Source organism: Taudactylus pleione, unplaced genomic scaffold (genome assembly GCF_031769625.1).
Source record: "Taudactylus pleione unplaced genomic scaffold, aTauple2 ptg000373l, whole genome shotgun sequence".
NCBI classification, from domain to species: Eukaryota; Metazoa; Chordata; class Amphibia; order Anura; family Myobatrachidae; genus Taudactylus; species Taudactylus pleione.
Window position 1 is genome coordinate 3,690,703 of NW_028284774.1, and position 144,179 is coordinate 3,834,881.

At 42.7% G+C, this 144,179-nt stretch overlaps 4 protein-coding genes and 1 pseudogene across 9 annotated transcripts in view; 2 read left to right on the forward strand and 3 right to left on the reverse strand.

Annotated features, from left to right (window-relative positions):
• Positions 1-18,939: 18,939 nt before the first annotated feature.
• Positions 18,940-69,064, reverse strand: LOC148508222 (cell division cycle 7-related protein kinase-like). Of its 2 annotated transcripts, none has more exons than XM_088444873.1 (11): positions 68,906-69,064; positions 60,916-60,990; positions 52,151-52,286; positions 46,976-47,069; positions 33,481-33,623; positions 32,540-32,625; positions 28,826-28,920; positions 25,838-25,989; positions 25,045-25,127; positions 23,352-23,501; positions 18,940-19,418 (listed from the first exon to the last, which is right to left on the reverse strand). In XM_088444873.1, exons 1-11 carry the CDS (start codon positions 68,925-68,927, stop codon positions 19,036-19,038), a joined length of 1,419 nt encoding a protein of 472 aa, XP_088300999.1. In that variant the 5' UTR covers positions 68,928-69,064; the 3' UTR covers positions 18,940-19,035. The 2 variants fall into 2 exon arrangements, with proteins under 2 accessions (XP_088300999.1, XP_088300998.1); XM_088444872.1 differs by having other exon boundaries at positions 28,826-28,921; positions 32,409-32,625.
• Positions 48,961-49,067, reverse strand: LOC148508223 (U5 spliceosomal RNA; annotated as a pseudogene).
• Positions 69,065-69,244: 180 nt separating the features above from the next.
• Positions 69,245-82,517, forward strand: CUNH1orf146 (chromosome unknown C1orf146 homolog). Of its 2 annotated transcripts, none has more exons than XM_088444876.1 (6): positions 69,245-69,284; positions 71,909-72,015; positions 74,714-74,807; positions 76,927-77,095; positions 80,424-80,502; positions 82,268-82,517. In XM_088444876.1, the coding sequence occupies exons 2-6, from the start codon at positions 71,947-71,949 to the stop codon at positions 82,370-82,372; spliced, it is 516 nt and encodes a 171-aa protein (XP_088301002.1). In that variant the 5' UTR covers positions 69,245-69,284; positions 71,909-71,946; the 3' UTR covers positions 82,373-82,517. The 2 variants fall into 2 exon arrangements, with proteins under 2 accessions (XP_088301002.1, XP_088301001.1); XM_088444875.1 differs by having other exon boundaries at positions 71,934-72,015.
• Positions 82,518-87,413: 4,896 nt separating this feature from the next.
• Positions 87,414-127,194, reverse strand: GLMN (glomulin, FKBP associated protein). Of its 4 annotated transcripts, XM_088444898.1 has the most exons (21): positions 127,110-127,194; positions 126,908-127,016; positions 125,144-125,195; positions 123,344-123,417; positions 120,910-121,035; positions 110,462-110,581; positions 109,248-109,353; positions 107,495-107,741; positions 105,463-105,556; positions 104,628-104,815; positions 101,779-101,832; positions 98,807-98,837; positions 98,631-98,720; positions 98,279-98,320; positions 98,113-98,186; positions 94,018-94,102; positions 91,929-92,038; positions 91,522-91,585; positions 87,933-88,056; positions 87,686-87,768; positions 87,414-87,547 (listed from the first exon to the last, which is right to left on the reverse strand). In XM_088444898.1, exons 3-21 carry the CDS (start codon positions 125,163-125,165, stop codon positions 87,422-87,424), a joined length of 1,860 nt encoding a protein of 619 aa, XP_088301024.1. In that variant the 5' UTR covers positions 125,166-125,195; positions 126,908-127,016; positions 127,110-127,194; the 3' UTR covers positions 87,414-87,421. The 4 variants fall into 4 exon arrangements, with proteins under 4 accessions (XP_088301024.1, XP_088301027.1, XP_088301025.1 ...); XM_088444901.1 differs by lacking the exon at positions 120,910-121,035; XM_088444899.1 differs by lacking the exon at positions 127,110-127,194 and having other exon boundaries at positions 126,908-127,094.
• Positions 127,195-127,418: 224 nt separating this feature from the next.
• RPAP2 (RNA polymerase II associated protein 2) overlaps positions 127,419-144,179 on the forward strand; it is a 93,009-nt gene continuing 76,248 nt past the window's right edge. The window contains exons 1-7 of the mRNA XM_088444877.1: positions 127,419-127,566; positions 129,618-129,663; positions 129,964-130,078; positions 130,457-130,555; positions 131,778-131,843; positions 134,208-134,296; positions 136,466-136,501. Coding sequence (XP_088301003.1) covers positions 127,512-127,566; positions 129,618-129,663; positions 129,964-130,078; positions 130,457-130,555; positions 131,778-131,843; positions 134,208-134,296; positions 136,466-136,501 — 506 coding nt within the window. The 5' untranslated portion in view covers positions 127,419-127,511. The remainder of the gene's footprint in view (positions 127,567-129,617; positions 129,664-129,963; positions 130,079-130,456; positions 130,556-131,777; positions 131,844-134,207; positions 134,297-136,465; positions 136,502-144,179) is intronic.

The following is a 144,179-nucleotide window of genomic DNA, read 5'->3' on the forward strand; positions in this document are numbered from 1 at the left end:
TGTTTGTATATTACATGGGAAATGTGACTTGGAATTTATTAATAACACTGTACATACACAGGCAGAGTGTCTTATGTATGTGATACGTCTTTAAAGTACTATATTGTGTACAAATTGGGTACTGAAACTGCAGCATTGTCAAATTCTCTTGGTGTATTCCAGGTCCATATACTAGTGCTTTCTCATGGCTAAAACTGGCAGATATGCCACATTTGCAGAGTTTGGTGCATCTTGAGATGTTCAGCTCTGCCAGAAATGCAAAATGTTTGGTTTATGGCGCATTTTACAACTGTTTGGTACAAAATGTGCCCCATTGTCTCTACCATGTACTGCTAGTTCGTTCTCCTGCAAGCACTGTATTTTCTGGTACACTATTATGAATTCCTATTAATCTTTATACCCTAAAGTTGCTATTTAGCATTGCAAGTTGCACAAGAAATAACTGCTTTCCAGACTTTGAATGTGGTTCCAAAGCACAAAATCTTATTATTATATAAAAAGCATTCAGTTACATGCCTTGATCTAAACACAATTCAGCGCAAAAGATTATACATATACAAGGCACAGTCAATACATACGCATGCGCTCTGGATCCAGATTTCCCGGCATCAAATGTGAAACCTCCGCCAACAGAAAGAAAAAGATGACTAATTACCAGATATACAGGGGTATTCAATATGGGAGCGATAACATCGTTTTTGCGTTAATATCGCACTTTTTACGTCATTATCGCAGGTTTGACTTTTACACCGTATTCAATTTCAAAGACTTATCGCAGTTTTGAAAAGTCTTTGATAAAAAACGGGGATAACTTTTCACCATTGAATAGGTGTCGAAAAAAAGTGCAGAATTGGGGTTTAGGGGTGCAGGCTTAAAAAAAATAGCCTGCACCCCTGGGAATGACATTTAAAAATGAACTGTGTTAAAAAAAAGTTTTAAAAAAAATAGGGACACCAAAAATAGGGACACCCCAAAAAATTTATTTAAAAATTAGGGTGAAAAAAAAAAATGGAAAAAAATTGTTTAAGAATAGGGAAATAGGTTCAGGGCTATTCTGCAAGTATGCGGCAGGTGTTTTCTAGAATAGAATTATAGCGACAGGTGCACAAATGCAGAATTTTTAAAAACTTACTTTAGGGACATCAAAATATGCTAGTACCCATTTTCATGTACCCCAAATTTGATGGGACCACTTAAAAAAACGAAAAAAATAACCTAAGTGCTCTTCTGCATCACTTCTTCAATGTCGGAAAAAAACACCTGCTGCGGCTATTTAAATCCCCGACTTTCAATTAAAGGCTAAAACGGGGGTACCCATAGTGTTCCCCCATGTTTTTACTACTTTAGGAGGGTCTTACAATTTTTTTAAGGAAATATTCGTAACTTTACGCAAGTCCAACTTCGGAGTTTCCCGTTTTCGTTAATTTTATATTGAATACGGGTATAAGCGGGAGCGCGCCTGATACTTTAACGCAGGTAAAAACTTAGATATGAAACGTTAACTTCGACAGTGAAGTTAACGTTTCATATTGAATACCCCTCATAGAGTGCTTGCATATATACCCTTACAGAGATAGGCAATACATTAGAACGAGTTGGCATAATCCCATTGGTTCTTCCTCCTGGTTCTTCTGTTACGATACAGTTCATAGGTCAGTTTGTATTGTAATAGTTCAGCCCTCCAACGGCTCTATGTGTGCATTTTCCCGCCGAAGAACAAGTCTAAACTGTCTAATAAACATTACAGAGTAAATTTCAATGCCTATCTCTTTATGATCCATAATTTGCAAACACATGTTGCGATTTCCTTGCTGATGGAACCGGAAATCTGCAAATAAACAGTGGTTTAGAATGGCACCAAACATGGTCTGCTTATCATGTACTAAACCTTAGATACCAAATATATGTATTTCACAATAGACTTGATAACGTATCAAACCTTAAATATTAACCTTAATGCTAGGGAACCTTTCTGTGTAAGTATGTAATGTGTTGGTGTGGGGATATTAAGAAAAGACGCTAGTATGCATTGTGGGTCTACGTGTTTGTGAAGTACACCATGGTACGTGCTTTGCTGGGTTGTTCATGTTATATGTATGTATTGTTTTTGTCAGGACTTTTAACAGTGTTCTATTGCGTGGAAAACGCACAACGCTAAATAACAGCGCCGTACATTACTGATACTGTGGGGAATGCAAAATAGCGCGGTGTAGCCATATGCAAAATGGCGTCATGCAGATTTTGATTTTACAATTTAGGTCTCAGCCAACCATCTGGTTTCGACAGTCCACCCTTTGATAGCAAACCACACGCTATCACACTCTGGTCTTAAATTTAGTTTTTAGTCTTACACTGTGACATATATTATTTAATGTTATATTATGGGATGGCACATTGTGGTCATTAAACCATCAATAATGTGCCTCTGGTAGGGACATAAAACTACCATTATACGTACACCGCGGATCTTGGAAGATCATGGGAAAGATGTGGGGTTGCACCTAACCTATACAGGAAGTCTTGAAGGGGCTAGGGACTTACATTATTTAAGATGTTTAAAATAACATTTAATAATACATTTCATGCATGGCTAAATCTATACACCATCTGATGGTACATTCTAATTCGGGGTTGTAATACAGTTCTTCCTTGACCTTGGTATCCATAATATCATTACTCATCGCCATCATCTCGGTTTCTCGGTTCGCCCTTGTGCAGTTTACACACTGCAATACATTGGGAACACACCTGACACATAAGACAATTACTTAAGATGACAATCAGTATAAGGATCAGGAGCTTACCCACAGTGGCAACCAGTTCCTGGACCCATTCTCCTAGACCAGATAACCATTTCACAGGGTTCAACCAAGTGAACCATTCTTGTACTTTCTCCTCTACTTCAAGCATTATGGTTCTTCCAAAATTCCAGTTTTAACTGCAGAATTTCATCCATCTTCCGGTCTATCACCTCCCTGGGGTCACTAGCGTTATTTGTGATATACGTGTAGCATTTTACACCAAATTGGGTGGCTAAAGTTACACAGTACCCTCCAGTGACAGCTGTTAAATAATTTAACACTAGCCTATGTTGCACAAGTTCTTTCTTATAAGCTTGTAACTCCCTACCTGTATACCTAAACATGTCATGATACATCTCGGTGATATTATCTATTAATTTAGCAAGGTCTTGAATATACCTGAAATTTAGAGTACCCCGAGCGATCCTGGTGGGATCCAATGCTACTAAAACTTGAAAGCCAGTTGTTTCACTAATCAATTGTGTGGCTTTATGTATATCACCAGTTATCATGTTTCTCTTGTCACGGTGTTCATAATGCGTATGATGATATGGAGATGGTGTGTTTTTATGGATACCAAGCATTTCACCATGTGTAGGGAACTACTGGAACTACTCTTCCTAGGTAGCATAAACCTTCTGAACTCTGAGAAGAGCCACTTATACGCTTTCCTTCCACATATTAAATACACATCAGGGAGTACATAAGGGATAGTATGCCTCATTATTGTTAAACGCATTTCCCTAGCAAGTGATCCTATCTCTGGTTCTCCCATTTGACTCATACAAGTTTCTGGTTGTATTACCTTGGCACAATACCCTTCTTGTACCCTACCAACCATTTCTTTGGTGGAACTTAGAGTATATTTATACCCGAAGTGTCTTCCACTTAGTCTAATTGTGCATAAAAGTTCAAAATTTATAAGTTCATTATCAGCTCTTAGTGAGAAGGTCATCGTCTGGTTATTCCCAGTCATCTCCCAAATTCCTGGTTTGTTGGAGTTAGTGATGTTCAAACATAAAAGTGATCTTTCTACTTGGTACTGGTGGAGTTTAAAATGAGGTGGTTTGGACATAAGAAATTTTCCATCCAGTGCATCCCCTCTTCGCAATTCTAAAACCTCAGAGACATTTAATGGGAATGGCACTAACCCTACATTATGCTGTCCTTGAGGCATGTGAGAGCATACCCAACAGTCAGTTTTGGTTTAAAACTTTGCTCACCATGGTATGATAATCCTCGAAAGGATACCCACCCCAATACGGGTTATACTTAGGCTGGCACCGTTGGGTGCATCTCTCATCAATTTGGGACCCACAAAACTCACAAATACAATAGTTCTCAGATGATAGACCTTCACACTGTCTCTGAGTTTCCAAAAGAACAGATCTCTTAGCAATTACTGTACTGGGTTTGGTCAGACACTCCCCTGATTGGTTTAACACTCCTCCTAGTTCCACTCCATCGATATCACCCATCAGCTCCCCTCTCCGTCATCTGTCCTCCATCACAGAAACCAGAAATCCCGAAACAAACTAATATGATGAAACTCTGGAAGAAGACACAAACGTAACCCCAGCATACCACTCCATTGCTGGAGCAGTGATCTACAAATTTCTTTAGCTCAAGTGTCTCACTGCAACTCTCAACCCTCCCAGAACAGGCTTGTAATTGACAGGTCTACGTTATCTGCCTCAACTCCGCCTTGTCTCTCCACCAGTTGGTTGACCTTCTTGCAGTGAGTGGAATGGACCCAGGTATCTCTCTCTGCCACTTTCAAGGAAGTTGTACTCATCAGCAACACTTGATACAGACCTTCCCACCGATCTGTCAGACAACCTGAATGTAAGAAATTTCTGATCATAACAAATTCTCCAGGTTCAACATCATGAGTTTGTTTCTGGCATATCATGTGACAATTTAAGTTTCTGCTGTTGCTGCTTCAACTGTTTCCTCATTGTTATAAGATACTTTACAGTAATCTAGTTGTTACTCTTCAGGTCTTCCTGCGGACTGACAATCAAATGAGGTTGTCTACCAAACAGTACTTCAAAGGGGGACAGATTGAGAGTGGGTCTGGGAGTTGTTCTGATGCTATGAAGGACTAGTGGTAATGCTTCTGGCCACCCCAGTCCAGTTTCTGCCATGATCTATCTTAATTTATTTTTAATAGTACCGTTCATCCTCTCCACCTTGGCGCTGGCTTGCAGACCGTAAGGGGTGTGAAGTCTACTATTAATACCCATCAACTTACTCATGTTCTGGAAGACATCACCTGTGAAATTAATACCCCTATCACTTTCAATAATTCTAGGGATACCGTATCTGCATACAAATTCCTGAACAATCTTTTTAGCAGTAAACGCAGCAGTATTAGTGGCAGCTGGATATGCCTCAACCCAATTAGAAAACACATCTGTACACACTAATACATACTTGAGATTCCTGCAGGGTGGTAATTGGATGAAATCAATTTGTATTACCTGAAAAGGTCCGTCTGTCGGAAGAATTTGGAATGGCTCGGTTGGTATTGTTTTTCCAACGTTCTTCCTCAAGCATGTCAAACAGGACATTGCCCTCTTTTCGGCTTGGGAAGAGAAACCTGGTGCACACCAATACACCCTCACCAACTTGCACATACCTTGCTTTCCCAGGTGAGTCAGACCGTGCGCTGCCTCAGCCAAGCTTGGGTAATATGCCTTGGGTGCCACTGGCTTACCTTGTCCATCTCTCCAGAGGACTCTTGCCCGCATCCCTTGGATCTCCAGACTACCTTTTCCTGAATGGAACACAAATTTTGCATCCCAATTTCTGCATATCAATTGTTTCAAACATCATTTGGTAAATTGGCATGTTCCATTTTAAACCTGCTGCCCATTTGGCAGCTTCGTCTGCCCTGTTATTGCCCAGTGACACCGGATTGTCCTCACATGTATGGGCTTTACAGGCCACTGCCTTAGGCATTTGAATCGCTGTCAATAGTACTTTTATATATTTTGAATGTGACTGGTGTGCCTGCTGCTGTCATAAAATTTCTTAGATGCCAAAGAGCACCAAAATCATGTACTACTCCGAAGGTGTACCTAGAGTCAGTGTAGATATTAGCAGATTTGCCTTTTGCTAATTCACATGCTCTTCTTAGTGCCACCAGCTCTGCCACTTGGGCCGAGTGAGGTGGACCAAGGGGTTCGGCTTCTATGATGTCTTCGTCATTTACAACAGCATAACCTGTACATAACTCTCCAGTGTCAGTTTGTCTATGACAACTCCAATCCATGTAAAATGTCACATCTACATTTTCTAAAGGTGTATCACGTATGTCAGTCTTGCAGTAAAGGTCTGATTCAGATATTCCATACAATCATGTGCATCAATATACCTGCAGAACTCACCTTTCGCCAGCGACTCGCCTCTCTCCACCCTTTATGCATCCTGAGGCACATATGGTAAATACGTTGCTGGATTTAACGTACTGCACCATTTAATGGTGATGTTTGCAGGTGCTATTAGAGCTAGTTCCCATTTCAAGAACCTAGCTGAGGAGACATGTCTAGTTTGGGCAGAATTCAGCAAAGCAGATACAGCATGGTGTGTATAAACAATCATATTATGGCCTAATACTACATCCTCACTCTTACTGACCAATAGAGCAGTTGCTGCTACACTTCTTAAACACGTTGGGAGTGATCTTGCCACAGTGTCCAATTGTGCACTGTAGTATGCTACGGGCCAACTGGAATCACCATGTTTTTGTGTGAGGACTCCTGTTGTGCAACCGTCAGCTTCCGTACAGTACAAATCAAAAGGTTTTACATAATCGGGTATTCCCAATGCAGTTGCTCTTGTCAGACTATCCTTAAGGTTAAGGAAAGCCTGCTCTGTTTCCTCTGTGTGTACGACACGATCGGGCTTTGAGGAAGAGACTAAGTCCTGTAATGGTAAAGCCAAAATAGAAAAACCTGGGATCCACATTCTACAGTATCCACACATTCCTAAGAAGGCACGGATTTGCTGTTAGTTCTGCGGCAGTGTCATGGTCTTTATGGCCTGGATTCTGTCAGTAGTCAGATGTCGTAATCCCTTGGTTAGACAATGTCCCAAGTATTTTACCCTGGACTGGCATGGCTGTAATTTGTCCTTAGCAACCTTGTGTCCCGTCTGTGAGATGAAGCAATAAAAGTTTAGTATCATTTAAACATGACATAAACGAATCAGAACATGACAATAAATCGTCCACATATTGTATTAGAACAGATCCATTGGCAGGTTGAAAAGATTGTAAACAGTTGTGTAAGGCCTGGGAGAAGATACTGGTGCTGTCTATGAAGCCCTGGGGTAATCGTGTCCATGTGTATTGTACCCCTCTGTATGTAAATGCAAGTAGGTACTGACAGGATGAAGAGGGAGAAGAGAAGGCAGAACAGAGGTCAATGACAGTAACATGGGTTGCAGTTGGTGGGATCTGCATGAGAATGACAGCTGGATTTGGCACTACGGGAAATTGGCTCTCAACAACCTTATTAACCCCTCTAAGGTCCTGTACTAATCTATAGCCCCTCCCCCCAGCCTTCTTCACTGGCAAAATGGGAATATTGGCTACACTAGCTGTACGGACTAAAATCCCCTGCTGGAGCAATCTCTCAATTATGGGATATACCACTAACTCTACCTCTGGTTTTAAAGGGTACTGGGGAATTTTTGGAGCTTGCCTACCACTTTTTAGATTTACCATTACGGGAGCTACATTTGCCATTAATCCAGTGTCCTGTCCATCCTTGGTCCAGAGGGACCCTGATATCTGAGATAACATATGCTCTACCTGAGATGGATTTTCATCTGAAACAGTAGAGTGAAACATTAACCTTGGGGGAGTGTCCAATATATCCCTCACCTCGTGCGCAAATCTTTCTGGGATATCTAAAAATATACCATCAGGGGTACAATAAATGACACATCACATTTTACATAACAAATCCCTGACCAGTAGGTTAGTAGAGGCAGCTGCTGCCAGGAGAAAGGAATACCTGGTATGCAATGGACCGATAGTAACCTCTTCAGATTTGGTTAAAGGATAATTTTGCACTTTACCCGTTACACCCATTGCTGGTACTGTTTTGCTGGTCACCTGTAAATTAGATGGAGATTTTATCACTGATCTAGTCGCCCCTGTGACTAAAAGAAAAGAATGTTTAGTACCAGCTACATCAACTATCATTACATGTTCTTCTCTAGTATCCCCAGTTAACCTGACCCCTAGAGCTGACTATCTTCTTCCAGCAAAGCATTCACTGCTATGATGTGAGCAGGTGATGGTTGGAACTGTCCTGACTGTGGTGGGTGTCCCTTCTGTGGGTATCTAGGTGTTTCCTGGTTTGGGATTTCCCACTGTCTAGCTTTACAAAACCTACTTATGTGCCCTTCCTTGTAACATCTATAACACCTTCGTGGTTGACGTGTATTGAAAGGTGGTTGTGTGGGTTGGGGAGTGTGAAAAGATTGTGGTTGTGTATGGGGATAAGGGTTTGGCGGTTGTATGGGATGAGTGTATTGTGGCTGTGTGTGATAAGAGTTGGATCGAGATCAATTATCCCTCCTTAGTAAGGGATTAAAATTTGCTCCTTCGTCAGATCCTAACATATTCGATCTCTTTGTTGATCTGAACAAATTTGTTCGCGACTTATGTCGACAAAGATATTTCGCCAACAAACGTTTAAAGAAAATTGATGAGGATCTTACACCAATTGTTTTGGACCAGACGGATTTGTCGGCTCTATCGATATTAGAAGAATTATGGGCAGCTAATACCACCATGTCCACTAATGATTGTACACCAGTTAAAATTTTTGACACCAAAGCTCAAAATTTGGATGACAAATTGAAACTTAAATCTGAATTCTTTCCCTTTTTTGCCAAAAGTAATACAGTAGAATCATTTTATAAAATCACGCTAGAAGATTTTAAATCACTGTGTCTTTATGCAAGGAAGGATAACATTGCTTCTAATTTGTCAAGAAATGAAAAGAAAGCACTTAAAGTATTGACCCAGGATAGCTCTATCATTATTAAAGAGGCGGACAAGGGTGGTGGTCTAGTTGTCCAAGATGAGAAAGACTATCTTAAGGAGGCATTTAGACAGTTAGAATTTTAAATTCCTGAAGAAAAAGATGGGTGGGGTCTGTAGGTAAAATTTGATAAAAAGAACGATCACCTAATAGATTCTGCCTTAGCAGGAGGGATTATATCCAGGGAAACATGGCGATTTCTGTTTATTCCCTACCCGGTTAAACCCATATATTATCATCTTCCAAAAATCCACAAGTCCCTTTCTTCACCTCCTGGGTGTCCCATTATCTCTGGTAACTCCCTCACTTCCAATCTGTCCCATTATGTTGACACTTTTCTTCAGCCCTATGTTCCAGAGTTGAGATCATATCTCAGGGACTCCACGCATTTTTTGCAATGCATTGATTCAATACAGTGGAAACCTTCTTATGCTTTCCTAACAATGGATGTAGCCTCATTATATACTCATATTCCCCATTCCCTAAGTGTACAACATATCGCCTCCCAATTGTCCAGGGATATGGATCTCAAACAGGAACATAGGACTTTTATTCTTGATTGTATTTCTTTCATTCTCATGCACAATTATTTTCTTTTTTCTGACACTTTTTAGTTCCAAACTATGGGAACGGCCATGGGAACCAGGTTTGCGCCGAGCTACGCGAACCTATACATGGGAGAGTTTGAGGACTCACATGTGTGGGGGAGCGAGTTCGGTGTGAGCCTGATTTTCTATGGTCGTTACATAGATTATCTTTTTTTCATTTGGGATGGGGATCTTTCCACTGCTACACAATTTGTTTCCACACTTAATTGCAATTCCTTCAATTTATCGTTCACTCATCAATTCAGTACAAATCACAGATTTCCTGGATATATCCCTAGACATTAGAGATGGTGTTTTATACTCATCTAATTATATCAAATCAGTTAGTACACAGTCGTACTAACATTATAAAAGTGCTCAACATTACCCTTGGAAATCTAATATACCCAAGGGTCAATTAATGAGACTACGGAGGAACTGTTCTTCCTTTGACACTTTTCAGGTACAGGCCCAAGATATGTTGACATCATTTAGGAGAAGAGGCTATCCCGAGCATTTACTACAAAAGGCTCTGGCTGATGTCTCCCACATGGATAGATCTGATTTATTGTATAAAAATAACAATAATATATATAAAACTAAGATACCATCTCCTGAAAGGGAAATTCCCTTTATTTGTAAGTATAACTCTTATCATAGAGAGATTATTTTTAGAAATTATCGCATATTACGACAAGATAATATATTGAGAGATGTTCTACCAGCGAAACCTAAAATAATATACCGTAAAAATAGATCTTTAAAGTCTATCTTAGCCCCGAGCCATCTTCAAACACATAAGGACCCTGTCCTTATAGGTGTATCTGAGGAAAGTACACAATGGTTACCATTTAGACCAGCTGGCATTCACCGATGTGGGAAGACTAGATGTACCATGTGTCAGCAGATTCCTAAAAAAAACTTTGCAAATAAATATTTGTGAAAAAGAAACGCATACAATAGATAGTTTTATGAACTGCGACTCCACATATATCGTCTATTTGATTACTTGTGGATGCGGCCTTCATTATGTGGGCCGCACCACGAGACCACTCAAAAGACGTTTTATGGAACATCGCAGAAATGTTCTGAATAAGGTCACCACACATAGTCTCTCCTTACATTACTTGAAGGTGCATAATAGCAATCCAGAATCATTGAAAATTGTAGGCCTTGAACAGATAAAGGTCACCCATAGATTTGAGAGACTTTGCCGTCAAGAAGTCTTCTGGATGTTTAAAACCAACTCTCTACATCCAGAAGGCCTGAATGAAGCAGTTGAACTTAACTCATATAATCATGAGACATCTGGATAGGTAGATAGGGTCTCCATCACCTATGCGTTGTGATTGAGAGTTTGGTTGTCTTTATTTATTTAATACATCTCCATTGATCTCTCCCATCATAATCCCTTCATTTCACCCTATTAGTCTTAGATATACACTTGTTTAGATTTAGTTGGATGATATTCAAAGGGAGCAATTCGCTTAGAATGTAGAGGCATTTTACATGTTGTTATAATTATATTAAAATATTTGATCCTTATAATTAAATTAAATAAATCTATTATTACTATTCTTGTTTTTATTTTATTTGTATTTATTTACTCATTTATTATTCTTATTATCTTTATTTCATTTTTCATTAAATATTATTTAGATTACTTATTAATATTTTTTATCTATATGCCTTTATATATCCTTATCATGTGACTCTCAATGATATTCACCTACTATGAGCAGAAGACATGTTTTTTGGAATGATTCCAATCATGTATTATTGGGACATGTTACTGGATGTGAAAAGTTAAATAATAAACTACAAAAAATATGTATTTCATAGCATAGAATTATAATGTGATCTAATTATCATGTGACCATCAATATCACATGATAAAGAGGGTCACGTGTTTTTCGGTTATAACACGTGACAATATGCCAGTACTTGGCTCCCCTATATGAGTAGTGCACTGCGTATTTCCTATCACGTGACATGGTGGTATCCACGCGACCATACTTGTTTATGTCGCGCAATCCGTGGTGAGTGATGCGTTGCGCACGTCCTATCACGTGATATGTGTTGGTGGTATCCATGCGACGTTACTTGTTTGTGTCGCGTATTCTAAGACGAAGGACTCCTGGTTGATAGGTGGGATTAGGACACGTGACCTTTGGGCAATTTGATCAAGTGACCGACCATCGTATGTATTTTAGAAAAAGTATGTATACATTATTTATATTTCTAATAAAAGCAATATAATTATTCAAATAAATAAATGTGAGTGTCAATCTCCGCTATAGATTTCTGTGTATGGCTTGACTGACAGGTTAATTAGTTTAATACAGCTGCTGCACATTTCTCATTAAGAAAAGGGTATTTAAACCCATGGTTTTTATTGAAGGGGATATGCTATTGAGGAAGATGCGGGTTTACCGCAGGGAAGCGCGTCTAGCCCCCCACCACATGTGGCTTGCATTCTAACATTGGAAGCTTTGTCGTCGCTTGTGGACTCCAGACCGGCTTCTTCCATTTCTCCAACCACGGTGTCTCAGGTTCCTCACCATCTGTGGGTACTTCACCTACTCGTCAGGACCTTTGCCTCCTTCAAGTTGGTAATTATTTACAATATAACTGGACATTATTCCGGATCCCATCCCTTGAGGAATATCATTGACTTATTATTACTGGACCTTGGACTGAGTTTTCCCATCCTTACCCTTGTGACTTTTATTTATCTGATTTTATTCTGCATTAATTTATCTTCCAATCGTATGTTATTGTTTTATTGAATTATTTGTGCACTATTGTGTTCTTATTGGCATGATTAAACATGCACATTAAATTATATATTTTTACCGTCAGTCAAGCCTTACTTTTATCTATTGGTAATATTTATGTCTTATGTACTAGAGATTTATGAAACTACCTCTTAAGTTAACTTAAGCCTAGTGATATATTTACATTCACATCATTGTTTGTTTATTATGGTCTATGAATGTTATCTGTAGTGCAGGTTCTGTCATTATTTGTGTGTGATAAGAGTGTTGCAGTGTTATTTGCATTCCTTTCAGAGCTTGAATACTAACAGCCATTAGTTTCTCGCTCTGCATTTCTCTCTTCCTAAGGATGTTTTTATCATATTCAGTTGCAGATTCCCTGAGTGTGTCTACCGTAACTCCCCTCCAACGAGAAAGTGAGGTCTGAACCCTGGCCTTTAGAGTGTCTTTAAGACCATCCATAAGCACTGTGATTGTCATTTTCCTGTGGTGTGTGTTGTCTTTCATATCCTCTATACCTGTCTATTGGGTAATAGTCTGCAGTGCTCTGGTGAAATAATCTGCTGCAGACTCACTCTCTTTCTGTTTAATTGTAAAAATTTTACTCCAGTTAACTACTACTGGGAAATATACGGCCAACTGGGTGACAATGTGGGCTATGTTGTCCTGATTACCTTCATCAGTTATGGGACTATCTCCATCCAATACACAGGCCTTGATAAACTTTTTCACGTCGGTATTGTGTGGAAGACATGCCCGTAACACCACTTGCCACTCTTCGTTGGTTGGCTCATGAGCATTACCCAAATCCTTTACAAATCTCTGGCACTTTGCTAGTTCTTTCCTATGGTTTAATACTTCCTGCACTGGTGGGGCTACCTCCATTTCTGGTACTTGCGGGGCAGCTACCTGTGCTGCTGTGATGGTACATCTAACATTCGGGCAACATGGGAGAGAGCTGACATTACAACAGGTTCATCATCTGCATCATACACATGTTCCTTATAGTTACTTAGGAGAGGGAACAAGTTACTTATTACATTTTTATGATTTTTGAGATCGACTGTACCTTCACCCCCATCCGCATAGGGCGGTGGTGGTGCGCGTGCGCTACTAACATTACCTTCCACAACGCTACTTTGCGGCGCGCACATAACACTATTTAGCATTGTGTGCGCGCTCCCTTGGGTCGTGCGCGTGACGCTAGTTTGCGTCGCATGCACACCGCTAAGCCACATGTTCCCCTCGTGCTGCCACAACTTCAAGTAATCGTTAAACTTTATCCTTTTCTTTAGAGATTTCACTAAACATATACTCTAACATTATTCAGAACCTCCTAATCAAAGCTACCAATTTTAGTAAAAGGTGTTCTACATTCCTTGGTCATCTTGACCCATATGTAGCAGTACGCAGTAGCGTACGCACCATACTATTTAAACATAACATACCTGGCCGATCCAGTTGGCCCTTCAATCAGCAGCACATCATCGACCATTACTGGAGTTTGCCTTGCACCCATCTGAGAAAACGCTTAGCAATTTCTAGAGAATTTCGATTGGTGAATGATTTTCAGAGAGCTACGTTCATGCACTCCCTCCTGTTATGCACAGTCGGCCCGCCAGGCATTACAGTTGGCTTGCACAACGAGCACAATAACCACCTATTGTAAATTATTCTACCTGCGGCAAATTCAAACCAAGCTTCAGCCGCTTGCTTCTCCCCGCTATGCACCACTTCCCCCGCTAGGCGATATGGTCCGTTGTGCATAAACGAGGAGTAAAATAACCAACTAGCGAATTATTTTACTTGTGATAAATTTAACTCCAAGCTTCACCACTCGCTTCCTATTTTGAGTTTACTCCCAGCTGGTAGCATCTAGGAGTTCCAGTAACTCCTAACCTTGCCAGCAGTTTCACTCCCACAACAACCCACTTCACAATCACAGTTTATATAACTATGTGGTTCGATCGCATTGCCCAAAGAACCTAACTGATCAATGGACTTTGCGATTAATGGGTGCCGGACCAAGAAACCCCTTAGTTTCTCGATAACCACAATGTACCTGCTTTGTACACTGGCCCAGTAGTTTGTACGACCCTGTCAAGTACCTACCGAGTTTCAATTAGGCTTAACAGACAGTAGCCTCCGCTTTACAATCACATGTTTCAATTACATACACCTTTTGAACACGTGACCATTTGAATACGTGGCAGCAATACAGGAAATATGCGTACGCTATTGTGCGACGTACCTTCTAACACAAAATTTTAACAACGAAAGAAAACAACTCTTCCTTCCTTGTCCCTAGATCCTAGTCAGCGGTCCTTTAACTCACACAATATCGAATAGTGGTCTCTCAGCATCAGGTGCTAGCAGATTTTCGAAGGCAATGCGTTTTTCCCTGCGTATTGTGCCTCCACCCTTTGGTGAGAGACCGTTAAACGTGTGAATTGTGGTAGCATGTTTCACTCTACGAGCCCCCAACTATGAATTCCTATTAATCTTTATACCCTAAAGAAGTCGCTATTTAGCGTTGCAAGTCACACAAGAAATAATTGCTTTCCAGACTGTGAATGTGGTTCCAAAGCACAAAAACTTATTATATAAAAAGCATTCAGTTACACGCCTTGATCTAAACACAATTTAGCGCAAAAGATTATACATATACAAGGTACAGTTGATACATACGCATGCGCTCTGGATCCAGATTTCCCAGCATCAAATGTGAAACCTCCGCCAACAGAAAGAAAAAGATGACTAACTACCAGATATAGAGTGCTTGCATATATACCCTTACAGAGATAGGCAATACAATAGAGCGAGTTGGCATAATCCCATTGGTTCTTCCTCCTGGTTCTTCTGTTGCGATACAGTTCATAGGTCAGTTTGTATTGTAGTAGTTCAGCCCTCCAACGGCTCTGTGTGTGCATTTTCCCACCGAAAAACAAGTGTAAACTGGCTAATAAACATTACAGAGTACATTTCATTGCCTCTCTCTCTATGATCCATAACTTGCAAACGCATGTTGCGATTTCCTTGCTGATGGAACCGGAAATCTGCAAATAAACAGTGGTTTAGAATGGCACCAAACATGGTCTGCTTATCATGTACTAAACCTTAGATATATGTATTTCACAATAGACTTGATAACGTATAAAACCTTAAATATTAACCTTAATGCTAGGGAACCTTTCTGTGTAAGTATGTAATATGTCGGTGTGGGGATATTAAGAAAAGACGCTAGTATGCGTTGTGCGTCTACGTGTTTGTGAAGTACACCATGGTACGTGCTTTGCTGGGTTGTTCATGTTATATGTATGTATTGTTTTTGTCAGGACTTTTAACAGTGTTCTATTGCGTGGGAAAAGCATGATGCTAAATAACATAGCGCCGTACATTACTGTTTCTGTGTAGCCATACCCAAAATAGCGCTGTGTAGCCAAACGCAAAATGGCGTTGTGCAGATTTTGATTTTACAATTTTGGTCTCAGCCAACCATCTGGCTTTGACAGTATATCCACTGCATTGTTAGGGATTGAACTACAATGTTGTTTTTCTATTAAGGTGCAGACCCTGTCCTTGCTAGCCAGTAGGTATCCTGCACTGTGGACTTTTTGTCAAACTAGTTTTGGTTAAACAGATTCAAATTGCACCACTCTCCTCTAAAGTCAGTTGCAAACTGTCAGCTATTGATGCTTTTTAAGATCTTATCCAAAGCCATTGAGTAAGTTGGGATTTAGAAATCATCTTACTGCACACCTTTACATCAGGAACAGGGAATAATAATACATAGAATTACATTGGAAATATCTTGTAGTGTCCTATGAAAGTAACATTTTTGTTAAGTTGCCTAGAACAACCCGATTCTAGTTATAAATTTTATTGACTGTATAAGAAATTCTAGTCTAAATTAGTTGCTATGGGCAATTTCTCCACTTGCCCTCTTTTAAAACATCTTCCCTAAATCCTACATCCACTATGGGGTATATTTACTAACAGTCGATTTTAATTTATTTAAAAATCGACCAACATTGATGTTCTGTTTCTGGGGCTAAATCACACATTTCCTTTTACTAACAGGCAATTTTTGATTTGGTATTTAAGTATATGTGTGATTTAGCCTCAGAAACACAACATCGATATTGATCAATTTCAAATATATGTTTTTGTTTGTTAGACTGAGTTTAGTGTAGGAGAAGAAACAACACTATGTATGAAAGTAAAACAGCCAGCGATAAAACAGGCTGAAACAGCTTTAGAAATTAATGGTAGGGATTTCTTAACAAGAGCTAGGTAACCACTAACGGCCATATTTTCTACTGCCATGCAAGCTGGATGTCTTAGATTTGCCAAACCTTGCTAATTGAACTTTGTAAAACAATCAATCAGTGTAAATGAATATACAGTATGTAAGTTTAAAAGTAAAACGGATTTAAAAAAAAGTTATGAGAGAGTAAAGTCCATAGAACGGGTTGGGTACAGGATGCCGGAACAGCCGGTAAGGACTTTAACCCAACCGCTCCCTTTCCGCACCCTAACCCTCCCCCTAGCACCACTACTTACTATTGGGATGCCCAAGAATGAACTCATTTCAGCTCCTTTCAAGAGTCATGACTAAAATAATAATCCTTAGATTTAACACCATGCTGCGGAATGCTCGTATACAAGGACTCCACATCACAAGTAGTTGATATCCTTCTTTCTAAACATTTATCAAATTTAAGAATTTGGTGGAACCTGTAATATACAATTGAAGGGGAAACCAAATAAGATTGGAGAAATGAATGCACACATTCAGATAGATTAGTGGTAAGGGACCCTACAACTTAAGTAATTGGACAACCAAGTGAGGAAAGGTATTTAACAATTTTGGGTAACAAATAGTATGCAGGGACAGGATGTGCATTCAACAAAAGTAGCAATTCATCCTTGGATATTGTCCCCCCCTCCCGGTCATGGCTCTGTCCAGTAAAAATGTGGAATTTGTCATATGGACAGTTGAGATTAGATGGGAGTTTAGTATAGTTTGGTGTTGTTTAATTGTCTATGGGGCTCCAGTATAGTCAGTGACATCCCTTCTCCCTTTCCCATACTTGTTGACTTTATAAAGGACAGGGTAATCATTCATCAGGGCTCTCACTGCCTCTCTCTTAAGACCAAGAACACATTAGGCGATAAGTTGTTTTGAGACAAAGTGGAATGACATATCTTTCACATTGCATAGTGTGTACACTCAATGGTGCATCGTTCATGGCATCTTCACATCTGGTGTGCTACACGTCACATGGGAAGAGGTCATGAACAATGTGGTGCACATAGTGAAGTGTGTAATATGTTGGTCCAATCTTTCCTCTGAAGACATCCACTAAACTGCCGGTGATCTACATGGTGATTGCATAGTGAGTACAGAGAATAGATTAATTGTATACAATGCCCCAACATGATATATCGTGCAGTCATTCGGAAGATTGCATAGTGTGTACATTCTGGGATGAGAGCCCGTTGCTTCTTTTGTACATTGTTCTGATGTTTAATAGGCCTAGATTCAAATTGTCTTTATAGCCCAAATTCCTCTTATTTCCAGTGTTTTCTAGATTCTTTTAAAGTAGCCCATATAAAGTCTCAATGCACAAAGCTTTTATATTGTAAAAATTGTTTTTGTTTTCTCTCTGTAGAGAATTTCATTAGTTATAGCAGTTCCATTATTCCTCATCACATTCGTCACTAGCCCAGGATTGTTATCTATTTGTTTTCTCTAAGCAAATCGCCCGACACATAATAGCTTCCAAGTCAGCCGTTAATATAAGGACCCCCTCAATTCCTGTCCGTTTCAATCAGAAAATATCTTTTGTGAAGCAGATCTCGGAATTATTTATGGATCTTAACAAATATTCAAAATAGATGAGGTTTACACGCCGGTGCTAATTATACCTCCTTGCTAATAAAGGCTTTCTCATGCTCATTAAAAACCTTGGATGATTGTAAAACATTATTAAGGAATAGAGATTAACAATTTGTGGGGGTTCTTGGCCGCTCCCCTGCCTCCTTTTGATGACTCTACATTTAGGATGGTGCATACGTTCCCATACCTCCTTCCTATTGGCTAATACCCTGTCTCTAAAAAAAAATAAAAATAAGAATATATATAATAAAAAAATAAATAGATGTCACCGGTTCTTTTGTCCTTGCATCTTTACCTTGAAAAGTACTTTCAGTGTAACAAGGGATATCTTTCTTATTCTGGAGAGTATTCTAACTGATCCTACCGATTGTTTCTTCATTATAGCCGTATCTCATTTGATCGGAGTAGGACTTATCCCTTTCATGGTGTTGTATAGCTCTAAAATTTGTTTGATGATCATAACGTCTTGTATGGTAATTACTCATATCTATATTAACATCTTTCCTAATTGTGGTCACTGGCAAATTTGGCCTCTGGTCTTTATAGCACAACACTGACATGTTGCTATTTAAATTACATAGACAGCAGAAATAATAAAGGATCTGGGCCCCAGAGCTTTTTGGCCTTCCACATGTTTCTGGATTTTCATTTTAGTGTTTGCGATTTCTCAGCCATTTGACATTTTATTGGACTTGTGAGCATAAAGTGAAAACAGTGGCAGGAAAGTGTAAAATGTCATCGTGTGTAATGTTCATATATCACTTTTCTGTCTGACACTTCATCTTTAAAACTCAAAGGCTCTAAACAAAACAGTGTTGTATGGTTTATTGAAATAAAGCACCAAACATCCTTTATGGCAAATTAAGTGCCAATTTCAAGGTGTTTTTTTTGGTATGTGTCAGGAGCTCAAGGTACACTATTGAGATCTCTAAAGAGCGGATGTAACAAAGCTTCCTCTGCGGTGATCCGTGTAGCTGGATCCATACCCAGCAGTCTGTCTAAGAGATGGTAAGCCTCATCTGGCACATTGTCCCAACCACTCATATCAGACTGTTCTAGAAAGCACAATGCAGACTTCTTGTTGGTAAGATCAGCAGGTGGAATAACACAAGTCTGTTTATTAAACCATCCGTCTTCATTTTCCAGGACTTTCATTTGTAATGCAGATCGTTGCTTTTGAGTTTCTGCATCACTACTGGATGTGGGGACTGTACACAGCCGCCTCAATCCTTCACATAATGTCCTTAAATCCTTTGTAGGAAGATTTTTGCTACAAAGCACAGTTTTACCTATGGAAAGGACATTGCATGAAAAGAAGTCAAGTGCCGAGTACACATCATTAAAAGGGCTACAAGATATTCACAGCCAAGGTCTGCTTACAATGACAGCATGTTAATACTAAAACTTTAGTAATAATGTAATGTTTTTCACATATTTTATGAAAGCTTAATACAGATCGTTACCATTTGGTGCTGCTCTGGATGGACAGTGCTACTAGACGAGTTGAAACTGGCTGAAGGCTTCATTTGTTTTGAGCATCTCCATTCCAAGGGTGTACATTCGACCTGTTAGATGTTCTGTGTAAGGTGAATCCGGTAAACTCCACTATAGGAATCCATAAAACATCTGGCTTCCTTGGGTATGAAAAAGATGGTGATGGACCAGCTGGGTGGAGGAATGTCACTTACATTTCATCAATGTTTTCATCTTTCTCCAGAATAAATGCGAGCCACCATTTGTTGTCATGGGGGCTGATTCAGCAAAGGACGCAGATGATGATACACAGATTCCAGATTATCAGGAATTTGCACTGGCGCAGGACTCGTTCTGCACATGTGTAGAACGGGTCCTGTGAGACCGCACGCAGGCCCCCCATGCTTGATTGACAGGCAGAGACTCTTGCGGGGCAGTGCTGGGGTGGCCTGTGTTCCCAGAAATGGGGGTATGTCACCCCCATTTTCCTGGAGGGACAAGGCTGCAGACTCCAAGCCAGCCTGCGTGCTTGCGTAAAGAGGCTTACTCGGCTGGCCGGTTCATGTGATCCCAGGCTGCAACCTCGGTCGCAGCACTGGGATCGCAGATGCCGATTGGTGACATCTCTACACTTCAGGCGCCTCCTGCAGCATTTATATTTTAGCAGACCGGAATTGCAAAGCCGTTTGTTTGCAATTCTGTACACTGCCGCATCAGCCCCATAGACAGCAGCTACATACCCTCTGATGTCAGCTAGGGGGAGCTTTTCTTCGGCTGTTGTCACAGTCTGTTTCAATGAATTTTGTGAGAAGGAAAAACACATTCACAAAAGATATTTGTTGTGGATGCTGCAGGTATGGAAGCATGGAATTTCTGGGTCCCTGGAATTGTTACTGTGTTTTTGAAGTGATCATCCAGGAATATTGCTGTCTCAATATGTTATTCTTGTGTTGAGAAAGTAAAATGCATTCCTGTATAGTTTTCCACTGTCCAGTCAAATATTTGTTGTGGTGTAAGAATCGGATTATCACATCCAGAGCAGCAGCACTAAATGGTAATGCTCTGTAGTAAGCTCTCTAAAACTTTTGTGATAATTGGATGTCTTTCACATATTTTAAAATATATTAGTATTAACATACTGTCATTGTACTTAAGATACATCAAAGAGATTGTTTAAGGAGATTAATTAAAAGTAATGAACAGGCCTAGATTGTTAAAATAATGAAAATGAGAACTAACAGTCCAAAGTGAAACCTCTTGTAGCAGATGATCCCAAAATACAAATTTGGAGATTTATTATCATCAGTGTGAACATTTTTTGCAATTTTTTTCCAAAATGTAAAAAAAAAAAAAAACCTAAGAATCAAAATTTTAAACATTTTTAATTTTTATTGCAACATACTGCTGTGTTATATATCACATATTAGTACATTAAAAGAAGTTTGAAATGAGACCTTGCCGAACTCCCTAGCTCAATTAGGTGAGCTGTAAATGCAATTTAAAAAAAAATGTTAATAGCCAATTTTTGGTTAAAATATTGCCCCTTTAAAGGCATATAACTGCAAAAGCAGAGTACTTATCCTAAGATTTGGGGGTTTTCTTTACACCCATGACAGCATTTATTATACCAAATCTAATTGAAATTACAGATTTCCAAAAATTATGTTGATTTGATGTGAAATGACCAGTATGCAATTTAAACTTTCTATCTGAGCGGTCTGAGATAATGCTCTCTTTATGTAATACAGTTCAAGAGCTGACAACACAACTTGAAAGTATAACTTTGTATACGACTACTAAATGTGACAGACATTTCACACGTCCAATAAACTTGACATGTGCATACTTGACAGAAAAATAGTCATGAAAATTGTACTCTACATACAGTCAGATGCATAAATATTGGGACATTGACAGAATTTTCATATTTTGGACTCTATTCACCACCACAATGGCTTTGAAAGTCTGCAGTTAAAGCACATCTTGTTTGTTTCATTTCAGATTTACTTTGAGGGTAATTACATCCAAATCAGGTGAACGGTGTAGGAATTACAATGGTTTCTATATGTGCCTCCCACTTTTTAAGGGGCCAAAAGTAATGGGACAAACTAAACAATCCTAAATCTAACTTTCACTTTTTAATACTTTGTTGCAAATCCTTTGCAGGCAATTACAGCCTGAAGTCTGGAACGCATAGACATCACCAGACGCTGGGTTTCATTCCTGGTGATGCTCTGCCAGGCCTCCACTGCAAATGTCTTCAGTTCCTGCTTGTTCTTGGGCCATTTTCCCTTCAGTTTTGTCTTCATCAAGTGAAATGCATGCTTAATCGGATTCAGGTCAGGGGATTGACTTGGCCATTGCATAACATTCCACTTTGTAGCCTTAAACTCTTTGGTTGCTTTTGCAGTATGCTTCAGGTCATTGTCCATCTGCACTGTGAAGCGCCGTCCAATGAGTTCTGAAGCATTTGACTGAATATGAGCATATAATATTGCCCGAAACACTTCAGAATTCATTCTGCTGCTTTTGTCAGCAGTCACATTATCAATAAATACAAGGGAACCAGTTCCCATTGGAGCCATACATGCCCACGCCATGACACTACCACCACCATGCTTCACTGATGAGGTGGTATGTTTTGGATCATGAGCAGTTCCTTTCCTTCTCCATACTCTTCTCTTCCCATCACTCTGGTACAAGTTGATCTTTGTCTCATCTGTCCATAGGATGTTGTTCCAGAACTGTAATGGCTTTTTTAGATGTTGTTTGGCAAACTCTAATCTGGTATTCCTGTTTTTGTGGCTCACCAATGGTTTACATCTTGTGGTGAACCCTCTATATATTCACTCTTGTGAAGTCTTCTCTTGATTGTTGACTTTGATACATATACACCTACCTCCTGGAGGGTGTTCTTGATTTGGCCAACTGCCGTGAAGTGGTTTTTCTTCACCAGGGAAATAATTCTTCTGTCATCCACCACAGTTGTTTTCCGTGGTCTTCCGGGTCTTTTGGTGTTACTGAGCTTTCCGGTGCGTTCTTTCTTTTTAAGAATGTTCCAAACAGTTGATTTTGCTACACCTAATGTTTTTGCCATGTCTCTGATGGGTTTGTTTTGATTTTTCAGCCTAATGATGGCTTGCTTCACTGATAGTGACAGCTCTTTGGATCTCATATTGAGAGTCGACAGCAACTGATTCCAAATGCAAATGTCACACCTAGAATCAACTCCAGACCTTTTACCTGCTTAATTGATAATGAAATAGCCCACACCTGTCCATGAAATAGCTTTTGAGTTGATAGTCCCATTACTTTTGGCCCCTTAAAAAGTGGGAGGCACATATAGAAACCGTTGTAATTCCTACACCGTTCTTCTGATTTAGATGTAATTACCCTCAAATTAAATCTGAAAGTCTGCAGTTAAAGCACATCTTGTTTGTTTCATTTCAAAGCCATTGTGGTGGTGAATAGAGGCCAAAATATGAAAATTATGTCAATGTCCCAATATTTATGCACCCAACTGTAAACCCTGGTACATATTTATACACAAGGCATCATTCTTTAATGCTTCACTGATCAGATTAAAGTTACATTACAGGAAACCACCATATGCTATATTGAAAGAAAATATTTTAACCAAAAATGTGGGTATATTGTCTAATTTGTAAATTTATTTTTTTAAAGGTCTTCATGATACCATCTACAGGGATGCTTATAATATCCAATCAATCACTTAAATGAATGCTTACCAAACTGTTTAGCTGCTTGAACAGTCTCTCCTGAACCACGTATAGTCATGATCTGAGCCAGAGCATTCATGTCATCCATAGCATTGAAAAAGTGGTATCTTCCGCTGAGAAGAGACAGGAACAAAACACCTGCAGACCATATGTCAATAGCTGCAAAATAAAAAATAATTACAAAATCTTAAACTCAGCTTTTCATGACGGCATCCTAAAGGGCAGCAAACATTGTTATGTATTAGCTCTTAGACCATTTGGCTTTAATTTCATCAAGCAGTATCTGTCCAAAAACAATGTATTAACACAGTTGTAAAATAAAACTGGTTAATTAACACGCTTACAGCACAAATAAAAAAACATACATTATTGTTGGAAAAAGTTGATTAGCTTTAGGAAAAGCAAAACGTTTAAATAGTAAAAAAAAAAAAAAAAAAAAGAATAGATTTGAGGACAAAGAAGGGAATTTACTGATAGATTATCTTTTTGTTGTGAAAATATCAAATACTGTATTACTTGCATGACAAATGCATAGTACCTAATAGCTGTACAATGCATTTTGCTAATCAGGAAAAACACAGGTGTCACTGCAAGAGACGTATTGGCACCCCTGGTGTAGGTGGTGCTTGAGTACAACCTAGTCTTCCTAATTGTACCACCTGTTGAGAACCGCTAGTTATAAGCTAGTAATACCAATTACATGTAAGGTCCCAAACTGAAAAGATGAAGAGCAAGTGTTAGAAATGCAATACCAACCACCTTAATGACTGTCATATTCACAAGTGTATCTATTTATAAAGGTCACGGTTACAAATAGAATCGGCAAGAGTTACCGCCGGAGCTGTCAGGCAGTTCAAATCCCGACGCCGGAAGATCAGCACTAGAAGAAACCGACAGGGTGAGTATTTCTACTAAGCCCTCCCTTCCCCTAGCCTGACCCTAAATCTACCGGGGGGTGTATAACCCTAAGTCCCCCCCAGGAGACCGTAACCTGGTGCGCCTTAGTCACAACGCATTGCAAATTGGACGCATTTTCGGCACAAAAAAAAAGAAAAAAAACACCCGACTTATCTAATGGCTCACTCACACCAGGCATAGCGCGCTGCACGGCGTATTGAGGCTCGATGAGCAAGGATACATCTGTACAACCCAATGAAAATCTTGTTTGCTTTATGACAATGGGTTTTGATTGTTCAACAAAGCTTTTTGGGACAAAATTTTTAGTTTTAATTTACATAGTACTCTCAAGTGGCAAATTCATTCATTCATTTTAGGTTTAAAAATCTTCATCAGCTATTTTTAAAATAAAAATTTAAGTTTTTCAAATTTGTAAATGTGTCTGATCACTTACATATGTAATCAATACGAACAATCAATAATTACAAGTGATCATCAAGCATTTTTCTTGTCTGTCTCTCTAGGGCAGGGGTTTCCAAATTCTGCCATTACAGTCCACGTTTTAAGGCTATCCATGCTTGAGCACAGGTGACTTAAGCAGTATCTCAGTCAATTTGATTTGACCATCTGGACTCAAGCATGGGTCTCTTTAAAACCTGGACTGTAATGGCGGAGTTTGGGACCCTCTGTACTAGGGTAAATACTGAACGGAATCCATATTGCAATAAAGTAGCTTGAGCTAAACCTGATGGAACAATTATTTAAAATTCACACAAGGTTAAATCAGGAAATAAAGAACAATTACCAGTTGTTTGATGTGTGCTCTTCATTAACACCTCTGGGGCACGATATCCAGGTGTGCCAGCTCTTGATGCAATTTGTCTGTTCCTTCATATGAATAAATGGAGAGAAGTGTTAGAATTAAATAAATAAAATAATTAATTCCCAACGGTTTTCATCCACTAAAAATATTATTACAAAGGAAGTATGTTTAGAATTCAAGTATGTGGATATGTAAAATTAGGCTTAACAGTATGATGGCAAAAAAAAATACTGCATACAAATTGAAAACATTCGCAAACTTAGTTAGCTTTTAACAAAAATTAATGGGGTTTTGCAAGCAAAATGACTAAAGTATAGCAGAATTTTCGATAGGAAAAGCCTGCTTGTACTATATTGCTGAAGTAGATAAATTCCAGAATACAATACAAATTAAATAAAAATCTAATTGTTCATTAATTGGTTAATGTATAGGGGCCGTTCGAATTCTTTGTGAGGGCGGGGGGGGGGGGGGGCGCGTGGAGATGCTAGAACGGCTCCTCATCTCACCCATCGCGGCCCGATGTTGCAGTTTTGTTCACAGTCCCATAGAGCTGCTTACAAAAATCTGCAAGTCCTCAGCTACTCACATGGGCTGGCGGGGCGCGTCTAATTAAAATATAGTAGAGTCAATAAAATCCATACATGCTTTGTTATCTACTACTACAAACTAGCTCATCCGAATTCTGTAAGATACAGCGTATCTTTATCTGCTACGACAGTTTATATTTCTGCTAGACTTGTTCCACTTGGTTTTAGCTTGCCACTAAATAAATTACCTTGAAAGGCAGCTAAAGCAGACTTGATCTCTGGCATAGCAGTCACAGGTCGGGCTGCCAGCTTTCCTCACCATCCCATCACTAGTATCTTTTGCAGGAACAGTCTTTGCCAATTTTCTATTTGCATCCAGTGTCTTGGACGGCTTTATGTTCTGCAATGTAGTAGTTACAGTTTTTAAAATAAATGTCCTACTGTATGTTATGGTATTCACTCAATTTTCATAGGTGTTAATGGACAAGTTAAAAAAGTGTTATTCTTAAATAGCATTAGATAAGTGATACCTTCTAAAGCAAATAAGTACAAATGTATTAGTAAACATGACAGAAGTTATAGGCCGTATACATTTCCAGATGTTGCCTAAATCTAGAGCAATAACACCACAACTACCATTTTATTCCTGCTATAGCAGAATTGTGTATTGCTCAGCAAGCCATAGGGCTTCCCGGAATGAATCGCATTAGAAAAGTTTGACTAAGTGACCATTTTAATAAAATGCTACCTAGCAACACCAAAGCTAAAAATTTATTAGTGTATTTTCTCATAAGTACGGATACTTGAGAATTTTATTGGAGAATATGGTAGAGGCAAGACTCCTTACCACTTACTCGGTAGGAGGCAAGACTCCTTACCACTTACTCGGTAGGAGGCAAGACTCCTTACCACTTACTCGGTAGGAGGCAAGACTCCTTACCACTTACTCGGTAGGAAGCAAGGCTCCTTACCACTTACTCGGTAGGAAGCAAGGCTCCTTACCACTTACTCGGTAGGAAGCAAGGCTCCTTACCACTTACTCGGTAGGAAGCAAGGCTCCTTACCACTTACTCGGTAGGAAGCAAGGCTCCTTACCACTTACTCGGTAGGAAGCAAGGCTCCTTATCATTTATAACCCTTTTCAACCCAAATCCCGACTCGGGATTTGGAACACGCTCAGGACAGACCCCTTACGCACCACGGCGCCGACCCGGGTTGTTCCCGGGTCAGCGCCATTCACACTGCACCAGCGTGCAGTTGAACTCTTATGCCAGTGCTTGGAGATTGCATCATTTTTAAGTGCCGGGAAATCTGGATCTCCTCATGATGTAAACGGGACCCGGACTGTCTGACCCAGGTTACTCGTTTACACTGCCCCATAACCCGTGTCCAACCCTGGTCACTTCCCGAGTTGGATTCCCAGGTCATTGGACCCAGATTTCTTCTTTGGGACCCTTTCCACTGAGCTGCGATCTGGGTAGACCTGGCAATAACCCGGGTTATTGCAGCAGTGGAAGAGGTGTATTACAGGTATGCAGTCGGGGAGCCGGTGGACCTAATCCCGACAGCCGGTTTCCCGACTGCTTAATCTTGGCGAGGGTTAAATGACAGACGTCTAAATCTAGACGCCTGTCATTTTACCGACGCCGGGAAACCGGCGCCCGGCATCCCAATCGAAGGGACGCTGAGCGCGGATAGCCGCGGGGGCGGAGGGTTAGGTTTAGGGTTCCCGGGGGGATTTAGGGTTAGGCTAGGGGGAGGGAGGGTTAGGCATCCCCAGGTGGGACTGAGGGTTAGGCACGCTCCCGAGGGACTTAGGTTTAGGCGGCGGGGAAGTGGGGGGGGGGGGTTAGGTTTAGGCACTGGGGGGAAGGTTAGGGTTAGGCACCCCTAAGGGAGGGTTAGGGGGTAGAATAGGTTAGTGAATACTTACCTGGGGACGATCGGGATTTTCATCCTTGTCAGGCTGCTGCTGTCGGGATTTGAACCGCCAGGCATGGGTCCGGCGGTAAATCATACCGATTCCGTATTACACAGTAGGAGGCAACAACATGCATTTTCCTATTCAGTCAGCTTGTATTGGCCCCTTAGCTGATGTAGAAGTTACAGCAATGCTCCCCTCCTTTAATTGCAAGTTTTGAACATCATGATCTCTTTTACTATAAAAAGTTTGAATTACCAATCATAAAATATTCCTCTTTGAATAAAAATACTTCACAACAATGTTAAAAGGTGTATTTTCACTCTGCTGAAAGAAATGTGGCGTGACCACTGCACACACTGTTGCTTTTAGCTAATCTGGGTACTAACCACTATATGACAGAGCTGAACACATGTAAATTACTAGAGTGTTTAACATTAAAAATTGTCAAAATGCCCCTAGAAGTGCAAATAAGTTATAAGAAGAGGTTTGATTTCCAGCACATCAGAGTCTCAGGGCCGGCTCCAGGGGTTGGAGCGCCCTGTGCAGGTTGTGATTACAGGCCCCATAGTTACGCATGGCCGAAAATGGGGCGTGACCTAATTACCATAGGCCATGCCCCCTAAGTGACGTTCTTTGGAGGTGTGCCCGCATGCCATGTCTCCAAATAACGTCAGGCTGGGGGCAAGCCCAGCACTCCGTCACTAACTGGGCTTCCCCCAGCCCTCTCCTGGCACTGAATTGATGCCGCGCGCAGCATCCATTCAGCTACTCCGGGGTCCCGCGCCACTGCGGAGGTGGGGGTGCTCAACTTCCCGATTTGACCACCCGCGGGACACTTTGGCCCATGGGTGGAACAGTACTGTGCAGCTGAAATCGGGATGTTGGCAGGGGTGCGCCCTCAATGGGGTGGCGCCACTGTTCAACTGCACTGGTCGAACACCCTAAGAGCCGGCCCTGCAAGTCCCTTTTGTGAGACTAAATACTATTCATCTTCCTATAATTAGAAATCATTCATAAAAGACACCTTTGTCCACCCCTTTATCTTCCGTAGGGAAACACACTCTCTCTCTCTCACCGCAGCTGGTGTAACCTTTGCACCTGAACAGAAGTTGGGATGTGTATTTTACTCTGCTGTGCTCCACTTATCTGGGAGGTCTTTTCTTGGCCAAAGAAACAATTAAATCCTAAATTTTACTGTGACTCTGAGGGTTGTAGTTTTTATTTAAAAGTAAACCATATTATAGACCAGCTATAATATCACTGAACATACAACTTGAGTTAATCTACATAGGAATAAAATAGATCTTCTTACTTTTGTGGTGTTTACTTCCTGGGTGACAGGACTTTGAACATTAAAATTCTTCTCTCCAAACACAGTCCTTTGTAGGGAACTGCCAAGCCTTCCTTCCTAGAAAACCCATCCAAATAGAACACAAATAAGAATTGTATCGGTTACACTTTACAAAATGTGATAACAGCAAATCTAGAGCGTGAAATAAAAGCAGAACAGCTGTATGCATGATTCAGGCTTATGCCATTCCATGTGTAAGATCAGTCTAGACCAGTGGTTCCCAAACTTTTACGAATCAAGGTGCCCTAAAGCATCAGTATTTTTTCCATGGCACCCCTGGGCCAAAAATTTCTTATTGAGAAATTCTGCGATAATTAAATGAAGTAAATTGTGCTTATATGTCACCCTTCAGTTATGTGGTGGCTGACAGGGCTGCGCTTCTTTTTGTCCACATATTTTTGATTGTCAGCCATTAGCACTGGTTTTGCCTATCACACTGACTAAAAATCATTTAATTTGCTAGCGAACTACAAACCCAAGGCACCCCCTGGAAGTGCCCCGAGGCACCCCAGGGTGCCACGGCACCCAGTTTGGGAACACACTGGTCTAGACAGAGCAATCATCATAAGCACACATCAGTACTCTCACATCCTATATACTAAAGAACGCTTAACACACACCAAAATAAGGTAAATGCAAAATAGGATTTTAGTACTTGCCATTAAAATACCTTTCTTAGATTCCATGGGTATTGGGGGGAGCCGCTGGGAACTCTGGGATATAGATGGTGGTTAATGGAGCCTGGCACTTTAAATCTTCAATGATTTTGACTGGGGTCCTCCCTCCCTATGCCCCAACCCAATGAGTAGTTTAACTAAGCCAAGTGGAGACAGTGGACAGAAGAAAATGAATCCCAAACCATCAATCCAAAAACACAAGCGTCACAACAGATGCAAAAGGTGGTGTCACAATCGGCAACAGACAACAAAAAAAGCAGCACTGGGAGGGCACCCAGAGTCCACATGGAATCAGAGAAAGTGATTTTTCTGGTAAGTGCAGAAATGCTGTTTTCTCCTACTTCCCAGGGAGACTCTGGGGACATCCTAGAGCAGTCCTCATGTGTAGGAACGTGCTGAAGCAGTACAGAGCACCATGTATCCTAAACGCGCTTCCCTAGATATAAAGTTGTCAAAGCTATAGAATTTGGTAAAGGCATGTACAGAAGACCAGGTGGATGTCTGCACAGCTGTTCGGCAGAAACCCCATGGCGTGCATTCTATGAGGCACCCACCTACCAAGTGGAATGAGCCGTAACCCTGGAAGGAACCTGCTGGCCTCCAGCAACGTAAGCATGCGGAATGGTGTAATGCCAACGAGAAAACATACATTTAGAAGCCGGCCAATCACGCTTTTGAGAGCCATAAATAACAAGTCACAAGTCTTACAAATGGCAGAGGAAAGGCAAACGCAAGTCCTAAGAGCATGGACCACATCCAAAGAACAACAAGCCTTATCCTCAAAGAAAGAACCATCAGTGGATAAAACCAGCACCACACTTGGCTTATTAATGTGTAATGAGAAACCACCTTGGTTAAAAAGGTTCTGTACGAAGCACTGCTCTGTTATCATGAAACACAAGAGGGTGAATGACAAGGCAGCACTGAGCACCGAAACCCTCCTACCCGAGAAAATGGCAAGGAGGAACACAGTCTTCCAAGTGACATACTTGAGATCAATACATGCCAAAGGCTTAAAAAGTATCTGACTGCAGAAAATGAAGGACCAAGTTAAGGTCACATGGAGCTGTGGGAGCAAAAAAAACTGCAGCTGGACATGAAGGACGCCCTGCATAAAGTCTAATTTTCCGGGAGTAAGGCAAGGCCAACGCCTGCCCCTTTCAGAGAACCCAAATGCAACCCTGCACCCAAGCCATCCTAGAGGAACAGGAGATGGGAAAGCCAAAAAGAGAAAGGAAAAAAACACCAATATCAAACAACATAAGCCCAACCAAAATTCTGTCTCAACTGCCATGCCGTTAAATGCATTCGATATAAAGTGGGAAGGATGAATAGCTTTTGTTGTCCGGATGTTCAGGAAGACGCCAGGGGGCATCCAACAGTAAACTATAATTACCATGACCTCCAAGGCCATTCCGGGGCCACTAGAATGAATGTTGCTCGTTACCTCTTGAATAGTTTCAGAGCCTGCAACAGCAAGGGGGAAGAGATATATAAGGCAATAACCCTACAGAATGTACATGGCGTCGACTGAGAGGGCAGCAGGTTCCAGAGTCCTGACGTAATACAGCATAAGTTTGTGGTTCAGATGAGACGCAATCAGATCGACATCTGGCATGCCTCACATGTTTAACAGGGCTCAAAAGACGTCCGAGTGGAGAGACCTTTTGCCAGGGTAAAGATCCTACCTGCTTAGGTAATCTGTTTCCCAAGTTTTACCTCCAGGATGATAACGGCTGATGTTGCTGGCACGTGATGGTCTGCCCATCAATCGGCATCCCGAAAACAAAGAAAACGTGCACCCACCATGGGTTTGGAAGGTTTGACTGAAAGACAGGACTCAGGTCTACATCCAGACCATGACTGACGGCCTCTAGACCTGCTTCCACTGGTAGAGGAGTACTGTCTCCTGGAACCACAATAACGTAACTTACCGAAGTGCCGAAAGAAAGGTCCAGACTCTGCCTTGGAAGGAATGGAGAAAAAAAAAAGCTTTTGCCCCCTGTGGCCAGGGTGATTATTTTGTCCAATTACGGTATGAAGAGGACATCCCTAGCAAAGCCTCTGCATTGGCATGCACGAATCCTAACGAGAGAGCCCAGCGAGCTACAACTGCCAAAGCAGACATGCTGTAACATTCCACTGGTTGCATGTGTGTGACCAGAGGAATCAAGCCAGTAGACTGTGTACCAGAGCGGGGCCCCTCGCCAAGTAGCTATGTCCATTTTTTACAGAGATATCTGGAACTTATGATCCGGATGGGACGAAGCCCATCTCTAAGGATTTCTCTCAACTGCGGAGAAGCAGGAAAGGTAACCGGCTGCTTCAGTTTCCTCTTGAAGAAAGAAACTTCCTGAGACACTGGAGTCTCCACATCAGAAATCTGCAGAACTTCCTGCGTGGCCTTGACCAGAGCCCCGTCACCTTGCACATCTGAGTCAGCGAAGAAAGATCCTTGTCCGATCCTTCCAAAGGGTTGCCCTCCACCTGCGAGGAAGCCTCCGAAATGAAACCCTCCTAAGACTGAAGTATACTCGGGAATCTGTTTCTTCGAGTGGGGTGTGTTCCTTGAACTCAGGATTCAAGAGCTTTTCTAAGGAGAAGTAAATAAATATTTTGGCCAGGGTTTGGTTTAACAGATTACCATCCCATAGCAAACATTTCACAGCAGAAAACTGGGAACACATTTAACAACTCTCCATCTCCTCACTTAAAAATATCACACTTTGCACATCATACGCATGGAAAGTAACACCCTGCAACTAGAAAATAAGGGTTTAAAAATCAAACAAAACAGTACATTTTGCTATAGTTAAATTAGGCTTGGTATTTCAGCATTAATAAAAGAGAAGTAAAATACTGAGAACCTTTCGATTTATCTGAAAATGTGGCCACCGCCGTCTAACAGACTGCTTTGAAGAGGAAGGCAGAACTACTTCTCTAGTAACTGGTGCTATGTTTCCTGAACCTGTGTGAGGTTTACTTTGTGAGCAACTCCCCTGTTTTTTAGCCTGAAGGACCATAAGAAGTTCTATTTGTGTATCAGACGTTCCTTCAGCCAATCCAAAGTCTACTAGAGCATACCTAAAAAACAAAAAAGAAGATATAATTGGCTAAGATTTTTTTTTTTTTTCATTTACATCAACAGTATTGTGGAAAATTAAATATGATCTCCATTGTTTATATTACTCTCAAAAGAGCAGGTGTCACCCAAATATTTTTTTAAGCAATCAAGAGGAGTTAAAACTTTGATTGGCATTTGCTTTATTTATGTTAATATAGTAAGCCTGATATTGGTAATTCTACTATAAATAGGACTTTTCTATTTTTTCGTTTTTTTTTTTAAACAACTTGATTTATTTTAGCTTTCCATTGAAACTTACTTAGCAAAATATCAGTACAAATCCCCCCCCCAAAAAAATAAAAAAATCTACCCACTTTTCACTCCATTGATCTACAAACTGTATCAAATCAATTAACTTGGCAAATGAATTACAAAGATTCACAATTTCGTTTTTGGTTATACATCTCATCTTTGGATTGCATAAAAAGCTTTTAGAAAGACTATACCACCTAAATCAGCTATACCAGCTGTGATATCTTGAGTTTAAAGTACATTTCTACATACTTAAAACGATTTCTCCAGCGTTATAGCATAAAAAAAGGATTTTACTACCCTATTGAACATGGTCATAAGGCTCATATTTTAACAAATGAGTACCTAATTAATATATTTCTTTATTTTTAAAGAACACTATTGATGTGCAAGTTATTCCTCCATAAACACTGGGTACATGGCATATTGGAAACATCATTGTCACATGTAATTTAATCACAACTAAAAGCTACATTCCTTTATCTAACTAGGCAAGAAAAACCAATGAAGAGGTTTAATACCTTTAGACCCAGAAAATCTAACATATGCATAATAATACTTACTGCTTCAGCTTCCTGTTGTACAAGAAGTTATTTGGTTTAATATCTCTGTGAATAATACCAAAGTAGTGGATCCGTTTAAGAGCTTTCAGGAGATTAAATATGTATTCCTTCACTTCTTGAAAGCTGAGAGTAGGCAAAATATTCTGCATAGAAAAAATATAATTGAATGTTATAAATCATCTCAAAATGAAACATTAAACAGTTGTAACAGTTTCTTTAACAAAAATCTTAAATAAGGCAAAAGCATACACACAAAAAGTTACAAATCAGCTCAATGGGTGACATTTAACTTTCAATTTAATCTACTACTGCAGTAACTATATCACTAGAGTATTGCAGGAGGGTTGGTAAAGATGGTGTTTAAAAAAAAAAAAAAAAAAGGTAACCATATGTTGTGGGCTAGTTATTTATTGGGGTTGGGTATATTTTGTAAACATTTATCAAGTTGACACTGTAAACGTAGTCAGGTGATGGGAACTTCCAACATACGATAACCCCTAACCCTCCCGCAGCCTAAGCCTAACCTTCCTCCTAATGCCTAACCCTCAATTCCCTGCAGAATGTCAATAAATCACGTCGACATCATAACTGTCGATACTGTGGTGTTGACAATGATTGTCAACATGGTGACTACATCCCATGTGATTGAAGGAATTTAACATGCCATAAAATTAAATGTCCACTTTTTAATAATAAGCAGCAGTCAGTTTGAGTTACTGGCGTTAATTATATGCTTTATTTATGCTAGTGAAAAGTACAAAAAAAAATAAAAAATGACATTAGGAACTATTTTTTTTTGGATCACACACTCAACCCCTGTTGCTAGCAGTGCTGTAGAATTTCAGTTTTTGGACTGCATCCATATAGATTTACAGTAGGTAGAAGCCTACATCAAGCTCTAGTGATAAAGGGCACGTCAAACATATTTCACATGCGTTTCAATAGACCGTAGTGTACACCGGAACTCTGGGCTATAGATGGTGGAGTGTGGAGCCTGGCACTTTAAATCTTCATTGATTTAAACAGGGCTTCACCACCTTTATACCCACCTGACTCAGGTGGATTTAACCAAGCCCAAGAGTAGAAACAGGGAGAACAGGAAAGGAAAACCCCTAACCAACAAACTCAACATCAAAAGTATCAAAACAGACTGTCAAAACAGGCAACACAATCAATCATCAGGAACAAACATACAACAATATGAAATGCCCAGCGTCTTCCATGGAATCGGAAAAATTTATTTTACTGGGAAATACAAAAATTCTTTCTCCATCTTCCACTGGGGGACACTGGAACTCTGGTGATGTCCCAAAGCAGTCCTCACCGGAGGGAGCACATTGCAGCAGTAAGGCGCACCTTGCGCCAAAAGCACGCATCCTTATACACAAAGGTGTCAAATTGATACAAAAATTTTCAAAAAAGGTATGCACCGAAGACCAGGTGTCCACCAGACAGCTGTTCAGAAGAGGCTCCATGACGCGCATCCAAAAAGGTGCCAACCGATCGTGCAGAATGAGCTGTAACCCTGGAAGGAACCAGCTTGACCCCCGCAATGTAAGCCTGCCGAATAACACGAAGCCAACTAGACAGGACACTTCAAAGCTGGCCAACCCCTCTTGCAAGAGTCAGAGTACACACAAATCATCCTTCTTACAAATTGCAGAGGTGTGGCGAACATCGGGCCGAAGAGCCCGGACCACATCCAAGGAACGACAAGCATAATACTCAAGGGAAGAACCATTACTCTACAAAACCAGAGCCACAATCAATGCCATCAATCGGTTGATATGGAACCGGAAAACCACCTTCAGCAAAAAAAAAACAAGTCTTGTACGAAGCACAGCCCTATCATCATGAATTACTTGATTAGGATAAGGGGAACGACAAGAAAGAGCACGAAACTCCAAAAGCTTCCTAGCCTAGTTCATGGAAAGGAGAAAAACGATCTTCCAAACGCAATAATTGAGATCGGCCGAAGCAAAAGGCTCAAAAGTATCCAACTGCAAAAAGCGGAAAATCTAATTTAGATCTCATAGAGCCGTGGGAGTGAGAAAGAGGGGTTGCGCATGGAGGATCCGCTGCATAAATATCTTAAGTTCCAGGATCAAAGCAAGGCAATGCTGATAAAACACAGACACTTGCACTTTGAAATAACAAAATGCAACAGAGCGTCCAGGCCCTCCTGTAGGAACAAAAGGAGACAGGAAAATGCAAAATAAAAACGCAAATTCTTAAACTCGCGCAAAGCAACATAAGCCCACCAAATCCAGTGATATTGCTGAGCAGAAACAGGCATTTATTTCTTCAGTATTGTTGGAATAACTGCCTCCGCAATGTCCTTAGCCCTCAAGATAGCACCCGAAACAGCCACTCCTTTTAATGCATCTGATGTAATGCAGGGTGCACTAAGGGGCCTTGTTGAAGGAGGTCTGGACAATCGGAAAGACATCAGGGGTTGTGCACCAGAAGACCACAAAGGTCAAGTAGAATGCCTGCAAAGGCTAATTCAGGGCCACCAGAATGAATGACTTGCCTTCTCCCGCATGATGCACTTTAAGGCCCAAAAGGTAATAGTGGAAGCGGAAAGAGATAAATCAGACAAAAGTCCCACGGTACATACATGTGTCGACCGAGAAGGTTGATCGATCCAGTGTCCTGAAGCAATAAAGTGTCACCTTTCGATTTAGCAAAGACTCCATCTAATTGACTTATGGCAAACCCAACAGTCCACTAGGGCCTGAAACACACTCAGATGGGAAAACACACGCTATAAGTTCAAAAGCTTTGAGGCTCAGGTAATCGCCCTACCAATTTTTCACACTGGGAATGAATATGGCAGATATTGCTGGGCAGTGATGCTCTGTCCACCGTATAATATCGACAGATTCCCTCATCGCTTTCCTGATTAATGATCTACGCCACAGCGTTGTCCAACTGGACCTCCACCAGGATCCCATGCAGATAAAGCTGAGCCGCCATCAAGGCTCAGAAAAAAAAAATCCCAGAGTTCCAGCACATTGTTGGGCAGGGAACTCTCCTGAGGGGACAAGACACCCTGAAGAACCACATAATCCCAGCCCTGGAGACTGGGGTCTGTAGTCACCAGAATCCAGTCCTAAATAGTGAACAGGCATCCCTTGCAGAGATGCTTGGAATCGCCTCCATAGGAGGGACAGACGAGCCTGAGGAGAGAGATGAATGACCCGGGATAGGAGAGAGATGGCATTAGTTTCCTTTGGACAGCAGTTCCAAATGAAGGTCCCTAGAAAAAAACGTGATGAATTTAACAGCCTCGAAGGAGGACACAAGTTTTCCCAAGAGACATGCACAGATTGATGGAAACCGCCTTCTTCTACAGAACCAAGCAAATGAAGGCCCGGAAGGGCACAATATTTTACTGAGGCAGCAAAAACCTGTGCAGGAAGGTCCCAAATAACATGCAAAGGAATACCATCCTCTGCAACAGAACAAGGTTGGACATTTTGAAGTTGATGATCCAAACGTCAGATAACACCTGATGTTTCAGACAACCATGGGAATAGGCCTTTATTAGAAAGTTATCAAGATACAGGACTATGGTGACACCCAGCGCGAGAAGGTGAACTACTGTGACTACGATTACCTTTGTGAAGACCCAAGGGAGGTTGAGAGTCCAAAAGGCAGGGCCCTGAATGGATAATGAGTCCCATATCGCAAACCAAAAGGAGGAATTGGTGAGGTTCCCAAATAAGAAGGTGAAGGTACGCATCACTGGACACCAGAAATTACCCTTCCTCCAGAAACCACCAAATCCAGTGACTCTTCTTGAACTTCTGAAAGCGCAGATGGACGTTGAGGGAATTCAGGTTGAGAATGGGCTTCACGGGACAGTCCGGCTTTGAACCACAAACAAATTTGAATAGAGACCATGCTTCTTTTGACCTGCCAGAACAGGGATCAAAACACTCGAGGAGAGTGGGTTCCTACACAGCCCCTCCAAGACCAAAGAAAAAAACCTTTGAAGAGGAGGCTCAACAGGTCTATCCTGTAACCAACCGAGGGGATGCCTCTCACCCAGGCATCCAAAGAGGTCTAAAACCAAGCGTCCCGAAAGTGAAGCAGACGTGCTCCCATTATAGGATCTCCTATGTGTGGGGGCAACCAGTTCTGCAGAAGGTTTCTCCGAAAGTAGGTATCAGGTCGGAAGCCAGACCAGGATTGTCAGTCCCTCGGGCCTACCTCCCCAAGCAGAGGACTGACCCCCGAAAATCTAACTTACCAGAGGGCCAAGGGGAGTGAAAGTAGGGCCACGATGGACTCTCTGCCTTGGGAGCTGCGGAAGCCAGAAAACAGCTCTCCCTGCCCCCCTCCCTTCGCCAATAAGATACATTTGCCCAACACAGGACTAAAGATGAAGTCAATTAAAAAAGGCAAGGCCTCCAAAGCACACTTAGATTATGCACAGCGTAGGCCAGTGGTTCTCAAACTGTGTCCTCAGGACCCCACACAGGTCACGTTTTTCAGGTCACCCAGCAGGTGCACAGGTGTAGTCATTACTCACTGACACATTTTAAAAGATCCATAGGTGGAGATAATTATTTCACTTGTAACTCTGTGAGGAAACCTGGAAAACATGCACTGTTTGGGGTCCTGAGGACAGAGTTTGAGAACCTGTGGCCTAGACTTTGGGTTCTCTGCTGGAGAGCAGAGTAGAGAACCAACAGTACAAAAAAGACTAAATAGATTACTGAGACTGCTAAGTAATTACAAATGTTGGTGTTGCTCCCCGGAATCAAAATACAAATACAGTCGTTGGGTTCTCTGCTGGAGAGCAGAGGAGAGAAAGGGATTCTTTTATGGGGGCACTCATCATAAATCACATAGTAGCTAAAAGTTAACAATTAATAATTTCAATTAAGATTTAATTGCAGCATGGTTTATCCAAAGTTTCTTTGACGAACCTATAACTGGTTCGTGTAATTGAACCACAACCTGTAACTGGTTCGTGTAATTGAACCACACTGTTGTTCCTAGTTTGTACAATTATACCAGGAAAAAAAAAAAAAAAAGTCACATAAATTGACAGTATGGGAATTAGACACACTGTAGTTATCAAAAGGGTAAGGGTGAAAATAATTATTCAATTAAATTGCCATTTTAGGTACAACAAAATCAACTCTCTCCAGTTAGCGGTACAGTATATTATTTAATCAGTCACCGTACCTGGCAATACATTGTAGGGGGATTGAGGGCAACCGTGGGATTAGCGGTGGACGAACCTTGCTTACCCAATACTGCTAACCTCCAGATACACGATGGAACTGCAGCGCTGAAGACTACCAATTTAGGGTACCGGGACACAGACCTGTGGCGCGTCCCTCTGGAGGCGCCCAGATTGTAGGCAGAGTACATTAGCCCAGAGTCTGCCAGCAGCAGATAAGAAAAAAAAAAAAGAAAAAAATTAAAAACTGCAGCCTTAGAAAAAAAAAAAAATGCCCAAATCCATCAGGCACTTAAACTAATCTGGTAATGAGTCAATCTTCCTCTGAAACCAGACTGACAGTGCAGAAACCTGCACTCTCAAATTGGTCAGACGGAGACCACGGTCTAACCACGCCTGAAGAAAAGCTAGTACCCTGGAAATCCTGAATACCTTAGGATCGTACTTCCTATGGGAACACCATTGACCAAAAGAATGCCAAACTGTAATAGATGCGGGCAGAGGCAGGCTTCCGTGCCCTAAGCATCGTCTGAATAAAATAATTGGAAAAACCTTTTGCACTGGATGGAACATTCAAGAGCCACGCCATCAAAGTCAGATGAGGTAAGACCGGATGCCGGCAGGGACCCTGCGTTAGCAGATCCTGCCATAGAGGAAGAGGATATGGCCTGTCTATGGACAGATTCTGTATATCGGTGAACCAATGACGCCAGTATTACTGTTCGGCCTTCCTGCTTGAATTTCCTGAGAACTCTTGGGACAAGAGAAATCAGAGGAAAGAGATAAGCCAGTTTGAAGTCCCATCTTACTGCCAGTGCATCCACGAAGGCTGCAGGACCTTGTTTTTGTGACGTGACGCCATGAGAACTCTCTGGTAGACCCCATTTGTTTGTTTACCAGGAGCTGAAACACTCTCGGATGGAGAGACCACTCTCCGGCGTGTATGTCCTGGCGACTTAGGAAGTCTGCTTCCCAATTGAGCACTACCGGTATGAATAGTGCCGAGATGGCTGGAAGAGGACATTCTGCTAAATCAGAATCTTTGTCACTTCTTTCATGGCTGCGTAACTTCTTGTGCCTTCCTGATGATTGAGGTAAGCCACTGTAGTCGCATTGTTGGACCGAATCTGGACCGACCTGCCCTGGAGCAGGTGCTGTGCCATGATAAGTGCCTTGTGCAATGCTCACAGTTCCAGAATGTTTATTGGCAGATGACTTTCCAAATTAGTCCATCTTCCCTGAAAGGTGTGACGACCTGTCACTGCCCCCCATCCACGAAGACTGGCGTCTGTGGTGAGAAGCACCCAATTTGGAATCCAGAATGGGCATCCTTTGTTCAGATGATCCTTTCTCAGCCACCACATGTGAGAATGATCCTCTGAGACCTTATTAGATTATACTGTCCGTTCCACTTGGAGAGAATTAACTTTTGCAGATGCCTGGAATGGAACTAAGCATACCCACCATGTGAAGGTGGATACCATTTGATCCCAGGACCAGCACTGCTAACAGAATGGATACCCTTCGCTTGCGAAGCAGCTTGCGTATTTGCAACGATAGGGCCACAATCTTGTCCTCTGGCAGAAACAGACTGTGCCCGAGAATCCAGAAGAGTTCCCAGATGTACCATCTGCTGTGTTGGAGAAAGTGATTATTTCTTCCAATTCATGATCCAGCCGTGCTTTTGTAAGCAAGCTATGGTCAATTGAAGATGGTTAATCTGTGCCATTTAACTATACATATTAGCAGAAATGCCAAGCAGAAGAATTTCCTGCGTTCCATATACCGGAAGTAGTCATTATTCACTTCCGGTTAACAAGGTCGGAATGGAGATCGCGGGGAACATTAGAGACAAGACAGACCTGGCTTCCTGTTTGAAGAATGGACGCCAAACAAATATCCAGGGACACAAAGAGAGACTAAATGTGGACTGGATTATACTCGTATATTTATGCATTTTTATTACCATCAATATTTTATGGATTAGTGTGCCCAAGGTATTGTAATCGTTGGTGAGATATATTTGATTTATTTTAGGGAGTATATGTATTTCTGTATATGTTATTAGCTAAATGTGTAATGGTTGTATCTGGATTTTTTTTATCAGATTTTATTTCAAAATGTTAATGAGAGTTTGGAGACTTAATTTGCTGGCCATTAGTTAAAACCCAACTAGAGACACCCCAGATACACCCTGAGGAAGAACCATTGTCAGAAACGCTTTGGTGAAATAGGGGACCCCCGATGCAGTTGTGAAATTCTGGTATTTCCATCTACCTTGGACATCTCTGCCCCACTCAGACCAGGTGAGAGGTAGCGTTGTTTGTCCCAGCTCCCATCTGCAGATAGGCTCTCCATGGGGGAAGATTTTTCATTTAAGTGGATATTTCTTATTTTTTTGATATATTGGATATTTTTATTATTTGTATCGTTGGACATTGTTTTATCATGTATTTGGAATAAAGATCCTTTTTGGATCAAGTGGTTCCCTGGATACCCATTGTTTCTTTCTCTGGTGAACCAAAGAGGAGGTCTCCTCATCTGATGTAAAGATACCTTTAAGCAGTGATCGCAGACAGCCAAAAAAATTGTGGGTCCCGGGGACCCCTCACTTGACTAACTTGAGGTCCTACCTGACCTTTTTGGGTCCCATCAGAATGAAAGTTTTAGGAAAATCTAAATCCATTAGGTGACCTGAAAGTCTGAACGTCTAGCGTGCAGACCTTCAGGTCACCGAGGTGTGCTGCCCGCACTGAACAACGTCGAACATGCCGAACCTGACAGGCATGTTCAGTAGATAGTCAGGGTCAGCAAGGACCCAGTGTGCACGCGCATCGCTGGTCCTTGCCGGCTATCCATTAGCAGACTTTGTTAAAGACCCGACCAAAATCGCCTAATTTTGGTTGCATCGTTCAGAAAGTCTGCTAATGGATAGGCCCTTTTACAACTTAAACACAAGTCAGCGCCACCCACAATTTTCTAGCAAGCTCCATCCCCCACCATTTACATCTCAGCAGCACATGATTATCTTTTTTTTGTAACATTTGTGCAACTCTGAACCCACCTTGTCTTTTATGTTCCAGCTGCCAGCTCCCCAGCCATGCAATTTTCTTAGCAGCTGCACCATCCCCATGCATCACATAACTCATTGCACTCTTTTTTGTTGATGTAATAGCCAGCCTTACCCCCCTGTCCCTCCCTCTCCTCACAATTATTTACTGTTCTGACTGCAGCTGCCTAAACCCCAGGCCACCATCCATTTTTGGAAAGCAGCCAAGCCCAGGGGACCCTCCCCCACCACTCCATTTGTGGACAGCAAACCTAGCTCCCAGGTGGACCCTTTACACACGCGCCTGCCCCACTCTAGGCCAATTGACTGGTTACTAATACGGGGGAGAGGCAGGTGCTTTAAGAAAATAAATAAATAAATTCTCAGCAGCACCACAGTAAATGTATTATTGGTAACTGTAAGCGACCGATCCCCTACCACACTACCTCTCTGTACTGACAACCACCCGCTACCGCACCTACCCCCACCCACTACCGCACTTACCGCTACCGCACCTAGCCCCACCCGATCTTTACATTTACCTGTGACGGGAGTGCGTTTTTCAAGCCGGGGTGTCTCAGACCAAGCACAGTCTTCGGGCACGCCAGGAAATGTCTCCACGACGGGGGTCGCCGGGACAATGTGATGGGAGTGCAGTTTTCAAGCCGGGAGCCGGGGTGTCTCCGACCAGGCACAGTCATCGGGCCGGGGGCCCGCTGGGAACAGTCTCCACGCTGGGGGTCGCCAGGGCCATTCTCCGGGGCGGGGCGCAGTCATTGGGCCAGGTGTGCCTCCGACCAGGCACAGTCTTCGGGCCAGGGGGTCGCCGGGAACACTCTCCACGCCGGGTAACTACTAGGCGCACTTCTCATGCAGAAATGGCTCCATTTCATAGTTTTCCCTGCAGACAATCAACCATATAACAGGAGCGAGGGGATTGGGCCCGCAGCAGAGCGCATCCCCAGGGACTCGCCCTCTCTGAAAAAGTGGGTCCCCGGTCTCCATTTGTGGGTAAAATACGCGCTATAGCGCGTTTGCGAACACTGCTTTAAGTGAACGTTTATACCTGTTCCCAGGTGAGCTTTTATATAAGAGGGGTTCATTGTTTTAAGTAAATATCTATGCAGACGTATATGTTGATCAGACCAGAGAGAATATAAAAGAAACTTTATAGGTACACATCTCATTATTGTGAGGCAAGTCTAAGAAAGAACCTTCATATGCCGAAATCTAATGCTGATATATGAACATGATAGACGGCCTTATTCTCTTCTTCCGAGACGGTGAGGGATCCCATACACAAGGAATATATCGAGACTAAGGATACGGATCTTTGCGCTTTTGGAACACTCAAATTGTATGTGTGTTTGTAAAGGATTGGTGACCCAGAGTGTGGACTAAGCAGCAGTCCTGGGGCGCAGGTGGCTGTAACACATTTTTTGATTTACTCTTTGTGCCTGACCCAAAGTAAAACCCGTAGTGCCTAACACTAACCCCCCACTCCCCGCACCCAAACCCTCCCGGGGAAGGGGTGCCTAACCCCAATTCCCCCCTGGGATCATAGTCGCCGTAGATGGCAGACCTGCTGACTTTGAAGCTGCCAGAGTAGCCATTATTTTATCCAATTCTGCTCCAAAAAGGACTTTTCCATAGAAAGGTAAAACTTCCAGCGCCTTCTTTGATCCTGTATCTTAACCAAAGGGCCCTGCTTCCCACTATTAAAGCTGCTGATGCTTTAGAAGCTAAAATTCCAGCATCTACAGCAGGTCCTCCCGGATAGGAAGCCGCTTCCCGTATATGGGAGATATACATCATCTGCTCTCTGGTAGCATTTGGTAGAGAATTTTCCAATGCTCCCATCCATTCTTCAACAGCTTTGGCTACCCAGGCTCCAGCCATAGCTAGACAAGTAACGGCTCCAGATGATGAAAAGATCGTTTTAAGACATGCTTCAATCTTTTCATCCGTGGAATCCTTCAGGGAAGATGCAGACGGAATAGGCAATGTAGCATTTCTGATTAAATGCGTCACATGAGCATCCAACAGTTGGAGGTACCTCCCGCTTAGTACATACAGAAGCCGGGAAAGGATACAACAATGTTATTCTCTTATTCACATGAAAACGTTTGTCAGGGTTACCCCATGCCTCATCCTTAAGTTCAATGAGCTTTTCAAATACAGGAAACTCCATTTTGACCACCTTCCGGCAGAGATTAAACACTGGAGCCTTCTTATTATGAGCTGGTTCATCATCCTGAATGTCTAGGATTGATTTAACCGCCTTCACTAAAGGAGGAACATCCACTGTAGACAGATGGTCCTCCTCCCCAGAGAGGAACTCAGAGAAAAACCTCCATCCCAAGAGGATGGAGAGAAAAGACTGATAGTTATAACTGACAGACAGAAATAAGAGGGAGTATCAATACAGCAGCTAGCAAACAGTCACATACAATGCATATGTAATATAATTGCAATGGACTCTAAATAAACTACACAAACACCAGGAATGTTAGGATATAGAGCCCTGTATACCTTAATCACAGGAGATGTATACAAGGAGACTGACCAAAACCCTCCTGAGACCAACAGCTTCAGCAGCACACTGATAATGGACCGTGAGCGTCTCATATACACGTGGAGGGTAGGCGGAGCAACCCAGATGCATGAATCCCTTTGTAGGGACTACGTCTGGGTAGGAGCTGCAGGTGGAGCGCCTACCTCCCCTAAGCTGCGTCAACCAGCCAGGGACGCTGGCCTTGTGGCATCTGCTGCCGATCCCCGGCGTCAGACGATAAAAGCTTAGGACTGCCTAAGCAGTCCCAAGTTACAGAAGTGCGTCTTGATCCTGCCGCACCAAATGAACAACTGAAGGCCTATGGCTAGGGGTAGGGTATATATGGAGGAGGACCCATGGCATTCTGGGAGCTAAAGCTTTAACTGTTTGGTGCCTGTATTTCTCCAACCATAATATCCCCATGGTATCTCTGTGGATCCCCATTGACCCTGAAGAAGAAAATGGTTTCACCCTCCATCAGGACAACGTACCAGCTCACACAGCTCTCTAGGTGAAGCATTTTTTGGCCGAGAAACAGACTGTAGTGCTAGAACACACACCATACTCTCCAGACATAGCACCATGTGACTTCTTTCTTTTACCTAAAGTCAAATATGGAGAAGGGGGGACCTGTTTTGCATCAGTTACTGAAGTAAAGAAGAAAATGACGAAGCTGTTGAGACAGCTGACAGATAATAAGCTACAGCACGGCTTTGAGCAAAGGAAAATAAGAATGCAACAGTGTGTGGATTCAGAAGGGGAGTACATAGAAGGGGAATAATTGAGTTAAAATGTACTTAATATAATTACCGTATTTGCCGGCGTATAAGACGACTTTTTTGCCCTGAAAAACATGCCTCCAAGTAGGGGGGGTCGTCTTATACGCCGGGTGCACTTCAGTTGGGATAGACATAGCTGCCATAGTGGCCTTCCGATACTCACCCGGTGCCCATAGTGGCCTCCCGATGCCCGCCCACCTCATTCTACATACCATCCAGTATCGCGCGGTATCCAGTGCGGCCGCGGCGGGTCATCAGTACAATACAGCATAGAAAATGTCCAGCAGTCAAACCCCCTATCAACCCTATCATGGCACCAGCAAAAAGAAAGAAATATGATGCAAGTTTTAAACTTAAATCTGATGTTCTTTTACGTTATATTTGGTGTGTGGAAGGTGTGCGGAAGAGGGGGTAGTCTTATACAGCGAGTATATAACAAACTCTATATTTTGAATTGAAATGTTGGGGGTCGTCTTATACGCCCAGTCGTCTTATACGCCGGCAAATACGGTAAAACAAATGATAGCATCAGTCTCGTTATTTAATAGCCACACCTCGTAGATAGCAATAATATCTGAACTCCCAGCTGCTGAGTGGAAATGGTATTCCAAATCTGCAAAACAACCTTGTCCTTGGTGCGAGGACACGCCTCGGTACTACTCTAATGTCATACAGCGGTCACAAATTTTTTACTTTTATATTGTGGAAAGGATTACAAGGGAGGTGGTAGGGCAGAAAGCTGATGTAAAGTGCAGCCAATTTCCAAAGTCTGAATATGTGCATATATATATATTGACAATTAGTAACAAGAATACAAAGTATCTACATATGCACACAAGACTGGCAGAGATCTAGGAGAAAGGATTTGGTTGGTATGGCATGCAAATACATTAACTAGCAATAAAAGGATGCTTAAATAGGTTCCAGTTTTTTATACTTCCAATGCTGTGTAGTAGAAGTTAATATTGTTTATACCATGGAAGCAGAAACGGCATACAGATTTGCATGCTTGAATCACAAGGATTTAAACCATCCCTATTTGCAAGTGAGGGGTTAGGAAGGTGCTGAGGACCGAGGGCCTGATTCAGAGACGGACGCTCTGAAAGAGCGCTCACTCTGAATCAGGGCGTTTTTTTTTTTTTTTTTTAAGCGGCCTCCTGGCCGCTCGCATAGCTGTGGGTGACCACCCACAGCTATAGCGAGCGGCCAGGTTGATGGTCAAGACCATCGCGACCATCTGGCTTGCGACGAGACCCTTGTGGGGCCGCCCACAAACGGCAGGCGTTCGCTTGGGAACGCCTCCGTTTGTGAAGCCACCCCCCGGCCACGCCTATCAAACGGGGCGAGCTGTCACCATCGACAGCTTGCCCCTTTTGGTGCGAGACCAGGAGCGACGGAGAACCCGTCGCTAGCCGGGTCTCGCACATGCGCACGACGGACCCGGCTCTGTCGTGTGCATGCCCAGTGGGCAAAGATCGACACGGTTGCGAGCGCTCAGCGCTCGCGACCGGGTCTGAATCAGGCCCTGAGCTCACTAAATCAGCTTGGTCTAGATAGTGACTATAAAACACTTCTTACATGGATTCTAAATCGGAGCCCTGCCTGGATTACACTGTGCGGATTTTAAGACAATTCTGTGTCTGATAAATTGAGCTATATTTTTATAGCAGTATATTATACTTTTAGTGCTGTTTTCGGTTTGTTAGAGCAGGGTATCTGTCAAACTGATGAGTGAAGATTTGTTTCATATAAAAGGTATGTTTTATGCCACATACTATATATCACATCACACAAATGATTTGCAGTCTTTTACAAATAAGTTAAAATAAAATTTTTAAGCCCTTTGCATGTCACCTTATCTCTAATAGCAACCATAAGCGATAATAGGACACAAATAATTAAATAAATCTTACCACAAAGCAGTCATGTTCCAAATAAGGCATAACAATAACCACATGGTCATTTTTCCTAAAGCAGTATTTTACTCCCATGACATTGTCTTCACCCCTGATGGAAAAACCACAATTCTTATTTTTGTAAGAAGAAAAGATAGTAACAAATACACATTATTTTATAACCCACACACAAACTAATACCCCTAACACTGACATTAAAATCCCGGGTTTCTGTACGTGAACGCGCATCAACCCGGGATTTAGGTCAGTTTAAACGGATCAACCCGACCCGGGGATCCGACACTGCTAGCTTGCAGGGTTGGGCACGGGTCCTTCCCGGGTCACCGTTCAGTGTAAACGGCTCTACCTGGGTCACATTCAACTGATGTGCCACTTCAGTGGCACTTAGAGATTATATCATCTCCAAGAGTCTACTGCAACACCAGAAGACCCGGGTCCTGTGTGAACGGTGCCAACCCAGGCATAACCCGGTTGGCGCCGCAGTGGAGAAGGGGTCTGTCCTGGGTCTGATCCGGGTTGGAAACGTGTTCCAAATCCCGGCTCAGACCCAGGACTTTGATAGAATAAGCATGTGCAATACCCCTTGTACACCACACACTAGTTTCCTGGAACACACACAAAAAGGAAAATGTATATCATCATTGGTTTATAAGGTGCCACAGTGCTCCTCAGCACCGAACACTGGGGAAAACTGACATACAAAGTAGACAAAGTAAATTAAATTCTCAAAAATACATAAACATTTCAGGATTCCCACTGCACTAAAGATATCAGCTAACTGCTTCAGAAGTATAGGGAGAAGGCTACTTTACATGAACGCCAGTGGCCAGATGCAGAACTGGACATAAAGCTTATACTCAAAAAAAGCAGCCAGTAAAAATACTCGTTACACCCATATGCAGAGTCGTGAATCGGAATATGTGTCCAGCCCTGCATCTGTAGCATACGTGCCAGGTTTACACCAGGCATACATACACCCACATTCACTTATACTCTAGCAGTATATAAAACAAAATATCAGCTTTTAAAAATTTGTTTCGATAACACATTGGCTAATAGGCTTCAGATAATACAGCAGACAGAATATTACTTCTCGTGCACATATGAAAGCAGTAAAAATAGGGTTTTAGTACTTACTGATTAATCCCATTCTCCGATTCCATAGGGGACACTGGAGTATATACAATGGGTATAGTAGGTGGTAGAGTAGAGCCTGGCACTTTACATAATTTAGAAGTGTGACTGGCTCCTCCCCACTATGCCCCATCAGCCCCAGTTAAGGAAACTGAGCCCAAGAAAAGACGGAGGACAAACAGGAAGAAGAAGATGAGAACTACACAAAATAAGACAGACTGAAGGAGAACAGAATAACCCACTTCAAGGAACATGCAGTCACACCACAACAGAATGCAGACAAACCGCAAGATAACTAGCAAAGAACTAGAAAACAAGAAGGCAGGGATTCGGGGAGGGTGGGCGTCTAGTGTCCCCTATGGAATCGGAGAAAGGGATTTATTAGTAAGTACCAAAATCCTATTTTCTCTATCATTCACTAGGGGAAGCTCCAAAGCTGACCTCCCGGGTGGGAAGCACTGAGAAACTTGCCGACCCTGAGACCAAACCTAAAACAAAGACCGCCAGAAAACAATCGATAGGACAAAATTTAAAGCAAGAGCTGAGGACCAAAGCGTTGCATAGCAAAGGAAGAATCAGAACTCCTTGCTTGACAGCCTCAGAGTATACCACTAATACACAGCTATAGCAGAATGGAACTAGGTGAAAAGGCGACCCTAGTCGACAAAAGCAGACAAGAACTCGACAGAGCATCTCAAAATTCAACTGAAACAGACCGCCTCTGACCTTAGGCAGCAGAGAGCACCAACAAGGAATCCGTGGTAGAAGGGAACCAATGAGAACAAAGCTAGAGACAAACATAACCAGATCCGAAAGCAGGGAAAACGCCGCCGCAGTTGACAATAGAAACCCAGCAAGTGCCGGGTACCAAAAAGTTATATAAACTCATAGCTGTTCCTCTCCATGGAAAACTCTAGCAAAAGATGTATTCGACCTAAAGAGAAGACCAGAGTATACATTAAGGCAACAAGTCATCTACAGGACAGTTGTCCAGACCATACTGAAGGTCCATCTAGTTGAGGGTCTCCAAACAAGAGAAAGGGTTTGAGCGTAGAAAGTCACTACCTGGTTGCCACAGGGTAGGAGGCGGCACAGAGGGTGACCCGGGTCTAAAAACCCCTTGCAGAGGTTCAGATAGCAGGACAACCAATGCTGAAATAAAAATATGGATAAGGCAACAACCTGTACCCTTCAGTGAGCCCAGGCGAAGACCAGCGTTGACCTTGCCTGGAAGAAACAAGACTCGGGCAACAGTGGTTTAGAAAACCACAGCGTGCTCACCGGCTTCTTGGCCCAAAACATAGTAGGATAAATATGATTTTAAAATCTCTTCCTTGGAGTCCATCTGGGGGATGCCTTTACTTTGGGTTAAGGGTAGTGAGTTGTGGAGTTAGACATTAGCTAATTGAAACTGGCTCCCACCCCCTATATAAGCCCTCCCTTTCCACCATAAGCTCAGTCTGTGTTTAACAAAGCCGGAGAAAGACCCACGGAAAAACTGAGAAACCCAAGACCAAACAGGTATCTAGTATGAAACCAAACAAGGGAGGGATCTCGGCATCCCCCAAATGGACTCCAATGAAGAGATTCGTATTTCCTTTTTCATCCATCTGGGGGATGCCATTACTTCTGGGATATACCAAAGCAAGCCAAGTAAGAGGGGGAGCGTCAGAACAGACCCCTCAAAATAATTTTCCACCCAACACTGGCATCCCTTGCGCCAAATGTATGGACCAGGTAGCTGCTTTGCACAGCTGCTCAACCGAAGAACCATGCCGTACAGCCCAAGAAGTCGAGTGGGCCCCAATTGAGGCCGGAATGGTCACATTCGGAGACAAATATGCCTGCCAGATGGCAGAAATGATCCATCTAACGATGGATCTTTTCGAGGCTGGCAGCCTCTTTTTGGTGCAATCAACACCAACAGGGAATCCGTATGCCTCAAAGACGTAGTACGGTCTAAGTAAATGCGTAACGCATGTACCACATTCAACAGTACTAAGGAAGAAGCCTCACTAGTCACTGAATCCTGGCGACAAGCTGAAAGGACAATGGACCTCATTCAGACCCGGTCGCAAGCGCTGCGCGCTCGCAACCGGGTCGATGTTTTGGTCCTGCGTATGCGCAGCGGCCGCACTGCGCATGCGCAAGCCCCGGAGCGAGAGAGACACTCTCTCGCTCCGGAGCTCACTACAAAAGAGCCGGCTGTCGATGTTGATCGACAGCTCTGCCCGTTTTGTAGGCGGGGCGGTAGGAACGCCTACCGTTTTGTGGGCGGTCGCACTGACATCAGCAGTGATGTCAGTGGGGAGCTTCCTGCTCGATCAGAGCAGGAAGCTCCCTGGGGCTTGCGGCTGCCGAGACCCAACCTTAGTGTTTCATCGCAAGCCCTGATGGTCACGATGGTCTTCACCATCGCGACCATCACCCTGGTCGGTCGCTAAGCTGTGGGTGGTAACCCACAGCTTAGCTAGCGACCAGGAGGCCGCACTTAAAAATAGAAGCGGCCGCCCTCATTCAGAACGATCGCTCGCTTCTTGCGAGCGCCTCTGAATGAGGGCCAATATCCTGGTTAATGTGGAAAGCCGATACCACCATCGGAACAAAGGAAGGTTTAATGCGTAACACCACCCTATCCTCATGAAAAATGAGAAGCGGAGATTTACAAGAAAGAGCCGCTAGCTCAGATACCCTTCTGGCCGATGCAATGGCCAAAAGGAAAACAACCTTCAAAGTGAGATATCGCAAATTCTACAGATTCCAAAGGCTCAAACTGTGCCTTCAAAACAAAAATTCAAGACCAAAAGAGGAACCGGCGGGACATAAGTAGGCGAAGAACCCCCTACAAGGTCTGAACTTCAGGAATGGTGGTCAATTTCCTTTGAAACAGGATCGATAGGGCCGAAATTTGTCCTTTAAGAGAGGACAATCTAAGACCCTTAACCAACCTCTATGCAGAAAAGACAAGAGACCAGATACTTGGAACCTTTCAGGTTTGAACTTGTGTTGTTCACACCAAGAAATATATATCTTCCATATACGATGAGAAATCTTGGTAGGTTCTTTAGATGGCATTGAGCCTGAACCAATGCATATCAAACTGCCCTTAATTCCAATATATTCATGGAAAGAGAGGCTTCCTTGACAGACCAAAGACCCTGTAGGTGTCTGTCTAGAACCACCTCCCCCCAGCCAGTTAGGCTGGCATCTATGGTGACAATGGTCCAATTTATTAATGACAATTGGCAACTCCTGTTCAGATTTGCATCCTCTAGCCATCACCGGAGAGACTGCCTGAGCTGCAGAGATAACCTGAACATCTGCCTGTTTAATCAAGGGTCTGGCTTCACTCATCGATGAAGCAATTGGTTAAGTAGTGGACGGGCAGGCACGTAGCAGGCAGACTGCCACAGTAACAGTCTACCTGTCCTCATGCTTGTAATTAATAAAAATATAGGAAAAGGCTGGGGACAGCCTAGGTGCACCAGCTCTCTTGGGGACATTTTTAAAACTGGGGCTGATGGAGGGTAGAGGGGGAGGAGCCAGTCACACTTTTAAATTATTTAAGTGCCAGGATCTACTCTACCACCGTCTATATCAATTGTATATACTCCAGTGTCCCCTAGTAGATGAAGGAGAAAAAAAGGTCTTTTTTCTTTTTCACAGCACACAAAAAATCCTATAATATATGGATGATTAATGAAGACAATCAGAGGTAAATTAGTGAATGGGGCCAACCAAATGCGGGTAGCTAGTAAAAGGCAACATGTGCATCTGTACCAACACTCAGGCTCCTGCAATACATACAGTTTTGACAGGCATATATGTCTCCAAGCATGTCTGTTTGCAATTATGAGACTCACACACTTATTGTGCTTGGCCTATGACAGACTGCCCATTCCCTCCCGTCCCATCTCTACAGTCCAAAGCGTGTACATGCATGCAACTCTGCATATAGTCTGAAAAGCTCTTGGATGTAGGACTAAAGCAGTTCCTGACCTCTTCTGCATCAAGATACTTATTTGATCACATTCTTACCCAGCAACAGCGAGGCACTGAAGTTCTGCTGCAGTTCGGTTGGGGTGACTTGTAGGGATTACATGCTTCAAAGCAAATTTCTTATCTTCCCCTGACTTTAACCTTGCAACTGCCAAATATACAGAACTAAAAGTGCCTGAATAAAGAAAAAGCATGGCATGTGGTACATTCTAATTACTTACATAAGCAATAGTTTGTCAGTTGATACAAAGGCTTTAAAATTGGTATTTTGTCACTAAAATGAGAACAAAATCTTAATAGTTATGAAACAAGTAACTTATGTATAGCATTTGGTATCCCTCTACTGCAGCAAGATGGGTTTAGGAGGGAACATTTTACAAGCCAAAAAGATAATTTTACAAAAGCTGATGATCTGCATGGTGTGCTAATACTATTAGGGCTGCATTTTCTTGGTGGCCTATCCCTCCTACATGAAGCCCAAGATTCCTCTCTGCACAGCAGTTTCTCTAACAGCACCAAACGAAAACTGTCCATCACAACACCCCAACTATTAAGACATGGTTCTCTTTATTTTGTAGTATTATATTAGGGGAGAGCCACGAACAATGTTTCCTAGGTGGTATTGCATTTTTAATCATCTAACTTTAAGAAGACAATGGAATATTTGTCTCCCACTAGACAAACTAAAGCTGGGTACACACCTTACAGATATATCTGCAAATGATGGTTGTTCATACACACTGAACAACCATCGTTTGTCACCTGGTCGCGGGTCCCTCTAGCCTGTCGCGCCCCCCTCCCCGTGGCCTCTGCTGCAAGTATATGGGCGGTCGGCTGACCGCCTGTACACAGCGCGATGCCCCAATATATCTACAGATGCAGCCCATGTGATATGTCTGTGAACTACGTCTTTCACAGACATATCGCTGGTACACACTGGCCGACGCACACAAGATATACTGGCCGATCAATTGAGCTGCCAATATATCTGCCAGTGTGTACCCAGCATTAGTCTTCATGGAATAACCAGATCTAAACCTGTAAGGAAATTGCCTTATCCATTCCAGTAGTTTATTTATCTAGGGGACATTTAATAAAGTGCAGTTTATGAGTTATTTCATCTGCAGGGAAACAGCATTTCATTTATTAAGTAAACATTTTTACATTACTTACTATTTCCATGGAACACCCTGGACACAACAGGGGTACCAGGAGGGGCCCAGTAAAAATAAAGTAGTGTGTTTGATTAGACCAGTGGTTCACTAACTGGGCACTGTGGTTCACTGGGCACCACAGGTTGATGGTTCAGGACCAAATCAAATTTATGGTCAATCCAAACCAAGTGATGAAGGCTGCCAATCAAACGCGCAACCCTGCCCACCACCACATAACTGAATCCAAGGATGACAGATAAGCACAATTTACTTCATTTTTTTTTACAAAATTTCTCAATAAGAAATTTTTTTTAACCATGGGGTGCCAGGAAAAAAAAAAAAAAAAAAAGACGATACTCTAGGGCACCAGATTAGACAACACAATAAATGTATATATAGAAGTGAGGTGAATAATAAGCACTAGTCCAACAGTGTAGATAATATAAATAATAGGGAACTCCTAGAGAGTTAGAAAAATAACGTTACATACAAATAAAACGTCCAAATCTCAAACAGATGAATATCGGTCAAAAAAGAGATTCGTTCTTGTTGGAATTCCTCCTTGAGGGGGGACTGGAGAAAGTCTTGTCTAGTTGGTACACAATCCCTCCAACTTCAGGCTTACTTCACAACTCCTTGTTCAGAGCACATCAGAGTGTTAAAGACAGTAATCTGGTTCACTCCATATCAGTATTCTCCCAAATATCTCACAGGACCCCAAGTAGATGATAAAATGACAATAGCGACTGCTTAGGCATTATCTTCAATCAAATGGTTTATTTAAATCATGCTACTCCTACCAGAGTGCAATGTCATTTACAGCTTGTAGATGGAAAACATTGGCCCCAGGAAAGCCAAGATTTTCTGTACAGAACAATCCTGAAAGGGAACCTTCCAAGTCTACAATGATACACGCAATTTACCACAGACACATTTCTACCCTCTTGGGGTCTTATAAGGTTTGTAAATACACCGTTTGATTGAAGATAATGCACTAACAGACGTCAATGTAATTTTATCATCCTCTGCATGGGATCCTGCGAGATGTCTGGGGAAATCATGATATGGAGAGAACCTGATGTACATCTTTAACACTCCAACGTGCTCTTAACAAGAAGTTGCAAAGTGAGCCTTGAATTGGAGGGACTCTGTTCCCCATCTATTTCTACATTGTTATTCCTTTTTGTTCACCATATTGTTTAAGGATAATACACTTCGTTTCTCTATCTTCTCTGTCTGACTCTGAACATGTATCGTTTTGGATACACCCATAAACCTAGACAAGACCTGCTCCATTCCCTTCTCAAGAAATATGAAGGAATTCCAAGAAGAATTAATCTTTATATTGACTGATATTTATCAGTCTACGATTTTGACTTTTTTTTTTTTTTTTTAACTCTCTAGGACTTCCCCTTTAATTTACATTATCTACGCCATTGGACTAGCACTTGCTATATAGCGTGGATTTAGCTAGAGGAGTAGAAGCTACAAGTTTTGGATGCTCTCATTGAATGTTTGATTTTATTTTGTTTATTTTTTACCTAGGTTTGTTTTTTTTGCCTATAAAAACTGTGCAAAAAAAAATATGAGATATGGTAAGAACTTACCCTTGTTATCTCTATTTCTACGAAGTCCATAGGGTTCCACAGGATACCTTGGGGTATAGGTGTGACGTCAGTCATCGGGCACCAAAGAGTTAAGCTTTCAGCCTCCCAGGATGCACTAGGTCCCCCTCCTATACCCCGCCCCCGAGCAAAAGCACCTCAGTTAGTTACCAAGCCATAGGCCGGAGGAGGAGAAGGAAGAGAGAAAAAAAGATCTGGACACACACAAGAATCACATTCTCACCAGAGGGAGACGGAAAAACCAGTGACCAGAGCAAAGCCCATCTGCAGCACAGGTGCGACAGGGCGGGAGTCCTGTGGAACCCTATGGACTTCGTAGAAATAGAGATAACAAGGGTAAGTTCTTACCATATCTCATATTTTCTACTTCAGGGTCCATAGGGTATCCACAGGATACCTTGGGGATGTCCCAAAGCAGTATCCTTTAAGGGTGGGGACGCTCCTGTGCAGAAAGGAGAATCCGCCGCCCGAAGGAAGCATCCCGAGAGGCGAAGGTGTCAAACCTGTAATACCTCACGAAGGTATGGACAGAGGACCACGTAGCAGCCTTGCAGATCTGGACTGCAGAGGCACCACGTCGAGCTGCCCACGAAAGACCCACAGACCTAGTGGAATGAGCCTTCAGAGAAGGAGGAACCGGTAGGCCTTCATGAAGATAAGCTTCAGAAATAGCCATACGGGTCCAGGCTGCCAAAGTTTGCTTTGAGGCAGGCCAACCCTTTTTACGGAAGCCATAGAGGACAAACAAAGCGTCCGACTTCCTAAACGAAGAAGTGCGGTCAACATAAGTCCTTAAGGCCCGCACAACATCCAAAGAGGCCTCACCCGCGGAAAGACCCGGTGAGTTAAAGGCCGGAACAACGATTTCCTCGTTAACATGAAACTGGGAAACAACTTTGGGAAGAAACTCGGGCCGAGTGCGGAGCACTGCCCTGTTCCCATGAAAAACCAAGAAAGGGGGTCTACAAGAAAGAGCCCCTAAATCAGAAACACGTCTGGCCGAAGCAATAGCCAGAAGGAAAACAGTCTTAGCTGTCAGCCATTTAAGATCCACTGAGCCCAGTAGTTCAAACGGCGGTCCCTGGAGAGCCCTCAGGACCACAGCCAAATCCCAAGGCGCCACAGGTGAAACAAAGGGCGGCTGAATGCGGAGAACACCTTGCATAAAGGTGCCGACATCTGGGATTGTAGCAATCCTATGGTGAAACCAGACAGACAGGGCCGAAACCTGTACCTTCAAAGAAGCAAGGCGAAGCCCATGATCTAGTCCCGCTTGTAGGAAGGCGAGAATCCGAGACAGACGAAACTCCCGCGGTGCATAACCTCTCGGTCGACACCACTGGAAAAACGTATGCCACACGCGATGGTATATCCTCGCGGAAGACGGTTTCCGAGCTCGCAACATGGTACACACTACAGAGCTGGAAAACCCCCGGGACCTCAGCATGGGCGTCTCAACAGCCACGCCGTCAAAGACAGCAGAGTCAGGTCCGGGTGAAGGCAAGGACCCTGAGACAGTAGGTCCGGTCGTAGCGGCAACCGCAGAGGACTGTCCACGGACAGACCCTGAAGGTCTGAGAACCAGTGCCGTCTGGGCCACGCGGGAGCTATCAACAGGAGCGTCCCTCCTTCCTGTTTGAATTTCCGGATTACCCGTGGAAGAAGGGAGACCGGAGGGAACAGGTATGCGAACCGGAACGTCCACCGGACGGACAGAGCATCCACCAGAGACGCCCCTTCGTCTCTTGTGCGAGACCCGTACACCGGCAACTTCTTGTTGTGCCGGGACGCCATGAGGTCGATCTCTGGAAGACCCCATCTGTCCACCAGCAGTTGAAAAACGCCCGGGTGCAGGGACCATTCCCCCGGATGAATGTCCTGGCGACCTAGAAAGTCCGCCTCCCAATTTAGCACTCCCGGGATGAAGACCGCTGATATGGCCGGAAGATTGCGCTCCGCCCATACCAGGATCCGAGAGACCTCCACGAGAGCCGCCCGACTTCGGGTTCCTCCTTGCCCGTTTATGTAGGCCACGGTGGTAGCGTTGTCCGACTGGACTTGTACCGGACGACCCTGGAGAACCCGATGTGCCTGCTGGAGAGCATTGAAGACCGCACGGAGTTCCAAGATATTGATTGGAAGCTCCGCTTCTGTCGGCGTCCACCTGCCCTGGAACAAGTGTGGACCCGAAACTGCTCCCCAGCCCCGAAGACTGGCGTCAGTTGTCAACAGGACCCAATTTGGAACCCAGAACGGACGTCCCCCGCTGAAATGGGTCGTCTGTAACCACCAGGCAAGGGACAGGCGAACCTCCGGGGTGAGCACAATTGTCTGGGACTTCAGAGACTGCGGCAGCCCGTTCCACTTGGACAGGATCAGGTGCTGCAGAGGTCTGGAGTGAAACTGGGCATATTCCACCATGTCGAACACCGACACCATGGAGCCCAGTAACCTCATCGCCGAGTGTAGAGACACCCGGCGACTGAGCAGACAACTGCGTACCCTCGACTGTAAAGCAGAGATCTTTTCCTCCGTCACGAAGATCCTCTGCTGTTCCGAGTCCAATAAGGCTCCGAGGTGCAGAATCCTCCGAGACGGGATTAGAGTGGACTTCTGCCAGTTGATTAGCCAGCCGTGCCGTTGCAGTAGCGCAATGGTCAGGTCCAAGTGGCATAGAAGGAGCTCTGGAGATCCTGCCACCAATAAAAGGTCGTCCAAGTACGGCAACATGCGGACTCCCTGCAGCCGCAGAAAAGCCGCCAAGACCGCCATCACCTTGGTGAACACACGTGGTGCTGTCGCCAGGCCAAAAGGTAACGCCCGAAACTGGAAGTGGTCGCTGCGGATTGCAAACCTGAGGAACTGTTGATGGCGCAAAAGAATAGGGACATGCAGGTAAGCGTCCTGTATGTCCAATGACACCATGTAGTCCCCAGGTTCCAGCGCCAGATTGATGGACCGTAGGGTCTCCATCCGAAACTTCGGTACCCGCAAAGACCTGTTGAGAGCTTTGAGGTTGAGAATCGGACGATACGACCAATTGGGTTTCTGTACCAAAAAAAGATTTGAATAGAAACCCTGGCCCCTCTGGGAGAATGGAACAGGCACTATAACTCCAGCCTGGAGCATAGTGTGCAATACCTTCCGCAGCTCCGTAGCCTTGTTCCGGTCTGATGGTAGACCCGTGGTGAAGAATCGAGCCGGGGGTCTGTGCCTGAAGGAGAGGGCGTACCCGTGGGAGACCACCTCGAGAACCCAAGTGTCTGTCGTAGTGACCGACCAACACTGGGCGAACTGCAGCAGGCGGCCTCCCACCCTGGAATCCCCCAAAGGGAGGCCCGGACCGTCAGGCCGCAGGCTTGTCATCTGGCTTGGGGGCCGGGCGTCTGGTACTCCATGCCTGCTTCCGGGGCTTGGCCGATTTCTTAGGGCCAGCCTGTCGAGGAAAATACTGTGGTTTGGGCCTGCCCTGGGCCCTAGATGACCGAAAGGACGATGGTCCAGAACCAGAAGGAGCAGCGGCCGACAGGAGACAAGCCGATTTGGCTGCCGCCAGCGTGGCCACAATCTTATCCAGATCCGGACCGAAGAGAACTTCTCCGGTAAATGGCAACGCCTCCAGACCCCTCTTGGAATCTGCGTCCGCCTTCCAGGATCGCAGCCACAAGAGTACTAATGTCTAAGGCCGCCTCGTTGATATAAGTGGCCGAATCACGGAGATTACCAATCAACTCCGCCTGTTCGGCCGGACAGTCGGAATCAAAAGATGCCTCTAATGAATCCGCCCAGCGCTCCATCGCTCTGGCAACCCAGCAAATGGCCATAGCCGGTCGTGCTGCCCCCCCCCCGCAAGGGAATAAGCGGACTTCAGGCAGATCTCCACCTTGCGGTCCGTAGCATCCTTAAGGGAGGACATGGATGGCATCGGCAATGTGGCACTACGGACAAGACGGGTCACGTGAGAATCCACCTGTGGAGGGGATTCCCACTTTGCAAAATAATTATCCGCGAACGGATAAGCCACCGCCAGGCGCCTCTGCGGCTGGTATCTTTTGCCAGGCTGTTTCCACGCCTCCTCTAAATGGTCCACTAACTGACCTGAAAGAGGAAAGACTGTGGCATCGCCCTTCACATCTTTAAAAAAGGCGTACTTAGATTTAGCCGCTGGGGGAACTTCGTCCTCAATCACCAAGGCTGTGCGGACTGCCCGAATAAGTCCAGGAATATATACCTTGGACTTAGCGTCAGCGTCCTTAGTATGGAGAGGTTCCTGATCGTAAGGATCCAGAATCTTCCCATCGTCAGACGTCCCCTCGTCATCCTCATAAGGAGCCGACAGAAACGCCACCGGCCGTTTATGTGGCCGGATCACAGACTCCCCTTGCAACACATCCGACAAGTGCTGTACAGAACTCGTCAGGGAGTTAACCCACGCCGGCTCCTGAGAAACCGGGAGCGGGGAAATAGGGAGACTGTGGGGTACCACCAATTGTCGTGGGAAACCCTGCATGGGTGACGACACCACTGACTGCTGGGACAAACCCATCGGTGTAAACGCGAGTTGCGGAGCTAACTGGCCCACTAAGGTTGTAAGCGCCTGAGCGAAACAAGCCCAGGGCGGCTCCTTTACCGGTGCTGTAACCGTAAGAGGCCGCGCCATGGACAAACACTGCCGGCAGAGGCCCTCCGCGCTACCCTCCCCCTCCGCTAACGACTTTACACGTAGTACACTGTAGCCGGAGAGGAAAATCACTTTCAGACATGATGGCACCAAGTATGTGACCCCTCTCACCAATTATATATCAAATAGGCGAGAGACCACCCTGCAGCACCGCACCGCAAGGGCTAGCAGAAAGAACAGGGATAGTAATAAAGCTGACAGTTTAGAAGAAAAGTTACAGGCAGCAACGCTAGCACATACAATGCAAAGAAATATCAATTCCTGCACTAACAGCGCTGATCAATCAACTACGCAGACACAGGGCCTGGTAGGACACAGCGCAGCATACACAGACCTGACCCAAATCGGAGGAGAGGTATGCGGGGGGACCCAGACCACGATGCTTCCGTCCAGGCTTCCAGCAGCGTTCACCATGCGTTCAGAGGAAGATGGCCGCCGAGGAGCAGAGAGGAGGCTGGCCTGGGGGAGGAGCGCTGCCACAGGACCAGTCGGCAGCGTGCAGAGAGGGCTGTGTGCAGCGGGGGAGGCGCTGGCTGTGAGACAGGGTAGGCGCGCTCCCCTGGCATGCATTTAACCCCTGGGACGCCGCAGCGCTACCGCTCTGCTGCGGTCCACTGTCCCAGGGGGTAGTGGAAGCGCAGGTTGGTCGCCTGGCTCCAAGCTGCAGCCAGTCCCCAGGGAGCCCCCTGCCTGGGGACTCAGGACCATGTGATCAGCGGGGACCCACCGCGGGACCCCGCTGCTTACCTTTGTCCCCCTTGAATCCGGCCATGGTCCGTAACATCTGGGGTCACCGCTAGCTGTGACCCCAGATGCTCACCAGCATCCCCGGATCGGTACCGGCGTTCTGGTACCGGCGGGGGTGTAGGGAAGACAGCATGGACGTCAGGACTGACTGTCCATGCTGTACATCCAGATGTGCAGCCACAGCTGCATAGAAGAAAAGCTTCAGGGGCTCTTCTAGCCCCCACTCCGACAGGTGCACCCGACTCCGGCCGGGCACCAAACTAAACTGAGGTGCCTTGGCTCGGGGGCGGGGTATAGGAGGGGGACCTAGTGCATCCTGGGAGGCTGAAAGCTTAACTCTTTGGTGCCCGATGACTGACGTCACACCTATACCCCAAGGTATCCTGTGGATACCCTATGGACCCTGAAGTAGAAACAAACAGTAGCAGAACATAAAGTTTACAAGGTCGAGTTACTTTAGTCTCCCATTACACTTCATAGTGGCCCAGATATGTATTGTATTTACCAGGGTCACATCAGTAAAACTGCTATGTACATTAGCCTTGTGTGTTTTATTTAATCACTATTACTCACCTACATAATTGTATTTAAACTTACCTTCTCCAATTTTTCCCATAACCTGGAAAACATTACAGATTTGGGGTACAGCTTCATAAAGTCTTTCAATTTCTCCTTTAAATAGAAGCAAATAAAAGGTACGGTTAGGGCTGCAAATTATTTAACTATTGAAAGATACATAGGATAAGCTCTATATTAATTTTATTCCAATATAAAAATGTTAAAACATACATGATGCTTTCTATAATCTCACACAAATGGTTTCAGAAATGAGATCTAAGGAACGCACACTGGTTACGTAGTTAGTGGAGCTCCTTCACGGAGTACTTTTTATTCAGAAAGGTTGGAACATGTTGTTTGTTTTTTGTAGGGTGGTGTGTGAGAAGGGTCAGCCCCTTCCTCATATGTGTATCCTTTGATGTGATTGCTGAAACGATGGTAGATCATGTCAGCCCTACACACACATATATATATATTATATATATATTATATATATATATGACAATTAATATAATATGGTTCTGCACTCACACCTTCATCATATCTCATTCACTGCTGTGCTCACTTTTTTTGGACCAGGTCCAATAATCAACACACAGAAATGTACCACACGGTTATAATGCGCAGTCACAAGGGCACTCACCAGATTTGTGAAAAAAAATCAGTTTAATTTATTTTTCATCTGTGCATAAAACAGGCAAATCCAGGTTGCGTATAACAAAGAGCCGACGTTTCGGTCTAAGGATAGACCATTTTCAAGGCTTGCAATCCATCATCAATTCATCTCAAGACATGTTAAAAGAATCCACAAAGCAGCTAACGTCTGTACTGTACTTGAAGGTTGAGGGTTGTGTGCGAAGTACAGTTGTTAGCTGCTACAGGAAATGCATTATAGAGAGATGCTGCCAGTATAGTAACTGCTACAGGAAATGCATTAGAGAGAGTTGCTGCCAGTATAGTAACTGCTACAGGAAATGCATTAGAGAGAGTTGCTGCCAGTATAGTAACTGCTACAGGAAATGCATTAGAGAGAGTTGCTGCCAGTATAGTAACTGCTACAGGAAATGCATTAGAGAGAGTTGCTGCCAGTATAGTAACTGCTACAGGAAATGCATTAGAGAGAGTTGCTGCCAGTATAGTAACTGCTACAGGAAATGCATTAGAGAGAGTTGCTGCCAGTATAGTAACTGCTACAGGAAATGCATTAGAGAGAGTTGCTGCCAGTATAGTAACTGCTACAGGAGATGCATTAGAGAGAGATGCTGTCAGTATAGTAACTGCTACAGGAAATGCATTATAGAGAGATGCTATCAGTATAGTAACTGCTACAGGAGATGCATTATAGAGAGATGCTGTCAGTATAGTAACTGCTACAGGAAATGCAGTATAGAGAGTTGCTGCCAGTATAGTAACTGCTACAGGAAATGCATTATAGAGAGATGCTGTCAGTATAGTAACTGCTACAGGAAATGCATTAGAGAGAGATGCTGTCAGTATAGTAACTGCTACAGGAGATGCATTAGAGAGAGTTGCTGCCAGTATAGTAACTGCTACAGGAAATGCATTATAGAGAGATGCTATCAGTATAGTAACTGCTACAGGAGATGCATTATAGAGAGATGCTGTCAGTATAGTAACTGCTACAGGAGATGCAGTATAGAGAGTTGCTGCCAGTATAGTAACTGCTACAGGAAATGCATTATAGAGAGATGCTGTCAGTATAGTAACTGCTACAGGAGATGCTGCCACCGAGACAGGGATGCAATAAGCAGCTGCAGGAACAGGACCCCGTGTGCCGAGGCCGGAGTTGCTGTTGGCTGCTATTTGCAGGATAGAAACAGTTTCCCAAACTCTGCATTACAGTCCAGGTTTTAAGGATATCCATGTTTGCATCCTGATGGGTAAATCAAATTGACTGATTTATTAAGTCACCTGTGCTCAAGCATGGATATCCCCAAAACCTGGACTGTAATTGGGGAGTTTGGGAAATTGTCCAATAACACACCTGCAGGAAAGTCACTAGATACCCCTGTAATCATATCCCTCCCTCCATGAGAAAGCACAATTAGAGAATTCACATACACATTTGCAGATACATACTCTTAAGTGTCAGACTTGATGGTCAGCAATTATATAATATAAAAGGATAAGACACCAATTATATTGAAACACTGCAAATTCTGCACTTATACAACACAAACCAAATAACTCCGAAACCCAGGGCCATATTATTCATAAGGTTGACTAGGATGACTCCTAATACAAACAAAAAATTTACAAACCCTATGGCGCTGCACTCCAGTACTGCAGAGGTTAATAATAAGTCACCACCTTCTATCTAATCGCATATAACAAATCAACCTTACTTGCGCTCTGGATTGTTCCAAAAAGTCAACAATACGTCCATCAAAGGAATTGTCCCATGTCCTCCAGTATATGGTAATTCTCCGGTATAAAAAATAAATGGGAAACAATATAGGGGCATATTCAATTAGCCGCAATAAGCCGTTTTCAGCAAAAAGTTTTCGCCGGTGACGTCACTTTGCCAGGCGAAAACGTATCCCTGTATTCAAGTCCAAAGACTTTCACCGCTGCGGAAAGTCAATGCATTGGAATAGGCGAAAAAGATTTAACTATGAAACTAGGCGGAAAAAAGTGCAGAATTGGGGTTTTGGGGTAAAAAACTTGCGGGAACCACCCTGCACTGTTGGGACAGCCCCCAAAAGGTAAACTGCGTAAAAAAAAAGTTAACAAAAAAACGTAAGCACACCCTGAAAAAAGTATTTTCATTTTGGGAGCGAAAAAACCAAAGTTGGGGGACAAACTAAAAAACTAGCAAAATAGACTCCAGGGGGGTCCCCAAGTATACCCCAGGTGTTTTTAAGATTGCAGGTGTTTGCGGCAGGTGGATTTTTAAAACTTCACTTTAGCAACTTTAAAATATGCTAGCACCCATTTCCAGGTACCCCAAATTTGCAGAGATTGAATGCTATTCTTCACTTGTGCAAAGATGCTAATTAGACGCTATTGAGAGCATTTAAGTACCCCAAATACCTTCAGCAGGGCTATTCGGGTAAATGTAAGAAATCCCCACATTTACCAAAAAATAGGGGATTTTGCTAATTTTTTTCACCTGTCCTAGGCTGGAGAAACATTTTCGCCTAAAAACTGGAGAAAACCTACCATTTTTCGCCGTCATTGACGAAATCTATATTGTGTTTCCCATTTATTTTTTATACCAGAGAATTACCATATACCGGATGACTAGGATGAAGCCTAGGGGCCCCGCAGGGAGGAGTTGCAAGGCACAGTCGTAGTTAACTGGTTTGTATTGAAATGGGGAGGGGGGTGGGGCAGCGGACCAATAGCGCACCAGCGTCAGGGTTGTTATCCCTCCAAGAGAAGACACGTGACCACCGCCATCACAGCTGCTGTCACCGCTGCTATCTGGATGAAGTTCTCTCTCCTCTAGACCTCAGCACACACAGAAACAGGAGATTATGCAGGACTTGCAGGGATTCCGGCCGCCCACTAGAGAACCACCACCGAGTGCAGAGCAAGGATACCCCAGCATAGAGGTGGGGCCAACTGGATTGTAGTCCGGAGTGCAGACACCAGGACGACGATGCAGCCCAGTACGTGCATAGTGCAGGCGCCACCACGATACACACAGACATCCAAAACCCTGACAACCATCTTCAGGGTGAGGGAGATATGTGGTGTCTACCATACCCTGAGGTGTAACCTCCCTTCCCCCCCCATCATCATCTTACACATCCCATTCCCAGTGTGTGAGACTGCACCACCAGTAGACGCTATACTACAGACATGCCACTGGGTGATATCACCACTGTATGGAATACGGACAGTGGAACATTCTAAAATGGAGCCAGCTTCTCGCCAATGTCCCCTCTGACAGTCTTCTAGCACTGGACATTATTGCTATCTTTAGTTTTATGTTTTTATTTATAGTATACCAGGCTGTACAAGATGGAGACTAGGTATATCGCTATAGGCCATTATTTATTTTATTTAGCCAACAGTGAATCTCCGTATTATTGGTTGCTAGGCCACCTCTTGGACACACTATTAGCTGACATTATTTAGAATGAGAACACGTGACATCCACCTCGCTTCACACATGGTATTCTTGTATGGCGCGTGCGGATGAGTTACACTGCACACCGCGGAGCATCCGGATGAGGTGGGCAGTACGGCCATCGTTCACATGACTAACACAGATCTGTGGTCCAGTTAACAATAGTCAGAGGAGGAGAATGTCTGTCCCTCCTCCACTGAGGTTATGTGGATATCTCATATGGCATAAATAGCAGTGAAGCCTCATGGGATCTGTAGTCTGTAAACACAAGATGGCGGCAGTGTAAAGATCGTGTCCCTGTTTGTGGTAATAGTTTTTTATATTGTATAGTTATTTTCTACACATATTCATTTTATAAGGTATTATTGAAACTGAATGTTTGCATTTTAGTCATATCAGACACTCATCTTGAAAAAGATGGCGCAGAGCGTTGAAACGCGTTGATAGTGTCATTTTTATTTCATAAACTCCACACACCCTTTGTGACCCACATTGCCATATAGTGGTATACCTGGGATCCATCTTCCGCAGTAGAGTAATTTTGGTGTTCATGTAGGGTATGCACGTGTTCGTTGTTCATATTATATTTTTTAATAAATTCATGGTGTTAGCCATTTTTGTGATTACCTTCCATTCTTTTGGATCTCTTGGGCCATGCTATACCATTTTCTGAGGATCCCCATTGGATATATCAGATGAGGACCTAAAGAAACCGCTATATATGCCCATACAACACCCGTGCAAAGTAAGCATACATGCAAGCACATACTATATGATGCACCATTCACATTAGGGGTGCTTGTGATGGGAGCTTAGACATCTTAAAGATCTTCTTGGAATTGGACTCCTTTCACCGTATTCTATGATCATTCACGCAAAGGGGTGTGAACCATTTACTTTGAACATTACTACAACATTATTTCTCCTTTTGAGGTTTATTTTTTATGCATGGACTACTACATTGACAACATCTGGAGATCTCAATATTGTTGGAACTCATAGCGCTGAACTTAAGTTATCAATAAAACAAAAACAATCTTAATTGGTATTGTCTGGAGCATGGTTCTGAAAAATATATAGCCAACATGTACAAGTCAGGATTTCAAAAGAGAAAAGAAAAGGAAGAACAACTGCACTGTGAGAAAAGAAGTCAGCAGACTTTATTTCATTGGGTATCGGAGTCCGTGCGAAAACGGACAGTGTAAATGATGCATAAGCTCTGCTTCCCAAACATCTGCCTTTGAATTAGACACAGAGATGGACACTGATCTAACTGATAAATGCTCTTTGCACAAAGACAAAGTTGTTTTGACACGGAGATGGACAGTGATCTGATACCTTTTACACCAAAATCCCGGGTCTGACCCGAGATTTGGGACAGGATTGTACTGTTGGGTCACTCTACTCATTTTTTTGGGGACCCATTTACACTGAGCCGCAACCAAAGTTGATACGACGACAATAACCCTGGTTATTTGGCTAGTGTAAAAGAGGTATGACAAATGCGAAAACGAAGTTGTTCATGAACCAGTGGTCAAAATCAAAAGACTCAAGCCGCCTGACAAGACAGCCTAGTCAGAATACATGTCCACCATTAGCTCCTCTTTGTGACTATACCATGGAATGTGGTCTTGGGTTGAGGCCAAACAGAGCCGTACCTAGACTTTCTGGTGCCCTGTGACAGAAAGAGAGGGGGCGCCAATGCTCTATTTCAAATAGGGACATAACGCACCCAAAAAAGGGGCATGGCCTCATTGGGAAGGGCCAGTGAAGAGATAGGGGAGGCTGGAAGATGCTGGGGATAAAATAAGAAGCTACAAGTGAGGATGATACTAAATAGAAAACTGACAGGCCCAAACAGTGCCCCCTGCCATGGCACTGGTCGCACCACCTTAGTTACGGCGATGTGGCCAACTGTAACCGCGGAGGGTGTGGTATAGAAGATAGACAGACAGACAGACAGACAGACAATCAACAACAGATAGTCAACAGGGACAAAAGGTCAACATATTTTTTTCGTCATTCAATCTTTACCCTTACCCTCTCCCATTGCCTAATCCTAGCCTAACCATCCCCCTATTGCCTAAACCTTCGGAAAGTGCCTAACCCTAAAATGTTGGGAAAAAAAATGTGTCAACCATTCTTGTGTCGACCTATTGAATGTCTATCTAGACTCTGTTGATCTTTAATCCGGATACCAACCAAGGAGATGCAGGATTACTGGACTAGTAACGGGAGTGACGAGTGCCGCAATAAAAATATTGCCATCATAAACTCTATTCAAATGGATGGAAAGCAAAAGCAATATCTTTGCCTGCGCTATTCACCAAGCAAAGGTAAGGAATTTTTTTTAGTATTTCATCAGAGGACAATGCCATTGCAGACCCTCAAAATGGATATAAGGCTATGTACTGCGGCCTAGTACTTACCGTACCAGGGTCAGGCTGCCATCTGTAGTGGGGTGAAAGATTGAAGTGCTGGAGGGGGCTCGAAATACTTGAAAGCCTAGGGGCCAGGCCATGGGTTAATACAACCCCTGCTTAGACCTACACTCGCTGCTGGACCCTCCCCATGAGGTGCTAGTGACACAAACAATGCTCTCCGGGCTATAAACATAATTGCCAATTCTGCTTATAACAAGCAGAAATGGACTTTTTTTTCCCCCAATTCGCTTTCTTATGGTTGCTTGTTTTTGGACTTATTATGGTTGCAGGTAGCTTGTTTTTAAAGGAAGCTGAGGAACCAGATGAGTCAAAATACTTTATGTGGTATTCTTCATGTCAGGTATGGTTTTAGACACCAGGGTATTTGTAGCAAGGATTTTAAACCAAGTCGCAATATGCTTCCGCGCTTTAACTCAGGAATGTATAACATGGAAGCTTCTTTAGACAATGGAGACTACTTAGGTGAACTTGCTTAAATCCACTTAATACAACTCCTCTTTACCGGTGCGCCTTGTACTTTATCTCGCACAGTGGGCCTGATTCAGAGAAGTACGCAATGCCAATATTTACCCAAATTGAGCGATTGTTTGCCATTGCGTATGTGTGTAAGCTGTACTGTGCACACGCAGCGATGGTTTTGCAATAATTTCACTCGCAGAGCAAGTTACAGGCAGTCAGCGTTTCTGGGAGGTAACGGTGGGTGGTTAGGCAAATGCCGGCATGTTGGGACCCTTTTAAACACCATTTCGGGGGCATGCATAAATTAGCTACGCAGCATGAGAGCTCGCTGCGTGTCAGGAGATCTGCAGTGTTTGCGGCTGTTCAGACTTGCTGAATATGAAGCATGACTGCCCAAACCGCGTCGGTTACTGTTTACATTGGTGCGTGACATCGGACGAATATGAGGGCAGCAGTGGGAGTCTCAGGGAAGCTTTGGAAAAATTAGCAAATTATCGCAGCTGCGTTCTGTGCAAAATCACAGATGTGATTGCATCATCATACATCTCTGAATCAGGCACAATGCGCCCCGCACTTACCTCGCACTGTGAGCGGATAAATATCATTGTAAAGACATTTAAGGAAGATTGAATAAATCTGTATATGTATTTTAATAAAATGACTAAACAATAGTTTGTGGTTTTCATTAATCTCCCCACTCTCTCTTTTTTAGATTTGTTTGGGTGAGTATTTCATTTCAGAGTTGGCAAGTATGGCTACAGTGTGGTGCAGCTCCCTACTGCTGTACTATGCTCCCTAACACTATGCATCCCTAATATACACACTAAAGATTGATGGTACCTATCAAAGTGCGGGTCGCAACTGCTAAAGCATAATATTAATGTGGAAGCGAGGAAGCAAAGGAACAGTACGGACTCCCGATGCCTTATAGTCAGCAAAAGAAGGCACAATGCGTGTGTATATAGTGACGGTATCATTACTCATTTACATCAATAAGTGATACCACCCCCGACCACATCCTACTGACCTGCTGCGTCGACCCAAACCATAGTCACTGACCCCCGTAACAGCGAAGCGGCCAGAGAACGGCGCCTACAGCAGCTGCGCCCAGCACTCAGTCAGCCAGCCAGAAGTTCCGAGTTCGACGAATCATTTCCTACCCCTAGTCCTAGAACTAATAGAAAACTCCCGCCATGAGCAGAGGGGCAGGGAGCTACGGGCAGACATGCTGCTCATTGGATGAGTCTTCCGAAACGAGTTCCTGTGGTCCAATAGCCGCGTCGCTATTGACATCAGACGGCTTTGGGCGGGGCCTTAGCTGCCCTTATAATAATATCAGTCACTCACGAGTCACTACAACTCGAAAGTGGCGCAATCGCAATGTGGCTGTGCGCAGGAAGCTTCTGGTACTGTAACAACAATAATAATAATTCAATTTAATTATAATAAGGTTTGTGTGAGAACACCAGACGGTCGTCACCTCACTCCCAGGCAGCAATCTTACTACTCATCTGTTTGCACTGTCAAAGGACCTCATTCAGACCCGCTCGCAAGCGGGTCGATGTTTAGGCCCTGCGCATGCGCAGCGGCCACACTGCGCGTGCGCAAGCCCTGGACCGAGAGAGAAATTCTCGCTCCAGAGCGCACTACAAAAGGGGCGGCTGTCGATGGTGATCGACAGCTCGCCCCGTTTTGTAGGCGTGGCGGGAGGGTGGTTTCACAAACGGAGGTGTTCCTTAATTAACGCTTGCCATTTTGTGGGTGGCCGCACTGACCTCAGCAGTGATGTCAGTGGGCAGCTTCCTGCTCGATCAGAGCTGGAAGCTCCCTGGGGCTTGCGGTTGCCAAGACCCAACCTTAGGGTCTCGTCGCAAGCTCCGTGGTCGCGATGGTCTTGACCATCGCGACCATCAACCTGGTCGGTCGCTAAAGCTGTGGGTTGTAACCCACAGCTTAGCTAGCGACCAGGAGGCCTCACTTCAAAAGAGAAGCGGCCGCCCACATTCAGAACGAGCGCTCGCATTTTGCGAGCGCCTCTGAATGAGGGCCAAAGTGTAAACTGGGAGTTACAACGTCACAACTAGGCTCTGTGACGCCTCTGCTGCTGTCACAGCTCACTCAACACTTAATAAAGTGATAGCTTTATAAATGCTATATGAATAACGCAAAGATAATCATAGCTATGAGCATAACAGCAAAGTTGTTTAGTGTTTACTCATCATGGCCCCCATTTATCAACGAAGCATAACCCCTTTAGCGCTCGCTAAAGGGGTTATGTCCTCGTTTCTGGATTTAACAAACTGTGGTAATCAAGATTACCGCCGTTTGTCACAGCATCGTTCTCGCCATCTTTAGTTGACGAGAGCAATGGGGTCCCTATTGATGACAATGGAGACTCTATGCTGCCCTTCGGGCTTCAGCAAAGCCTTCCAAGCACAGCCGAGTCCCCATGTCATGCACAGACAGATCGTCGCGCATGCACATTACACCAGAGCTCCGTTGCTGGCAGCCCAGTGGAGGACTTCGCAGAGGAGGAGGACTTAGCGGGGGCCCCTGTATATTAAGAACCAGCACAGGGCTTTGTTGAGCTAGTCCTGGTTCTGGAAAATCAGGGGACAAAACGAGTAGGGGTCCCCTGAAAATTCCAGAACCAGCACCGAACTCTTTCTAGCGGGGGGATAATGCCACAGCCAGGGAAAACCTTTCACCGGTTTCCCCGGCCAAAGCATTATCCCTGACCGCTAGTCAGTCCAGGCCTACGCATTTTGGCCCCTGTATTTTTTGAACAGGCTTTATAAAGCCCGGGGCTGGTTATGCTTTTGGGGAGGGGGTGCACGTCATTTTTTTAAATTTAAAAACATTTTACATAAGTACACACAGAAACATGTACATATCTCATGGATATGTGCATGTTTCTGTGTTAATCTGACCTGCTCAGGATGTACTGGCTAGCCTGAAGCAGGTCTATTATTTGGGGACTTTTGGTAATCTTTTTTTTGCGAGTCTGAAACAGACACTCTATTACATTGGGCGAGTTGATTGTTTTCAATGTGAAAACATCTGGATGCGAGTTTGAGAATGGAGAGTTTTAGTAACTCTGAAAAATGCGAGTTTTAGTGAACAGACACCCTATTACATTGGAGAGTTGTGAAAAATTGCGAGTTTAGCACCAAACTCGCAATTTACCAAAACAGACACCCTATTACATTTGGCCCCAGATGTTAGACAGTCAATAGGTCGACTGGGACATCAACACACTAAGGTCGACATGTAATAAGGTCGACATGTACAAATGGTCAACATGAAAATGGTCGACACTTTGTTGTTTTTTTTAGCCCTAATCTTCACCTTACCTCTAACCCTCCCCTTGGTACCTCCGGAGCAGACAGCCACAGCACTGAGTGCCGTGTAGTTATGTGGCCTAGCTGGGGAGCATTCCTCATAAGACAGGGAGTCTAGGAGTCTAGTAAACGAGCATTTAGCTTTATTTAGATTGGATAGTACATTCACGAAAGGTAATGGTTAAAACTGAAAGACTGTTGGAGTCAGTAAATCTAGAGTCTCAATGGTGCATAAAACTCACAGTGCATAGGGATCTGTGTCACCGAAACAGAAAGAGATATACGGACAGTCATATTATTAATAATACGTAAATAACTAGTAATTGACCTCAGTCTCCCCACTCTGCCTGATCCATCCCCTTCTCTGCTGCTCTGTTTCCCCACCTCAATACTTACCCCATTCCTGGGAGGTTCTCCTCCTCTCCTAGGTCTGTAAGCTTTAGACGGACAGCACGCACTCCCACCTAAGCGAATTTATATTCTATGTATGTTAAAAAAAAAAAATTTTTAAACGAGCTGTGTCCAACACTGTAGAACTCATTATAGGAAATATATTGTATGCACACAAACAAATGTATTTAAAGTTAATGAGGTCTTAAAAATCAATGTAATACGGTGTTCCATACATATTGTTTGCTTAATGTAACCTGAGGGGGTCTTTTTATATAAATGGTTTGTTGAGTCCACAGAAAGCATTTAGAATATTCTCTACAGCTGACAGCACAAAATGGCCAATCCGACTGCAAAGAAGACTGAGGCCTGGAGCACCACTGTGATTGTGAGCAACTGTTTGCAGGTACTGTGCACTTATGCTGACATTTTAAGGGACACTGGGCCTGACTCAGCAGGGATTGCAAGTGCTAAGATGCACGCACTCGGTCGATTTTCGCGATCTGCGCATACGTATAAGACAGGGCGCGTGCGCAAACCAGGTGCTGCGATTGGGAATGCGATCACAGGCAGTACGCAGACCCTTTACTCAGTGATTGACAGGAAGTGCCGTTTGTGGGTGGTGACGGGGGGCTGGTCGTGCGAACACAGGCATGTCAGTGCGTTTGAACACTGTTGCAGGGGCGTGCATAAATTATCCACAGCGAACCCATACGCAGCCTGAGTACTCAATGCGTGCAGGAAGTTTAGCAATTCCTGCGGGAGGGTCTGGTCAACCACTATTCTGCATATTGGTCCGATGGTTCTCGATTGTACCGATGTTTTCACAATCTTGCACATTATTACGGATGAAGGTAAGGGGGCGCCTTTATATTATGGTACGGTGGCAGTGTGTATATATTCATTAGCAGCGGCCTGGTGAGTGCAATTGCAGACTTGGGATCCCTGCTGAATCAGGCCCACAATTTCCAAAAATGAAAGACCCATTTCTGAGATATAGTAATATGGGATCGATTGTGAAATGTAAAAATCATCAGGGGCGCAAAACTTATTTTACACAGATAAATACACAGTATACTGTATATTGTTGCAAGATCATGTTAGGCAGGGCCGGCGCTTCCATTAGGCAGCTGCCCAAGGGTGCCGGGCCCTGATGGCCTGCCCACTGAGGCTGCTTTCTAGAGGGGACATGGTCTTGCCTCTACCGGAAGCCCATCTACCCCCCCATGCAGCTAGACCCAAGAGTCGCAGGAGACAAGCCACTGCCTGCAGCACCTTAGTCCGGCTCCGGTGACGTCACCGGCTGGCCGACTCTGCCGCTTCGTCTCCACGGTCAGCCTATGGTAGTGGATAGATCCTCTTCCCGTCCTGCCGGCTCTTGCGCTGCTGCGCCCCTCCTCCCATCCCATCCTGACCCCTGAGCCACAGAGGGAGCAGACAGATGTTCTAGCCTGATGACTTCTCTCTTCACTGGGGAGCTATCCACACAGTCTATAGTACAAAGGCTGGCCCTTGAGGACATTAGGAGGAGGTAAGCAGCCTGGAGGAAAATAAATAAATATATATATATATATATATATATTGTGACACAGTTAGGTTAGGGGGTCCCTCTCCTGGGTAGAGGACTCCTTCCTTGCACACACACACTGCAGCAGGGAGGCAGCACACCAGTCTGGATGCAAGTACAAGCTGGTCGGCGCCAGTCTTTATTGTACAATGTCAGAAATAACACAAAGAAAACATAAACGTAAATCCTAGCCCTGTCGGGGCACTAACTTCACAGGTAGTTCCCTCGCTACCAGAACCTGGCAGGGCCTAATGCCCTTGCCAGCAACAACGCACAGCACAGTACACAGATAGGTTTTCCAAGTGTCTCTGAGCAAACTCCCTGTCTGCTCTCCCAGGTGAGACAATCAGCCCTCAACACACTAGGCTTATATTGGCCACTCTCAGGTGGAAACCTTAACATGCCTGTTACCAGGCTAAGAGAACCAAAACCTGCAGTGGCCGTGGGTGGAGCCCTCCCTCTCCTCTCACCCACAACCCCCAGGTCCCAAACCGGCTTTTCAAAAAGCCGAAACTCAAGCCTGCTATACTGCAGAATTTCTCCTGGGGATTTTAAACACATAGGACAGGAATCTGGGATAAATGTCCCTGCCACAGACCACTTTACCAGTGATCCTATCACAATATATATATATATATATATATATATATATATATATATACACATACACACACACATACCTGTAAATATTGCGCATGTTTTTTTACATTTTTTTCTTTGGAGAGGGTGTTTCTCTATTTGACAGTGGCGGCTTTGGAAGATTTAATACGCCACCTCCACACTTTCACCTGAGGGGCTGAAATATGGGTGGGAGGGGGAGTAGGCAGAAGTTTTGCTTAGGGTGCCGAGAAACCTTGCACCGGCCCTGATGTTGGGGGTGCTGTCTCCTGGGGGTAAACTACAGCACTTCTCATGCAGCAGCAAATAACACACTAGTCCAGTGCTGCAGCTAGCTTACCTCCGATGCATGATGGGCACATTGGATGGAATAATCACTGGACACACACATACATACACTCCACCTCTACACAATAATATGCTCACTTCGCATTTCTCCACGGTTATAGAAACCTACACTAACCACGGTTATAGAAACCTACACTAAATAGCTTTTTCATTTTACTTAATGTTTCCAGTTATTATAATTATGGGATAAGTGAAAAAAAGTAGGTACATAATTGTCTAATAATGTGTGTATGTGTATATATTATGTATACACACATACATACACATTATATATAGAATAGAATGTTATACAAACTTAAATGTTACAAAAAAAAATAAGTACCGATTGGTTCATCTATTTTAGCCTCCGCAGTCCTTTAAGAATGTTTATATATTTGAACATGGAGGTTCTTAGGAAAGCTGAGAATAACTACATGAAAAACAAGGAGATACTGAAATCCTTTACTTGGCAAGGCCCAATGCAGAGAATCAGTGGGGCTATGAGTGGACATATAGAGATGTTATGACTTTTTACTGATATTAACACAATTAGGTTGTTGTTATGCTGAATATCACGATGTTCCTTCCACAGGATCATGAAGTGACCACTTCATTGTTGAGCCAACAGCATAAAGTTCGTTTTTCAGAGTCTGTGCAAAGTGGATGTGTTATTTTTCCGCTCTCTGGTATGTTAACTATTGATATGTGTTAAAGGAAAGTACACAGGACTATCTTGTACATCTGCCTTTCAATTTGTTGATCTACAGTAAAACAGAGTGTAAGCTGCAACCCTCCCATTCAGCCCAATTCATCCATATAGATGTTGTAAGGCTTGTTGCAAAACCTCCTAGCTATTCTAGATCAGAACACATCGAACATACAGTATGCCATGCAGTTGTTGGAAAAACTAGAGAATGTCCAATTCTCTCTAATGGTGGCTACCTGCTATGTGCTATCTGTAACCAGCCATGCTAATTTCACCATTGACTGGAGGTGATAAGCTAGCTCCAGCTTCCTAATGTGTCCCATACTTTTTGCTGGAACTAACCGCATCAGACTTCTGTCGTCCACCTGTACGGAGGGTGTCGAACACAAAAAGGAGAATGCTCAAACATTAACGGAATTGTTTACCTAAAATGTGATCTGGTACAACTGCTGGCTTATACTGCATACACTAAATCGGTTATTACAACACCTGGGATCGGTATCGGTTCAAATACCGATGCCAGGAGACCGGCAGCAGTGAAGATCCCGACAGCTAAAAAAGGTAAGTATACCCTTTCCCCCCCCCCTAACCCTCCCTCAGGGGTGCCCTAACCTCCTCCCCTAGTGCCTAACCCCACCCATCCCCGCAGCCTAAGCCTAACCCTACCGGGGGGGGGTGCCTAACTATGAGTCCCCCCCGGGAGCCCCTAACCTAATCCTCCACCACCCCCGCGGCTGTCCACACCCGCCTTACTTTCGTTCGGTATCCCGACATAGGGATAATGATAGGCGTCAGGATTTCGATGCCTATCATTAGACCCCTGCTGGGATTTGACAGTCGGGAAGCTGGTGGTCGGCATTTCAACGGTCAGCTTCCTGACTGCATCCCCAACACCCTTCCTCTGCCAAGAACAGTGTGGACAGTATGTAATATAAGTGGGTAAAAGATTACATGTAACCCAACTGTAGCACTTAGACAAAAATGTACTGAAATTGTAGATAGTGTAAATTACAATTTGTATCTTAGAGAGTGTTGATACTTTCACATATTAGCTGAACCCTCTGGTGCATGGTGTAGCACATTTGATGGTGTCAGCACCCCATGCGAAGGAGTTCCCACGTTGGGTGGGGGGTGGTGGCAGGAGGTCTGTGTCATTTCTATTGTCTATGTCAGCTTTGTAAGTGACAATTAACCAAACATGATTTTTATTTGTACAGAAAAATTGGTCTTGTGTGGCGGTGATTGGTCTAGTATAATGCTCAAGCAATGCTAGCCTTTGTTAATTCTAATTAAATTACACTCTACTTGTCAATTTTAACTCAATGGTTATACACTTGTATTTATTTAATATATTGTGTTCATATGTTTATTACTACCAATACATATAGAGGCCTGATTCTGAGTTAGACACAGCAGCGATATCGAACACAATGGACCGATGTTTTGTCTGCGCATTATTTGAACAATCGCAGTACAGATTCAGACGTACGGTAGCATAAATGGGGGTGGGGGGCTTGCCTTTACAGTAACTGGGATATAACAGGGGGGCTGGCTAAAAGACACAGAGATGTTACATCTTATGGGAGTCTCTGAGATGAGTCACGGAAAGCAGTTACATACAAAGATACTAAACCTCTTCCATAGGAGGCCATACTCAGATGGAGAAACTGTAGCTGCCATACCATAGGGCTGGTACAAGTTTCCATAGTGTGTCTTTACACGCACTAAGCGGTATTTCTACGTCTAAGGATGCTGATGGTTGTCTCCTTGCACAATTGAACGCAATTCCCCAATGCCTATCCAATGATTGGTGGATTCCAATGAAAGTCGATTTCTCTGGGGACCGGGAAAATACAACTTAAAAAAGCCCGGATTCACAGATTCATATATTTTTGGGGTTGGAATAGGTGAATCAAGATTGTCCAACATTTTGGATTTTCACTATCACTTGACTTCGTCATCTGCAGAATGGGGAATTGCCCCAATTAAGTGCAGATGTATGAGCCCCATTACTCCTAGCTCTGAATCAGGCCCTATGAGCTCTTGGACACGTCATTAATTGTTACATTATATCTGATGTTGTTTTCCTCTGTATTAAGGCATAGCCTTTTTGTTGGCAAGCACTCAGGAACTCTTTGGAATGCAGAGAGAAACAGTCTTTGTTAGAATACAACAATTCCGATCTGTTCATAGAAACAGCTTCTTAGTGATAGTGGCTGCTCTCCATGGACCAGAGGAATGGGACTTGATGTTCAGTATTCAGCTGAGGTATATAGTTACATTTCAAATGATTCTTTACTCATTGCAAACCCCTGGCTAGCTTGTGTATTCCCTATTTAAGAAGTGCATTTATCTATGACCAGACATGTTTTGTAAAAGAGTTTGAACAAGGAATACAATGGCATTATTGAGAAAAAAAATCTGATATCATTATCTGAATAATGTTAGGTTGGGTAATTACATTTATTTTTATTTGAAAAACACACAAGCAAAGGGGCAACTTAAATATGTTAGTGTCCCCCACAACTATTTGCAGGAGAGGTAATCTACAACTGTAACACAATAAAACCTTAGCTAGGTTGTGTAGATTAAGGCTAGCGCTTATACTGGGTGCGCAATTGATTAACAATTGGTTTTAGTTCATATTTAGTTAATGTTGTGCCTAAATGAAGATTAATCCTAAAGTTCAGCCTATTTATTTTATTTCACAGAAAAGATTTAAAGATTACCATAACTCTTTTAAGAGGTAATTTTCCTCTTTAAAACAAGGAGTTACAGTATATCTTCCTAAAAAAAACAAAAAAAAAAAAACATCACAACCTATTTTATGGTCTCTCCACCTTCATTAGTAACTTAATGGTAGGCACAAGGCAATTTCCCATTTTATACATTTATTAAAAAGAAACACATCTCACCTCCCTAGATCAGATTCATGGAATGAGCTCTTCTGTCTATAAAATTTAGATTTTCTGGCACTTATGGTTTCAATATATATCAAAATATTGATGTGTCACACTTACAACACTATGAAAAAAGTGCAAAAAGGAAACAGATCACAAAGGTGTAGTGATTAGCATTACTACCTCAGTCATGAGTTACATACCAAGTCATGGCCCATCGGTGTGGAGTTTGTATATTTTCCTAGTGTTTGCATGAGTTTCCTCCTACACTCCAAAAATGGGTGTGGTATATTTTGTACACATTCATCATGTCAACATGCCAGAAATGACCACATTGATATTCATGTTAAAACTGATGAAATATTGACATGATTATAATGTTGACAAAATGTCCCTGGTGGTCTAGTGGTGAGTTACCTGATACGGCAGGTCTGGTGGCTCCATCAATGTCTTCAGGTTCAAGTGGTCAGCTGATGAGGAATTCTGGAAGATCCAGCGGTGAGTATCGCCAATGCTGACCTCCCCTTCCGTAATGTAATCCTCCGCTGCCGGTCAGTGCAGAATGTCAGCATTTCACATGTCGACATTAAGTATGAAGGAATACTGCACATTAATTCATTTCGCATTGGGTGCCTGTTTTTGAGCGTTTTTGTTTTTTCTGATGGATTACGTCAAACCAAGAAAAGAAGATGATGGTAAGTAACTAAAGATACCACTACACTATGAAGAAATTTAGGTTGCTATAGGTGTGAAAAAATCTATAACCTACAGTGGTATACAATCGGGATACCGGCAGCCGGCTTCCCGACTGTCATATCCCGGCTAGGGTGAAATGCCGGGCGTCTATATCTAGACACCTGTCATTTCCCCGATGCCGGGAGACAGGCGCCTGGCATCTAGATCGAAGGGATGCCGGGCGCTGCGAGCGGACAGCTGCGGGGGGGAGGGTTAGGTTTAGGGCACCCGGGGGGGACTTAGGGTTAGGCACTCCCGGGGGGGACTTAGGTTTAGGCAGCGGGGAAGGGGGGGAATAGGGTTAGGCACCACTAAGGAGGGTTAGGTTAGTCATTACTTACCTTAGGGACGATCGGGATTTCGGGATCGGGCTTCCGCTGCCGGGCTCTGCTGATCTGTCGGGCTGCCGCTGCCGGGAATCCATAACGACTCCCATACAGTAAGGTGGCATTATTATATCTATAAAATTATCTATGGGGACTTTGTAATTTACCATCTTTACCTGGTACCCACACTAGGGTTACCATTTATGTTTAGCAAATATCGATAGTTTGCTATTGACGGTCTGCATTTGTTTTTAAGTCGCACAACCTTTAGCACCACTGCCTCAAATTTACACCCTCCTTTCCGTTTATCTCCCCTGCCGTCAAGTGACATCTATCGATGGTTTGAACCATAAATGGATTCCTACCATCAGTGGATAGTATTAAGGGTGCCATTTGTGTAACCATAATATGGTTAACCATTCAATGTTGAACCAACCCATGGGCTAGGTGTGCCAGAATGGGACCCATCCTACTAGGCATTGGGCCAGACATCTCTAAGTGTGGGGGCCCAAAAGGACCAGAGTTAATACTAAGTAGCACAACCCATTAGTGAAGGGGGCTACATGTACTGACAGCGGCATGTATTATAACCTAGCTCTCCTGCAGCCTAACCCTACCGTTGTGCGGCCTAACCATAACCCTCCTGTCCCGCAGCCTAATCCTCCCCCCTAACCTTAATACCTCCACAATCTGTTGGTATTCGGACAGTCGGAATGTCGCTGTCGGTATTGTGACTGTCGGGATGCTGCGATTTTCTTAAATTGTTGCTTGATAAATCTTCTCTCATATGAGATAACAAGGTAAATTAATGTAATGGGGCTGTAGATTGGGCATAAAGTATAAACTGAGCAGTAATACCATGGACAGGAAAATAAATATAGGGGAATTAATTCTAAGTATATGGAAGTTGTACGCTGGTCTTCGGCCTTCGGTCTATATACCAAGAATTGGGCTCTATACTCAACATAAGCAAGTATTACAGTCATTGGCCAGTATGCAAACCATGAAGCGGAATTGTAAACATAGGAAAAGCCATGTGGCTCCACAAACAACTTCACATAATGACTATTGTTCTATTTATAATGAACTGGCAGAGAAAACAACACAGGTGTTGTCCACAGCAACACCACTGATCTCACTGCATGCCCAGACTCAATATTGCTGGCGTCTGACTACAAAGTCTAGCGTGTGGCATTGTGAAATAGCAGTGTCCCAGAGCCATTTGAGGTATTCTCTCTCTGTTCTAGTGCACAGATGTGTGAGCCATCTATTACTTACTGGAACAGAAACCCACACTGTGAATCCAGGGGGTTTATTTACCAAGCATCAGGTTCTAAACCTGGCGCTTCAAATAGTGTTTATGCCTGAAATTTAAACAATGTAATGCTTTGACTAGCTGCGTTTTGCTAGTAAAATCATTGCCCTTGTAAATTTTTGGGCATACACACAATTGGGAGCGCTGGGTTTTAGAACCAGATGCTTGGTAAATAAACCCCATATGTGTGAGTTCAGTAGAGAATGTGTTACGCACCCACAATTTTCATAATCTTGTCACTGACTTTTCGTGCTGTGCTTCCTGTTTACGTCAATCTCTACAGATTAAATATGCTTTATGTTTTCCTATTTATTGAATAGATTCCTTGGAAGTAAATTACGAATAATTCCTGCCCATAATAGCGCAGATATTGTTAAAAGCATTTTAACCATAGCAAAGGTAAGTTTAATATACTGTATGTGAATGTTATATTTTACTAGGTTGCTTGCATTTACCTTTATAAAGTGAACTAGATGTGAACTCCAAAATGCCTTGGGTTTTGGTTTACACCGTTGTGCTTAGACTGTCTAACACAATTCTCCACTCTTGGCAGAAGAACCTGCTAAGTAAAAGCACACCTAGGTTTGGGTGGTATACGGTCAAGAAGTTGACACTCACTTGTTAAATTCCAGCGCTGTAAACACATCATCCAATGCGATCATGGGGGCTGATATTGCTCCCACATCGCATTGTAAATGCAATCACTAATAAATAGGCCCCTAACAATGCTGGCGCTGAGATCCCAAAATGGGTTTAATGCTTCTTAGAGCATTATACCAGTGCTGGTGTCATAACTTTAACCACGCCGCTTACCAGCATGTTCAATGTTATAACAATCACATGGGTAACATTTTGTAAAGGAAAATTAAACCCATGTCGGGATCTCAGCGCCGGCATTGTGAAGTCGACCTTTCTTAGCTAATCCAGTTTGAGTGGAGGTGGTGAAGTTTAAAGAGGTGCACTGTAAAAGAATAAGTATTTAATCAATGTCTAATCTCCTAACACCTTAGTACCAACCCATTCATTAAATGTAATATTAAATGAACGGGCCGCCCGCACTCCCGCTGGACCACCAGAGCAGATAGGTAATAAAATAAATACATTTAATAATAAAATAAATATAATGGCTGCCTGATGATGACATCAGCGGCAGCCGGAGAGGCAGGTAATCTTAAAAACTGAAAAATCCAGCTCATGTCTGAATGGTGCTAGCCGGGAATTTCCCGGGTAGAAATGTAGTGTGAAAGGGGGGTCTCAACCAAATACCCGGGAATTTGCACAGGAGAAATTCCCGAGTCTGAGCAGGAAATTTCCCGGGTCATATGTCTGAAAGGGGTATAATTAACAGTAATAAGATAACCGCCAGTTTAAAGCTTGGGCAAAAGTATTTTTGCAGTGTAAAAGTGGCTGTGCACCCATCTGCAAAGCAAAGATCAGCCCTAAAACTTCTGTAATGTTACTCCCAAAAATGAATTTTTTTTACATGGCTCTGCAAAAGTAGGTGCACTGGTATGCGTACTTCCTACCTAGCAAGGAATTGCCCCCTTCAACTAACACCTCCCACTCATCGGCAAACTAATGATCCTCCATAAATGTACAATCTCACTTTTCAGTCCCCTTTGATTACTTGGAAATGCAGACAACTACCCAAATCAATGTACAAAGCACCAAAGAGGATCTTGTTTTGCGTCCCACTCCCTAAAGGATATAAATCCTCTTCTGACATGAACACTTATTCATAGCTAAAAAGTTACAGGCCATGCTACAGGTGACTGTGCGATATAGGAATACTTGACTTTGATTTTACAAGGGCACATACTGGATATTTGAGGATGTGACCAAATTCAGGGTTTGTGCTTACCTCTTCTTTTCCGGCCATTCTTCTATATAGCCCCACCACATCAGAACACTAGACCATGCCGACAAACCATAGTATTGCATGAGAATAATCACACAGAAATAAGTTTTGGGAAGAGATAAGTGAATTGCATTAAACAAATGTGCTGTACCAGAAGGTAAAACAAGTACTACAGCCAAATTATTTCATATATTCATAGTGTAATATTTGCATTAGATAAGCATAAAGTAATTAATGTAAATATGTATATACAGTATACACTACATCATCAGGAAATGTTCCTAAATGTTATGGAATCTATTACAGGTTACATGCAAACCTTGCCTTGAAAACATACGTGACCGACTACTCCAGGCTAAAGCACACATTGTGGAAAACAGTCCAGTGTGGAAAACACTTGACCAGATATAACACTATGAATGCTAGAACATGTTTCAAGTCAAGTCAATGTCATTTGTTTACTTATATTTTTTTCAAAAGTACCTGTGTGCACTGTTATGGTTTACGTTGGCTTCTTACCGATGTTGATAGACTAGAAAATTAGAATTAAAATAATTTCTTGTAGCAATTACATCAGTTGATTTAAGAACTGCTTTATGTATCTCTGTGCACACTAGCTAGCGAGATTACGGGACTAAAATGTATGAAAAAAAAAAAAGAAGAGTTTTGGTAGCCAATTTAAAAATACAAACAGTTCATGAAATATACATATATTTTTTTTCCTTACTGACTGTTATGGTGCATACACACGGTCAGATTTTTCCTTCAGATATGAACGATAACGATTTAAAAATCGTTCAGTCGTTCATATCTGAAGGAAAATCTGACATATCTGACATACCTGAACGATGGACGATCAACGATGCGCGTTCCCGTTTGTCAGATAACGATTTCTGACATCTGATGTGTTTGCAGTCAGACTTGGACGATTCCATTCATTTTAATGCAGTCAAAAATCGTTCAATCGTTCAAAACTTTGGTAAAATCGTTCAAATCGTTCAATCGTTCATCTGACAAATCTGACAAGTCTGACAAATCTGACCGTGTGTGTAATGGAGCGTACACACGGTCAGATTTGTCAGACTTGTCAGATTTGTCAGATGAACGATTGAACGATTAAACGATTTGAACGATTTTACCAAAGTTTTGAACGATTTGAACGATTGAACGATTTTTGACTGCATTAAAATGAATGGAATCGTCCAAGTCTGACTGCAAACCCATCAGATGTCAGATATCGTTATCTGACAAACGGGAACGCGCATCGTTGATCGTCCATCGTTCAGGCATGTCAGATATGAACGATTTTCCATCAGATATGAACGACTGAACGATTTTTAAATCGTTATCGTCCATATCTGAAGAAAAAATCTGATCGTGTGTATGCACCATTAGGCTGTAAGGTGAATTGTGTATTTTTATTATTTCCCTGGTCTCCTGTGCAGGGAAAAATATAATAGGAGTAGACTTTATTCCAAATTTTGTACAAGCATCAAAGTAATTATTAATCACCTTAATGAATATTTACAAACTTAAAATGTACTGGACTTGAGATCAGTGAAGCTGAATACACACACAACGATTTTTTGACCGATAATCGTTAAACAATATCGTTTAACGATAATCGTTTGAAAAAATCGTTCACTTTCTGAGTCAAATGATGAACGATTATCGTTCATGCGCGTTCACGTTTGTAGTTTGTAGTTCAGTCAGACTTGTCAACTGAACGATTTTCATTAAGGGAATATGCAAAAATCGTTTGTAGTTCATAAAAATCTGACAGATAATTGTTCATGAAAATCGTTCATAAAAATCGTTGGTAACAAAAACGTTGTGTGTGTATGCAGCTTTACCCATTCTTCTATAGACTAAAATAACTTCCTAACTGCAGTGTAAGGATATTTGAAGTTATAATATAGCATGACCTCATGCAATGGTGTCATCTTCTAGCACCCATTACTTATTCTTACAGGTTTATTTTATGCCAGAGGTTCTCAAACTCGGTCCTCAGGACCCCACACATGTCACGTTTTGCAGGTCACCCAGCAGGTGCACAGGTGTATTCATTACTCACTGCCACATTTTAAAAGATCCACAGATGGAGCTATTTATTTCACCTGTGATTCTGTGAAGAGACCTGGAAAACGTGCACTGTTTGGCAGGGTCGTAACTAGTGTAGTGCGATCTGTGCCATGGCACAGTGCACCGCAATGCAGCGGGCGCTGTTTGGCCCTGTCAATTTTCTTGTTTATTATCATTCTTACTTGTAGCTTCCTCTTCTTTTATCCCCAGCATCTCCTGGCCTCCCCTATCAAGCCATGGCCCTTTTTCAGGTGCACTATCTTATGTCCCTATTTAGAAAATGGAGGGGGGTGCCAGTGCTCTCTTTGGCACAGGGCACCGAAAAGTCTAGTTACGGCTCTGCTGTTTGGGGTCCTGAGGTCAGAGTTTGAGAACTTGTGTTTTATGTGGTATTTGGCCACTTTCTTACATTGTTAACCAATTGTTGCAGCTGGGGCAGCCTGTGACTACCAGCACAGGAAATTATTGACATGTCCACATCTCCAGCCATCAGGCCTGGAAAGGTACCTGATCATTGCACTGGAGGTGTGGCAGTAAGGTGAGTGGCCCCAAACTACTCCTGGTGTGGGGATACAGGTTTACAGGTCTTGGGGACCCCTAGCAGTGGAACTTGTTTATGAGAAGTGGGTACAGGGAAGTCAGATGGAGGCTTGTCAGGGCATGCTGGGATGTGTAGTCCCACAGCAGCTGGAAGGCTGCATGTTGAATATGCCTGGTGTACAGCATTTAAGGTGGAGGAATGGCCAGCAGGAAGGTGAGATGGTGTAAGGCTTTGATCCTGAAGTTTCCCCATATCCCAACAATGACTCTAATAGGAGCTGGAAGTAGACAATGTGTTTGCCGGATGGAGCGCTCTACTAGAGATTAAAAAGAATGGAGGTACCCAAAGTTCTGGAGAGTTCACCATTTAAAATAAAAAAGAAATACCATTTATTTCCCCTTCTGTGCATTTTGAGGAACTGCTTAGTGAAGTTTTTCTCAGATAACGGTCCTTTTATCAGTTCTTAAATGAGTACATGGTCGAATGATAAACTCTGCTTGGGATGGATGATCTGATAACTTGCCTGTGTTAAGTTGGGTACACATTAGGACGATGGATTAGCCATTCGGCCGATCCGCAGTCCTATCAGACTATTGGTATGTGCATACGCACTTACCAATCGTCAGCCCTATGTGTCATGACCGATGACACGACACAGCTGACCGTCCGTAAACACAGCACGATGTGCCAATATATCTGCAGATATAGATCGGTCATCGGCAGTGCTGCACAGCCGACACAATGTCTGTGAACGACGTTGCTTACAGACATATCGCTGGTACACAGCATCAGACACGCCAACGATATATCGGCCAGTGTGTACCCAGCATAAGACCACCACCATTCCAATTCCAAATACGCCTTAAGGAACAGCAGAGGTAAGATATTGAAAGCCACAAGACAATTTACACTGAAGTAGGGGCCTCCCATAGACCCACTTTTGGCTTTGGTCAATAAGGTAATGGAGAGTGATCAGAAAATTTTGCATATGGTCAGGAATCTGACAAACCAAAAGCGGACATGCTATCTTTGGTGTAGCATGTCCACAACTCCTTAGAACATCTGGGAAAGTTGCTTTGGATACTGGGCTCCAGCAAGCAAATATTGTAGCCTCAGCAGATGATCATTGCATTGCAGGGAATGTTAAATTATGCAATAGATTTTTAAATAGGACAAGCTCCAGTAATATCTTTCTGTTACAGATGTGTCCTTGCTCACCTAGCCTCAATACACCATGCAGTGAATATACCTGGCGTGAGTAAGCCGCCAGATCCTGTGCTATTTTGCTAGCATTGTGCGGCTTTTTTTGCTGAAAATGTGATGCAACTATGTGTGCACCTGAGTCTGGATATGAAGCACAACAGAACTTGGAATTAAACCAGCTGTGTCCACTACATTGTAGCACTTCGTATACAGTTTCAGAGACTCAGTCACACACAGATATACAAGTGTTGCATATCATATTAATCAACACAGTCTGCTGGTGCATCCTAGTCGCGTCGCATTGCAACAGATGCATGTTCGGCAAGTAAAGATGCAATAAAAGACGCCTGGTGTTAGCAGTCTCATGGGGCCTGGCATGCTGAGAGGGGTTTTAGCGCGACTGCAGGACACACCTATACTTGTTAGCTATGACCAGACCACTAATACTGTGAGGCGCCCCAGCCTTTTTGACAAATAGCAGAGTTGCCAGTTCAGACCTAATGTCACATGTTGTCTAGACACAATATCAGGAGTTCCTCATCTGTGTGCTGAAGCCACAAATTCATCTGTAGACAGCTGGTCACTAATAACCAGTCACTTGCACATTGGCTTGCTTATTAATATAAGGGCATAAACCTTAACCTGCTGGCCAGATTACCATACTCAAACCTCATGAGACCCTCTCATCACCACTGCTTTATAGTGTATATAACAAAGTAACACAATCTATAGCTGATATAGTCAGGGTGTTTGTTTATATTTCACCCCCTAGGTCACAGGTTCCCAAACTCTGTCCTCAAGGCATCCTAACAGTCCAGGTTTTAAGGATATCCATGCTTGACCACAGGTGACTAAATAAGTACCTCAGTCAAATTGATTTAACCACCTGTGCTCAACCATGGATATCTATAAAACCTGAACTGTTGGGGTGCCCTGAGGACTGCATTTGGGAACCTCTGCCCTAGGCTATTGTGAGCAAAACGTATCCTAATTCATCCTACTGAATTTTTTGTTATTTGTTGTGACATTTACGATCTTCGTTTCAGTCTATTGAAGGACACAACGGGAGAAAATTTCTCAAACCTTCTAAAGAGGACAGGTGTAGAAGTTCCCCTTAGCAACCAATTAGCTTCTAGCTATGATTTATAGGTAGATGCTGATAGGTTGCTATGGAAACGGCCTCCACCTGTCCTCTTTAAAAGGGTTGATACATCTCCCCCTAATGTCTGCTGAACACAGTGCAAAACATTCCCCCACAATCATAACTTTCATATCTTCTCTTCTAGTTATAGCTCCCAAAACTTTTACATACAAAAATATATATATTAACACCTCTCTTTTTATAGCATAATTTGTGTTTTCAGAGTATTAGTCCTATAACAGATTGCACCAGAATAATGCCACACTCATGTAACGGAATTAGTTTGGTAAACATTACTGCCGGCTCAGGTCACAAAATAAAACTCAATATGACGTGGGCTACAAAATACCTTCTGGTGTTCTAAAGTCTCCTGAGTAAATGAGATTCTTATATAGAAAAATATAGTTAATGGAAAATAATTAGAGTAACAAATTACATGAATCAATTTTACATTTGGTAAATTTATTTATTTCATAACTACCAAATAGAAAAGCTAAACATCTTTACTTGACCCAATTTTCTCCTCTGGTGCAGATTTTAGTTTCACTTCAATGAGCTCTTCGACTCTGGCGAGGACACTTTCCATTAAATCGAATGTGAAAAGCGCTGACTGTAAAACCTAAAATGTCAAAAACAGTTAATGTTGTTTAGATAAGCAGAATAACATTACACTGTGCTGGAAGGAATCTGGAACACACTGATAGGCAAGAGCTCAGTACTGGAGAAGACGTCTGCAGCAGCAAAACAAACAACACACCTGAAGCTGCATTTTAGGTGTCATGTCAGGAAGCTTCTGTCCCCCAGCGCTTACACAACAAACTGGCTTCTCGGAGAGGGACCCTGTAAAGCAGAATGTGCTTGTTACATATGTAAGCCAGACACTGTCAGCAGTGATGATTTATCCTCTTCACCCAGTGGAAACTGCTTACACAGATACCACGCAGTTCTGTTTTTGGAGAGGTGATAAAAGCAGATAAGTAGTGATATGACGACTCATTTCTCACCTTTCTTTTTCTCATTAGTGCTTCGTATTTCTGCTTCATAATGTGCTCTGGACATATTTAGTCCTGTGTGGAGAGGCTTCAGAAAATCCTGTTCAATTTTATAAAGCTCTGTCCATATTCTTGTCTGCCCAATATCAAGATAAAACATATGGTGCAAAATCCATAAGTCAAGCAACTAAAACACGGATACTGTTCTACTAAACTAAAATTGCTCAAATGTTCAATTTTCATAAAACAGCCATCCTTTGCTTAAAGAGAAGGTGTCCTATTCTCAATGGGGACAATTCAATTGTTGTGCGCGCCCCCTGCTGGGCGTCTATACGAATAGGTGTCTGACGGAGCATTTCAACTGTTTCTCCGTAGGGCACCTATTAGTATTTAATGCGTCTAAAAGCACCAGGTGTAGCCGCGCAAAGCGGCTAAACCCAGTCTAAAGAAGTGGTCAGGGCGCCCAAATAATGGGCTTTGCAGAAATTTCTTCTCGCACCTCAGGAGGCTACGAGAACAAATGTTCCCCCCGCATCTTTAGGCGTCTGAACGGAGCAACAATTTAATTACTCTGTCGGGCGCCCAATCGTATAGACACCCAGCAGGGGGCACCCTAAACAATTGGTTCGCCCCTAATGTTTGTATAAATAATAAATCAAACTTAAAGGATAACTGTACTCAAAATAGAAAACATTTAACAAATTCAAAATAATTTATGTTGGGAACTACTTTAACTGGAATAACTCCTGCCACATATAACAGTAACTATGCCCATTATCATTAGTTGAAAGACTCAAACATGGCAGACATATTGCAAATAACTGAACTGTCTTAGCAACCTCTGTAACCATGACAACAGTCATTGTAATACACAGTTTGAAATTTCTACGCAAAACTTCTAGCAATAGAAAAAAAAGTTATATACAACATGTCTGCCAGGTTGACTTTTCCCAAACACTAATTTAGTGCAGAAGTCAGTTCAAGAAACAATACAGTAAGCTGAAGTACCCAGCATCATTTTAAATAGGAGATTCTTTTTTTTTACAGGAGCTACCATTTAATGAATAGTGTGTGTACGATGTTCTAAATCATTGGTTCTCAACCTCATCTCTTCAGGTCATGCTTTGAGGATTTCAGTCTATGGAAGCAGATGGGATAATTAATGACTAAGCAAAATAGATTAACTCACCTGTGCATGATTACAGAAATCTACAAAACATGACCTATTGGTGATAAGGTGCCCATACATCAGCGACGAATTGCAGCCATCGGAAATTTTCGATCGCCCACCATCGATGTTCTTCGATCCGTCGCCGGATCGCAGACATTTCACATGTTAAATGTCTGCGATTTGACAATTGCGATCTTTTTTGATCGCGATCGTCAAATCGCCGAAATCCAACATGTTGGATTTCTGCAATCCTGCGATGCCAGGTTGCAGCATCGCAGGATCGCGGCAATCCATCGCTGATGTATGGGGCCCAGTACTTGAGGACAGGAGTTGAGAACTGCTGTTATAATGATTTTCACTTGCTGAAATTTTAATCATCACAATTCACTTCTCCATCTTTCTTTGCAATAGTTTCTAATGTTGTTACACTTATGATCCTGTGCTACAGACTTGGAGAATAAAGTTGGCCACACAGTGAATGATACTCATTCAGATCAGCCAATGAAAGGACTGTTCTGAACGATTTCATCGTTCAATGTATGGAATGATGATGATTATTCACAACCTTAAAATGGATGAAACAGTCTGGATTGTTTGGTTACCAAACCGGTCTGATCCTCCTTCAGCTGGCTCAAGGCAGTGAATGGTGATCTGATCCATACATCTAACATTATACGGAAGAGCTCTGATTATTGGACCGTTGTTCATCAGTTATCTGCGTTGGAAACACTACAGTGCTGTCCATGGCTAGCTTAAATGAACTAACACGGAGAATCAAACACCAAATGTGATCTCTAGACTCTGGGACTGATTCAGAGCCGCTCGTAAGCGGCCAATCGTAAGCGGCGAGCGATGTTCGCACATCTGCGCATGCGTATGGGTCGTAATGCGCATGCGCCAACCAGTCAGTGCGGTCGGAAATCGAGCGCTCGCAAAATAGCGAGTGCCTGCTAATTTGAGTGACAGGATGAGGCGTTTGTGGGTGGTAACGGGAAGGTGCTTGAAAACGGGGAGTGGAGATCCGAACGCAGGTGTGCCAAATGGTCAAAACGGGCGTTTTAAGGGTGTGCATAATTAACAAAGCAGCGTCATCGACCACGTCACTTGGTTGTTTCTTAGCCTGAACTGTTCGCATTGCGGTAGGAAAATCCTACCACAAGCACTGCGAGCAGTTCAGACGCCTTTCGATGTACTCGATTAATCAAATAAATAGCGGAGATGACGTAGGATGCGAGCGGCCAGGGGGCGTCTTTACAAAATAGCGAGCGCATGTTTCGTTCGCTCGCTCAGATATAGAGGCGTCAACAGACCGCAAAGAGCGAGCGCTCAATTTAAATAGCCGGCCCCTTTTTCTGAACGAGTGAGCGCAAATAGCGTCCGGCTCTGAATCAGGCCCTCTATCCATAATATAAATTGTGACTCAGCCCTGCCTGATCCTGCTGGTTACATGTTAAACTGAGCATTGCTCCAACATATTTTTATTTTTGTCTCCAATCTACATAAAATAAAGATAGTCAGAAATGATCCCAGTTAAAGGGATTATTTTAATAGTTATATAGTTTTTTTATCCTCAGAGTTCCTCAAATTAGCAGAATGAGGGGGGAGCATATCTAAGCTTGACTATATTGTGCAGTGTTTCCAAATATTCTATGTCACCACAAATGAGGGAGCAGTATGACTGCTCTGGCATAGTGGCCTTGTGAATATTTAGCCTCATTAGGGCATGAACCTTAACCTACTGTACTCGGTACTCAAGTGCACTATATATACACATGGCAATTCCAATTATTATCAAAATGTATTGTTTATGTTTTTGTTGGAAGGTGATCATTGCTATAGTCTCTCTCACTGTAGTCTCACAATTTGTCAAAAGTTTTGAGCATGCTCTGCACCACTGTCTGTGTATATCCAAAACTGGTGAATCTCCCAGTTTTGGATATACAGACACATATAAGGCAATTAATAGACATTGGTAGAGCACAATGAACAGCTTTTTAAATATATTGGATCTGAATTTGTATTTTCCTGATAACATGTCTCTAAAGGTGACTAATTAGATGAAGAATGGTGTGTATTTACATTATTTATTCTTTATATTGTTTTTACTATTATGGCACAGGACATTGTGACCGCAAGCTCAAATAACAATCTGCAGAATTTTTATGTGCACTGCTGTGGAAAATCACTAGTTATTTTACTGAAGGACTAAATTGAAATAAATACTGGAGGACTAAATTGAAATAAATACTGGAGGACTAAATTGAAATAAATACTGGAGGACTAAATTGAAATAAATACTGGAGGACTAAATTGAAATAAATACTGGAGGACTAAATTGAAATAAATAAATGATAAAATAATAATAGTAGTAAATGAGCCAAGAAAATTTTATAAAATGTTTGAAACAAGAAATAACTAAACAGTACTTACTTCATTTTCAGTTTCATTATCTTTGATAATTAAGTACCTCAGAAGGTTTAGTGAAGCCATTATTCTGGGGAGAAAGATTTCAAATTTATATATTGAAAAATGTACAATTTCTTTAAAATTATTATAAAAATATTTAAAACAAAAAAAAAACCTAACGTAAAATCCAGTCATTTTTTTTTATATATATATTCAAACTAATGCTGAGCAAGTCCAGAAAGATTATTTTCTGCTCAGTAAAATATTGATAAGGGTGGGGAACATTTCATGTGACATTCACACAGAACGGGAAATAAAGATGTAAGAGACTATGTAAATGAAAGATATTACTGGAGCTTGTCCTGCTTATAAATCTATTGCATACGTTTAATGTAACATTCCCTGATCTTATGCAATAGTAGAATTCTCACCTGTCAGAGTTCTGAAGTAGATCAGTTTCTGCTCCTTCTGGGAGTAAAAGCGCCAAGTGCAGAAGTGGATTTAGTCGGGTGCCTACGAACCACTTGTTTTGGTGGTTTGTCTGACAATAGAAAAGCCACAGGGAAATATATAATCATTACATTTTCAGATGTTGCCAGTTTCCAATCTCGCTTGAACATATGTGAAACAAATGTAGACTAAGGAAAAGGCATTGGGCCAGATAAAGTGAAATTACAGGGACCAGGGACTTTGTTTCAGAAGACCCTCTAATGAATTCTTAGATGCTGCAATCAGATGTACAGGTGTTGGGAAGCACTGCTTTCCTACTGGTGAAAAACCAGGCCTCATCAGCCCCCACTAAGGTTAGGCGATTATTTTTTCTTCTTTATATATGTATAAATCTGAGGATTTGATCATTAACCAAACAGGAAGTGGACACAGCAAACCCCACTCAGCCAATGTCATAGGAACAACTTTTGTGTGTCTACCAATGTAGCTCCCCGGTCTCCATGACATATTGTCACTACCTGATGTGATATCACTTTATGTTGCTACAGTAGGGTGCACTGCTCAATATACTTGTAGATCTATGTCTTTTGTAGACTTCCTTCATTTCTTTCATTTTGTTTTTTCACAAGATTCTTTCAAGTATTTTAAAAAATTAATATTTGCTTATATTTAGAGCACCAGCATATTCTGTTGTGCTTTACAAAGAGAAACACCATAATAAAACAAAACTGATTATCAACAGAGAGACAGAGCCCTGCTCGGAACCGTTCAAGTTATAGAAGAGCATGAGTTTAAATCAGGATGTTACGTGGTGCGTACTGCATATAGCCAGATTGCTAAGGTATTAAGTGATTAGCGGGCTATATGATGCAGACATACTGTAGGGCAATGTTGGCCTGGGATAAGAGGTAACATGAATGTAGAAAGAGAACATATTTAGAACTTGTGTAAACTGTGTGGAGAAGTAATCGGTAGAATGGCTTAGGGAGGTTAGTTCTGTAATTTAATAAACTTGATTAAGAGGTGAGTTTTCAGGGAACACTTAAAGGTTTGCCTGACTGAAGTAGTGTGTGTAAGGTGAGTGTAGGAAAGAATCAATGAGGGGCTTGGGAGATGAGAGATGGCACAGTAATTTCAGAGAACTTTGTATTTTCACTGCATGCTTACTCAGTGAGGGAGGAAAAGAGAGAAAACAAATGTTAGTTACTGAAGATACTAATGTACGCTTATTTTAAAGTCCCGCTATACAATACTGTATAAAATGTTGGTGCTAAATACATCAATTATAATAATGAAGATGATGGATGAGTAGCGTTAGCTCACAAGGCTATTTGAGTCTCTTGGTTGGAAAGGTTATATAAGTGTCCATCTATGGGCCACATTTATAGGCAAGTCTGTAAGTAAAACCGGTTATTTTTCTTGTAAGACTTATACCATTTAGTATACAGTATGTTGCAGTAGGTCAAAAACAGATAAGAAGAAAGAAACAATCTATGGGGGAAATTCACGAAAGGGCAGGTTTGGTGGCGTTTATAACCCACCACCATCGTCAGCAGTTTAACCTCAAGTCTCAGATTTACTGTTACGCGGCTAAGAAAGTTGATTGAAAGCGGTTTGCGATGCTTAGGGGCTTACAAACAGCCAAACCACCAGGAGTTTGGTTGAAAACCAATGGGAACAAAGCCACAAAACTGCGGCATCTATGTGGCCAATCAGAAGGCAAGGACCCTAATAAAGGCAATCATAATGTTTTAACGGAAGAGGAAATTATCATTAGTAATACTGTTATGGGGCAATACAAACTAGCAATTTCTAATTTAGACCATTAAAGAAAAAAAATCAGGATGTACGAAATGTCCGATGGCGTGGATTCTAAACTTTCATATTTCTGGCAGTTTTTCCATTAGCATATATCCGAAAAGCAGTCATCAAACTGCCCTTTAGGATATTTACCCATATCTCCTTTCGGTATGTTGCATAACTTCCTATTTAACCTAATAAGACTTACAGTAAGTATATCATTGCCATTCATAGCAAAAAATCCTTCAGTATGATTCATTGGAGTCTCACCTTCATTGCTAAGTCTATCTGATTCTTAATGTTGTGTATGATGTAACCCTGCACACCGGCATGATTACTGGTCTTCAGTAGACACCTGAAAATAGAGCAGCACATTCAAATAAGCATTGACGAAATTCATGGTAGAGTCAGCAGACACAGATTAGCAATGAAGCTAACAAAAATAAAAAAACAACCATTACTTTCAATGGGTAATCTTAGGTAGTAATTGAGCTTACAAGGCCCGCTGCACCACAAATGTGTCACAAGCTATCACAATCCTGCATAGTGCAGTAAAAGACATCACATGTAGCAGACACACTCAGAGACTGACCCAAATAAATGTATACATATATATGGTAACCTGGCTGTTATCCAACATAGACCATGATGACAGAACTAGAATATATAATTGCCTGAAGCACAACAGTATGTGTTAATAGATGAAAAGCGACATAAACTTCACATCAAGTAAAAATTGTTCACATAAAATGTTTGTTTCTGTTGTCAACAATTTATCCACTGTGCTCTGCTGTAAATATTGATTATTGGCGCAGTCAAAGTTCTAAACATTGGCAGAAAAAATATTAATTACACCTTATATTGCCTAGCATGTATTTATCATTATTGTTTATAAATATAAAGGTACCGGCTCCGTCGTGCGCATGCGCTATGGGCCACCATCGACCCGGTTGCGAGCGCTCAGCGCTTGCGACCGGGTCTGAATCGGGCCCTGGAAGTGCTGTCGTAGAATAGTAAACCGCAGATAACGCTGGTGAGAAGGCGTTCTGGGGATATGAAGGTATGCATCCTGAATGTCCAGTGATACCATGTAATCCCCAGGTTCCAAAGCCAGTATGATGGATTGTAAAGTTTCCATCCTGAACCTGGGCACCCTGAGGAAATTGTTCAGAGATTTGAGGTTGAGGTTAGGCCAATGAGGCCCATTTGGTTTTTGAACCATAAACAGAATAGAGTAGTAACCAGTCCCGCGTTGAGCTAGTGGAACAGGTACAATCACCCCTGCTTTCAGCAAGGACTCTATGGCCTCCTGGATCTGCAAGGCCTTGACCTTGTCCAGAGGAGGACTCGTGCAGAAAAACTGGTGGGGAGGTCTTCGACGCAATGAGAGGGCGTACCCCTGAGAGACCACTTCTTTTACCCAAGCATCCTTGGTGGTGAGGCACCAGCGCTGGGCGAAGTGAAGTCGGCCTCTGGATCCCCCAGAGAGAGGCCCGTCCCATCAGGCTGAGGGTTTATCCTCTCGTTTGGAAGTAGGGCGTCTGGCACTCCAGGCTTGTTTCTTAGGCTTAGAGGTCGACTTGGCCGCTGACTGTCTCAGGGAAAGAAAGACTGTCCTTGAGAACTAAAGGAAGAGGTTCTAGCCTTTGAAGGCACAGATGCCGATGGAAGAAAAGCTGACTTAGATTTCGCTAGAGTGTCTACAATTTTGTCCAGGTCTGGGCCAAACAATATCTCCCCATTGAAGGGCAAGGCCTCCAGGCCTTTTTTTTTTAGCATCCGCCCTCCAGGAGCGTAACCACAAAGAGCGGCGACCAGACAAGGCTGCGGCCGTAACTCTGGAGGTCAGTAGACTGGCATCCAAAGCACCTCACCAATATAGGCAGCTGTATCCCTCATGTGGCCCACTAAAGACCTTTGAGCCTCAGGGGCCTCCTCGGGGAAGGTGTCCTCCAGCACATTAGCCCAGCTCTCAATGGCCTTGGCCACCCACGAGATAGCCATGCACAGACGGGCCACAGTTTCTGAGAGAGAGTAAATCGATTTCAGGCACGTTTCCACCTTCCAATTTGTAGAATCCTTCAGGGAAGAAATGGAAGGCATAGGCAGTGTAGCACTCTTAATTAGGAGAGTACCATGAGAATCTACCGCAAGTGGCGATTCCCACTTTTTGCAATGACAGATTGCCAGGCCTCTGCCATGTGGTCTGCCAGCTGGTCAGAGAGAGGGAAAACTGCCGAAGTCACCTTTGCCTGTTTAAACTCAGGGTATTTGGATTTAGGTGTAGAAACGTCATCCTCTATATCTAGTATGGATTGGACTACCCTCCCCAACGCTGGAACATTAATAGCTGATTTAGGCTCCACCACTTGTGCAGGGGAATCCGAATCAGACACCTCAGGCACTTCCCCATCATCCGATGACACATCTGTGTCTGATAGTTGTGTAGACTGGGATGACATTACAGGACGTTTAAATGCCTTCTGAGGTTTTTCATTCCGTAACATGATCTGAAAGGCCGTAGACGAAGATGCCAAACTCTGAACAGAACTAGAGAAAACATCCACCCAGGGTGGTTGTACAGCTTGCGGAAATCCCTGAAAGGCAATGACAGACTGTTGTGGTACCGGAAGGGATTGCATATAGAGCGATAACCCCTGATAGGGATTAACAGTCTGAGGCCCAGGAGTAGACTGCAATAATTGCGGGATACCCCTAGAGGGAAGGATGGCTGTTTGGAGTAACCCCATATGGGGCAAAACGGCCGGGACTGCCAGGCGATGCGCAATGGAGGCCAGCACCTGAGAAAAAAATTGGGGTCCCGTTGTTGGGGGGTTTGAGGGACCAAGTAACTGATTACACATCACACATAGCCCATCCTAAGATAAATCCTCCTTTCCTACTCCTGCAACACCTGCAGGAGAGCAGAGTGGGTGCAGCAGTGCGCTCAACCTCCTTGTCAGACATGTCTGCCAACCAATATATGTATATATGGGAAGCAGGAAGCGCAAAACTGGGTACCCACAAAGTATGCAAAACACTGGTCCAACAATATGGCACCGTGCAGCATATAATCGTATGTGACAGACCTCACAAATACTTGAGTTTATATATGCGAGATCAAGGAAACCTCCCCACACACACCAGTTAGGGCTGTAGGAAAAGGAAAGGGATAGATATAGACTGACAGAATCGGAAAAAAGACACAGACAGTCAGCGCTAGCATAAGTCACATACAATGCAGAAGGAAATTACTTACTGCACCTTGGCACTAGAATCAACCGTGTCTGGGAAGGCTATAGTGCTGTATACATTGACCCCAGGGGAGAGATATACAGGGGGACCAGTCCACACGCTGCCAGAGAGATCTGCGATGCACCAGTAGAAAATGGCTGCCGGAGACCTCAGAGGGGGTGTGGCCGTAGGAGGAGAGCAGCTCAGCAATGCCAGACATTAGACGCTAAACAGGGAAGGCTGCATCACCTGGCCGGCAATTAACGCCCGGGACGCTGGTTCTCGCTTCCAGCTGCCAGTCCCTGGTGGTCTAGTGGACGCGCGGGGTATGTGGGGCCTTCCGCCACTGCCAGCACCTCCAGTCCGTCCCCAGAGACCGGAGGTAAAAGACTGCTCAATATGCTCTTACCTGTCCCCGTAGATCCGACAGCAGTCCAGGGAGTCCCGCAGAGTCCGGCTAGCACAGACTCTGGAGTGTCAAAAGAAGAAAAACTAATAACTAAAAAAAAATTAAAATTAGCTTTGGGGCTGCTAATCAGCCCTCTACGCAAAACGGTGTCCCGACTCCGGCTGGGCACCAACTAGAACGGAGGTGCCTGTGGCTCGGGGCGGGGTATAGAGGAGGACAGACCCAGTACATCCTGGGAGCAAAAGCTTTTAACTGCGTGGTGCCCGGGATACAGCTATACCCCAAGGTCTCCCTGTGGAGCCTATGGACCCTGAAGAAAAAATGACAGGTAGGAGCTGATTGGTTGGTACTTTATCTCTCTGCAAGGCTTAGTACATAGACTCCTAGGACACTTCATTCTTGATCTGGTAAGAATGGGGTAAAGCACCGTTCACATTTAGTAATAGCACTGCCACCATCGTTGGGCAAGGCAAGACTTGCACAGAGAGCAGTGAGATAGCTGGTCCTGCTGCAAGTTGCGGTTTGTCCACTGATGAGAGATATGTCATAAAATAAAGCACGGATATGACATACGCCAAGTTATTTTATGTCTTGCCAATCATAGGCAAGTTTCTGAACAGAGATATTGAGAAGCAATATTAACCTCTCAAGTTCATGATGGTTTCTACCCTTTACAAGGGACAAAGGCTTGTATATAGTTTTCATTTCAAGGATGCTCTTACCTGAATAACTTGTATTTTCCTTCCACACAAAACTTGTCAATCACTAACTGTAGAATTGCTAGACTCTTCTTTCTCTACAGCAAAGGTCCAGAGATTCATCAGTAAGATAGCAAGGCCGCATTATTACCACAAGGTCATGACAGTGGTATCAGTATGTGTGACTTACCAGATGTTCAATAGGACAAAGGGTCATCACCCGCACTAAATCCTGCAGGTAAAGAGAGGGATAAATCAGACACAGGAGTAAATGTAACACCACAAATCAGCCACACAGCTGTCATCCATTATATGTAGAAAAGTGTCTAAACATATTTTTTTAGTAATTCACAAGTGACAATGCATGAATAATCCTATGAAAATTATACAAATTGTATACCCATAGGTAGACTTACCTTACTAATTGAGTACGTTAAAAAAAAAACTCTTATATTTGACAGGAATACATTTTGAGTTAGTAACAGACTGGACTGGTGGCCTCCCTGTTAGGTTACTTTTAATATACACAATATTCTGCTCACCTGCAGAACTTGGTTGACGGCTGTGACATCTAATAAGTCTTCATGAAGTCTTTCATTATCCACTCTTAATAAACTGTGTTCCAATAACTCCTGAAAAAGGCAGCTTCAGATTAAATGTAAATTGAGGTTCTGTAAAACAACGATGTAACTATTCTTAATGTGATGGATGAACTTACAAGTCCTTTGGACAATATGGATTCTTCGGTCCTGAAAGTGATAAGTAAAAGTAAGTTTAAAGAAAGAAAGAAAAAATACACATACACACAGCACAAGTATTCAACTGCACTTCAAATCAAACTAGCATTGATGTTGCTGAATAACATAATGCACATTAGTTAGTTCAAAAGATTTACATTTTGTTCATGTTGTATAAAATCTGCACAATGTTCATGTCAATCATGTCTATGAGCTCGATCCAATTAGGTGCGAATATCAAGTAGCGAGTTTCTTTAAACTCGCACACATCGCCGCAAAGTGCGCTCCCGAGAATTCTCCATTCCAATTAAAAATGCCTATTCGCACTACTCGCAGCGGAGGGGTGCGAATTGACTGCCAAATGAGATTTGCGAGAAATGCATGAAAATGTGGGGAGACTATCCAGGAACCCCCAAAATGGATCATTTCTTTAGCAGGACTGTATAGACGGCTGTTTGTGGCAATTAGGAAGTTACTGTAGGTTTTGAAATGGTGTCAAATGGCTGTTTTGTGCTTTTTTTTTTTTTTTTTTAAACTGCAAGAAAATTATAAATAACAAACTTTTCGTTTAACCTGAAACGACTTAAACGAAAAAAAAAAAAAAAGTAGGAAAAAGGGTGATTTTGGGGTAGTTGGAGGGCACCTTGAAAAATGAAAAAAAAAAAATGATCAAAACAATTATTTTTCAACTAAAAAATTATTGTAATTAAATTTGGGGTGCCGAAACTAACGAAAAAGTTGATTTTGGGGTAATTTGAGGAAATTTTTTTTTACCCCCAAAAATGACATTTAATTATTGGGCTAAATAAGCCAATTAGAAACTTCAAAGTGCCTAAATGGTCATTATGGGGGGGGGGGGGGGGGGGTGTCCAAGGGGTTCAGCACAGTGTCCCCACATTTGAACCTTAAAATAAATATTTTCCATTCCATCTATCACCCTAGGGGTGGTGCGGGTGGAAAGTTGCAAATTCAGTCTCACTGATCAGTGCGGGTTGCTAATTGGATTGCAAAATTAATTCACTATGCGAATTCGAAGTGAAAATCGCAACTTGCACCTCGCACCTAATAGGATTGACCCCAATGTATCTTTATATTTTGAAAGCCTCATAAACTTTTCTATTGTTAAACACCATTAAAAGAGTTCACAGAAATACTCCAAAGCCTGATGCAACAAAAGTGTTTAACTGTAATATTGCCCATTAATAATAATAATGCATATGCAAGACATTACTTTCAGCATCAACAAATATAGGCCCTCATTCAGAGCCGGACACTCTGAACAGAGCGCTCGCTCTGAATGAGGGCCGTCCTCCATAAAAATGGAGCGTCCTCCTGGACGCTCGTATAGCTGTGGGTCACCACCCACAGCACATACGAGCGTGCAGGATGATGGTCGCGATGGTCTTGACCATCGCCAGTGCGACCAGAAGCCTGTGGTCGGGTTTTTCGACCACAAGCCCTGGAGTGATTTTGGCTCTATCAGAGCCAAAATCACTCCCACTGACATCACTAGTGATGTCAGTGGGGCCGGCTTCTGACTGTAGGCGTTCCCTTGGGAACGCCTCCGTCTGGCAGGCACGCCCCCGGCACGCCCACCAAAGGGGGCGTGCTGTCAATCAACATCGACAGCACGCCCCCTTTGATCAGACACAACGAGCGAAGGAAAGTCCTTCGCTCGTCGCGTCTGGCGCATGCGCACGACGGAGCTCCCTCCGTCGTGCGCATGCGCAGTGCACGCCATCGACCCACTTGCGAGCGGACAGCCGCTTGCGAGTGGGTCTGAATGAGGCCCATAGTTCCTACTACTGCTATTCATTCTTATGAGAGAACAGAGCCCTATGAATAAATAAAGTATCCTACATCGCTCAGATGCGGGTTTAACTTTAAGTCAAAACATCTGCAGAAATTTTAAACCAAACTAAATCGGGATAAGGACCTGGGCTTATAAAACTAATGCACTGATGTTACTAATTTCAGCAACAAGACAAATCCCAGAATTAATTCAGCTATATTTCACTGTTAGACACCAAATAAACCTTTGGAAGGAAAAAAGTATTCGTTTCATTTTGTCTTCCCATAAAAATGCAATATTGTTTTAGCTGTAATATTTACTAAACATGGAAGAATTAAATCTCATTAAAAATGGTTACACAGTGTCACTGTACTTAATCTTAATATGCAGATAATGACAATACAATTCAACTTCAATCCAATATTTAGCAATAAAGGGTCTGATTCATTACCGATCGCAACTGTGATTACGCACGCAATCAGCCGATTGTTTTGTTCTGCGAATTCATCGCAGTGCGTGAACTAGCCATTGCAATCAGTGACTATGCAGATCCATCGCAGAGTGATTGAAAGGTAGTGCAGTTTGTGGGAGGTGACGGGGGGGGATTCGGTGAAAGGCAGGCGTGCCAGAGTGTTTGAACAGCGTTGCAGGGGCGTGCATAAGTTAGCCACTACGATGCCATACGCAGCCCGAGGCTTGATAGCGTGCAATGAAGTTAGCAATTTCTGAGTAAGATCATCAGAGCTTGTGCAAGTGTGCGTGAGGCTGCGATGGTACTCTATTGTACCGATGGTTACGCTGTGTTGCTAAACATTACAGATGTGTGTAAGGTAAAGTGGGCGTCCATATGTTATGCTGCGACGGCATAGCGATCGCAATGGATTAGCATACTATCGCAGTGAGACTGCGTGCGTAATCGCAATTGCATTTGCGATCAATAGTGAATCAGGCCCATAGTCATAATTTGTAAGAAATGGTGAAGTGGTCGATGTAACTTTTCAAATGTGTATATGTTGTTTATGAATACTGGTGCACACAGTGGATACAGCCATGTGCCTTGTTTCTGATTTTCCTAACTTTATTAGACATCTCATGAATTTTAGTTGAGCCCACAAAATGGCTGCTTCCAAGTGTGCAGCTAACAGGACCACTTTAACTTACCGTTTTAATAACACAACAACATGTTCCATGTTGGACTTTACCAGAAATGATGGCCTAGGATAAGAAAAAGCATACATTTTGTTATTTATCTTTCCCCTGGTCTATTTAAATAAATCTGAAACTGCAGCTGGTATTGTCTGAAAAGAGCGCTGTGCAAAGTACACAAACTGTGATTCATTCATGGGTCTATCCAATGCATACTAATCTTTCCTTTATCTGTGGATTCTGCCTAGAGATTAAACACATTACAATACCATAATGTAGAAACTAAAAATATTCATCCATATACAAGTTTTAAATTAAATAAGGAACTGACAGCAAAAATTAATTATAACTGGTTTATTGTGCCATTAAGGCTCATATATGGAGGGTATTGATTTGAGTTCCAGGAAAGCCGTTCAATACAAGACCTGCACACCACACAAATCTGTAGTCAGCTTGTGGTATTAATCTACCTACAGTATCTAATATGGTGAGAAAATTAGCATTGCAAAGAAAAAAAAAAAAAAGAGACTTATTTTGTCATTGTGATGCCTGTGACAGCATGCCACACTCCCCACGTACACAACTAACACACAAATGCTGTAAACTACACATTTAACCATTATTAAAATTACTACCAAAGGAGGACACTATCATTTTAGAGAACATCATTTTGGGAATTAGTATTTTAACCCAATTCTTTAAATTTTTCAGCCCTACAAATTCGGTCTTGTGAGGTTTGCTCACTAGAATATCCGTGTTAGGTCATTTATTGCTCCAACATTTGAGGACAGTGTTATTTATGTATTCTCGGTTGTGCTTGGGGACATTATCAATGCTGATGTAGAGGAGAAAGTGCTCCAGTTTGCAGAGTGCCTCTTTCCTGAATTTGCACTGTGCATGCTTTGAAAATGAGTGCACATATGTGTGGGTGAAGCAGAGTGGGATGTATTTCATTTGCATCAACAGTTACAAATGAAGAAGTGAAGCTGTAACTGGCGTTTTCACGTAGCCAAAGTTCACACAACTACGGATTATGCAGACCTGGATGTAGGTGAAGATACACCGGTTCAGAGGCGTATCCTTTGCACCTACTGTAGGGTAGGTGCAAATACTGACTAACGAGGATCACTACTAATAAATCAGGCACTTTGCAGATGCAATTGCATCCTGAGATCCATACAAATCTGCATATGGGCAGCTATAGTCATTATTTCATGCATGAAATCACAGCAGAGTAAAGGTAGCTCTTTGTATCCCATATGATCTCTGGCATCCTGTACCTTCAAGCTCCAGTCTAAAGGCCAGATTCAACTTGGATCGCAGTTGCTAACACGCACGCAATCGGTCGATTGTTGCGTTCTGCGCATGCATCGTAGTGCGCGTACCAGCCACTGCGATCGTGACTGCGATCACAGTGACTATGCAGACCCATCGCAGAGTGATTGACATGAAGTGCCGTTTGTGGGTGGTGATGGGTGGGTGGCAGGGAAACGCAGGCGTGTCAGTGAGTTGGAACGCCGTTGCAGGGGCGTGCATAAATTAGCCACTGAGATGCCCTACGCAGTCTGAGGCCTGATAGCGTGTGATGATGTTAGCAATTTCTGAGTAAGGTCAATATAAATACAGAACAAAAAGGAATATGATTATCTGTATTAGTAAATAAAACCAGAGATATGAACCACTGCCTCTGTAATTCACTGCCAATGAGAAAAAGGTTGTCCAGTCACTGACAATCAGAAGTACGAGCAATGGGGAAGTAAATCGAGGTGTATTGAGCACATACATGGGTCTCATACCAAAGTGTATCCAGGAAACATTTCCATAGCTGCTCCCTGAGGGATCTATTTACTAAGCCTTGGATGGAGCTAAAGAGAACAAAGATAAAGTACCACCCAATCAGCCATGTCACAGGCTGTGTTTGAAAAATGACAGGAGCTGGTTGGATGGTACTTTATCTCTCTCCAAGGCTTAGTAAATAGCCCTTTAAGTAAAAGGTGAAAGGAGGGGCATAGCAAGATCTTCCCAGTAGAAGAAGGTTTCCACAGGCCCCCATTTTCGTTCATTTACAAAACTATGGGGGGAGATTTATCAAAGCTTGGAGAGAGATAACATGGACAGACAAAGTACCAATCAATCAGCTCCTAACTGCCATGTCACAGGCTGTGTTTGAAAAAATTACAGAAGCAGATTGGTTGGTACTTTATCTCTCTCCCCCTGGGTGTGGAAGTAAATGGATGAGCATTAATTTAAAGAAAATCTTGCAGGTGACGGCAGCACATTTCCATCATTAGTATTTATGTAGTGATGCCAAGATTCTTCCATACAACTATCTACATTTCTGCAAGGTGCAGATTGCCTCATTATATCATCTGAATTTCGCTACACAGAACAAAATGTTTTAGTCCAAGTGTTCAAGGAATCTAACAGAAGTCCAGTACAGTAAGGGCATCTTATGCTATTGTATGTATATGTGTATATATACATATATATATCATACTTGCATGACTTATATTACATGAATTATCAAAGCACTGTAAGAAGAAGAATGCGCTAAAAACTTATTTTGAGAAGGTCCATAAAGATACTGATGCACAATTTTATTTTACCAATCCATAATTGTGCTGTACTTTGTTTGCTACAAACAGTAAATGCTACAAGTCCTTTTAGTACATATGTGGTTTACATACAGCCTGAACCAATGTCCCAACTGGGGCAGGAAGAGAAAAGAGAAAAAGACGAAGAAACAGAAAATAAGAAAGACGGGGAAAGATGACAGAAAACGAAATGCAAGTCTGACCATAAATAATACAAGAGGAGGACTTTCTTATGGATACATTTTAATGTAACACATTTTACTTTCTCACCCAAACACAAATGGAAAACTGTCCATTCCAATATGGTGGACAAAGAGAAGGTACGATAGGCACGCCGCAGACTCAGCCGTGTAGGTCTCTTTCTCAGGAACAGAGTGGTCAGTCTCCAGCCTCTGGACTGCGTTACCATGTTGCACAAACACCTTGGGTAGGGACTCTCCCAATGATAATAGAAAACCCTGCAAATGTAAGATTTACATTACTAGACAATCTGTTGATTCTGTATGGGATACGTAACAGTCAGAGCACCTCATTCTTTCCAACAGGTATGCACAAACATAAGTGTAGACTGTAAAACACAGTACCAGCATCGTTTGTTCTTTGTTGTTGTGGCTTTTCTTCTATATCTTTCTGATGTAGAATAGTATTTGTAATCTGTTATATTATACAGGTTATTCAAATAAATCAAGCAGCAACATAATGGGGAACTGAATGTTAAAAAATCTATCACAGAATCATGATATATAGGGGTAGATTTATCAAAGCTTAGAGAGCGATAATGTACGAACCAAACAGCTCCTGTCATTACAGGCTGTTTGAAAAATGACATTTAGGAGCTGATTGGTCTGTACTTTATCTTTCTCCAAGCTTTGATAAATCTACCCCATAGTTTTCCTGGGTTCACAATAGGTTTCTCTATATATGATAACCAGATTCAACTGTATCCAGTTTATTGGATCTTAAAAACATTAAAGCTGAGAGCGAAACATACAAGCTTCTGGACTAAAAAGGATTAACAACTTCTTTGTATCCATCTACAAATATAGAGAAAAAAAAAAAAAAAAACATTTCACATCAATAACAAGTAAATGTTCCTGGGACTTACCATAATCTCTTTAGCAAATACATGAAAGTGATTATCTTCTGGTAGCAAGTGTAGCTGTGCCCAGAGCAGGGGGAACTTTAAGCAACTAAAACAACTTATGAGAAAAGAATAGACAAACATCAGAATACCAGGCAAGAAACTTACTGCTACAGTATAGTAATTATCACTATTGCATGCTTGTATCAGCTTTAACTTTGCTATAGTCTGTGTAATGAGGCTTCAGCTATTGCTCTGAATATCTGGTTATATCAGTTTTAATTTTGGTGGATTGTTGATCTGTCAGGATGGGGACATCATAGTGCAAATGTTGGACAATATGCCAAGAAGCGAAAACTGTCATAGACTACTACTGTACAGAGCAAAAATGTAGGTACAATGCTTTTTACTGATTTAGATACATACACAAAATGATATAAAAACACTTATCTCTATTTTATCTGTACACGAGTTAGATATGGTTCCTGCCTAGTTACAGTGTCACCTCATTACTTCCTTCTGTAATGAAATTCCCCATCTGGTGCTCACATCTCAGATTTGTAGAGTGAGAAAAGCCTGTCTGAGATTTGTGCATATGAAGCAGACCTCTCAATTCTTCCATCTTACATAAGATCCCTCTCTTGATCTGTATGTGGCTGTTACTCATCAATAATAATAATAATAATCAGCAATATAAAGAAACATATGCCGATAACCAATCACAGGCTTCGGTTTCCTTCTGGTTACTATGACAGCAGTCATAGACTGATCACTAGAGCACAGTCTCCCAAACCCATCCACCACAGTCCAGGTTTTAAGGATATCCAATGCTTGAGCATAGGTGACTTAATTAGTACATCAGTCAATATAATTTAACAATCTAGACTCAAGCATGGATACCCTTAAAACATGTACTGTAATGGCAGAATTTGGGAAACTCTGCACTACAGGGATCTTCAGTAAATCGGAGGTAGTACAAAATTGCTTGTAGAGAAGGCAATCTGCACCCCAAAACACACCTGCACCCATCTGCTTCCAATATAGTCTCCAATGCAAGAATGTCATTAAGAAATAATGGCAGTCACAGTTTTACAAGTGGCTGCAAAATTTACAAAATATATCTTCAGATTAAAGAAATATGCATTAAAACAGCTGCTACGTTCTATGTTGTTGCTTTACAGAAAAAAAAACATTACTAACAATTCAGTACCTGTATGTCGTTACGCTACAGCAAGGGATGGAATTCTTTTCCTTATAGGAACCAAATGTATATACTTGAACATTTGTACCATCCAGATTCTACAACCTCATAGTTCTACTTTTGCAGACTGTCCTTGTCCTCTTCATGCATTAATTCCAGATTACTGTATGATCACCCCTACATAGAACTGCAGAACCCTGCACAGATGTCATTACACCACGTAAAGAAGCTGGACATTAAGATAACCAGGAATTCACCAGTGCGCATAGTGGAACCATTCCCATACTTAACACATGGAAGACATGGAAAGGGAAATCAATATTACATCTATTTGTATGTTCTATGTTATGACACAATTTAGGTCATCTAATTTATTAAATCTATGAAATATATTTATTAAAGTAAGAGTTTTTAGAAGTGGAGTTGTTGCCCATAGCAAATAATTAAATTCTAGCTATTATCTTCTAGAAGGTGCTAGATAAATAATAAGTAGAATCTGACTGGTTGCTATGGGCAACATTACCACTTCTAAAAACTTTTACTTTAGTAAATATACCCCTAGGAATCTTTACAAAACCAACTGTGTTGTCAGCCCTCCCTTTCTAGGCAAGAGCTCTCTATTTTAGCCTACACCCATTTATTTTCACCTTGTTTATAGTTTGACACAATTAATGTTAAATACTAAGGGGGAGATATATCAAACATTGGAGAGAGATAAAGTACCAACAATCAGCTTCTGTAATTTTTCAAACACAGCCTGTAAAAAATGACAGAAGCTGATTGGTTGGTACTTTGTCTCTCTCCACTTTATCTCTATCAAAAGTTTGATACATCTACTCCTATATCTGTACTTACAATGTCAACAGTTCTTTCCGCATCTCCTGAATATCTGGTTCCTTGGAGAGGTCTGTGGTTTGTGAGACAGTATGAATGAAAGGCTGAGCAAACTGTACCAAAGCCAGACAGCACCGACACAGGGAATGCTTGTCCTCCAGCATCTGCTCTGCTGTATATGGCACCGGCAGACTAGAGATCCGAGAATGGAGTGTGGACAGAGACAGACCCACGGAGTAGGATTTCTTGTTTCCAAGTTTCAGGAGGACTAGAATAGAAGAATAGGCATTACCTTGGGTAAATTAACACTATTTTTACATTACAATCCTATTCCACAACTAGTCTGGGACCAGAAAGTGAGACTGAATAACAAAATCCAGTGGTTTTCACACTATGCTATATGATGTATCTTATTTCCCTTCCTGGGACAGGGTTTACGGTGCGTACACACTAGATGATATTCTGCACGATTTTCCCAATTTCGACGCATCGGAATGACAAATCGTGTAAAATATGTCCAAATCGTGAGTGTTCACTCACGATGCCGATGCACGTATCCGCGGCTCGTACATCGCATCTTCAGATCTTGCCTACAGCAAGCAAAACCTGGCAATCTCAAACACGATCCGGTGGCATATCATTCAGTGTGTATGACTGAATGATGCCGACGTCACTTGCATGGATTGGTGTTTAAAAAAATGTAAGCACAGATGCATGGACGGATCAGTGAGATTAGTCTATGCATCGGTGTTAAAAAAAAAAAGAAAAAAAATGAATACAAAGTGAAAAAATAAAACAACCCCCCCCATTGAAGTCAATGGTGAGAACTGCAAAGGTAACCTTAAGTAACCTTGCGATTCTCACCATTGAAGTCAATGGTGAGAACTGCAAAGGTAACCTTAAGTAACCTTGCGATTCTCACCATTGAAGTCAATGGTGGGAACTGCTCATTGGCTGAGAGGCAGAAGGCTCGCCTCTCTCAGCCACCGGGATTTCCATAGTGAAATCACACGACTGGGCAGTCATTCGGGTAGTACTTTCCTTAGAGGACGGTACTTAGTACGCTGGTCCGGGTATTTCCGTCTTTTTGTTTTGCCAAGCCTGTGGATGCCTACATGGACAGAAGAGGACATGATCCACACATAGGAGCAGGCGGGTATGGATTTTTTTACAGGTACCCTATGGATGTTCTACTGGACAAGTGGACATGATGGGCTTCAGGGATACATAGATGAGTATGTGAGATAGTGTGTGTGCATGTGTGTTTTAATAAAGTTTTACTTTTTAGGGTATGTATGTTCAGGGTGTTTGTTTGTTTTACAAACCGATGCATGTATCACGGATCTCCCTGATCCGTGCAAGCATCTGCGTTCTCTGCTATCGCGTACGATCTAAAGATCGGCAAATCATTAGATCGTGCACAATAGATCTTGTGTCACTGCGTGCAGCTTTTGATGTACATCGTGTCCTGGAGTACCGGGGTGAGTTCAAGGGAAATCGCTCACTATATCGTATTGTGAGCACATTGTCTAGTATGTACGCACCTTTAGAATTCCTGTGTTCTGAAAATCAGGGGTCATTGTGCTGTGATGTCCAGGAGGCAGGTGCACATGGACAAGCTGCTCTACACTGTTAGATTTGCTAAGGATGAGTCTGACTGATCCTGCCAGTAATTTAAATACAACAGATGTGTAAATAAAAACAAATACATTAAAATTGTACAATTATACAGTTTTTATATGATCACTGGGACCACATGTAGCTTATACAGTACCTGTTTGCAGAGGCTGAAGTAGAAACAAGATAACTTGAGATAAGTGATCCACAACTTCGTCAATCTGCTCAAGTATACCCAACACAATCTCCTTAGGGTTACAAAGCTGTATGGTAAGAAACATAAGTGCTTTAAAGGTTGCAAATTACATTAAATTGTGCATTATTAATAATGATACAACCAGCAAGACGATCACTAATTCTCTAAAACTTTCTGATGACTCGCAGCGATTTGAGAGCATAAGGGGCATTGGAAATAAATTCAACCCATCATCCATTCTTTTAACCTTAACATTCTGCTTCCACACTCTACAAGCAAAGCTGCACCTGCTAGAATATCTTCCTTATATGTTGGTAGCTGCTCAATCACTTCAGTGATATCACTCAGGTGCATGTAAGTGAGGGGTTATTCTATACAAGAAACAGCAAAAAGTATTCCCCCAGCACTCAGAATGAAATCAGCAAAAAGATTTGAAAAACTACAGTTGCATATATTTGCAAAAATATGGCTAAGATTCCAAGCCACGTCACAGCTTCTCTGATACTGGAGGTCCCTAATACTTGGTCAAAGTCTGGGGTGCAGAACCCCCAAAAAACGGCAAAGGCCAGCCACTCCATGGAAGCACACCAGTGAAAGACTATAGTGTTAATAAGAATAAAGCAAAAACCATTTGTTAATAGGATTTTAATTACACCTATGTATCACCTATTAACGCATAGTTTTTGCTATATTCTTATTAACACTTAGGGACCTCCAGTATCAGAGAAGCCGTGACGTGTAGTTTTTCAAATCTTATTGCTGATTTCATTCTGAGTGTTTAGTGAGATATTTTTGTTGTTTCTTGTAAAGAATATCTTCCTGCCCCTACCTTTCCCTGAAAGTGCTTAATACACTCAGTAATATGCTGCTCCTTGTATACATCCAACCACTCCAAATGCAATATTTGACCCAGGAGAGCAGATGTATACACATGGCTGCAGCTGTCATGTCTTTGGAAGACATAGAGAATTTTCAAGATGAGAGTGTAGAGTGGAAATATCCACCAGTACAGCTGAAGCCGTACTGCCTGTTGGTAATAGATGCCGTGTTATTTTAGGGTATCATTCACAAATATGCGAAAAAATAATGTTTTGAAAAATATAAAAAAATATGGTACATTTTCTAAAACGTTTTAATACCACAGGACTTAAACAATAACAACACATATCAGTCACCTGTACCAAGCCGTTAATTATTTCTAAGCAGGTTTTCTCCTGCTCACTGCCGGGTGCACAATTTTGTACGCATTTTGTTACTGGTCCAATAAGATTCCATCCCACATTTCTGATGAGGATCTGCAGCAAGAGATGGGCAGAAGTATCAACTTGTTATTATCATTCTATCATTATTCAATAAATATGTTCATTCCGCACTGCAAACACAACTGTTATGACAAAATATTTAGATCATCAATAAGTCTGTATTATATTTTGCCATAAAAACATTGTACTTTAAAATGTTGCCAAAATCTAATTTTCTCAAACACTGCAGTCCTTAATAAGAAACTTTTTTTAAAAAAAGGCAATTTTGTTTTAGTTTTTTAACTTTTGTAAAGTTCAAGTTAAAAGCAATCTGTGAGATATGGATTAGTTTCACTAATTAGAACATTCAAAATATAAACAATTATGCAGAATTAAAATAAATAAAAAACATGCACTGTATATTTTAAAATATGTATATTGTCAGACTGCTATCAGGCTAATGCTGGCCATACACGCTACAATTATCGGGGTGATCCGCCTGATATCGGTGGATCGCCCCGATAATTGTAGCGTGTGTGCGGGCGACCGAGGGTTAAATATTGCTCGGACGGTCATGCAGGATTGTCCAGCATGCCCGTCCGATGCGATATTTACCCGGTAAACTGCCGGCCGCATCGGGCAGTGTATGTCCAGCACGGCCGACAGACAGACATTTCTTGTGTTCCTTCCTACGGAAGGAACAGGGAAATGTCTCCTCCCCCGGGGGCGGAGCGCGGATGTCGGGCTATACACTGAGATTTCTCTCACAGTGTATGCCGGCGACATCTGCGGCTGGCAGCCGGCCAGATAAAATGTCTGTCGGTCTGACAGGCATTTTATCTGGCTGTGTATGCCCAGCCCAGCATAAGCAATTATGTTTTGTGTTTTCGAAATGTAATAACCTCCGAAATTCTGACGCTGCGGGGATTTATGGGAATGTCTCCCTAGCTTGGTTTAGCCATTAAAAGGATTGTCACTATAAAGATACGGGGAGACTAGCATAAATCCCCGCAGCATCAGAAGTTCGGAGGCTATTACATATAGCCCATCATGTTCTTCCCTGGAAGAAGTGGCGTTTATCATACATTTCCCTGTGCAGGTAATAATAAAGACTTTTACCCACCCCCACTAACACCAGTTCTATATTTTTTTACATGTGTTCCTGTGTGATGGCAAATGTTGACCAGGTACCCTCTAAAGTGTATTAAGTATTCCCTTAATTTGAGTAACTATGCCAAGCTACTCCTTAAGCATTTAAGGTTTTAAAACTACCCCTAGTACAGTGGTCAGACACTTCCTGTCTGATCGCCTACAATGCACTGCAGTGTAGGACCCCATTCAGCAACAGGTAGCCTCAGGATTCACTGCCTGTTGCTTTACAGTGACGGATCTCCCCCGCTCATTGCAACCCGCCCCATACGACGCTTTGCTCTACTCTGCCAACCCCTCTCCCACATGTGCAAAAAGATAACAATATACGCCAACTTGCTTCTTTAGGCCAACGCCCGCGGCAGCACGCTGGTAACAGCACCCACAGTTTGGCAACCACTGCCCTAGTAATTAGTTTTATATATGCTTATTAATTAACTAAATGTTTTTTTGAGTTATATTTAAAAGACTGAAACACTAATTGGGATACAGGTATGAGAGGTTTAGAACCTTGGCCCTCATTCAGAGCCGTTCGCTATTTGCGGTAGTTCGTTTAAAAACAAGGGGTGGCTATTCAAATGATCCGTACGCACATTGCAGTCTGTTCACACCTCTAAGTCTGAACGAAAGAGCAAAACATACGCTCGTTTATTTGTTAAAAACGCCCCCTGGCCGCTCGCACCATACGTCATGTCCGCTATTTATTAGATTAATCGAGTACATCGACCAGCGTATGAACTGCTCGCTATTCTTGTGGTTGGTGTTTGCTACCACAAATTTGCGAGCAGTTCTGGCTCTAAAATAACCCAGTGACGTGGTCAATGACGCTGCTGTTTTAAATATACACACCCATAAAACGCCCGTTTTGACCTTTAAGCACGCCTGCGTTCGGATCTCCACTCCCCATTTTCAAGCACCTTCCCCTGTTACCACCCACATACGCCTCCTTCTGTCACTCAAAATAGCAGGCACTCGCTATATAGCGTACAAACGATTTTCGGCCGCACTGACTGGTTCGCGCATGCGTACTAAAAACCGTACGCATGCGCAGATGTGCAAACATCGCTCGGAACGAGCGTACTGCCGCTAACGAGCGGCTCTGAATGAGGGCCCTAGTCCTCTGGAAATCTACCCAGGACCCGTTATATACAAACAGATGCACATTAAACTGGTATCAACAAATAAATAAAAAAGCATCTTACATTTACTTAGGGTAATGATGCCCATACATCTGCAATGGATTGCCCTAAATCCCCCTTCTGGCGACGCAGGGGAAATCCAACATGTTGGCGATCTCGATTCCCCTGATCCCAACCCAAAAAAATGATATATATATATATATATATATACACACACACACACACACAAATGAATGAATAAATATAGCCCATGTACTGTCTATGCACTGGAAGCCTTGCCCCACTCCCTAACAGCAAAGGAGACGGGGGCTGGCTGCCAATGGAAGTATAGAGGAGGGTGGGGTCAGATCCACGACAGCGTGGCTGCCAGCAGAGAGAGGGGCAGGGTCGGCGATAGAGGGGGCAGAGACTGAGGTGACCAATCATATGCTGGGTATGTTATTCTAGTATGCTAATATTTACATACATTTCTTTGTTAATAGAAGTTCAATTAAATGGATCCTAGTGTATCTATGCTTATGTGTTGGGGAATTGAGACTGTAAGCTCCAATGAGGCAGTGACTGATGTGAATAACAAATAATCTCTGTACGGTGCTGCATCATCTGGTGGCGCCTCTTTTGTAGTGAGCCCCGGAGCGAGAGAATTTCTCTCTCGCTCCAGGGCTTGCGCACATGCAGTGCAGCCGCTGCGCATGCGCAGAGCCTCAACATCGACCTTCTTGCGAGCGGGTCTGAATGAGGCCCTCAGATCAGCCATGAGAGTGACATAATAGACACAATGGAGAACGCATGGACACAGACCACAGGCAGTTGTTGGAGAGAGTGACCGGTGCACATAGAACACGGCATAAAACATACAATGCATGATAGGTGTTAGTGGGGCGACATGTGAGGGGGACATGGCCTCTACTTTGTCCAAGGGACTTTTAGTTACACCACATTTATGAAGGTGTATACTGGGGGGCAAGATTTAAGTGATGAAGATGACAGTCAACATGATGCTCATTTAGCCTGTGTTACCTGTTCTGTGAGCACTGACCAGATATTGTTGGAATTGTTGTGAATATCAGATACACAAAGATCTGTCTAAATAAGCTGGGAGTGTTTTGTTATCATCTCATGTACTTCACATTAGTGAGGCTGGTAGATATACACACTTAAGCGGCCCATACACGGTGCGATTATGCAGCCGATCCGACTAATTGGTGCGATTTGGCTGCAGCATCGCACCATGTATGGGCCTGATGACATACAAGGCGCGCTCCCGTGGGGTCGTACATCGCATCTCCTGATCGTACTGCAAAACCGGTCGGTCAGGGGATGCGATGTGCGATCCCATACAGTGCTATGCAGCTGAGGCAGGAGGGAGCCGGCATATCAGTGGTCGGCTACCCGATCGCACTGGGTGTGGGGAACGCCCGATATGTCGGACGTCTGATCCCATTGCCTCACACGGTGCTATCGCACAGTGATGTACTAAACTCTGAAAAGTGATATAGTGGAGAGTGATAAACTGCCAGCCACTCAGCTCCCAACTGTCATGCCACAGGCTGTGTTTGAAAAATGACAGTTAGCAGCTGATTGGCTGGTGGTTTATCACTCTCCAACTTATCACTTTTTAGAACTTAGTAAATCTGGCCCACAGTGTATGGCCGGCTTTAATCGGATTCGCCAAGAGAGAAGCTAAATAACAGATATGCACATATGTCTGAGCCACAGGATTACCAAGAAGCTCTTTCAATAATGATGGAAATAAAAGAGAAAAATTCATATTTGGAATTATTTGTTGGATAAATCTCTGTGGCTGTAGCTTTTTAAATATGACCTAGATATCGGTTCATGTTCCACTAATGGTAGTTTGGTGGCTCTGAGGCAGAATTAGATTTTATTCTGCTCTCAGACATACACTTTTCCCTACAAAAAGCTTGATCATTAGTGGTCTGTAAAGGTGCCTACACACTTACCAATTTTTTACACGATCTTGCCGATTCCGACGCATCGGAACGACAGATCGTGTAAAAAATGCCCAAATCGGGAGTCCCCACTCACCATCACGATGCGCGTCCCCACTAGTCACACATCGCATCGTCAGATCTGCCGTGCTGTAAGGCAGATCTGGCAATCTGGGACACAATGCAGTGGGAAAAAAGTCCCGGATGCACGATGGATCGTTTGAAGATGGATTAAATCGTCTGCAGAGCTGCCGGGGAGGAGTTTCAAGGGAAATCATACACGATGTTGGATCGTGTGCAGATCAGTAAGTGTGTAGACACCTTAAGATGCACCTGTTCTCTTACTCAAAAAACCCCAAACACAAATATTCTGCTGTTGTAATTGTTTAACAACCATTGAAATGATTTACACATAATGGATCTTCAATAATACATTTGCTACATATGGTTTGGAAACAACTGTAAACATTACGCATACCTCCCAACATCGGAGGTCTGCCTCCCGGGACAGGGAGTACAGCCATAATATAGAGAGGGCGACTTCACATCACTGAGGGGGCATGGCGTGCCAAATGCTGTTCACACCAGCCTTCCCATTCTCCCTTCTTTAGTACCAGTCCTGCTCCTGTAAATATTTAACTGCTGGCACACCACAGCACCCATTCAAATATACCTCTCCCAAGAGCCTGATTCGGAGATGGGAGTAAAGTAAGAAACTGTGCGCCTTGGTAAAACCATGTTGCACCGCAAATGTGCAGATAGAATTAGAGGCTACATGCATAAGCAGTCAATATTTACCCTGCATGCAAAAAAAGATTTATTTGTAACATGGTTTGTCCCAGTGCAGTTACTTGCTCTTTTTTTCTTTACTTCCCACTCAGGGGGTATTCAATTTGGAAGCGAAAAGTCTGTGCTGGACTTTTCGCTCCACATCGGAGGTTTCTGTAGGGATAAATGACCAGGCGAAACTGGAAGTGGCGAAAAAACCTGGCAATTTTCGGGAAATCATCCTTGGACCCCCCTAAACATGTCCTGACATGGGGAATCACTATGGGTACCCCCGTTGCTGAAGGGAAGTCGGGTTTTTAAATAGCCGCGGCAGGTGCATAAATGCGGCTTTGAAGAAGATGATGAAGAATAGCATTTAGCATTTTTTGGGGGGGAAAATAACTATGCCCATCAAATTTGGGTTACATGAAAGCATATTTTGAAGTCCCTTAAATTCGTCAAAAATTTACCTGCCACTACTACCTGCAATGAAGAAAACACCTGCCGCATACTTTGGAACCCCTCTGGAATCTATTTCGCTACTTTAGGATTTTGTTTTAACCGCAGAATTCAAATACATTTTTTGTAGTGTCCCGATTTTTTATTTTATTTTTTTTTTTACTTTTTTTTGCCACATTAATTTTAGGGGCCATTCCCAGGGGTGCAGGCTATTTTTTTAAGCCTGCACCCCTAAACCCCAATTCTGCACTTTTTTTCGCCACCTATTGTGTGGAGAAAACTTATCCCCATTTTTTTACAAAGACTTTTTGCACCGGCGAAAAGTCTTTGAAATTGAATACAGGGATAATTAAAACAGGAGAAAAATTATGGGTTTTCGCCTCAAATTGAATACGGCCCTCAGAATCAAGCCGCAACTGTCCAGCGATCGGGACAATACAGACCTGACCATGACAGCAGGCCAGAGCCCTCAGATAGGGACTGTGCCGTTGAAATCAGGACGGTTGTGAGGTATGAATTACAAGTGTATATCTAGCACAGTGATAATATTTTTAAATTGTAAAAAAAGAGAACTGAACAATGTATTGTGTAGCTTAGTTGCCACCTTTTTTTTTTTTTAAAAAGGCTAATACTTAGCAGGTGCATCACCATGGGAATTCCGATTTAAAATCAGTGCCATATAATAGCCGACTACAACTAAGCCCCAAAATTTACATTTTCAAACAAGAACCATGAAGCTAAAACCAGAGTGAATGAGAGCATAGTGGACATATTTAGTTAAGAATAAACACATTCGGTACTTGATGTATATTATTCAGCTCAGTAATACACTGCTCTTGCCATAGATTGTCAAAATGAGCTTTATATGCTCTTTAATGCACCACAGCTGACATGACTGAGTGAAGCTGCAAATATTGGTGACATAAGTGATATGGTGACAAAGAGCATATTTAATGCACTGTACAAGTAACGTTTATCACATGCTGTAGGGAAGGAGCCACATAACATATATGCCTAATATATATCCGCTGGCATCTACCTTAAGATATTTCTATTAATATCAACTGGAGCATATCTTTCCTGGCTCCTAGGTTTTACTGCCTGGCTCCTGGATTCCATGGCACACTATACAGCAAATGATCTGAGCAGCATACACAATTTACCAAAACTGTGCAGAACCCACAATCTTGTGATTGCAACAAATGCAAAGCCCTTTTGGTAATCATAGTAAAATAGCCTCAGTACAATACAGAGCCCGTTATATAATACAGTGCACTCATTCGCAGACCACAGAACAAAGCCCATACTCAAGTGACAACAATACAATGTATTGCTACACTATATGGACAAAAGCCACACCTGTTAATTATTAAATTGAGGTGTTTCAATCAGACCCTTTGATATAAAATCAAGCACCTATAGTTTTATCAATTCCCTCAGTAAGTCACGATCCCTCAGGGAACTCAGCTCCTTTGAGCAACTCTGTACTTACAACCCTGGTTGTAAAGGTGCTATTTCCATTCTATATTCTCTATTATCTGGGTCTCCCACTGATTCAAGGAACCATTTGAACTAGCATGGGAGACTGACCTGGGTAGGAATCTAGATGATGAGGAGTGGTCAGATACTCGTCAGTTGGTCTCTAAGACATCTATTAACACCAACCTTAAAGAAACGGTTTACAAACTTTATACCAGATGGTATATGGTTCTTGAAAAACTTCATTCCATCTACTCATTGACATCAGCTCTTTGTTGGCGTCAGTGTGGACATAAAGGCTCCTACTTCCACATATGGTGGGACTGTCCACTGATTTCAAAGTACTGGGATGAAGTTTTATCGCTTCTAGACAATATCTTCAATTTAACCTATTAAAGATCCATTACATGTCTTGCTATGTACACCATTTCCTGACACTTCTAAACCCTACAACAGACTATGTGGTCATGTATTCAATGCTGCTAAAATTTTGATTACTATTAACTGGAAAAAAAACATATTCACCCCCCATGCCTGCATTACTCAATAGAATCTGGTACACTGCTTCCATGGAATATATCCCTGCTCTCCTCCATGACAAAATACCAAGATTTCATGAAGTATGGAACCCGTGGTATTCTTACTTTAATAGGTCACTTCCAGGTCTAGTTTGACCTTCATTTTGAATTTTTGGAACTCTTATTTATTTTCTATATTTACTTTTTTTATTTTTGTTGGACTCTGCTGCCTGGTGTCCCGTCCACCCACGTTATATCCGTTTTCTCTTATTTTATACTCTTAATTGTATTTTTTAGATGTTATTGTTTTCTTTTTTTTATATTTAATTTTTTCAATATCAAAACCAAGAAAATAAGGTAGTTTGATTCTATAATTGCTTTGTTTCATTTTTATGGCTGTATATCTTTTTTTAATTTTTGAATTAACCTGTTATCTACCTTTTAATAAAGAGATAAAAAAAAAATAAGTCAAGCACCTAGCCACGCAGTCTCCATCTGCAAACATTTGTGACACAAAATAGGTCGTTCTGAAGAGCTCAGTGACTTCAGGCGTGGTACTGTCATAGGATGCCACCTAGGCAATAAGATGGTTCGTGAAATTTCATCCCTGCTGGATATTCCACGGTCAACTGTAAGTGATATTATTAGAAAGTGGAAGCATTTAGGAACAACAGCAACTCGAAGCGGAATATCACGGAAAATCACAGAGTGGGGTCAACGACTAAGGCACATGGTGCATAAAAGTCGCCAACGCTCTGCTGATTCCATTGAAGAGTTCCAATCTTCCACAAGCATTAATATAAGCACAAAAACTGAGGTGAGAGCTTAATGGAATGGGTTTCCATGGCCAAGCAGCTGCATGCAAGCCTCACATCACCAAGTGCAATGCCATGCTTCAGATAGAGAGGTGCAAAGCACACCGACACTGGACAGTAGAAACGTGTTCTGTGGAGTGACGAATCATGCTTCTCTGTTTGGCAATCAGATGGGCGAGTCAGAGTTTGGCGGATGTTTGACTGCATTGTGCCAACTATGAAGTTTGGTAGAGGATGGATAATGGTATGGGGCTGTTTTTCAGGGGTTGGGCTAGGCCCCTTATCTCCAGTGAAGGGCAAACTTAATGCTTCAGCTTCCAAGACATTTTGGACAATGCTATGCTTCCAACTTTGTGGCAACAGTTTGGGAAATGCCCTTTTCTATTCCAACATGACTGTGCCCCAGTGCACAAAGCAAGGACTATAAAAACATGGTTTGATGAGTTTGGTGTGGAAGAACTTGACTGGCCCACACAGAGCCGTGACCTCAACCCCATCGAGCACCTTTGGGATAAACTGGAACAGAGAATGCGAGCCAGGCCTTCCCATCCAACATCAGTGCCTGACCTCATAAATGCTCTGCAGAATGAATGGGCACAAATTTCCACAGAAACACTTAAAAATCTTGTGGAAAGCCTTCTAAGAAGAGTTGAAACTTTTATAGCTTAAAAAGGGGGACCAACTCCATATTAAATTATATGTATTTGAATAAAATGTCATTACAGTCCGTCTTGGTGTAATGGTCAGGCGCCCAAATACCTTTGTCCATATAGTGTATATTCTATTGACAATACCATTAGCCACAAAACAACATAGACAATAGAGTATCCATATTCCTGGCGCTATATGAAGAGATTAATATAATATATTAGACTCAAATCTTCTGCAAGTCTAAAAAATCTGGTTGCTTGTCCAGCAGATATTTCAATTAGCTAAAGCACAGGTTCTCAAACTCGGTCCTCAGGACCCCAAACAGTGCATGTTTTCCAGGTCACCTCACAGATTCACAAGTGAAATAATTAGCTCCACCTGTGAATATTTAAAATGTGTCAGTGAGTAATAGATACACCTGTGAACCTGCTGGGTAAACGGGACCTGTGTGGGGGTCCTGCGGGCTGAGTTTGAGAACCACTGAGCTAAAGGGAAGAAAAGGGATTTAGACCGCGCTGATATAGAGTTATACGTATAACAATATCAATTAGATTTGATATCTGCTACATGATATTAAATTCTCAAAGAGAAGCCATTTTATTTAATATCATACAGCAGATATATTCATGGGATCTGGTCACAATCCCAGCAAAGGGGATGCCAGTGTTGCCTGACACCGGTCAGCATCCCGGTGCAGACATCCCGAAGGTAAGTAGCGGGGTTAGGGTTAGGCACTAGGGGGAGGGTTAGGCAGCAGGGGGCAGGGTTAGGTTTAGGGTATGGGAGGTTAGATTTAGGCATTAGGGAGCTTAGGTTTAGGCACTGGGGAGGGAGGGTTAGTGTTAGGGGTAGGAGAAGGGTTAGGATATCTACCTACAGGTGTCGGTATCCTAACCGTGTCAGGATGCTGGCGTCTGCATTTTGACCACCGGGATTTTATTTATTTATTTTTAAACAAAACCTTATGGCCATGTGTAGTACATTTGGATTTTATAAACACAGGTTTGCAATGGGGGGATTACTGAACAGAAAGGGGGCCGCACTGAGAAGTGAGGCGAGTCTGGGCCTCATCCTCCAGTCACCGCTTCCACCTCTTCACAAAGATGACATGAGAAAGACAGCACTGTGACAGCAGGATACTGGGACCAAGTGACATTCTGCCAGGAGCAGCTTCAGATTCTCAATAGAACTTTATCAGTTGTATCTTCTACTGTCACTGGACGCTCTCAGATACTGGAGGCATGCACATGGCTCTACTCATACGTTTACACCATGCGTCATACCCTCGTCAGCTGAAGGAGTAACCCTGGTGACTGGAGGAGAGGAGATGCACTTTGTCATTTTCTTTAAATAGTGTGACAAGGTTACAGCGGCAACACTGGGCAGCATTAAGGTCAGGAATAGCCCTGGGTAGCAATATGTTGGGATTTCCATAATCCTATTACGTCTGACCTGGTTTTTCTCATCCTGGATTATGTCCAGCAAGACTGCCTGTTCTTCCTCTTCCAAGCACTGCTGACAAGTCACTAAGAAAACATTGGTGTCTTCTTCTTTAAAATCATCTTCTGAAAGCTTTTGCTAAATAAAATATGATGAGCTTAAAATCAGCAAAAACATTGACAGTAGATATATTCACATTATATAACCAAAGGACTAATTGTAAATCTGATTGCATATATGGTAAATAGGTTAAATAATATACATTCAAACATTGCAAAAAAAAACACTTAAAATTAAAAAGACAAAGAAAACAGCATACTAATCGCATTGTTCAAACATTGCAAACTTTATTTATCATAGTTTCTCAAACTCTGAGAGGCGTACTCCCAGGGGTACAGTATACAGATATGGGTAGTATTTCACCTTGGTAACTAAACTAAAAAAAAAAGTTTTACATATTCATTAATAACATATATTATACATCAAATGTACTTTAAGTATTTTTAAAATGTTTAAAAAATAAAGGGTATACATAAATAAAGGTGATATTTGAAATAAATGTAAATAAATTCAAACCTATTGAACTCCAGTCCAAAAGGGCATTTCGATTAGCGGTAATAGGCGCGAGGTGCCAGCATTATGATAAGTTTTCATTGCACCCCACAAAGTTTGGGGTACCGTAAAATAGGCCAGCATCTGCGTTGATGGACGCAGATTTCTTGGCCTCGTAAGCTGCCAGGAACCGTCCAGGCTGAGGTAAGCTTCAGCTTACACAGCCTACCCGAAGGAGCAACCATGGCGACGATCGTAGTGATGGTGATTCGAGACAGTGGCTAAGGATGCTGCACTCGGATCATAGATACATGCAGGAAGGGTCTATTCCTAGCACTTCCTTCTGGCTGTGCAATACCATCCTTCTCTGAATCAGGACCTATATTATTATGGAATAGGTTTATAGTAGAATATAAGATGTATGCATATTTTGTTTCTAACACTAAATTTCTAAAGGTTGGAAAAGTGCACCATCAAAATCATATAATATTAAAATAAAATATAGATATATATATAGATTATTATCCTTTATGTGCATGACCCACAAGGGGTCCGCAGCGCCAGACACAGGATATAAACAGAAGCAGTGCAAACAAAAGTGCAAAACACTTACAGAACAAAAAAACAACAATCTATATAACCACTGCTGCACATGCAGTAATAGCCACCAAAGCAGCGCCGCCTGAACCCAGAGGCTTGTTGCCGTTTGACGGCAATGGCGAGGAGATGACGGTATAAGTAAAGGAAGTGGGACCTGCTTGTGAGCTAGCATTTTGGTCTGGGAGGGGCTGCCAGGTCAATGCAGCAGGGAGGGTGGGGGCAGTTTAAGTAGGCGGAGCAGTGACACGCCCCCGCATTATAATGCCGATATTACTGGGGGTGGGGCTACGGTGACAAGTCATCGCACCCCCGGACTGCCCACTTTCGTGGGAAGTCGCTGGGGGAGCGGGGGCCATTTCGGGGGGACCTGACTACTCTTGCGGGGTGTCGGGAGGCTCCCGGCAGTACCGGGGGTATAGGCAAGTATGATTTACAGCCAGTGTACAATGAGAATGCATGTATGTATGTATGTACAGTATATATATGTATGCGTGTATTATAGAGGGTATTTCTAATTACTACACTGTCTGCACTCTTTTGTCTCTAAACAAAGTTTGTAGTTCAGTCTGCAACAGATTTATAATGAGAAGTCTCTGCCAATTTACAATTGTCTTACATTATTCATCTATTTACATACATTACAGTTGATTGTATATGCAGCCAATTGTGAGGGGTTATTAAACATATAATATATTAATATTAAAATTTATTTTCCATTTCTTTTTGCTTTCCATAATATTAGTAGGATTGTATTACCACCTACCTGCTTTAGGTCACACATTGTATATAATACCAATAGAGAAAAGAAAGCCTGGCTCCAGCTATACATTAGTTTTATATCTGTTCATTATATAGTGCCTGGAGTGCTATGTACTCATATATTAAGCGCACAAAAAGGGTAGTATCCCTGCTCACTAGGAAGCTTATCTACCTCCCCGGTTGGCTCCTTAACCCCGCATAGGAGGAGAGCTCAGTGGAGTGGAGGAACCTGGCCTGGAGAATAGCAGCTGAGAGCCCTTATTTATCAACGAGTGTATCACTCAAATCTAGTGATAAATATAACTTTTTATGATAAATGGTTCTCCAGCCAATCAGCTCCCAACTGTCATTTTTCTAACAGTCATTTTGTCATTTTTATCATCAGTGTGCTCTATATTATCTGCCTACTCCCTGGAGAACCCGGTTCATTTTTTATGGTAAATAAAGAATTAAGAGAGCCAGAAGGTAGACAGGTTAACTTGAGATAAACTATATGGGAACAGTAAACAATTCAGAAGAGATTAGTGCAACTTACAAATTTTTGAATTAAGACTTGAAGATCAGCAGCTGCCATAGTACTCAGAAGAGGTACCAAGTCACCACGGTGATCTGTTTAATAGCCAGACAAATAAAGGGAGATGGTTCAGAGTAACAACTGACAAAAATATACACAGTACCACTGATAACGCTGAGCACAAGGGGCGATTATTTTCTATTCTATAAAAACATATTACAAACACATTACACTTTCTATCTGGCAGGCGGCATATACCATATTCTACAGCCAATGGTTTTCCTTCACACTGTGAGACATTTGGGACACAGCAGAGAAATCAGCTCATATACAAGAAATGTGCCTGGACTCACAAGATGTTTCCCTTTTTCTTTTTTATTCAGTATATCCTATGATTTCACCCACCATGTAAGTTATAAAAGAATACAATTACAAAAATAAAATGACAAGTTCAGATTTTATCACTTTAGAAGAAATATATCAAGCCTGCCAAAAAGTGGAGACGTTGCCCATCGCAACCAATCAGCTTCTACCTATCATGTTATAGAATGTACTTAATAAGTGCTACCTGGAAGCTGATTGGGGCAACTTACACTCTATAGAAGGTTTGATACATTGCCCATCGCTTGGAATTAATGCACATACATTGTTTTTGTTGCCTCTGTACAAGAGTCTTGTACATCTTGGTAATATATCTAGATTTGAGAAGGAGAATATCATGCTCTCTTACCTATAGACAACTGTAGAACCACCACTTACAAATGTTTTTTTAGACAACAAAATGTAGACTAGAGCATGAGCACGGCATCTATCCATGTGAAGAGAGAGCTTGGGGGAAGCCCAGCATGTCCGTAAGTGCAGGGCACACCCTATTGCAGAGGTTCTCTGCCGGCTCCCCTAGCGCCCTGCCCTGCCCTGCCCGCAGTCTAGTGGGAATGCTAAATATTTATCTTCCCCTATGGAAACACCCCCCACCCCACAACTCCTGACATCTACTCCCCCCTCTTCCCCACTAGGAGAAAATGTAGGGATTCACCTTGTACATGGTTGAAAGTCATGCTCTTTGTTGTTGAACTTGTTGTATGTGACCCTGCTGTAAAATGGTTCACTTTTTCTACTTGTTTGTAACCAACCAAAATAAATAACAATAAAAAAAAAGGATTACCATCTAATCATAACATTTTATTCACCAACCCCTTTCCGGAACCCTGAGCACACATCTTTCCCAAGCATCCTTAGGGGTCTATTTACTAAACAGTGTAAGGAGACAGAGTGAAAAGTGATAAGGTGCCAGCCAATCAGCTCCCAACTGACATCTCACAGGCTGTGTTGAAAAATGACAGTTGGGAGCTGATTGGCTGGCACCTTATCACTTTTCACTCTGTCTCCTAACACTGCTTAGTAACTAGACCCCTTAGTTTCTGTAATATAGAAGCAGCTATTTTTTATACTCACTACTTTGAAATAGCTGCATTGGAAGGATGGGAGTAGGAAAACCAATCATAATGTCCTAATTGGTCCTCCTGCAAACACCCCTCCATCCGCAGCATTGCACAGTCCTTTTTTTGTCCAATGTTTTGAGATGAACTACAGAACTCAGAGGAACACTACTGCATGAGGTAGACCCCGGGGCTCTTGTGAGGGAAAGTAGCTAGTAAGTAAAAAAGTGATTATTGAAAAGAGCTGGGTTTAAACATAACTATACATTTATACCTAGTGTCCCTTTAAGAGAAATTGAGAGTTTCTAAAGATTTTTAGATTAGTAATATTGTGGATTCTGGGCTTGCTATATAAATCACTATAAGAAATAGCATTTCTCACCAGTACGGGTACCCTTCTGCATAGATCACATATACAGCATAATAATTTCTGTCTAGAGAAAACAAAAGACAACATTTAACAGATTTAGTCTGTGGAAAAGAACAAAATCAGACATTTTTGCAAGATCTTTGTTTTCATAGCATAAAACAGGACAGGTGCTTCGTACTACCTATACTGGTATTGTGCATGAATGTTTCTGTAGTAAGGCCCAGCTGTCGTGGAACTACATGTTCCAGCATCCTCTGTCAGACAGAATATGCTACTGCCTGCCATTTCTTCATACATTAGTATACCTTGTTTAAAAAACAAAAGACCAAGCTGTCTAAAAGTTGTGCACTCTATTTAAGACAATAGCTTTCACGGGATGAGCGATGGTCAAAAGGGGCATGAAAATAAAATCTTGTGGGTGGGGGAATGTCAGTGAAAAGCTGGTGGGCAGAAGGGAATGTGAGAGAATAGCGTATGTGTGGGAAAAGCTAGTGGACGAAAGGGCATGTCAGAGAAAAGCTGGTGGGCAGTGGAGTATGTGAGAGAAAAGCTGGTGGGCAGCAGGGAACATCTGATAGAAAAGACAAGGGGCATGTAAAGGAAATTCTTGTGGGCAGAAGTGTATGTGAGAGAATAGCTGGTGGACATCAAAGAAAAAAGCTGGCAAGCAACAGGGGGCATGAGAGAAAATATGGTGAAGAGAGGAGCATGTGAGGGAAACGCTGGCTGACAGATGTGCATGTAAGGGAACAACTGGTGGGCAGAGTTAATTATGAGGGAAAGTTGGTGCGTAGAGAGGAAAAAAGTTGATGAGGCATGTGTTAAAAGACATTATGTGGGCAAGGGGGCATGTGAGGGAAATCTGGTACGGATTTTCAGGTATATTTTTCTAACTTAAAATAGATAGACCTGTATGTATTGTACAAGCATTTCACAGTGCTTTTGAAAATGTGGAATACACAGACATGGAACAAATCATCACAAAAATACTTTGTGTTGTCAACTTTTTTCACCAAGTTATTTTGTTCTGTTGCCACTGGGCAGCAATGGAGCTAATACAGCATCCTGCATAAGACATAAGTGCATCTAGACTGCAGCATTGCCAGACAACCAAGAGAAGGTAAGAGTTAATCATTTATTCTATAAAAACAAGTTGTGGTTTTCTGAGGCGGTTCTTTTATTTAATAAAGAAAAGCCCAAAACATAAATAGAGTCCTGTGAGGGAACTGATTGGGATGTGATTCACTATCCAGTATACTACCTTCAAGGTGCAGTGCTATATATGGGAAACTGCTATTTCTGTTGCTGTGAACTGAAAATACTGTAGTTCTCTGGATATGATAATATTCTAACCACCTTTGCCTTTTGTTGAGCATAATATGCGTGTAACTGTGTGAAATAAAATGTTAGTTACAGCCTAAAAAAATTCTACTGGGGCATAGTGTCCAACATACAGTGATAAAAGGTCAATGTTCCAAGGAGTGTGGCCCTAACAGACGTATATTAAGTGAACCTGTTTCTGCAGCTGTGATAAACATACGATTGTTAATCCTGTCCTTGGATTTATGTTTCTCTATACAGGATCTGTGGCTCTCCAGTTTTGTCCCAGTACGTAGACCTTTATTCTATGCCTGGTCTATGCTATAATATATTTAAATTATACATGTGGTTTAGATGTTAAAATGACATGATTATTAGTAAATACCACTTACAGAAACAATTGCAAATTGAAAAATAACAGCTACATAACACCGCAGATGAGAGCATAGTGTTTACCTTTCCGATTGAGGATGGACAAGCCTGAAACTTCCAAGTAGCACAGCAGTGAATGACAGGTCCGCCTCTCATGCAGCAGCAGCACCCTGGTTCCCTTCCTGACTACAGGCTGTATGACATAAACGACTGATATTTTAGATATCTATGAGAAGTCATATACTATACAGCAGCTTACTGTCATTCTCTAACACCATGTACATACATGCAGAGGATTCGGGTCCAGCTCAGTTATGAGGCTTGGAAAAATTAGCCTATCCTCTATCAGAGGTTTGGAACATAGACCAATACTTTCCGGGACCTGAAACGCAGAACTAGCCTATCAGAGGCGTGAATCCAGAACCAGCCAACCCGAAGGTCGGAACGCAAACCTAACCTATCCGAGCTTGGAACGCAGACTCACCCTATCCGAGTCTTGGAATACAGAACGTGGTTATCCGCAGCCTGTACGCAAAACCAGGCTGCTTGAGGCTTGGAACGCGGAACTATTCCATTTGAGGCTTGAAACGCAGAGACCTAGTCAGTCTCCGAGGGCTGGAACGCATGATTAGGGTCTCTCAGATGTTTAATCCGGAAGTCATAGTAAATTCAACACCTTGTGGCAGAAATGGCGGAGAGGAGGGACACGGTTAAATCGCGAAAGTCTCCCAAGAAGAGCCCAGGTAAGTCATGATACGTAAACAGTGGTCTGTATGTCTTCCTTGTCATGTAGTATAGGGTGAATATCAAAGGGTCTATTTACTAAGCAGTGTTAGGAGACAGAGTGAAAAGTGATAAGGTGCCAGCCAACCAGCTCCCAACTGTCATCTCACAGGCTGTGTTTGAAAAATGACAGTTGGGAGCTGATTGGCTGGCACCTTATCACTTTCTTATCACTTTTCACTCTGTCTCCTAACACTGCTTAGTAAATAGACCCCCTAAGTATCCTCGTTGCATGTACTGGTGATATGTGTATGGTGATATGATATGGGAATGTGTTCTTAGGGTGGCATCTTTGTTGGACTGTTCACTGTACTGATTGTGGTAATGACACTTTTTGCCAATTGTCCCTAATTTCATTAATACTCCCAGGAGTTGTCTCTGGAAATTTTGGTTCCCAGGTAGCTGTATGTGCCAGTTCTCAGTTCTATGTCTACTACACACTAGTGTTGGAAAAGTGTGGACCTGCACACAAAGAGTTGTGGACTAGAGTACAATTTATTTTGCATCCATTTTGATGGAGTCTGCACTGTTCAGCATCATTTAACGCTCCGTAATAGTATAATATTATTCAGATCTGGCACTTGAGGTTCTCCCTGGCCAGTGCTGCATCTGAACTCTAATTTACATTATTTTTCTCTTCTGGCTAAAACCCAGTGAAAGTTGCATTCCTGGTCTTCTGTGAAACTGCTATTTGGATAGAGCAAACATGATTAAGATGATAATCACCTTTAAGAGAGATCAAATCAATGTGAGGTTCTCCACCGTGTACCATGGGATAAAGTTCACCAATCGACCCATGTATCTTAAATTCTTACTTGATTGTAAAAGTGCCCAGAGGTCCTTCACAAGATCTCCCCCCACCCTGTGTTGGAGGTGCAATAATGCAGTCAGTGTGATCCCCCTTGCTTACATTGTGGAGTTGCCCTAAGATCATTCATTACTTGAAAAATATCATTGAGTTGTCTGGGGCAATGATGGGAGTGGGGTGTCAGCTGGCCCTTGTTTTTGGCTCTAGGTATTCCCATGTACTCCTATTTTGTGTTCAAGAGATCACATCTTAAGCCAGTGGTTCCCAAACTTTTTTGAATCACGGCACCCTAGAGTATCAGCATTGTTTTTACGGCACCCCTAAGCCAAAAGTTTATTATTGAGAAATTCAGAAAACATGTAGTAAAGTGAAGTAAATTGTGCTTACCTGTCATCCTTAGGTTCAGTTATGTGGTGGTGGACAGGTTTGAGCTTCTTTTTGTCCATATATTTACATTTACATTGACCATAAATAATTTGATTTGGTGCTGGACCACCAACCTGAGGCACCCCTGCTAGTGTCCCAAGGCACCCCAGGGTGCCACGGCGCAGAGTTTGGGAACCACTGTCTTAAGCACTTGAGGAACACATTTAAGGGTTTTATGCCTCTTCATTGGAAATCGTCTGATGTTCCCTCAATTCCAGAATGGTTGCATCATCCTGATTTTTTTTATATGTCCATGGATGATATTACCCTCTCAACAGCAGATCCTGTTCTAAGTTCACTACTACCTGGTTTAATTGCTTCAAATGTAAAGAGTATCCCTCATATGCGTTACTATATATTAGGGATGTGCAGGCTCGGATAGGTTCAAGTTTGCACGCCGAGTTCGGATTTTTCCCTCCCAAAAAACGGAACTCAGAAAGAGGCTAAACGTCATCTTGCATGGACAAACATCATCATTCCTTTTTGTCCAGGAATGATGATGTTTGTCCATGCAAGATGACGTTTAGCCTCTTTCTGAGTTCCGTTTTTTCGGAGGGAAAAATCCGAACTCTGCGTGCAAACTCGAACCTATCCGAGCCTGTACATCCCTAATAAATAAATAAATAAATATATATATATATATATATATATATATATATATATATCTGTCAAACTGAATGCTTCCTGTGACTTGGGAGATCAGTGGGAACTATTTGGCTACCACAGAAGTTTCATTGCTTCCTCCCTGCTAATCATACTGTTTCTCTACTGTATTAGGTAATGTGCCGATAAGCGATTTGACCAGCGAGGATGTAGCAAAGAGGTAAAGTAATTAAATTAGGTGCAATTTTATATACACCCGCAGAAATTCCCACTTTCTCACTAACACAACTTTCTGACACATCCTGAGTAAAATGCAAAATGTCAGAAGTATCACGAAGCTGCAGCTATTGCAATACATGCAATAACATATCTGAGTATCACAAACCTGAGACGCTACCCTATTTTTTCTCATTAGAGTGAATATTAACAGCTGTACCTATCTGAAACTACTAATGTCTCTGAAAGCTGCATCTTGCTGCCTGAGCCATTAAATAACATTCTATATGTCGTAAACCCACAGGAGAGCTGCCTTGGAAAGGGCTGTTAGACGGAAGATCGAAACTGAGAAACGGGCTCACCAAATTGTCGAACGTCTCCTTGAAAACAATATCGCAGAGGATTTCCTTGTGGACTGCGTAAGATAAATATTTAGGGGATAAAATTGTACAGTAAACAAATGGGGTGCAGCTTACTTCCTCACAGAAAAAAGATTATACACCATAATCTGTAAACATAGAAACAAAAAAATATCTGTGAGACTGATAGCGCTCCCACTTGACAGATGTATAGTGTGTTGTACCACACAATATATACCGCCTTGGAATCACACAATGGGTATCTTAATAAAAAGGTGTATTTATTAAATGGACATCAAATATAAAAATGGAATAAAAAGCAAATACATATAATGTGCAAAAATTTTACTACTGGTGACTATAGGAGACTAACATCAAAATATATATATATATATTACTTGATGTAAATGTAATGATGCTGTTTCTATCTTCCCACAGGCTAAATTCATTTCTCCATCTCACTATAAAGATATAGTGGAGGAAAGATCTATTATCAAGCTATGTGGCTATCCCACATGTAACAACAGTCTTGGAAATGTAAGTATTATATCTTGCTGATTACTGACCATGAATCAGTACAATAACCAGTGTAACATAATGTGTATATTTTATATAAAATGAGAGCATACAAGTATCAGTATAGGAAAGGTTGTGTTAACCCTTAGCAGCCAACCATATTCTTTATATAATTTTGTAGCACTACTTATAAAGAGAAAACGAATGTCTTACAGAATATGGTCATAACCAGCTCCTCTGTCAGATAGGTCTCTCCCGTTGTGTCTCCCCTATACCCCTGTAACAGTCTAAGAAATCATCTGTTTCTTTGTTACTAAGTGTCATGACCTATAACAGTCTGGGCTGACCTTTTATACTCCATCTATGGATAGTAGCTGCAGTTGTTACCATATGTCCCATAAGAACAATGATTGCAGATCTCTGAACTGTCCAAAAAACACTTTATGTGGAGTAACTTCACCTGTATTATAGAAAGTGGACAAAAACAGTATACATCAGACGGTATTTTCTAGCAGCAATATGTGATGAGTTAATATTGGCCTCCTTTCATTTTAAATGTGATTTCTTTATTTCCCAATAGTAAGGTACTTGCTCTAGAACCACTGTAGCCTCTCAGTTTTGTCCTATACATTTTGTACATAGTGTATTGATGAATCAGCTATAGACTTCCTGCAAGAACACAATATAATTCAGGGGGGGTGTAATAAATTAAATTTTGTGATCGACAGCCCAGTCAGAAACAATATAAATGCAGTTCTTTGAGTGTATTTACCTGAGCTCACTGACAGAAGCACTCTGATCAAAACATCTGGCATGGGTGTGGCACCAAATGTCGACATGGATGTTATGTCGGCATGCCAAATGTCGACCTTGAACAATAATGTGTCTGTCTTGGGTATTGCTATTTTTAGCATCTTTTGTATGCACAATGAAGCCACAGGTCCCATTGTGCTCCTGGTGCGTCTGCTCCTGTCATATGCTTGGGGAGGGAGAAGCACTTGTTACCTATGCTAGGTCTGGTCGCATTGCGTACCTGCAGTCATCTCGGAATATGTAGCAGAATGAAAGCTTTGTTAAAGGAGTATAGAGGTGAGTAAAAGCTGCCCCCTGTTGTTGAAGCATCTAATCAGCTAGTCATGTAAGATCTGTATGGCTTTATGTAAGGGTGGTATGTCCAGTTATTATATTTAAATCCGATAATCTCAAACTATGATATAACATAAAATTTTCTTTTTTCCAATAGGTCCCACAGCAAAAGTATAAAATTTCCACTAAAACAAACAAGGTGTATGACATCACGGAAAGAAAGGTGAGTTCCACACATTGGCCTATAGTTATGTTTTATATACAGAGCACACCGTATACATTAATGCATCCCAAAGTCAATGCTGGATGTGTCAGGGGTGCCAGGGACAAATCTCTAAAATATAATGAATTGATACAATGGAGATGATCTAGTAGCTATACTGTCACAAATTAGGTGTAATCTTTGGTTTACAATCATACACACAAGAAATTATATGTGTTATAGGCTCTATGTCTAACATTGGTGTGTCACAGATACTGACTAACCTGTGTGAGCAGGCATGTTACATCTAACATGGTATAGGGCCTGATTCAGCACGGATCCCAACTGTGATCACAGCTGCGTAATCGCACGCAATAAATCTGTGATCACAGCTGCGTAATTGAACGCAATGCATCTGCGATCACAGCTGCGTAATTGCACGCAATGCATCTGCGAAAATATTCTAATGCAGAGGTTCCCAAACATTCATTGTGCGTGGCACCCTTATTATTTCAGAATTTTTTTCGACACACACACACACACACCAGTAAACCCTCCCCCCCCCTCCCCGCCCCGCCACTGTCGTTCAGGCTGGGTCACGCATACATACAGGCAGGGTCATGCAGTTGTATGCAGAGTCACAAGACATAAAATATATATATCAGGGTCCCGCAGGCAGACTGCAGTACCTCGATCACCTTCCCGTCCTCTCTGCTGGGGTCAGAAGAGCATGTGCTGGGCTCCACACGCTCCTCTGACCCTGAGTGTCACCAGCATAGAGCAGCAGGAAGGAAGATCTGGAGCTGCCTGCTGCTCTCTGTCCCAGCCGACACCTGACCCTTTCCTAATGCGGTTCTCTCAAAATCGGGAGAACGCATTGCTACAGAGACTGGCTATGGAACTCATTGTTCTCCCTATAGCCTGAAAAAAAAAATATTATTTAACGCCCGGCGGTAGATGGGTTTGCGTGGCACCCCTGTAAGTGCGTTGCGGCAACCTGGTGTCCAGCCGCCCACCATTGCGACCGTCGACCACCGATGGTCGCAATGGTGATCCCACCACTGCAATCTCCGTCGCAGTGCTGGGATCGCATATGCAGCAGAGTGTGTCATACACGTCCTGCTGCATTTGCATTATTGCAAGGATCCCAATTGTGTGCATTTCTTTCCGAATCAGGGCTTCAGTCATACACATATAAAAGTGTCACATATCAAACTAATCGGCACAGTCTCCTGGTGCATGTAGTCGCTTCGCATTGTGACTTAAAAAAAGATGCCCGATGGTAGCAGAGTTGCATGGGACCTGCCGGCTTACTCACACCAGGCATATCGCGCTGCATGGCGTGTTGCGGTTAGATGAGAGAGGACACCTCTGTATTGAAGTTTGTTTCCTGACGTTATGCTCAGAGATTGGTGCATGCAGAATCTTAGCAGCTTAATGTCAACAGTGACAGGTGATGAGTGCTCCACATTTACTTCAGTGTATCAGCATAGAGTGATCTGAGTGCTATGGGCCTGATTCAGACCCGTTCGCTCTGACAGAGTTCTCGCTCTGAATCAGGGCCGGGTTCTTTTTTTTTGTTTGTTTTAGAACGGCCTCCTGGCCGCTCACATAGCTGTGGGTGACCACCCACAGCTACAGCGAGCAGCCATACTGATGGTCGCGATAGTCAAGACCATCGCGACCATCGGGCTTGCGACGAGACCCTTGTGGTATGGTCTCGTGGAGCGCAAGCCCCAGAGAGATTTCGGCTCTTAACAGAGCTGGAATCTCTACACTGACATCGCTCGTGATGTCAGTAGGGCCGTCCCCAAACGACAGGCGTTCTAATGGGAACGCCTCCGTTTGGGCAGCCAACCCCCCCCCCGGCCCGCCCACCAAAGGGGGCGAGCTGTCACTCAACATCGACAGCTCGCCCCCTTTGTTGCGAGACCCGGAGCGACGGAGTGCACGTTGCTAGCCGGGTCTCGCGCATGCGCACGACGGAGCCGGCACCGTCGTGCGAAAGCGCTGTGGGCCACCATCGACCCGGTTGCGAGCGCTCAGCGCTTGTGACCAGGTCTGAATCGGGCCCTATGACTGTTGGTGCTAAACTAGCTTTTAAAGTGCCTCTCTGACACCATCCCAGTAGTTTGTCAGAGCATTGTTTGTTGTACAGTGACACAAATATAAAACATCACTACTGCATTGATAGGTTTAGCAGAGCTTGTTTATGAAATAAGGGTGTCTAGTCATTTACCGCACACATAAAAATGAAATAAGGAATGTAGTAATACTGATGTGAGCGATGGATATTCTGTGTACAGCGCTGTGTAATATGTTGACGCTGTATAAATAAAGGATTATAATACTTGTAAAAATAAAACTTCATCTTCTGTGTTTCAGTGTTTCTGTAGCAATGTTTGTTATCGAGCATCAAAGTATTATGAAGCGCAGATTCCAGTAACCCCAGTGTGGACACGAGAGGAAGAAAGGTAATTGTCTCAGGGATGGCGTCTCTTCCAAATCATTCAAACAGTGCTAAGAGCTACAGTCATGTACAGTATTGGGGTATTGTGTGCTGGGGTACACTGAGAAAACGCCACTGCTTTCTTTCAGTGTGTTGGTTTTGAAATGCTACTGGAGGCATTGAAATAGTTATAAATCAGGTTTTTTCATGTGGGAACTAGAAATATAGGGATCTATTTACTAAGCAGTGTTAGGAAAAGTGATAAGGTACCAGCCAATCCGCTCCTAATAGGCATCTCACAGGCTGTGTTTGAAAAATGACAGTTGGGAGCTGATTGGCTGGCACCTCATCACTTTTCACTTCTCCTAACACTGCTTAGTAAATACACCCCATAATGTTCAGAGCTTCAATGCTTTTATCCATTATTCAAATGCATTTTTTATTTGATGATAATCCACAATTTCAGCCAACACATTGGGCCTGATTGAGTATGGATCGCAAGGCTGCATTCGCACGCTCCCGGCCGCTGCGAAAATATGCAAATGAATGCAATTGCACTGCCACGCCCAGCACTACATAATGCCGTCCCCTTACCTTTACTTACATCCACAATACTACGCAAGACAGTGGTAACATCGAGAACCATCAGACCCATACGCACAATAGTGGTTGACCTGACCTCACTCAGAAATTGCTAAACTTCCTGTCTGTACCTAGTACTCAGGCTGCACTTGCCATCGCAGCTACTTAATTATACACGTCCCTATAATGGCGTCCAAGCGCACAGGCACGTCTGCGTTTCTCTGACCACCCCCTGCACCACCCACAGATGGCACTTCCTGTCAATCACCTTGAGGGGACTGCGTGCTCATTGCGATCGCTTCCCGATCGTAGCGGCTGTTTCGCACACACGCACTGGGATGCATGCGCAGAACGCAAATATCGGCCGGGGGCGTGCGAATTCGCAGTTGCGTTCCTTGCTGAATCAGGCTCATTGTCCATTTGAATTTTCCACATGAGTCTCAATGTCCCACATGTTGTACAAGGGTCTAAAATAACTTTAAAATTACCTATCACTTACATACAGTACATATAGGTTTGAATCAACATTAAGCCTATCAGTTCATTCAATGGTGATGGTGGTAATCGGGTCCCAGCCATTTATCCTAAATTTCACAGTCATCATCACTAACTGAATTACCTACAAAATGTTCATTTAATCATCCTGAATTCAAAATAATACTGAGGTTTCTATAAGTTGAAGCTTTTGGTAACGCTGCAGGAGAGATATTTATCATCCCATTTATTTAATAAAACTAAACGTTGGCAGGGAGTGGGGTCCCAGAGTCAAAATGTATTTAGCCTCTTTCGCCTGTCACCCCTTCATAGAATATACACAAACAAATAACTTTTTTTTTTTTTTTACTGTTTATTTCAGGTCTCACAAACCTCCCCCACCTTTGCCGTGTCTAACCCACTCCCACTTCAGCTCTATTTTTATACCTCCCACTGCACACATCACATCTCATAGTTTTAACATCCCCTCCATCATGAAGAAACCTACATTTTCCTGCTGCACTCGCTCTGCAGGTCCTGCTTCTGCCCCGTAACATTGACAGGCTCCCATAAATTGTGCAGGGGGCTAGGACGAAATAGCTGATTCACTGCAGGTTGTGTCAGTAATGAGACATCCCTGCATCCCATGTCCCATCCCATGACTGACCAATATGTTATAGCTTAATTTCCCCCACGGTATTCAGCCGATGGTCACCAGTTCGGTCCACCCATGCAATTCAAAATATTAACGTTGGGCAGGCGGAACTAATCATCAGGTGATGCTAGCAGCTGCACCAGTGGACGTTCTGAAACTAGGGGAGTAATAAAGACAGTGAATAGTTCGGGCTTGTACACACTTGCATTAAAAACAATGCTTGTTAAACTGTCATTTCTATTATTTGTTCTTCTGTATCCAGCATTGCAGCACATTCATTAATGTATCTCTAAGCTTCCCTGCAGCATATTGTACTTATATGTACTTTCTTATATTCCGCTCCGGACTACCAGCATCATAATGCCTATATCAGGCTTAGAGTTTGCATTGTGTGTTACAAGGCGTTACACTGTTTATTTCATGTTCTCTCACATTTGCCATCAGTGTTATATGCATACATTTTATTTCTGCTTTCCTTTGCAGTTCTCCGGTCATTACGCTATTAAAGGAGGGGAAATGGTATGTTTATTTACATGTTGTTTATAGCAAAGCTTATACCACTAGTTTCACGTTGTTCTATTTTTACTTTATACATCTAGCACTGAAAATGTGGGGTGTGTAAATTACTTTGTTAAACTAATGAAGTAACTATTAAGGCAGCATCAATAATCACACATGTAATATATTTAAACATATTGTTTCCTTTTTTTGTGACATTTACTGTACTATCTGCAAACTTCCGTTTTTGAAATGGGTAAAAATGTAAATATAATTAAATATAATGTTCTCATTAGGGGGAAAGAAAAATCTCATACTGTATATCCACTGATTGTCTGAACCTGTTACGATAAGCTATAGCAACTGACACCTGTAGTTTATTAAAATTAGACTAAATATAAAAGCTTTATTATAAAAAGAAAACAATGCACAATTTACTGTATTATGTATATTTATCAATGCATAGCATATTAAAATGTATCCTATTGATTTCTGTTAATGTGAGAATTTTTATACATGTATTGTTGGTTATTGGGAATGGTCTGCATATTTCTGCACATCTCTTATCTATTATTTTTTTTTAAATATATCAACATGGGCTACTGTAAATCATACTGATGTGATGACCATGGCTCCTAGTGCAGAGAAAGCTTAAAATTTATATCTATCTATAAGTGAGAAAGTGTGTGTGTGTTTGTCCCTTATGCACGGTCAGGGTTTTGTACCCAGCTCCACCAAATTTGGCACGGTGGTGTAGTTTTAACAGGATTAGGTTTTTGGCTCTATTTGAAGTTCGTCAGGCCCATGGTGGACTGCATGGTGCCCCCCAAGTGCAGGCCGTGGAGTCTCTGATTTTAAAGTTTCTGTTAAATCAAGTTCGCTCAGGATGTATTCCAGTGCCTAAAACTGCACTGATCTGAAGGCACAGGCTGATATGTACCAGTGGGGAGGGAGGAGGAGAGGGGGTGGTGCGGCAGGCAGCGCTCCAACTGAAGAGCAGTGAGTCGGAAGATCAACTGTCACACTGCACCTGCACTGAGAGTTACTAGTTTCCTCCAAGCACATTTTCATATGCCATGGTATCCAATGTTGGTCTGCAGAGATTTCTGCTCAGCATTGATTTCTGTTCTGCACTGCCTTGTGTTCTGTAGCGATTTCTGAAACGGCAGTGATTTGGGAAGCTATACTGATTTCTGTCCTGTAAGTCATTCTGCTCCTGATATACCCCATTCCAAACAGATTACACCTGCCTGCACTGTTATTTGCTCCTAAATTGCATTGTTTTCCAGGTGTGAATCACTTCAGTGTTCCTTGTCAAGGCTTTCCCCCTTTCTCGTACCACATTCAAACTAAGGGCCTGATTCAGCAAGGAATGCAGTTGCTTTTACGCATGCAATTATCTCATATGCATTACAGTGCTATGCATTACAGTGCGCCAACTAGTCAATGTGGTCGGGACTGTGATCGCAGTGACTCCCCCTGACAGCCCCTCCCCCAGCCCAGAGCTGCTCCTCCCCTCACCCTCCTCCTTTTATGAGATGCTCAGCAGCCATTAATCAGGGCTTGTCTGATATTACAGGTCTCAGCAATTTTTGGGTCCAGTCTCCCTGCATACCTCTCTCTGGGGCCAGGCTATACAGCGCACAAATCCCACCAGCCCTGGGAGGCTTGAGTAGTTGATTTAGTGCCCATTATAAGTGTATTTATCTGCATTGTATGTGACTTGTGCTAGCTCTGCTGTGGTGATATACGGTCTTTAAAACTGTCAGTTATATCTATCCCTGCTGCTCTTTTTTTTTTTTTTTTTAACCCTCAACTACTAGGTGTGTAGGGGTTCAATATTACTTCACATTTACTTGTATTTGTGAAGGGTGTCACACTGCATTACTAGCCATACACAGATTGTGTGCTGCTGGCTGGTTATTACTATGGCCCTCATTCAGAGCCACTCGCTAGCGGCAGTACGCTCGTTCCGAGCGATGTTCGCACATCTGCGCATGCGTACGGTTTTTAGTACGCATGCGCGAACCAGTCAGTGCGGCCGAAATTCGTTGGTACGCAATATAGCGAGGGCCTGCTATTTTGAGTGACAGAATGAGGCGTATGTGAGTGGTAACAGGGGAAGGTGCTTGAAAACGGGGAGTGGAGATCCGAACGCAGGCGTGCTTAAAGGTCAAAACGGGCGTTTTAAGGGAGTGCATAATTAATACAGCAGCGTCATTGACCACGTCACTTGGTTCTTTTTAATTCAGAACTGCTCGCAAAATAGCGGTTGAAAACACCAACCACAAGAATAGCGAGCAGTTCATACGCTGTACGATGTACTCGATTAATCTAATAAATAGCGGACATGACGTATGGTGCGTGCGGCCAGGGGGCGTTTTTATCAAATAAACGAGCGTATGTTTTGCTCGCTCGTTCAGACTTAGAGGTGGGAACAGACTGCAATTTGCGAACGGATCATTTGAATAGCCACCCCTTGTTTTTGAACGAACGACTACAAATAGCGAACGGCTCTGAATCAGGCCCTATGTCTTCTAAGGGAAAACAGCCTGAAGCCCCTGTGCTGGTTACTTGCAGATCCTGTTCAGCGGGCTTGTCCCCTCAGGATTTCGTGCAGGATGGTCTGTGTGTTATTTGTTATGTACCACCTCCCCAGTCCACTGTACCTGCCCTTGTCCAGGAGCCACCTTGGGTTTCTCCTTATCCCAGGTTATGACGCAGCTAGTGGACCACTTATCAGCCCCATGCTGCCTCCCACCATGCGGTACCCACAGCTATTAGAACCTACTATATCTGTACCCACTGTGCATCCTCCCTGGATAAATGTTTATGCCCACTCCGTTCAGAATTTGGCTCAAATGTCTGCCGCCTATCAGCAAAGGTTACAGGCGGACAAGCCGTTAGCCACCAAGGCACATAGGTGGACTGAATCATCCTCTCGGTCCACCCAGCTTTCGGATGCTGTCGTTTCATCTGAGGAGGCAGATGACACATAAGGTTCTGTCTCTCCGAGTCGCACTCGGACAAGGAGTACCGTCATTCAACAGTGAATGTCCCTTCTTTAGTGAGGGCAGTTAAATCAATCCTGAATATAGGAGGATGAACCAACCCATAAGCCTAAAACCCCAATATTTAAACGTCAAAAGGTGGTTAAGGCTGAATTCTTTCAATCAGAACAGCTAATGGTTCCAGGTCCCAAAAAGACTAGCATATTTTTACCCTCTCCCTACTAAGGAGTGCACTAAGTGGGAAGTCCCTCCTACTGTTGATTTGCATGTGGCATGCTTAGTCAGAAGCTCTACACTGCCTTTACCATCTACATCCTCCCTTAAGGATGCCACGGATAGAAAACTAGAAATTTGTCTCAAGTCTGTCTACTTGCTTTCTGGTGCTATCACTAGGCCGGCTATGGCTGTGGCCCGGGTGGCTATCGAAGGATGGGCAGAGACACTGGATGAGAGCCTGCCATCAGACGCTGCCAGGGTACAACTGGCCTACATCTCCCATATTCAGGAAGCGGCCTCATATTTGAGAGAAGCTGCGTTGCATACTGGACTCCTTGCCTCTAAGACATCTGCGACCTCTGTAGTCGCCCGCTGGGTCCTTTGGCTAGGGTCTTGAAAGGCGGACGCGGGATCCAAGAAGGCACTTGAATCCTTACCCTTCTTGGGAGACAGGCTGTTCAGCGCAGAGTTGGACAAGATTGTGGCTAGCGTGATCGCCTCAAAATGTTCCTTTCTGCCATCAGCAGGTGCCTGTAAGCCTAGACTTTCCTCTTCTCTGCCCTTTCGCCCCAGGGTAAGGGAAGAGGACAGCCCTTTCCCAGGCAGTTTAGTTCTCACAAGATCACCAAGCGGCGATCCGAGCAGTCTTGGTCGGCCAGGCTTCCAGCGTCCAAGTCTGATGACAAGCCCTCAACCTGATGGGGCGGACCTCCTCCTGGATGATCCCAGGGTGAGAGGCCAACTTCTTCAGTTTTCCGACTCTTGGCGTCAAACAGCAGACGCCGGGGTCCGAGAAGTGGTTTCTCAGGGGTACGCCCTCACCTTCCTGAGGCGTCCTCCCCAGCAATTTTTTTGTACAGGTCCCCGTATCAGACCCCCCCCCCCGTATCCAGGAGGCCATTCACTCCCTGCTGGGTTCAGGTGTGATAATATTGGTTCCTTCGGCTCAGGGAGAAACTGGTTTTATTCCACTCTCTTTTTGATTCTGAAGCCGAATGGGTCTCATCGGCCTATTGTGAATCTCAAACCCCCCAACAAATTTATCCAAGTGCCCAAGTTCCACATGGAAACTCTATGATCAATTTTCCTGGCATAGGAGCATGGGGATTTCATGGTATCTCTGGACATTCAGGATGTATACCTGCATGTACCTATTACTCCAACCCACCAGCGTTTCCTACGGTTTGCTGTTCTGCAGCAACATTACCAGTTTCGTGCACTGCTCTTTGATCTGTCAACAGCCCCCTCGGGTCTTTACCAAAATAATGGCAGTTATGGCGGCCCACCTCAGGCGCCAGGGGGTCAGAATCCTGCCATACCTAGACGGCCTCCTTAATCTTGGCACACTCACCGTTTGTGTTACAACGCCATCTCCAACTGCCTGTGAACTGCCTGCAAACACACGGCTGGATCATCAATTGGAAAAAGTCCTCCCCATCTCCAACACAGCGGATGCTACATCTGGGGGCATTCCGGGATTCTCAGATACAGAGGATCTTTCTGCAAACAGACAAAATTTTGGCACTACACTTGCGTGTGCGCAGCTTGCTCCACAATCGGAGGGTATCTATTCACTCAGCTATGCAGGTCTTGGTTTCCATGGTATCCACCTTCGATATGGTGGAATACACTCAGTTCCACTCCAGGCCCCTTCAACAACTGATTCTCTCCCGGTGGAACAGGCAGTATCATCTGATACAGTCCCAGATTATCCTCCTCTCCCAGAGGTTTGGCTTTCCCTCTCATGGTGGGTACAGACCTCCCATCTGGACAAGGGTCGCCCCTTCTAGATTCCTAATTGGGAGCTTCTCACTACAGATGCCAGTCTTCGCGGATGGGGTGCGGTAACCTGTAATCATACCTTTCAGGAACAGTGGACAACCCAGTGAAGTCGTCTGCCCATAAACATTCTGGAACTTCGAGCAGTGTACAGAGCACTCACTCAGGCGCAGGATCTCCTTCAGGGCAGACCGGTCCAAATCCAATCCGACAACACGACTGCGGTAGCCTACCTCAACCGTCAGTTAGGCACGCGAAGTCGGGCAGTCTTGCTCGAGGTGGCAAACACTCTGGTCTGGGCCGAAGGTCATCTCCCGGTAATATCAGCAGTGTTCATTCCCAGGGTCCTCAACTGGGAAGCGGACTTCCTAAGCCGTCAGGACATACACGCCGGAGAATGGGCTCTCCACCCAGATATCTTTCATAGATACGCCCCAAACAATATTTTGCTGGGTGTTTAAGTTCTGCTTGGCTGAGATTCACAGCAAACTACAGGGGTCTTTTGTCCGATAAGCAGTAAACTAGGATTATTACTTTGGGTATTAACCTGGTGATATATGTTGGTCTTATAACATTGTTACTGCACTATTTCTTAGGAATTTAGGCAGTAACACACATCGTTTTGTACTGAAGATTCTGTGTTTGCATTTAAACAGATTAGGTGATTTATAGTCTTATTAAGCCTCCTCTCCTTTTTGCTGTCATTTCAGTAGCAGGGCTTTTTAGTCTGAGTAAAGAAAAACAAACAAAAAAAAAAACCCTTTATTTGGTTCTTTTCTATGAAAACAGTGCTACACTCTTTCCAGAGGAGTTTAGGTAGCTATCTCTATTGGTTAGAATTGTCTTTTTCGCTCAATATGGAGAAGCCAGACAAGGGTTTCAAAAAACAGGGATCAGTCCCTTTTTATACTTGTATAAAATGTGATAAACTAGCAATAGCTTGTACGGAATCAGGGTCATTGTGCTGGTTGTTCACAAGGAGACTCGTTACAGGGAAATATGGCTGAACAGTTGGTGATGCCTGATTGGGCCAGGTAGAATAGGAGAATTAGGTAACTCTCAGTCAAATTATGTAGTACCCTGTGCTCAAATTCCTAGTTTGTCTGATCTCTCGGTAGAGCCCAAATGGGTCCAGGATATGGGACGACACCTCGCTGAGATTGCAACGTCCCTAAATAAAATGGTAACGTCAGCAGGGGACATAGCCATTAAGAGACGTTCAGGTCAGTCTTCAGTTGATTTTCTTGGAGAAGAGGCTTCAGCTACTTCTTCCCAGGAAGAATGGGAATGGGATTATTACTGGGAAGATTCCTCAAACTGGGAGGTTGACTCCCATGCTTGTTCAAGTGTTTGTGTGCTGGTGGATACGGTGCAGGAGACCTTGAATCTACAAAAAAACAGTTATCCCAGTGACTAGTTCAGTTTCATTCTTTGAACGTAAAAAGAAACTTGTATCTGTTTTCCCAGAATTTTCACATTTTAAAAGAAGCCTGGTTAAAACCTGATTCCATATTCTGAAAATAATTTAAAATATCTTTATCCTTTTTCGGAAGAGGATACCAAGCTTTGGGAAATTCCACCTGTGGTGAATGCTTCTATTACTAGGTTGGTCGGGAATACTGTTCTCCCTACAACACAGGATAAGCAAACCATAGATTAGAAAAAGCAAAAGGCACTCCAGGCCCAAAGCCACAGTGTAAATCTATGGGTAACCACCACATCCCAAAATAAAGTTCATCAATGTAAATTAAAAAGGAGAAAAACACTGTGGCCCTGCCAATATGAAGATAGTTCTTGCTGGTTTCTTCTTTTTCAAGGATTTCTTTCTATCCCCGTCCAGTGTAGAAAACATTCTCTTACCATAGGTAAGGGTATAGCTGTATCATGTCTCAATATTCCAAGTGTTATCAATGTCTCCAAAAGAGATAAATGGGCAGATATATAGTGCAATGCGTAAGGATAAATCAACGTTTATTTATAATTAGTGTAATACTCATAGGTTCATAATAAAAACAAAAGTAATTTTGAGTTGTTTACACATAAAGTAACAGTGAAGTTCAGACAAGTGGTATAGCAATCCTAATAATCCTGGTATGCAATAAAGATGGAACCATATCGTCTGCAGCACCTAGCCAGATGGCACGAAGAGAGTATATTAGGAGGTATCCAGATTAATTCCCTCCTCCCTTCAGGCAGAAAACTGCTGGGGATGTCCACAGTAGGTCCAATAAATCCAATAGATAAAAGCAGATAAGTCCATAAAACTTCACCAACGCGTTTCCAGTTAAAGAACTTCCTCAGATGGTATGGACTTATCTGCTGCTGGTCTGCCATTTATGGGTCCTGTGACACGGACCCATAAATAGTAGACCACCAGCAGATAAATCCATATCACCTGTGACCCGGATGTTATTGACCTACTAACAAAGTGGGTTTTGGGTCTGTATCGGGCGCACATCTAATATAGTCCTAGATGTAAAAAAAAAGAATAAAAGAGAGTGGATATTTATATATGTTGGTTTAATGGTATAAAAATTGGTTGCGTTTTATTAAGTACACAATGTAAAAAGTAGAAATGTGACGGATAATGCAGATATATAAAAAATTAAAATGCAATCAAATCCAGGTATGTGAAAATAAAACACAAATAATAACTATGCATAAAGTCTCTTGAAAGAGTCTCTTTTAAAAGT

Excerpts from the sequence above, each read along its gene's own strand:
- CUNH1orf146 (XM_088444876.1), top strand. The coding sequence starts at position 71,947 with ATGGCCAATCCGACTGCAAAGAAGACTGAGGCCTGGAGCACCACTGTG. Across the intron at positions 74,808-76,926 it reads TGTTATTTTTCCGCTCTCTG|GCATAGCCTTTTTGTTGGCA; the intron begins GTATGTTAACTA and ends CTCTGTATTAAG. Across the intron at positions 80,503-82,267 it reads GCATTTTAACCATAGCAAAG|GTTACATGCAAACCTTGCCT; the intron begins GTAAGTTTAATA and ends AATCTATTACAG.
- LOC148508222 (XM_088444872.1), bottom strand. The coding sequence starts at position 68,927 with ATGGTTTGGGTCGACGCAGCAG. Across the intron at positions 60,991-68,905 it reads GGTTTGGGTCGACGCAGCAG|GAGAAATTGAAAGACTTTAT; the intron begins GTCAGTAGGATG and ends TTCTATTTAAAG. Across the intron at positions 25,990-28,825 it reads AGGAAGTAAACACCACAAAA|AACATAAAGCCGTCCAAGAC; the intron begins GTAAGAAGATCT and ends ACTACATTGCAG.
- GLMN (XM_088444898.1), bottom strand. The coding sequence starts at position 125,165 with ATGCAGAAGGGTACCCGTACTG. Across the intron at positions 98,321-98,630 it reads CCGTCAACCAAGTTCTGCAG|GATTTAGTGCGGGTGATGAC; the intron begins GTGAGCAGAATA and ends CTTTACCTGCAG. Across the intron at positions 98,187-98,278 it reads TTTGTCCTATTGAACATCTG|AGAAAGAAGAGTCTAGCAAT; the intron begins GTAAGTCACACA and ends CCTTTGCTGTAG.